The sequence below is a fragment of the Anomalospiza imberbis genome, chromosome 10 (genome assembly GCF_031753505.1).
Source record: "Anomalospiza imberbis isolate Cuckoo-Finch-1a 21T00152 chromosome 10, ASM3175350v1, whole genome shotgun sequence".
Classification (NCBI taxonomy): Eukaryota; Metazoa; Chordata; class Aves; order Passeriformes; family Viduidae; genus Anomalospiza; species Anomalospiza imberbis.
Genome location: NC_089690.1, coordinates 18800850 through 18945028, shown reverse-complemented (window position 1 = coordinate 18945028; position 144179 = coordinate 18800850). Strand labels below are relative to the sequence as shown.

The 144179-nt window shown below is 41.3% G+C and overlaps 2 protein-coding genes and 2 long non-coding RNA genes across 9 annotated transcripts; 2 read left to right on the top strand and 2 right to left on the bottom strand.

The window, feature by feature from the left end:
- Positions 1–1510: 1510 nt before the first annotated feature.
- Positions 1511–28629, bottom strand: SLC25A36 (solute carrier family 25 member 36). Of its 2 annotated transcripts, none has more exons than XM_068201000.1 (7): positions 28420–28629; positions 19018–19188; positions 14479–14556; positions 11757–11857; positions 4296–4362; positions 2578–2867; positions 1511–1868 (listed from the first exon to the last, which is right to left on the bottom strand). In XM_068201000.1, exons 1-7 carry the CDS (start codon positions 28458–28460, stop codon positions 1675–1677), a joined length of 942 nt encoding a protein of 313 aa, XP_068057101.1. In that variant the 5' UTR covers positions 28461–28629; the 3' UTR covers positions 1511–1674. The 2 variants fall into 2 exon arrangements, with proteins under 2 accessions (XP_068057101.1, XP_068057102.1); XM_068201001.1 differs by lacking the exon at positions 28420–28629 and adding an exon at positions 21486–21520.
- A 106-nt stretch (positions 28630–28735) lies between these two features.
- On the top strand, positions 28736–30966 carry LOC137480099 (uncharacterized). The gene is made up of 2 exons (XR_011002703.1): positions 28736–29132; positions 30901–30966. It is a non-coding gene; the product is annotated as an uncharacterized lncRNA (long non-coding RNA).
- Positions 30967–36291: 5325 nt separating this feature from the next.
- Positions 36292–120349, top strand: PXYLP1 (2-phosphoxylose phosphatase 1). 5 transcript variants are annotated; one of them, XM_068200995.1, is made up of 7 exons: positions 36292–36415; positions 86218–86349; positions 88340–88387; positions 107603–107764; positions 108633–108759; positions 116569–116708; positions 118021–120349. In XM_068200995.1, exons 2-7 carry the CDS (start codon positions 86271–86273, stop codon positions 118950–118952), a joined length of 1488 nt encoding a protein of 495 aa, XP_068057096.1. In that variant the 5' UTR covers positions 36292–36415; positions 86218–86270; the 3' UTR covers positions 118953–120349. The 5 variants fall into 5 exon arrangements, with proteins under 5 accessions (XP_068057096.1, XP_068057093.1, XP_068057098.1 ...); XM_068200992.1 differs by lacking the exon at positions 36292–36415 and adding an exon at positions 71365–71481; XM_068200993.1 differs by lacking the exon at positions 36292–36415 and adding an exon at positions 76047–76350.
- LOC137480097 (uncharacterized) lies at positions 43565–71159 on the bottom strand. Its single transcript, XR_011002701.1, has 4 exons — positions 70937–71159; positions 66180–66298; positions 57223–57314; positions 43565–45550 (listed from the first exon to the last, which is right to left on the bottom strand). It is a non-coding gene; the product is annotated as an uncharacterized lncRNA (long non-coding RNA).
- Positions 120350–144179: the final 23830 nt, after the last annotated feature.

The following is a 144179-nucleotide window of genomic DNA, read 5'->3' as shown; positions in this document are numbered from 1 at the left end:
CAGATAATCAGTAAGAGGAAGAAAAGTCATAAGCCCTAAGAAGGCCACAAAGTGCATAAGAAGTCATTCATAAAATAAAGCCATTGCACATGATGCACAGTTCAAGTGTACTGAAGTACCACACTGGAAGAGCTGAGAGCACAGTTCTGTCCATGCCAGTGTAGCAGCATTTATATGGAGAAAGCTATTGACCCCAAATTGTAAATGATAATCTTCCTCATAAGGATAATGGATGCAGACTGAGAAGGTATCTGTCTGGAAAGCTGTAAAGCTTCCTGTAAATTTAACTGCTTGACACTCCAGTTGTATGATTTTGGAAAATTCTGTAAATTACAACAGAATAAACCAGCTACGCCTCAGTGCTGAATGCAAGGCATTATTTTGCAATTGTCTTACAGAACAAAACCAATGTCTGAATTATCAGACAATGTGGAGGACAAGGTTATAGCTCAGTACACAGGCTCAAGCTGACAGAGTGATACAGCATTTATCAGGGGGAATGCTTTCAAGAAAATATTATTTACAATTTCTCCATCATTCTGCACAGAGCCTGTCTGCACTGCCAAGATCTATCACAACTTCAACTGGTTTCTGCTTTCTGGTCACCCTAGCCACAGTGATATGTGTTCTCCCCCAGTACTCCCATATAAACACCAGCAATCCAAGGCAGGATTTGCCAGATATTTAAGGGTAATACAGCTTGTGCTTAGGCAGCATGAAACGGAGTGAATCCTGTCTTCACAAATGGGAGGCTGGACTAGTTGACATTTCTCATCGCATTACGAATCCTTAAAAAGGCTATAAAGTGACATTCAGCAACTTCCTTAGCTGTGTGAGTGACCTGAACAGGTTGGCAAGGAAAACTGATGATACAGGACAATGTTTCAGAGGCCTCTCACTTAGGAAAAGTTCCAGAAAAGAAAAAGCATGATGCAGCAGGACCAGAAGTCCACATACACCAACATTAACAGACTGATAACCTGAAGATTTGAACAATCAGACCCTCTCTCATTAACCTAAAACACTGCTCAAATGTCAAGGAAAAAAAAAGAACAATCAAAACCAAAAAGCTACATCAGGTATCACCTTTTGTAGTGAAGAAATAACTGTTCTGGGTCCCTGCACCATATTTTGTCTTGAGGTAGCAACATGGAAAACTTTACACTCTTACCACACTACCTCAGTCTCTTTATGAATCTTCAGAGCAACTAAATGGAAGTGTCAGGTATAGAAAGCTATAAAAGTACTGTCTTGCCTATTCCTCCCACAGGTTACTGTGCAGTAAAAAACAACAAAAATGATGTAGTTGAGAGTAATCACTAAGAGAAGGTAATAGGACTGCCCAGGAACATATTTCATGTCCCCTCCCTCACCCATCAGGTCTCTGAAGATGACTCAATGGCTTTGTCTAGTTTGTCTAGATGAAAAGAATAATTCTGAATTAAGAGATGTATGAAGGCATTCCCTAAGGGGCAGTTCCCACTTGTCACATTGACATGAGACCACACAATAAAGGCAGCAAAATTATTCAGAGTAGCCCACAATCAACCTTCTGTTTTGTCCACAGCTGCTTGTTCCTGATACAACACTCCTTTAGCCCACCACCTTGGCATTGACATTCAGTGGTCCACTCCAGCCTTTCAGTCTTCCACCTTCTTCCACCTTGCCACACTGCTATCCATCAAGTAAGTAGACTACGACTTCATAGGTGGACATCATGATAGCCGTGTTTGGAATCTGTCTGATCAGGTGTGTAGTTAAACCTCGGTAAAGGGAGCCATAGCCTTCCTCTCGCACAAGCAAAGAGAGTGTCTGGAAGAAAGATCTGTATTTTGTTCCCTCTTCTCTTAGTCTTGTTCGTACAACCTCTGTACAAAGAAAACCAGTGGAAAAAAAGAAAAATTGAGTGGGTACATTCACCACTTTTCATTATTTTTCCCAGCAACTGATCAGGGATTTTTAAATAGCCCTCCCCAAGTTCTCAATCTCACAACTCCTCTTTTAAAAAAAGGAGGAGGAAAACAAACAGAGTAGCAAACCAAGTATGTGTAAGAAGAGAGCAAGTATTAGATATCTGACTAAACTAGGCAAGTTCATTTGCTTAGCTACAATCCAGAAGAGGACTGTTGCTTGGGCTTACATGTTAGCTCAGAAGTTGACATTAGTTCAGTACTCAGTTCATTAACAAACAATGTATACAGAACTACTTTGCAGGAAGATCAAGTGCAACTGACACACAAACTAGGCAGCCTGCATCCCTAGAAGTGAGACAGGAACTTGCTGGCACATCATGGAAAATTGCTGAGTATATGGAAAGATTCCAACTGAAAAAGTACCTCTTGGAGTACCTTGGGCTATACCCTGGCAAAATAAACGTTGCCTAAGAAAGGTCATGCTGGATATCCACTGTAAAGCACTTCCATTTCTGAATACCATACTCACCTTGACCTGCTAGATCTGATATTCAGACAGGGAAATATTTCTTGAGCAAATAAACCAAAGCTGGCTACAAATCTCACTGAGAAGACTCCTTTGAAGGTTCTGATTCAGGGTCTCAGCTGCACATGTCCCACTTACCATGGGGATACGCTATTGATGTTGCACACGTTTTGGAAGTGGCAGCAGCCATCATCATTCGAATAAAGTCCGATGCTTCTTTTGTTGATTCATCCTCATTGTCCATGGCAGCAGCAGTCTTATACTCCAGTAATTTTTTCTTAATACTCTCATAAATGACAAAGTGAATAACAGTCTCAGATATGCCTGCATAGGACGCAGACATTCCCCGGTAAAAGCCTCTAAAGCCATCCAAGCGATAAACTTTGCGGGCACACTCAAAAGCGCTCATTCGCTTTTCTCCACGATTCCTAAAGAGAAAACAAGTCCGAGTATCAACTTGTGCAACCAGCAAGACTGGAAAAGTAATTAAACAGGTTTGTAGCGACGAGAAGATTTAGGAAATACCCAGCACTGGTGCTGAGGAGCTCCAAGTCACTTGACAGTCTCAAAGGCCTTCAGCACTAAACACAGGTAAAGCATTACACAGAATCCAAGCCAAACTTCACACAGTGACTAAAGAAAAAGTATCACAAACAAACGCTGAGCAACTTTAGGCCTCTCCAACTCTCATGCAATAAAGGACTAAACTGCTTGGAAACAGACTCCCAAATGGACTATCAATGTCAGTGACTCATGAGAAAAATGACCATTTCCTTTTGCATAGTGGATTTGCCCTAACTGCTGCCTCAATAAAGAGCTCCAGAGCATTCGGTGGCTAGGAGTTGAAACAGCAGCCCTCAGCATTACAGCTCTCAGCAAACAACCGGCACAGCAACCAGTAGGAGCTGTTGCTTGACTGAACTAAGCCACTGCTGATGTCAAGGAAAATGCTCATTAGACATACCTATTTCAAGTAGTATTTGGCAAATGAAGTTGTAGTCCCATTCTGAGCTGAGTTGTGCATACTGAAGTAGTCAGAATACTGTACACAACTATGCAAACCCATGACAACACTGCACGAGATGTGCTTCTCTACAGCTGCAAGTGCAGGCACATGGATTGTGCCAGTAGAGGTCTGAGTGAGCAAGTCACAGAATAAAACAGCAGATAACCTTCTAAGGAGTTATGGTAATCATATGGACACATCATATGGCAACAGAAGAGTCTCTCCCTATAGGTTTAAATAGATGGGAATACAGAGGTCTGTTCTTCATTCCTGTTTGCATAAAATTCTACTTTCATTACAAGTCTCACAATAAACCATTTCTGTAGTTAATTCTATGTTAGGTCCAAACAATTTATTGACTATCCCATATTAGGACAATTCCTGTTTCTAGCCATGAAAGATGTATTTTCTTTTGTATAAGCTAGAACTCATTTTATGTGGAAAAAAAAAGCCACAACAAAAAAACTCCTGAGGATGTTTGAAGCCTTTTTCTAAACATTTGCTGTAATACTGAATCCATATTTCAGGAATGTTTTGCTCAACAGTTAAAGAGAACATATTACTGAATGAAAATGCAAGCATATGGTTGGTAGAACATGATTTTAATGGAACTGTTAACCTTGTAATTCATTCAAAATTTGCTGGTCAGTCTACTACAGTGCCTCAAGCATGTCTCAGAACAGATGAAAAAAGAGAAGTGATTGTATAACTTGAAGAGAGACCAGCATCAACTTTGCAAATCTGAAATGCTGAATGTTTAAGAATTCATTCTATTTTGGAGTGCAGAACAGGTTCACAACACTTGAGTACAATGTTATCACAGCAGCAAGGTTTCCTATTGTCACTTTACCTTGCATCAAGCTGTAATCGTGTCTTTACCAACCAAATGGGATTAGTTGTTGTGATCGCAGTAAAGCCTAAAAAATGCAAAAATAACATAATTAGATGTGATAATACAAGAAGAACAGATTCATCTAAGTTCCAAATGCACACAGTTAAGGTACAGTGGATGCAAAAACTCGGACTATACTGATTTTTCTGAAGTCCCCATTTTGTGAATCCATACAGCCAATAAACACTTAGGTTGTTTTTAAATTTTACATTAATATTAAGTAAGTTTGATTCTTAGCAAGAGATGCCCCGTATAAAATAAGCCAAATTAAGTACAGTTCTCTACCTATCTAATACCAACCCTGTTTTGACACCACAGAACAGCAATGCCAACTAGACAAATATGAGCCAATTGGGCAAGAAAGTCAGTAAGAATGCATTGCAGAGACAGCAATAGCAATTTGAGATGCTATAAAACATTGCCTCAATTTACTTTGTTACCTGAAATACAATCCGAGTTTAAAAGCATGCAGACTGAATAAATACTACTTTTGGTGCAGTTAAAAGGCATTTATTGCAAATTAAGAGACCTTTTAATACTGAACTATAAAGAGCAGTTATATTTGAGTGCTAATCTTTTATTTAGTATTCAAAGCAGAGATTGTTGGCTGGCCTTGGAATACTTTTACAAGCATATGAGTGTTTAAATTGTTAAAGTAAATACTATGAATTCTAACTATTCAGACAGACAGCAACTACACAGGCTTGCATAAGGGCCAATGGTTAAAGCTTTGATTTTCAGTCCACTAAAGAAATCAAAAGAAAAAGAAAAAAGGAAACAAAAGATAAAAAAAGGAAAAAAAGAAAAAAAAAGAAGTAAGAATTACTCTTACTTCTGCACAACTGTGGAGAGAGAAAGAGAAAGCAGAGTGAAAGGCAGCTCTGAAAAAAAGTAAAATTAAAAAAATCATCTCAAGCTGTAATACCACACATGCACCATCAATGAGGTGTCATGTCTGCAGGAGAGAATAGGAAAAGGGAAAAGCTGGAACATGGCCAGGCAAGAGATGATAAATTTAGACACTTGCTCTGTAAGTGACACACATGGCTGGTTTATAACTACAGAGACACACTGCCCTCCTGCAAGGGGATGGACTGGGTGTGTGGGGAAGGACAGCGTTCCTGTGTAAAGTGCATGGCTGGGCACAGTACTTATCCAGCAACAGGCTATTGATAAGCTCGTTTATCAGATCACTAACAGCTCACAGAAACAGATTTAGCAGAACGGCTTGCATACATGTTACTCCTGTTCAATCACAATCTAGGTTTACATTGCACACAAAGGTCTGCAATACTCAGAAATGCCAGGGGATCTTAACTGTTCTAAGGTTTGATCTGTGCCCACCCTCAAAGCTTAAACAGGTCATTACAGTTTTCAGTTCAGCTTCTAAAAACAAATTATCAGATTTGACAGCTACTAAGATTGAGCTGGTTTTCTACACCAGAAGAGTAAAAACAGATTGGAGGCTTCTGTTCAATTTTCTGATTAAACAGATTTTTAAACTGACTAAAACTTCTTAACTAAGCAGCTTCCTATGGTAGATAATAGAGATTTGGAGTTGGCTTTCTTTTTTTCTGATTCACTACTCATTTTTCCTATATCTCAGTACTTCTATAACCTTCACATAATTGAGTGAAATCCTAACAAGCCAAGAGTTCTGTATCTCTTATTTAATGGAGGTAAATAATGATGCAAAAACTCAAAGCACTGGGGAACTACTCTGCCATAACAAGGCATGAGATGTTTTTAAAACACCACATGTGCAAAACAGACTGTAGCTCAAGTAGCCATAACCTGTCTGACCTGTCACTTCATGTCACAGAAACTCCACTGATTCCAAAAGTGCTCGAGCCTGAGTTCAGCTACACTGAAAGGAAACTTCATTCTTGCATGGTTTTATTTCTTTTTTTATTTCTTTACACTGGCACTAATAAAGTTTTAATTTCGTTTGACTTCCAATCAGAATCTTTGTGGCATGAAGTGCACTAGGAAATGCACTGAACTGCAACAAAGGCTTTGAAATAAGGTGGGGAAAAACAAAAATCATTCACTTTCCCTACCAACACATCCTCCACGAAAGACTTCTCTAAAAACCAAAATTAGTTTTTAAGTCTCCTCTAGTTCTTCATTAGAAGTTAACAAAGCCAAAAAGCCTCTTGTATTCCTATTTAAGTTGCATGTTTTGGAATTTTGTAACTCTTAGACTGTAACATACAGCCTTTCTCCATCATATTCAACTCAAAATAAGGCTGTCTGCAAATCCTCAATCTGGACCAGGCAATGCACAGGTGCCATCAGTGGCAGTGGCTGAGTGACAGCAGTGACTGTATTCACCCATAGCAGCAGCCTGATACTTCTAGGCTGGCTGGTTAGATTATATTGGAAATTTCCAGTGAAAAGTGGTTGCCACAGGATGCAGCCCCTACTCTACTCAAAACTGCACTCCTGGGGTCACTCTAAGCATTATTTAAATGCAGTACCTCCAACAGTAGGATCAGACACTCAGCAACATGTCCAGTATTTTTCTCCATGGCTGTCACAGGCCTAAGCTGACAGTTCAAACCAAAGATTTCAAATCAAAGGGCCTTCAATAATTCAGGTTTCAAGAGGAGATGACTACAGGTCAATTCTTACAGCCAATGTAGCAAATGCAGTTAGTGAAGAAGAAAAATGAATTGACTGGTGATGACACCAAGGAAAGCCCTCCAAAAACACGAAACATACCATTTAGGATCCTTCAGAAGATAAACTTTGATTTTTAAATACAGAAAATCTGTAGCAAAAATATTTGTTAAAACAAACTTTGGGGGCTTTCAACAACTGCCATGAAACTCCACAATTGTTTCCTTTTTCTTTTTAAAAGCCTCAATGATCTTTATAATACTGTACAATGCCTACAGATGTATTGCACCCTCAAGAAAGATCCCAGATTCATGACAAGTACAGATAAATCTGGCAATACTACAAACTCCTGTAGTTTTATTTTATTGTATCTTAGCATCAGGCAGAATTATCTCAATCTACTTTTTCAGCTATCCCAGCTACTGACAGGTAAGATCCCAGGTATTCCTATTATGCGTCATATTTCAAAGGACAGGGTTGGTGCTTTTTAATCTATAAGCCAATGTAATTGATACAGACGCATGTGAACATGGAATGATGAATTAAAATTTAAAAGTAGTAAAATAAAAACAAACCATAAGAGTAAACAGAAAGAGACAGAAAGGATTATATACACATATTAAAAAAGAAAAAGAAAAGAGTTCTTTGAATACATGTGACAACACAGAATATCAGCTGCAGCATTTTAAAGGCAGCTCTGGAACACTGGGGAAAAAAAACAAAACCCAAAATGCCTTGTTTAACCCAGTAGGGGCTTTCAGTTAACCAGAGCCAGGTACAGCAGCAGCTCTCAGTGAAAGGTATTTCCTACCTTTCCCTGAACGGCACAGAAAAAAAAAAATCACTCTGAACAGAGTTAAGGAAAAGTGACGTCTTTGCACAATGCACATCATCCGAGTCTTCCCCTTACGGTGTTTATTCAATAGATAGCACAAACCCAATGTGTGGTTCTTACACTAGAGGCTGCAAGAGACGCTCAGTTCAGTACTCACGAGGTTTAAGTTAGTCCATATTGCTGCAGGAAGTGACCTGCGGAGGGGGAGCATGAGATGACACGATCTCACTCTTTTCACGGGAGAAATGTACAGTAAATGCCTAAAATAGACACAGGCTTTTCTGTATCATAACAACAAGCAGTGACCTCATCAGACACAAGTGTACAAATCGAATCCCAGCGGAAGGATTTGTCAATTAGTTATTGGGAAATCTAACTGTTTGCAGGTAAAAGTTTAGGAAAAAAAAGAAAGAAAAATAATCAAAACAGGCCACAGATATTAAAATAGATGTGTAAAATGCACTGAGTACTGAAATTTCTGCTCATTTGCAGCAATTTAGTTTTACACCTCCAAATACTTACCTATACAGAAAATTTACAAATGAAATCTCCTCCTTCCCCATTCCCTTGAAAATACTATCCACTAAAGCTAGCCTAGTCTTGCGACAGAAAAGATTCCTTATGAAATCCAACCTTCTAAGATCAGTGAACTAAATATGCATTTTATTTGGTATGAATTAACTGTGTACATAGCACTAAAAACTTACAAAGTAATGTATCTCTAAGTAATAAAGTGGTCCCAATTATTTTTTAATAAATAAATATTTTAAAAATCTGCATTTGGGTTGGTTTGCTAGTAAAGTTCTAGAAAAAACAGCAACAGCATACAAGGCAAAGTAGTTTTGCAGCAGATTTGCAACCACATTGTCTGATTGAGGCTGTGAATCATTAAAAAAGCAAACAAGAAAGCCATACAGGAATCAAGTATCTCATCCAGTTATCTACAGCTGTACTTCTGTGGTGAGAGAGGTTGAGTGCAATGAGAAGGCAGAGTTTATAGTGAATCTGAGAATTTAGCCTAACTTGGAAATGTCCAGAAATCAACTCTTCACACAAGCAAACAGTCTTGTACCAAGCTCAGATATATTCCCTGGCCTAGTTTGCAAAAAGAGAACCACGACTATGCTGAGGAGTAAGCAAAAAGGATTGCTAAGTACTTCTTTGTGTCAACACAGGTATTTTAGGTATGAAGGGGATGTGCTCTATATGCTGGAAACTAGCACAGCAAGAAGACAGCATTCATTTCTGTTTGCATAAGGCATCAGTTACTAATATGTAGATACTTCACTCTCCTTAGAATAAAACAAACTTAGTAGAAGAATCTTAAAACCATAAATATCTATTTTGAGAATGAAGAATCAGGCCTAAAACCAACCAACAAAAAAATATGCTTAAAATACTATACCTCAGCTTTTCACTCCCAAAACCACCAAGTGCATAAAACCATCCTTATGTAATAATGACATCACTCTAGCCTGAGACATGTATTAGCACATTATACAAATAAATAGAATTTAAAGTTGACTGTAGTTCACTATTTGCAGTACTTTAATAAAACAACGTTACAATTATTTTGCTTTAAAATGTATTTTTGCATCATTACTGTATCTTGCAACCTACAGGGAAAGCTTTGTAAGTGCAAATCCCACTTCATGCTAATTAGGTATTAGACTTTATGAAACAGAAAGGTCATATCCAAAAAATACCAACCCACCAAAAAACCACCAACAAAACAACAACCCTCATTTAGGACTGAATTATTCATTTCCTTACTGAAACCAATGGCAGCTGAAAAAGAAAAACACCAACACTGATTATTTTTTTGCTAATTCTGAAGTATTTAGCCACCTTGCCAATTTCAAAATCTTAGGTTCCAAAGTAAACATTGCAATAATCTTCTGTATTAACATGTCAACCAAGTAAGAGCAATTTGATATTGTCCCTGTTATTTTGGCATTTCTTTAAGGTGATTTGCATCATACAACAATACAAACCTTGCAGGTAAAACTGTTAATAGCTGGTTTAAGTGCATTTTCTGAAATATATTAGAATTACAAAAACAAAGTTAGCACATTCCCAAGAAAGCACTGTTAATTTTAACTGCAGAGTCCTTTTCATATACCAGAGTAACACCAGAATAAAGAATTGTTATGTTGTTTGTCAAAGAACCTGAGAATGTCTGTACTGTGCAATGCCAAGACCTATGGTGTGAGCCTGCACTGAGCATTTTGTTTCATTGACTGTGGCTTAGAAATACAACTGCAGAATCTGGGAAGTACGAGAAACTTAACAGCCCCAAGAGCTGTTCAATGTTAGAACTTGTACACAGAAGTACAAAAAGGCAAATAGCAATTAAGGCTCAAATCCATTTCCCCAGTCTACTGCAGCTGTATGTACAAATGCAGAACACCAGCCTTCTGGAAAGGAAGCAGCTATAGAGCTCCATAGCAAACTACAGGCTGCAAACACCCAGGAAAAAAGGCACTACAGCACATCCCCGTAAATGTGCTTTACAGAATGAGGGCAGGAACTTCCAAAGACGAGGAAGACTCAGAATCTTCATTTGTCTGCAGCACTGCACGAGATGCACAAGTTGTCTTCAATTGAGGACAGACTTGTTTATATCGTCCACACTTCCCCCTGCCCCCAAATTAAGGACGTGTTTTATTCCCTTGACAAGGACCTGAAGACTCTTCATCTTTCTTGATGCAATTAACTGATTAGGATGAACTCATTAAATCCCCTTCCCTCCCAATCCCCATGCTGTTCACCTACAAACAAAAACACTCCTAGATGATAAAAAAACTAAACACTGCATCGTCCTTGTCTGACTTGGGCAAAATAAAAGAGCTCTTCTTACACCTTAAAGATTAAAAACTGTCACGACATTTCATGTGCCAGAGATGAACATTAGTGTAATTTAGGTATAAAGCTAATGTCACTTATATTTTATACACTATATAAAATCTCTATGTATCAGATTATTAGCAAGCATTAAACAGAAAACAAATCCTATTTCTTATTCTGACATCACACCTTTATCAGTCTGTTCCAGATTGCCAGTACTCACGTTCTACAGACTAACTGTGAAATTTGACAGGAGTTAAGAACTTCAACAATTAAATTGTTAGAATTCATCTGTAAAGTGCCCATGGCCTATAAAAACACCTGAACATGTATTTTTTGTGCAGAAAGGCACAGGCAACAACAGATAAAGTGTTGCCAATCCAAGTTCTGATTTTCCCAGCACAAGTCCATGACCATAACTTAGCTCAGTTGCCTTTAACTCCCCCTTGTTAATGATCCCAAAACACAAAATATTCAAATCAAGCAACAAATATTTGTATATGCTAAAATACACCAAAGTTATACTGCAGATATAAAATAGGAATTATTTCCATAGAGATGAAAATACATGAGAACTATGAAAAATCTGCTCTTCTCTGACTCTTTACTGGCAGAGCAAACTTCTCATAGACTGGTATATGAACAAAGAAGGAGGGACTGTTACATATAATTTACACAAATAACTGCAGGCACATTTCTGAAAGACAAAAATAATTAAAATATACAAAGCTGTAGCAGAAAAGTGGTGGTAAAAAAACAATTAGGAAGAATTAAACCAGAAGTCAGTGCCAACACTGTTTATAGCTTACAGAACAACAAGTTACTGTTTTGAAAGGCTACATTTTTCATTTCACAAATTTACAACTGAAAAAGCAGGCGTGCAGGTTTTCTAGAGAAGACTGTTCACACACACTTATTTATCGCTTAGTGCAGTTTCATGCATATATTCTCCAGAGAGCCTGTTTAATGATAGCCCAAGGCAGATAACCACTAAAAAGACATCATTCAATTACTGAGCATGTTCTGTTTTGTTGGGGTTTTTTTTCCATATTTATTGTCACCTCTCATTTGCAGACATGACTGTAGGATGAAGCTAAAAAGTTACAGATCCTTACCTGCCACACCAGCTGAAATCATGTGTACCTGGGTAGAATCTGGATTGAAAATATTGTTCAACTTTTCCTTGCAATTTGAGTAAGCAGCAAAATATATTGCTCTAAAATTAGAACAAAATTCAAGTTATGTTATGTTTTACATTTCAAAATTCTCAACTAGCAGCACCATTAACTTTACTGACTGAAGGTCATCTTGGGCTAAAACTCCCTTCCCCAGTAAAGAACTATTCCAGGATTAACTCTTGCAAAGTAGTGGGACTATTCAAGGAATGGAAATGAAGAATCTAAACATGACACTTGAACTTGTTTTTTCCACACAACAGCTCCAATTACCAATTAGTGAGGGGAAGGACAGATAGTTTGAAATATGGCAGTGATTTTTGTGACACTAGGAAGTTCAGCCAGGGAAGAAAAACACAGAAAAAGTTTCAGTATTCTTCAAAATTAATAACAGGACAAACTTCCTCTAATGGACCTAAACTCATTTCAATAGCAGGACAATTTGAAGAGAACTACCAAGCATGTAGCCTCTTACGAAAAACAAACAACATATTATTATAGCATTTAAGATTTAAATGCTGCTAACTTGATGTTATAAATGTTTATACTTGAAATGCTAGAACAGCTGTGAAGCTGTGATTCACATTTTGTTTCCAGAGTTCTGTATTTATAACAGACACTGATTTTTGTCTCTGAACACACCATGAAAAATGCTGTAAACTTCTGCTACGCAAGTCTGTGAGCTGGTATCCAAACAAAGCTAGGCAGAGTCAGCAACCCAATTCAATAAATTATGGAAAATGGGTGTTTTCACTCATTAAAGCTAAAAAACTTATTTTAAGCACATATAAACGTCACATTTCAGGTTGTAACTCAGTTGTTTTAAATCTAAAGAAACCCCTCTGCAAGAGAAAAAAAGGAACGTGCCACTTTTCCCAAGCAGAACATTAGCCTCATTAGCTGTGCGAACATGTTTTTCTTTATTACAAAGAAGATAAAGTGCTTGCTTTATGGGTGTAATTTCTAAAATGGAACCTGAACTCAGTTAAGTACACTGGATGTGTTATGAAATATGCTTCTCTACAGCTTATTTAAACAAAGAGCTGATGTTAAATCCACTTAGCTAATGCTTAATTGAAATGAAGTGCTGGTTGAAGACAGAATCAGCCAGAGGGAAATGAAGATGTGCTTATGAATAAAGTTTACACACTACATCAAGCAGACATTTTAGCAAGCTAAGTATTTCACCTAGGGGAAGAACCAAAGGGAAACAGGAGATTTAACATATAGTTAACTGAAAAGATTTTTTTTTCCAGGTGAGGATATTCTTCATGGAAGATAGTCACCTGTGCAACGGATCCCATTCCTGGTAAAAACTGCTATTAAAGTGATATCAATATTAACATTTGATAGAACAGACTGCTCTATTGTACAAAAGTACAGGCTCTCCAGACTCGGTAGTGCTGATATCCTGTAGGTGTCAAGAACAAAAATGCTACTGGGTTTACTTCCAAAGCTTTTCCAAAGGGCAGTGCTAAGTTAGTGATCAGAAAGCACCTCTGATATTCCTAAATCCTTAAATTTGCTAAAATAAAGATAACCTAATTATTTCATTAACTTTTTTCTTATTTATGCAGAGGATCTAAAGAACGTTACCTCATCAGAGCTAAAGTTCAGTTTAATAGTATTTTTCAGAAACATCCAAATACCTCAAACCAGTAAAGTTAAGATAATCTCCAACTGAGTGTGCAGGAGACAGGACTATTTTCTCTTCAAACAAAACAAATAAATGCAGGGCACTAAGTCAAGGAAAGAATAAAACCTTTGTGGAATATATTGCCCCTGCATAAAGGCTCTTCTCTTAAACAGAGAAGGTAAAAAAAAATAGAGCCAGGAAAAAACATCAAATATCCTCATCCAGGCCTAAAGAATATATTACTTTTACACAGCTTTGCTTCTATACTCTTCCCATGTATTCTCCTATTTTTGGACTGAACTTCAGCTAACAGTTCTATGTAAGGATAAATTCAAACTCTGGCATAAAGTGCTCCTCTCTCTGCCTGCCAGCACTAGCTGAGGAACTGGAGTATTTGTGCCGATGCAGAGCAACAGACAACAGCAACACCACTGAAAACTAGATCACATTTACGTCCTCGGCCCTGCACTGCCCCAGTACCCTTTGGAGCCCAGTTCACTGCTGGATCTGCTTTCTCTGGTACAGCTGGTAAGTCTCTCCTCCTACCCACTGTCTCACCCTTTCTGAAGTTTCAGAACAGGTTTCCTCCTGCAAGGGAGCACGAGGCTGTGCTTCACCAGAACTCAGGAAGGAAGATCCAGTGTTTTGAGGCTACAATCACATAACTGCTTCCTGAAAATGATGGATTAACTGAAAGCTAAGCCCACCTTTGTATTTTCCAAGATCCAGACTAGTAGTTTACATGTGCAATTCCTTAAGAATTTTTCTTTTTAACTGGACAAAACATTGCATAAGGGATAGCACACAACAGTAAATACTATTACAATAGCACATAGGATAGGAAATGCTGAGACAGCTTGAGCTCTGGAGTACATAAATGGCTCAATTCCTCAGGCAAAAAGTTACCCCAGGAACCAAAGGTTACTTGCTGCTAATTAAGTATTTACAACTGCAGATTCAAGACTTGTTTCAAATACACATTAGTGCCCTTAAAGTATTTCATTTATTGTGCATGTTTGTACTTACCTGGAAGGAGCAACGCCAACTAAATTAGGACCCAGCCCTCTGAACAGAGAACGAGGGCCTTCATTTTGCAAGATCATCCTAGAAAACAAGAAGACAATTCTGTAACACTCAGAGCAAAATTAAGGAATGCACTAACCACCAAAATTATATCATGTGAAAAACTTCCATAGTAACTGACAATAATACAGTGCGAACCACAAAAAGATTAGTAATCTCCTAGAATCAGCATAAAAAATTACATTATTGCTCAACATACTATGAAAGCCATAAACAAAATGCAGAAGTAAGACTTGAGATCTCAATACAAATTTAACTTATACACAGGAACACATGCACGTACAGAGTTGTATGTTAGGAAGTTAAAGGAAGTGTCCCTGAATTAGGGAGAAAATACTAAGCACAAAAATCTTGCCATTCATGTAGGTTGTAGATTGTTCAGGAGGCAAAAATACTTATTCTACACTACACTCCTTTCACCACCCTTCAGTTCCCAATGTTTGTGAAATTTTTTGAGTGGAAGGGCCAGGGCGCAAAAGGCAAGAGAGGAGAGAGACTTCAGAATCCAGTTTCACTCAGTCATTGCTGTCTGAGAGCCACTCTGGAAGATGTTGCTCTACTGCCTATGACATTCAGCCAGGGACACCTTTGGCAATTTATTATCTCCTCCTTTCAAAGAGAGACCTCAGCATGGTTTTGCATGTGCTACCCCAGTGTGATTCCACAAGACTCCAACAGGGCAGTTTCATGGCAGGAGTTTGTATCTGTAAGGCTGCTTTCCTATTTGTCCTGCCTTCCTCATAACCATAAAATGCTGAAATCCACTAAGTATTCAACTAGAAGCCCATTCTTAGCTTTTTTTTTTCTTTAAGACATGATGATGATTTTGACTATAGCAATAGAAAGTTGAAAACTTCAATGTGAGACGTGACCCTTCCTAGAGGCTGGCAGGGATTCCCTCATATCAGTTCTGAGCTGCTGATGTGTGTTCCTAACCAAGCACTGCTGCTGGGCTGTGGAGCCAGTGGTTTTCTGGCTTTTGATTCATTCCAGGGAAGACAATCCTTACCTATTCATGCAAGGTAATTCACTGACAGTAACTGAGACAGGAGTGTGACCCATGCAGAGTCACAGCCACAGTAGAGTCCTCACATCTCCTGTACCATGTCTACTATAAACACAGCTCAGGACTGACTGCTTGGGTGGCAGCAGGGTGTAACCTTGCACATTTGTGGAATTTACAGGAAAGCATGGTACAAGCAGTGAGTTGAGACTTCAAATAAGGCATTAGTAGTCCTTTAGTTTTACAATATGGATCCCATATAGTTGGGGATTTTAGGAAGAGCTGAAGACCTATGCAGCAAGGTTCCCTGGCACAGTAGAAGATTATGCATGAAAATTCAGTTCTAGTAAAATCAGTCTGCCCCACAATCTAGATGCTAATCACAATAGTATTTAAAAAAGTATGGTAGAACATGGGAGGAGAAAAAAGGACTACCTGCATCCCATTACTGGAAATTGCTCTAGCAATTACTTTAGAACTAGATTTAAAGTTAAGAATTAACTACATTCTCAGATGCTATAAAACAGAGCCCTGTGCTTACTGATTTAAAAACATTGGCCCATGCACACAAATAGTTCTGTACATTTCTTCTTCAAAGAGCCATGCAGCTTAATGTCAAGTCAATTACTCAATAAAGCCTTGTATAAATGGCCATTTTGTTTGGAATTTACTATCAGAACAAATGAGTGAAAGCAATCTATAGCACTAAAGGAGATTCTGAGCCTATTCTGACTTCCTGATTTCAATGGTGCTGATTCACCACTGCTCTGCTGCCAAGTCAAACTGAAAGTTTACCTTTGCTTCCACTAAGCAAAAATAAACCAGTGGTTCTGCAGTTACCACTGTTATTTAGGAATACTGACATTTAATGTGTCTAGCAACATCCCAGCTCTTTGTCCATAACAATCAGCTATCATTTCACTATGTGGGCAGCATCTGCTGCTCCACTGCAGTAACTGAAATACTGAACACACACTGAAAGACACCTTGGAAATACAAATTATTTGGACCTGTCATCATGAAAGCATTTTTATGCCTTGCAATGCTGAACCCAATTAACATGATCTGTATCTACTAAGCCACTACTACCACATCATGTGTTACACATGTATATATGCACATACAGGTACACATGTATTCAAACCAGCAGGAATCTCAGTGTCTTCGAAACTTAGGAATGAATTGTACCAGGTCTATTTGCTTCTTTTGGATCTACAGTCTCAGAATCTGACAGAGCAGCAAAGAGCTAAAGAGAGGTTGCAACAGACAGGATTATAATGGAGGTAGTTACGGATACTCTTTTGCATTCAGACACCAGCTGGAGGAGTGCCAGAGGTGGCACTGAGAATAAGACACAAACTTTTTGCACTAAAGAGCAGATGCCAGGGCCTGTACTTGTTTATTGAAAGCAGTTAAGGGCAAATCCCTGGTTGGAAGAGCAGGACAAGTGCTCCATACAGCCTCAACTGACTTTCTTATGTCACATGGAGAGCCTGCACTGGAAGGCTGGTGAGATTTCCATTAGCAAGGCCTCAGGCTTAAATTGCGCAACATGAATGATGAGAAAATGTAATATGATATGCAACACAGATATTTATGAAAAAAAGAATTTGCTTTTGTTGCCAGAAAATAGAGGCACCTGTTTTTGAGTTTGTTTCCTGACAGAGATGCCTTTCAAGTCACCTCCACTGATGCTTAAGATGCAGAACTGATTCTACAGCAGTCAGTTCACTGAAATTCTGACATAATTTGTCTGAATCACTCTGCTTTTAGACTGTGTAATGTGAGTCTTGAGCACTGCACCAAATTTGCTATGACACAACCAAATCCTGACAACTATGAGTCAAAAAATATCTAATGACAGTAATGGCATGACAGCGACAAAGGAATCCAGATTTATTTCCCCATAAACAGCCCTAGTACCTTAACCAAAAGTAATTATGTCCTGTACATATGTATTTTTATTATCAGAGTCCACTGCCATGTCATCTGGGATTTTTCATATTTACTCTATTTAGAGAACTTGAAACCCAGGCTTTGCACCTCAGCCCTTTGATAATGGCCTGAAAGAAAACACATCTAAGCACAGAACAAAAGCAGCAGAAGAGATACATTCCTATATTACAGATAAACAGCACATGTAAGAGGGCAATTGTTAAAGACAGACTAAGAAAACAAACAAGCCCTACCAATAAAGTTCATTATGGGCTACCTCTACCTCAGTCTGAATTTGCTTCCTGGGAATACCAAGTTAATTTCAGTTTCAGGGATGCATTTAAAGCATAGCAGGCTTCCAGCAGAGAAGCATTACAAAAACACATCTATTCAACCTGCTATTCATTGATATACATTTCTAAATGCAAAATAAATTAATAACCAAACATTCAGAAAGAAGCTGAAGCACTCTACTTCCATCAAGAGAAGCCACTAAGTCAAGCAGATCTCCTTCCTGGTCACAATCCAAGCCTTTCCTTCGCACATACCTGTTCCCAACATGTTCACTCATCAGACCCTGAAAAAAGATCCATGAAAAGGCTGAACCCAAACTTTGATGAAAAGAATCATCTTCCATTCAAGGAGCTATTTGGTTACAAGCTCCATTTAAGCAAATCCTATGCTCTAACCAGATTAAGTTTAAACCCTACACTTCCAAGTGCCAGAAGGGGCTCTCTAAAAACTACTTCTTACTAATTAATTAAGAATAGAAGATAGAAGTTGTCAAGACTCAACCAACTTTCTGATGCAAGAAGCAGCAGGTCCCTCCTGTAGGAAATCTCCCCTCATCCCCAAATACTGACGGTACCTCCCCTTTGCTGAACTGGCTAGCTTGAGTCCCCAGGGAAAAGTGAACCCTTCCTGCGGGCCATAGAAGCAGTTTAACTGTAGCCTTACAACTTTCCTGCTGGCTCCTGAACTACTCAAGCGCTGCAAACAAGCAGAGGAAAGGCAGCCCCCATCCAGTGAGGCACTACACAAACAACACAGATCACTGCAAAAGCCAGCCCTAGCTATTTCTTACTAGCACTAAAAGAATGTTACTAGTCACACACACACCAGAAGATATTCAAAGGCAAAAACTGTGTGGGTGGTGAAAGTTGAAAGAGACTAAGAAATTGAGTTAATTTGAATTGCCTCCATATTCAGTAACTTCTATGATTTGGACACAAAACAGTTTAAAACAGTTTTATACTAATGCATTTTCATGATGAAAATGGGAGTCTGGCACTTAAGTGTTAGTGAATTGTGGGGATGCAGTTTGGAGATGTGAGTTGTAAAAGGTACACATGCTCTGGCTACTTCAACATACAAACTCAAGCATGAAGAACATTCAAAGAATTGGAAACATGGTTAAAAGGCAAAATACGGGAAGTCATCTCCTGGTAGCATCATGACAGACATAAAAGTCTGAATCTTTTTTACAGATTTTGATCTCCTCCCTCCCCAGCATGAACTGAAACCCTTGCGCCAGGTACACTCACTTCAGACAGTGGAGAGGTCCAGGAGAAACTCTGGTTACTCGGTTGACGGCAGCACCATTCAGAGTGTTGAGATGAACTTCAGAGATGTACAGAGTCACAGAGGAGGACTGCAGTCGTGTCTTTACAACTTCCAGTGGACATGTCAGAATTGCACCAACAGTACCTCCACATCTGCAATGATAAACAGGATCACCACGTATTTAAGAGAAGAAGAAACTAAAGGACAGATTCACATAGAATTGACATTATAGTCAACACAGTCCCACTGCAAAAAGTGAAGAACCAATGGGAACATGTGTGAAAATGACACTTATTTGCCCTTGAAGGCAAGCAAAATGCTAAGTCAGTTTGCAAACCCCACAACTTGAAGTGAAAATTTAAACAGACAAAATGTAGTGAAGGTGCATAGTACACACTGTTCAAATCAGTTCTGGAAAGTAACTCAGTAGCTTCAATGTTTAACTTCTTATGGTAAATTTTACCTTTTTCTTTAATGTTTAGTGTGCTCCTGACCACAAAAAAGGTGCCAAAAATCCTTAAGGGCAGAAGATCTATGCACTATGCACATAGGACTATGTGTAAAAACTGGTAAAATCTGTGGTGTTGCAATTTAGTAACATCTTCAAAAACCCGATTGTATTTTGGTCATTGTACCATGAAAGCAGAGATTGTCCAAGTGCTTCCCAAGCCCTGCCCACTTCAGCAAGGCAGACCAGGTACTGTAAAGTAGAAACTGCAAAGCCAGAAGAGCTCCTGTGGCTGACCAGGTGAAGACTTGCTGGATTTGCTTCAGTCTGTCTCTCATTCCTGAGAGCAAACCAAGGCAAGCCATGCACAACTTGTGCTGACAGCAGTTGCTGCCCTTCTGCTCAACCACAGCGCAGCCAGAACACACTGCCCTGCCCAGCTCTGCTCAGAGCCTTCCTGGGCTTCTTCAGAACTCGGTTATTAATATCTGCAGTCCTAGCTCTGCAACTACAGCCTTGGAGGGAAAAACAGCAAATCCACAAATTCTAAGTTCCAAGACAGTCTCTTGAACCTCTTCAGAGATCAGTATTCTTAACATTGCTGAACGCCCTTCTTAAACCTATGGTCAGGACACTACCTATCTCCTTTTAAAAACAAGCAAACAATCCAACACAAAGAAGCAAATCCAGATTTCAGTTCAAGTGTTAATGCTAATACAGCTCAGTCTGAAATCCACTAACAGATAAATACAATTTGTACTAAAGTCAAAGGGGCCATATTTGCTTCCTGTAATAAATATATATAATAACATATACATAACTAGAAGAAGTGCTTGATTCTGACAAGATAATTATCAGCTATTTTTTTTCCTAACACAAGAAGCTCAAACATCCCCAAACTCTTTAATAAGCTATAAGCCTGTTCAAGTAATTTTAAGATGTTTTCCAAAATGAAAAGGATAGTTCAGTCCAAATTAGGAGTAATAGCTAAGACTCAAGAGATCCTACAGATTTTCACAGGAGGGTAGTCTGATGACTCTTCTACCACAGAGAATACCAAAAATACAGCACTGCATCCTACAAATCTAATCTGTTTGTGAACTGAGAGTAGAGCTGCCAAGCAGAAGCTTGATGTTCACTTAACACTCCATTTAAACCCAGTGACCTAGAGGTATCCTATTACTAAGCCTAAAGGCATCCTGCCGATCCCTAGCTCCCACATTAGACTGAAGTCTATTCTCTTTCAAGGTTTAATTGAGGAAAAATATCGAGTTTCTTTTGCCAGTCTGGAAAAAAGTGTTATCACGGGAAGATGAAAGACAGTCTTTCAGTGTGTGCTGCACACATGCAGTTACAGCCTGACACAGACATTAGAGCAGCCTGCTCTGAATAAGCAATTCACTTGCTTCTAACAGTAAGCTATAAATAGACTTATTTTAAAATAAAAAGCTGCAGAAAGAGAGTAGATATGCAAGTATTTATTTTAGCCAGGACTGGAAACAGTAAGAGCCTGAAATGTGAAGGTTCAAGACATCAACAGCACATGAGAAGCACAGGTAGGTCAGCTCCCAAAACAATCTGACCTGAAGCTACTGAAGCTCTAAAGCTCTGAGACCAACAGAAAGCTATGTTTCCTGTAGTTCAAGCCAGACCCCACTCCATGGTAACATGCCTGTGCAGGCAATGAAGGAAGTTGGCTTTGGAGTTTACTTCCTTTCCTGCAACCCTTCTATTTCTGTTCTCCTTGAGCTTACTCTCTTGAAAGCTTTTCTGCATTTGATTTTGGACAGGCTACACAAGAACTTGTTTTCAAGCAACAGTAATCACAAGAGAAAGCAGAAGGTATGATTTATTTTAATGAGATAAATGCTATGGAAGTAGCAAAAAAACTTGACCTGCATTCTTGCATAGGGCTTGGAGTTTGGAGCCCTTAATTAACACCCTCTCACCCCCCCGCTACATCAGGGCAGAAAATTTTTCTGAAGTTGAAGATTAACAGACCTGGAGCTCATGCCCTGCATGCTCCCCTGCACCACACCCAAATCACAAGGGATGCCTGACTGCAGCACTTCTAGCAGACATTCAAGGTGGATGGTCAGCCAGCCTTCACTCAGCAGTGGATTACTGGGGAAGAGGGCTCATACACAGCTACTCTGTACTTGCTGTTTGTCTACAGCAGGCACTGGTCAGTGACAGCCAGCAGACACAGCAGCAGCCAGCATCATGCTCACATGCATCCGGAAGAAGCAGCAGATTCACCTGCCTCCCTTTAAGAGCCTTTTCCTGCACCACATTCTACCATTTAAGTAATTTCAAATAATCAGCACCCTTGGCAGTTTCTTGGTGTTGTGTTTCTTTGGTTAGGCTTTTCTTAAACAATTTAAGATGTCTCCACTGAACCCAAGAATATTTTCAATGTTTTCCACGAACTATTGAAAGTTTGAATTAAACTTCTTCTTCATCCCCAGTCTTCAAGATCTCAAATTTCTTCTTACAGCTGAAGAAAGCTAAGAAGTTTTACAGCGCTGTGTGGTTCTGTAATGTGAGTCTTGGCAAAATCCCCAATTTCTACTCTGTCAAAGTAACACATCACTTTCCCAGCCCTCAAAAAGCCCCATATAACAGAGACAACATCTGAAACTGAAGGAGTGAAAGAAATGCCTTGATGTTGAGGAACCAGAACTTTCTCAATGGTCACAAAATCCACTGAGTTTGAATTCAACATCTAAACAAAGGCATAATCCAGTGACTTGTCTATTTCATACCCTGACTTGTCTATTTCACTTGATCTTTAAAATAAACACCTCAAGGCTTGACAAAAATCTGCTTATGAAAAACTGTCAATAAACAGAGCTTGTGTGTAAACAAAGAAGAGAAACAATTAAAAATATGCACTCTGTACAAATAAGCAACTTCTAAGAAGCATAGCAGCTGTTCTGTTACAGCATCAAGGACAGTATTTTACTTAGAAATGTATTTCCAGCCTTGCTTATTGAACACACTACTGGGAATACCACCAGAGACAGCTATATTTTTCTGCTCGAGTCCTGGCAGGTCATTAACAGCTAGCCACCAGCTCCAGCCTACAACAAGTGCTCTATAAATTGCCTGCAGATTGCTGCCACCTTTCCTGCTCCCCTCCTCACTGGTTCAAATTACGGTGAATACTTTTAGTTTGTGGTTTAACACAAATTAGGAACTAGAACACTTCAGAAAAACATATTTTTTAACAGTTTGAAAAATAGGAGTTTTCTTCTCAATAATGCAGGTGGGATTTTGTAAACTACTTCAGAAATTTCCACCACCTAAAACCACTCTGGGCTTGAGTTTCTCCAGTCATGCATGCACCAGGCCCCAACAAGTGTGACTTGTAGGAACATTTACTAATGTGTAACTTTTTCTCCAGGATTAGATGAATTTCACCTGCTAGAGTAAGTAGGTGAACACACTCCTGCTGACACAGTATAAATGGGAAGTGAAGAATGGCAAGTCCTGAGACACTCCTGTGTCTGAATGCTTACTGCAGTTCCCAGCTATTCAGAAGACCACTTGCCCATCTTCTCTATCCTAAATGTGATATTTGCCTCTAGTCAATGTTTACTACAAGCCTTCTTCAGCTTTACCACGTGGGTATAGAAGCTTGCAAAGCTGACTTTCAGCAAAAATACCATGATCATAAAAGGGTATGAGAATCCACCTATAGGCCCCAAGTAATTTGAAAGGCAGAAAGGCAGAGATCAGTAGGTAAATTCACAAAAAAACCCACATAGGTTTAAAAAGGAAGACTAAAATCCCATTATTAATACAGTCAAGCTAGAGAATTAAAATTTCAACTTAAGCTTTCTGGTACAATTTAAGAGACGTCACAGTCAGTGGAATAAGAGACATGGACATCACAAGATGTAGTTATCATGTGCAGATCACGACAAACCTAAAAGGAAAACAACAGAACTAAGAACAGTTGTCTACTTGACATCTCTTGGACTGAAGAGTCTAGGAAGATGGCAATGGTCTCCTAAACTAAGGAGAACATTCCTCCTCCAGAAAGCATATATTGAAAAGAAAAAAAAAAAAAAAGCCCAACAAAAGAAACCCCAACTACCCACAACACATTTAATTTGATCCCAACTGGCGATTTAGAAGACCATCACCTCACTGATTTAACAGAAATAAGCCTGGAACTATTGGGCTTTAAATTCTGCTAACTGTTCAACAGGTACAGCTCTGACAACCATTGTCCTCAGACACACCTGCATTATTTGTGTGACACTCCAAGGAAAAAAATACACACATGCTTCAAAAACCTAAACCTGTTTGGCACTCAAATCCCAGGTTTTCCTTCCAGACATGGCTACACAAGAAAGTTTTCCTCTTATTATTGCAAGGTTAAGGTATCTGCTAAGGACTCACTGCCCTTTTCCAGAGCAGCCAAGTGTCTTCTACTGGTACCTTTCAGCCCTACAAGTACCAACAGAGACAGCTCCAGCATGGATGAGGGTCTCAAATTCAGCCACTGGACTGTCCAGAAATGCTCTAAAGCAGACTGATACTCCAAATGCCAGTGGAGCCTGACTTTGAACTAACACTGTCAGTGCACATTTTTTTAATTTCTTGAGATAATGATGTATTTTATGAAAATAAAAGCCATGGCTGCCTAGTGCTAGTTGCAGATTCACCTTTCACAGTATATTTGTAACCAGAGCCTCAAAGACTTAAAGATAAACCTTGACCCTGTTATCTTGAGTCTACATTAATTCATGTATTTTACCAGCTACTTATCTTTCCTGTACAAAAATGAAAGTTCCATGCAAACACTGACTGTCAAATGAAACAGCATGTAAACTGAGCTCAAAATTCTGTCAAAAAAACAAAGCGTCCAAGCCGATTACAAAGAGAACAGAACTTTTTCTCTCTTCATCAGCTACTGTAAATTCAGGTCCTGAGTCTATCAGCAGTTTCATGCACATGTCTTTCAACCAGAGTAACTTTCACATCAACAAAGTTGCAGCTTTGGATATCACATTTATATTATCAGTCTTCAGAGAGTACAGAAGGGCTTTAGCAAGTACAGCTTTCAGAAACAGCTTTTATTAATCCTGAATTTTCAGTGTTTTCCCTGTGTAATACTGTTCAGCTAGAGTACTAGGAGCCACAAACCCTTAATCACTCTACTCACCAATTATGTTTCTTTGCTGGAACTTAAAAAGTATAAGTTAAGCTCACATCCATAAACTACAAATACTAATCTAACTCTCAATGTCTAATGAACAGTGTAAAGATAAAATCCCCCAATGTGCTGCCACATAGAAACTTGCAAGTGAAAACAGGAAAAACACCACCAGGGGATCAAGCATCACTGGGTTCCATTATCCAAAACAAACATCAACACGAACAGTGTAGCTTTTATTAAGAGATGGGTAAATCAATATTTACAATAACATTTTTATTAAGCAAAAACAGCTCAAAGCATGTAGAAAGAAATATGAGAAAAATACCAGTGGCACAGTTTCTCAAGTACTAACAGCAATTTTCACGCAATTTAGTACCCCCATGGAGCAAACCCCAAGCTTTAAACAAACACTGTCTTATTTCACACAAAAGTGGATCTGAATATAAAGATAACCTCAAGTTTGGACAGAAAGGCACTAAACTCCTTCTCTCTTGTTCTGAAATACATCCATGGTTACGCCACAGATGTATTTTAGGGCAGAGAGGAGCTGAGTGCTTGGCAACTCAGTTATGGCTCAAGTGGCTCTTTCCTGAAAAAGCCCCCATCATCACAATACCTGCTACACATTATTAACAACCTTCTGAAATGAGAAAAGCCCAAGGGTCTCTTACCTTTACTTCATACATTTCAGCAGTACATTTCTGATCTTGCTGAGAACTCAAACATTTACGTTAAATCCATTTTCTGTACCTTCACCGTTTTAGCCACCGTAGGGATTTGCTAAGAGCTTCAGTCAGACAGAGTATGACTACAATTACAGACCAACTGAAACAGTTCTATGATCAAGATAAATAAAGAAGGTCCTCCCTCTACTTCCTCACACACTAAATGAGAAAACAGCCAAATTTCTGCAGGAAACACCAAGAGTGAAGAAAAGAAGCAAACCTGAGACTATCCAAGTGTGAAGTCAGAAAAGCAGCTGTCCACCTCCTAACCCAAAGCCCTCCTTCTGCTGAGGAAACAACACTCACACAAGTTTACTGCTCTGATGGAAGTTTGTATGATACACAATTACTGTCATAAGCTTTCTGGAAATGAAGAATAAATCATGAAAACCTGAACACTATTTTTGTAGCCAGCACCTGAATTTTCACTGTATGGTTGCAAAGCAGCATATCCAAAACATATTAATCTTTCCTATAAAGCAAAACATTCAGGTTTTCTACTGCTTTTTAAAATGAGTCTAACAACCATAACAGCCATAACTTACTACTTACACTAAAAATGTTTATCTACATCCTACATTAATCACATGACTTTTTAATTTAAGAATGAAGAATGCTCAATTGTATCCTTGATTTAGAATAAAAGCACCTGAGTTTCCATTACCAACATAATGTCTACAGTGACAACAGTTGCTATTTGACTAAGTGGGGGAAAAAGAGAAGAAAAACAAAAAACTCCACACAGCCTAGGCAGCTACAGAGAAATCCCTGGATAGTCCCACTTATGTACTGAACAGCAATGTCACCTGTCAAAGTTTCATTACAGAAAACAGGAACTGAAGAATGAACTTGAATATTAAAAAAAAAAAAAAGCACCAGCAGACAGAGATAGACCTGGTGTTTCCATAGAGGCTCTGGTGCAACTTAAAGGCAAACAAAGCTACAAAGCTTCCTTCCTTTTAAGTTTCACTGAAGACTAAAGATCACTCAGGTGATCTGCAGTGCACTACACTTGCAAAGTCATGAGATGACCCCAGGAAACTCCTCTACTGCAAAATGTGATCAAATACACAGTGTTATCTTGGCTGAACTAAGGTTACAGGAAACGTGGCTCACACTCAGCCTTTTCCTCACAGCATAACCCCTGGCCCAGTTGGCCAGCACTTACCCATCAACCATACTGCTCTGCAGTAAGTAGGAATGAGCAAGATGAGCTAAGCAATCCTCATCTGCTCTCAAGTTTCATGTTTATAAACCTATTTCTGACATAACAATAGAGCAGCACAGTTCTGCTCAGTAAGCTCCCCTGTGCAGAACTGTCAAGCTGAAGGGCTACAATCAGGCATCACTCTCAGAATCCTTAGGACTGGCAGGGACCTCTGCAGGTCATACTGTCTAATTTCCCTGCCAAGGTAGGGTCACCTGCAGCAGGTAACACAGGAACACGTCCAGGTGGGTTTGGAATGTCTCCAGAGAAGGAAACCCCACAACCTCCCTGGGCAGCCTGTTCCAGCGCTCTGCCACCCTCAACATAAAGAAGTTCTTGCTCATGTTGAGGTGAAGCTTCTTGTGTTTTAGTTTATGGGTCTCTGCTCATTGTCTTGTTGCTGGGCACCACTGAAAAAAGTCTGGCACCGTTCTCTTGGCAGCTCTTGGAGATAGTCATATGCATTAATGATATCCCCTCTCAGTCTCTTCTCCAGACCGGACCAGAAAACAAGCCCAGCTCCCCAAGTCTGTTCTCATAACACAGATGATCCAGACTCCCCATCATATTTGTGGCCCTCTACTGGACTCTCTTCAGCAGCTCCTGATCTTTCTTGAGCTCCTGCTATTGTTTTTCTGAATCTTACAAGGATGCAAAGTCTGCAGAAAACAGTACACACTACTACATCTTGGGCCTCCTGCTGCATAACCACTCTCCTCTTAAACAGGGTGCAAGAAATCAAGGGGACAATAAAGCTCCCACACAGGCACTAGATCAGATGTACAATACTTCAAAGTGTGCCAGAAGCAGAGAAAGTACTGACACGCATCCAAGTCACTCAGACTTGCTCAGAGTCAACACAATACTCTTCCACCTCAAACACCTCAGTCCAGAAGCAGCAAGCTAATTTTTGTCCACGAGGAGCACAAAGGGAAATCACAGCTTCAAGCTCTCTCATGGGATGCAAGGTGTGTCCCCTATCACTTCTGTACAATCATGCTCACTACCCAAATACACTATTACAATCAAGCCCGGCAGGACCGCCAGCTTTCCCTTTTAAGCTAGATGCCCTTCTTTCCACCCTGCCCCTGGAAGAACCACAGGCTTCAGAAATAAAGCCCATACATTTTGAAACCTAAGAACATACGTTTTGAAACTTCATTAATAGCTGTGAAGGTACAAAAGTTACCTCAAACCTAACTCAGGTTAAAATCTTCCCTCCCATTTCTTCGGCCTTTGTGGCTGGAGAGCTGCATGTGCCAAAGCCGCACAAGGAAGGGCAGCACACACTGGAGCGTTAACATGCACGGCATGGCTACAGCGGTCCCCGGGCAGGAGCGTGCCCAGCGGGCACTGCTAGCCCGGCAGGCCGACAGGCGAGTCCCGGCAGCCTCTCCGTACAGCGGGGAGCCAAGCACGGCGGGCCCTGCGTGCATCCCCACAAAAACTCCAGATAAGGGCCAAACCCGGGAACTGCGATCAGAGAGAGGGGTTGGTTTTACGGGAAGCCTCCACCCCCGCCTCCCCAAGGGCCCGCGTTCCATCCGTGCCACAACGCAACACCCGGGCCGGGCCCGACCGCGCGCAGCGGCCCGGGAAGGCCTCAGGGCACGGGGCGGGAGGCAGAGCGCGGCCCCCCTCTCCTCCCCGCGGCCCCTCGGGCACAGAGGAGCGGGGCAGCCCCCCGCAGCCCTACCCAGATGTCCCCAGGCAGCCGCTCCAGGCCGCCGCCGCCCCCAGGCCAGCCAGCGGCGGCCACGGGAGCGGGGCCAGACCTGTAGCCCAGGGAGGAGAACGGGCAAGCGCCGGGGCAGCTCCCGGGGCTTCACCTACCCGCCGGCAAAGAGATGCACTAGGGTGTCTCTTTGGCTCATCCTCGTCGCCTGCACCCGGGCAGGAGGAAGGAGGTGCCGGGCGCTTCCGCCCCACACTCACGGCACCGCTCCTGGCAGGGCTCAGCATAAATACGGGCGGGCCGGCTCCGCCTCCCGCTGCCGGCGCGGCTCCGCAGGCACACGGGCCGTGAGGGAAGCGGGGCCGGGCCCGCCCCTCGCCGCGGCCGCTGCAGCGCAGAAAGTGCGTGGCTATGAATATGCATCATAAATATGCATGATCCCGAAACAGAGGCTGCTATTGGCTGCGACAGCGTGACGTCACGCAGACACAGGGCCCGCTTCATGAATATGCAACGAACGTCCTCGCCCCCAGTTAAACAGAGGCCGCCGTTGGCTGCGGCATCTGACGTCACGCGCGCGCTGCCTCATAATGTCGGGCGGGCGGGGCGGGGGCGCCGTGAGGCGGCGGCGGCGCCGCTTGTGGGGTGCGGCCGTGGCGGGCTCTGTCCGTGGTATTCCAGCGCCGTTCCCTGGGCTCTGGGATGACCCTGCCTGGTGCCCCCTGTGCTCCCTTCCAACCTGACCCCTTCTGTTACACCCGCAGCGCCGGGGCTGGGAAGGGGACAACCAGCAAGTGCAGAACATGTGGGGAAAATGGTATGAAAACCAGCCCCAGTGCCCTCAGCACCCCAAAACTGCAGCATTAGTAAGGTGTGTGGTGGCCTTAGTTTTTGTTTCTTCTTACTCTTGAATTTTGGGTCATCCTCTCAGCTACTGAAGCTATCCCATCTCCCCAAAGAGGCACCAAACACTGCTCCTTGGGTGTTTCTCAAGGGAGTATCCTGGCTCACTGAGTGGCTTTCATCTTGGTTTGCCTCAAAAATTTAGGGATTAAGTGATGCCTATATAACTTAAAGTTACAAGGTGCTTATATAGCTTGAGTTTATAAGATACCAATATAACCTAAATCATGACTTTTTATATATCAATATAACCCAATATATCTATATAATCTGATATCAATATAACCTAAATCATGACTTTTTATATATCTATATAACCTGATACCTATATAACCTGAGTTAGCTCTTTATACCTATATAGCCTGAAATCATAACTTTTTATACAATGCAATGGCTAATATATGGTTAACCACTCGCTTAATGCTGAATAGACAAAAAAAGAAAAAAACTTTGCCAGGTTGATAGCTTTAGAGATAGATAAGTATGGTACTAATGAAAAATTGATGAGCGCAAAGCCAGTTAGCCACAAAACAAAGAATTTAGGCTGGTTAAGAGCAGACAGACCAAAGAAGACCGTAACTGCACATGCTCCAAGGACAAAGTTGAAAAATTCAGATGAGAAGAAGACCCTGGAAGCCTTCATCAAAGGCCCCCAACAGCCCCTGAGCTGTGGAGGTGCAAATGCAGTGCTAAAGAGCTGTCTGATAACCATGAGATCATACAATGTAAATTAGTTCTGGTGTGTATGTGATGATGTTACAGTGACATAGACTCCCCTGAAGAGATACAGAGGGGTTAAAGTCCCCCAAAAAAGAGGCTGGAATCCCCGAAACAAAGGGGTTTGAGTCCCCAAAAGAAGTCTGATGACTTTTATTCTTGGTTTTGGTCTTGGAATTTTGAGTTTGATTGTTATGTGTGTTGTTTTGTGTACTTTGTAAAAAATTGTTGTTTCTTTTCTGTGTGTGTGCTAACAACTGTTACTGCCTGCTGTGTGTCTGCCAAAAGTTCTCACTGTGTGTGTTGGTGCCTTTACAGCTGTTACTGTTTGAGTGTTTGCCAGAAGTTTTTACAGTGTGTTTTGCTAACAGTTTTAATCCATGTCCCACCCTGCTCCAACACCCTGTTTCATTCCTTCCATTTATTAGACCCCAGTTCCTTGTTTCGCGTGTGGAATACCGTGTCGGTTCAGTGTCCCGTGGTTGTGGGACCCTTGGGTGCATATTGAGTGATTCAATTGTGACAGAAAATATAAAAGTCTGCCACACCTCTGATACCCGCTGTGTGCACGGTGTTGTGCGTGGGGGGCTGAGAGCTGACAAAAGTAAGATGTGTGTTCTTGCTATAAAGTGCAATCACATACATTTGAGGTTACATTGAAATGAGTAATTCCAGCAGTAAGGAAATAGTCAAAAAGAGACCTTCAGAGTGTGTTTTGGCCCATTGGAGGGAGCTAGGAGCCATTTCAGGAAATAACCTAAAGAAAAGTGATTTACTAAAATATTGCAACCCATGGTAACCCCTTTATTGATTGGACAGTGGGGATAAATAGCCTGTGAATGGTACTTTAAATAAAAATACAACATTACAAAGACTTGTATGAATAAGATCTTCATGTTCATTTTCTCTAGTCTTTCTAATACTTCAAGAGCTTCTAGAAGAGTGAGGGAATGTGGACTATTCACAGAACTGTGACCAGTAACTTCATGTTCTTCTCTTTACATGTTTTTTATTTCTAGGAACTCAACACTTATAATGTGAGAAATTGTCAGAGAGTATGCCATATTTTCTTTAAATTTCACAAGGTAATGTTTTGTGTAATTGCACTTGGTGTGGGTTTTCCTGAGGATGTATGACGTTCGCCGGTATTTCTTTCTGATGGAATAAGACTGAGTAATCATGCGCTGCACAGGGAGTGGGGTGGGAGTGAAGAAGGAATATTCCCTCTGGAAGGCACAGTTTTCCAGGGCTTAACATCTATGCTGTCTCAGGGCCAGAATTAGTACTGACACAAATCATCTGTGCCTGAAGTACTGTTATAGGTGGTAAATTCCAGAGGGTGAAATGTTGGGAATACATCCCAAACAGGAATGGCTAAAGGTAGGTGATCCTGCAGGGGCAGCTCAGATGAGACCTCCTTACAAATACACAAAGAAAGTAAAGCCCGAGGACTTGGCAGCAGCAAAATGGGAGCGGGCTGGTACTCCGAGAGGGAAAACAGTGAGCTGCTCTCACAAGGAGGTCAGGCTAACATTAGACTTTTATGACAACTTTTGTGCTTTGGAAAAGGAGTAGTGGGTGACTGAGGCTTCCTTTTTTTCAAATTATTTTCTGTGTTCCATGGAGGGCATTTTTAAAAGCAATTTGTTTCAACATTTGTAAATGGAAGAAGTACAGCTTGTTAAACAGCCAGCAGTAATCTCCTGATATGTCTGGCTTAGAAATGAGACTTGAGCTCATGCTTATTAATGACACTGAGAAATCCAGCTGCTTCATTATTGCTAATGAAGGTGGAAAGGTTAAATTTAGATCTAGAGTAAGCCTCTGGATTTCTTTACATGGATTTCTTTAGTACATGTTATATGACATGTATATGAGATTTGTTTTGCTGGGGGAGAGTGGATTTTGGGGTTTTTACCCCCTTTTAAATACAATTTTCCTGATATTTTATCTAGTTTGTTTTCATAAACTGTTCAAAACAAGGGAGATGGTGGTTCAGTTCTCACATAGTATTCTTTTTCTCTCTGCTAGTATGTTCAGAGAACTTTTCAATGAAGAGAGAAGAATTTAAGACATATAAATCCCAAAATCTTAAGATTGTCCTATAAATAACTTGCCTTCTGACTTGTGTGACTCAGACTCCAGTGATAAATACCACCAGCATGAATGGTGAAATTGGGATTTTTGTTGTCATGAGTTGAACATATTTTAGGTTGCGAATGTGGAATCATAGCAAGATATTTCAAGGAATATTTTAACTCATAAAGTGTACTGATTCTGGAAGTGAACAAAATGTGTGTGTTTGTACTGCTCCTTCGAAATGGTAGAAGTGAATTTGTGCAATGGTGTAAAGTACAGGGCATCTACTCTATCCTAGCAAAATCTGACTGCTCTGGGAGATTTAAAAAGTGCCTCAATTTTATCAATGCATTTCTACCAATCTGTTTATTATTATATTTTTAACTCCATTTCACAATTAAGGAAGCAGAATGAGACAAGATGGATGTTTAATCACTGATTGTACAGATCAGTGACAGATTTAGAATAACCTTTTGACCAAGAAAGCCAGCAGGGAGGGTGTGATAAACAACTCTTTATACTTTGTGTAGGCCTTCTTTTGCTTGAGAATGGAGCAGCCTCTGTTCCTTGAGGACATAAAAACCTTTGTGATACACATTTGTAAACACATATTTGTAAGTCTATTGCTTAGTTGCTTGTTTATCTAAAATCTGTAGCTTACATAATATTCAGAAAATAAAGGAGAAGAGGAAAAAAGGATAATAAGTAGGGAAAGAAGAAAAGAGGAGCAGCTGATCTTTAAAAAAGGGAAGGGGATATAAGTGCCATGTAAATGAGGACTTGGAGAGTGGTATATGGGTTTTGCAGTCAGGAACGTGCAGGTACTTATTACAGAGTAAAGGAGATAATTCCTCATGGTTGGCCCTCATGACAGCCATGGTCAGCAGTGACAGGCTGTCAGTTTTTACAGCTGGTTTATTCAGAGAATCAGGTGTACAGAAAAGTGATTGAGATTATCTGCCAAATGGATGCCTTATCATATCAAGGAACACTTGCAAGATTTGTTTGGTTTAGACTGGGTAAATAAAGGCTAAGAAAAGATGATTTCTGCTGAAAAAATCTGTCAGAGCAATAAACTACGGAGACCAGAGCAGTCAAATACTACATAAACTAAAGGTCAATATTAGCAGAGTCACCAGGAGTCATGAATAAATTCAGGTAGAGAAGAAAAAGTGAGAGTCTGTGGTGTGATTTTCTACAGCATCTGGAGGGTAGAATGAAAGATTTCTAATGTTGTATGCACCTTATGCTCAGTTGAGTTCCAAATTTTGGCAAGATGGGTGGGTTACCTTGTCAAGGCATCCCTCTTTTGAAAGGTGTGAATCCAAGATGCAGTTCTGTTTTAGCCCATCACCATAGCAAGGGATTCTGTCCTTAGCTTATTTTGAAAGAGCTGTGTAAACAATGTCCCATGGCTCAGAGATAAATTTCCTGATGTGGAAAACTTCAAATATTTGAGAAATTTACTCACTTCTAAATGAAACAGAACTTCTACATTTTTTTTTTAATCAAAAGGCAGAAGGAAGTGGGACTCATTTCGAAAAGGTGAATGAATGTGTGACTGCATAGGTTTTGCAAATATGGAGTAAGCAAATCCAGGGAGCTTAGCAGTAGTGTGTTACTGCCTGCACCTGGCTGTTTTTCTTGGAGAGGCTGGGTCTCAGTGCAGAGGAGGGATCACAGCAGCACACCTTGCTCTCTGGGCTGAGCTGGCCTTTGGTGTTTCATGTGAGCAGCCTGCTTTGGGCAACTGAGCAAGCCCAACTATCCTAGATGTGCATGGAGGTTATGGAAGTGTTTTCAAGCCACTGGCAGTTGCCTAGGGAGTGAGTTACCTTGCTGCTCTCCCTTGATAAATGTGGTTTAATAATTAATGTCTATCTGGAGAAGATATTACTTCTCCAGCTTGTCTAAGCCTGGACAAGGAATTTGCTGACCCAGGTGTACATTAGAGACATAAGCTTCATTATTGCTAATGAACCAGTTAGAGAAATATTGCCAGGAGTCCTTGTTTTTTGCAAGAGATAATTCATTGGAAGTTTTGGTGTGTAGCTGCACAATATAGTTTGTTTCCTGGATATTATGCACATGACACAAAGCTCAGTTAAGAGCCTCAATTTTTAAGTGTAGAAACCATAATTAGAAGGAAAACTGTTACATCAGCTACTACTACAAAGGGAAAATGCTGAGTATTATTAATAGGTTGTTTATCCTATTGGGGCAAGTATTATTTCAAATTTTATTTTCATTGTATGAAGTTTCAGTGTTTCCTGTAGAAAATGAAAATGTTTTATCGTGTTCCAGATTCTTCTGACAGTCTCATTTACATCCAGAAATGGTGGAGGAACAAAGTTTATTTGGGTTTGTTTTTTTAAAAGGGTCAGATTGTAATTGATTTTCTGCCCCTGAACAGCCTGTGGAAGTGATTCCTTTGCCTAGAAAAGGCACTTGAAGAAATGGAAAGAACCTACTTACAGTGTAAGCAATGCAAGTTTAAAAGATGTTTAACAAAACCAAAAGGAACACTTACAAGTTGCTCTATTTTATTCAAGACTTTGTGGAACACTTTACTTTCAAGGATCCTTACAAGGATTTACTTGACCTTTAAAACAACAAGATTTATGATGAGCAAGTAATGGTTCTGGGACAGGGTATCAGGTCAAACAGGTGAAATCCCCATTTGTTCTGGAATTTATTTAGCACAAGTGGGCTTGTGTAAGTTCTGGGCATACACCACAGTGTCAGATATAAAGCCCTGGTAACTCTTCATTTCTCAGTGTTGTTATTTCCTCTCCTGTGAAGCACAAGCTCACTTATTTTTTAAAGTGTTCTCTAATCAAATACAGTGAGTTATCTTTCCCTAGTTCTTTGAAAATACTCTACAAAATCTTCTGTGCATTTTTTCTAAGTTTAGACACAGTGAACCTCAAGTAGTTTCATTCATAACATGCTGTATATGCCTTAGCCTTGATGAAATTGCAACTTGGATGACTTTGATTTTATCAGCCTCATGGAAAGAGGAGTATTTTTTGTGAAGTGAAATGAGTGAGATTTGATGGTGGTGGCTTTGACAAACTAATCTTTCAAATTTTGACTGGATTTGGAGTTAGGTTGTTAGTCAGTGTGGTGGGAAGAACTATATTTAATTTTTTCCTATGACATGAATTGATGAGGAAATTGAATTTATTATAATTTCATGATAAAACATGGTATATTTATCCCCATAAATAAAATAGAAGTTCTGCATAACCCAGTGTCCATGGTGACCTAGATTTCAAGCCCCCTATTTGTAATCATACTAGGAAATTTTCTGTCTCTCTTTTTAAAAAAAGTTATTTTCAGTTTCCATCTCTCAAAATACAAGAATTCCTGGCTAAGAATATACTCTTTATTCTTTCTTCCAGTTATATTTAGAACTTATCTTGATTTTAGTTTGCCATGTGTGCCAAGCAGTCTATGTGTTCACAAAGCCAAGTCTGTGTGAGATTATGCAATGCACATGTGCTTCAAGTGTCTCCAAACAGAATTCAGTGTTCCTAAATCCAGCTGTGTAGTACAGTACTGACTTTGTTTTCTGTGTTCTGCGAGTCCTGAGTTCAGATTGGTGGAAGTTTGACTCCTTACCTGTCACTGTGTTTAATCCAGAATGGAGTACAATGTTGAAATTCTGAGATATTTGACCATATTTTTCCGTGAAGTGGAATCTGAGGAGAGCTTTGCTGTGTAACTTTGAAATCCTGAGATATTTGACCATATTTTTCCATGAAGTGGAATCTGAGGAGAGCTTTGCTGTGTAACTTGAGGCTTATGTCTGTCTTCTGTTAGAGCAGATGTTTTGAATTATTTTTTTAAAGATACTACCAGATACTCCAAACCAAGCTCTCCTTCCTAACCACCATCTGTCACTGCAAAGGAAGGAAGGGACATCCTCACTGGAATAAAGGTGATGTAGGAGTAGGAGCCCAGCTCTTACTGCTCATTCCCATTGTCCTTCACAGTCTTTGATTGATTTGTTGGTGTAATGAATAAGAATACTCAAATAATGAATACTCACATAAAGTCATCATTCTGGATGTTGAAATAATCCTCAGAAATGGATATGGACAATTCTAATATCTAAGGGAGGATGGAAGAGGGAAGCATTGCAACTTCATTCAAGGATTTGTCAAGTATATGAAAACCCCGCATCTCTGGGATGGTGGTAGAGATACTGATAGAGGGCTTCTGAGATAAATGTTGGTAACAAAATGACAGGTTTTTATTTTAACAATATGTAAAGGTCTCTTTGAATGGCTTTCATCTCTGGTCTTTTTAATTTTTTTTTTTTTAAGGAACAAGCACTGAATGACAGTACTTGGGTAGTTGGCTTTCTTCTTAAAAATGTGAATTTGTAGCATTTGGAGGGAAAGTTACTTGCCGTTCTGCAACAATTAATTCCAGAAAAGTAAGCTAATAGTGAGTTGGATCTAAGGTTATTATGTCTGCTGCTTCCTTCTGGTAAACATAAACTTAAATTAAGAATGTATTATTCTCAGGGTTTGACAAGTACTGAGGATTTGTCACAGTAAGAACACTGGCTTCCTATTGTTTACAAAAACACTGAAACAAGGCCTCTAGGTTATGATTCAACTCCCTTACAATTTTCAGGCTGGCACATTATAAAAAAGCTATTGAAGGAACCCCCATTAAGAGTGTTTTCAAACCACCTTTGAAATATAGGTGTGAAAAGTAGTTCAAAATACATTGGTGAGCATTACAAGAAAAAGGGTCTATGTTATTTACAGGGACCCTCATTCCATATTATGTAAGAGAGTTACTGAAACCAATTGCAGTAATACATTTAAATTATTGGGGGAGTGAGGTGGGAATCCGGCGATCTGAGCATATGTTAAGTGATACAAGTGAGACTTTCAATGTCACTAAACTTGTATTTGCTGTGAAAAGATGGGATTTTTGTTTTCTAATTCTCTGAGCTGCCTTTAGGAATTCCATCCTAGACCAAGTCCAAGATACATTTTTTTTCCCTCAGTCACTTAGTCACAGAAAAGACTGAAGGTGTGAGGATATATTGAAAATTGTTCTCTTTTGCACTTCTTGCTTGTAGTTATTAGTGATATTTTCTAACAGGAGGAACTGTAATTAGAATCAGATGGCAAATATATCCTGAAATTTTTATGCATGAGAAACTTGCCAGCACTGCCAGCTGCTGATGCCATTTCAGAAACATAGGGATTTTTTTGCTTGTTATATTACAGTGGGTTGTTGTGGAAGTTTATTTTTAATCTCAGCCTAATTCTGGGAAAAAAAATAGAATACTTAGAAATATAGCTCCAACAATTTCCTGATTTTCATCCATGCTTTAGAAGAAAGAATGTTACAGCTGGAGTTGGATGTTGCTCATATATTTTTCAACAGTACTGGTGTGTAATGCTGGAAAGGAGCGCATACCGTGATGTTAATGATATGCAATTAGGTAGCAGTCTGTAAAACCCAAAACCTAAAACTGTTTGGTGATCAAAATACAGGCTTATGTTCCACGAGGTCAGATAAGTGACTTCTCTCACTGTCCTGGAGGTGATGCATTGGTGTGTGTGTGTGAAGGAAATACTTCAGCTGGAATAAAACTGAGCATCCTCAAACAACTCCTTAGACTGTGTGGAACCTCATTCACACAGAATGTCATCAGTTGCACTTCACTGTTGGCTAATCTTCAACTGCAATCAATAAATCAGCCTGGGCAGGGAGAGAGTAGGCAAATCAAACATTTACTGTGGTGTTTGCTTTTGTAGCCTTTTTGAGAGGTCAGATAATGGAGACATCAATTAAAAGCAGGATAAACAACAGGGTTCTTCCAGTGCAATAATGTTTCCCTTTCTTAAATGGGAGTGTGAATTCAGCTTTAGAGGAAGCAGCCAAATCACCGGTTGTGTTTATAAGCAATATAATTCAGACATGGCAGGTGAAAACTTCAGTGCTCAAACTTCTTTCATAAAACACAGGGTGTAGATTTTGAGTGAATATGTCAATGTCCAAATCTTTACGGAAAACAGTGGTTTGGTTTTTTTCAACCTCATTAATTTTCCAGTGGTTTCTTCCCAGTTATTTTAGCATGACTTCCACACTCAAAATGAAAGCTCATTGTGATGCACATATGTGTGAAGGAAATACTTCAGTTTGGATAAAACTGAACAAACTTCAATGTGTCACTTCCAGGCTCTAATGGAACATAAGTGTGCTATTTCCTAAATGTCTTTGCCAACAATGATCTTTTGGATGGTGGGTGAGCCTACAATATTTATCCATTGATCTTTATTATTAATATCCTCTTTTCCTCCACTGTCTTGTAATCTAATAGTCTTGATAAATGCCATGGTTTTATCTCTGTTTTTGTTGAGTGTATATTTTGGCTCCCAGTCATGCTTCATAGGCCCCAAGCAATGATGCCTCCCAGTAGGTAGAAGTGCCATTGCTGAGACTGTTGTTTGACAGGAAAAGAAAGTGCTGAATCAGAACATCTGTTGAGGAGTGCTTTGGCAGGGAGTTTGTCCTCAAAACTAGGAAGTAGGTTGTTCTGACTCCAAGAGCTGGTAGTCTTGGGCTTGCAGAGGAGAGAAGTACCTCTTTATGGGGTTGTGTTCTGCTCAACAACAGATGTGTTCAGCTGGCCGTAGTTCAGAGGATTTACAGGAACCTTATTAGAAAAGTGAGCTAAAAGGCAACACACTCTGGTAGTTGATGGTGATTTCTTACATTGCACAATAATTTTGCAAGAAGGCAGAGCCAGTTGTGAGATGGATGGAACCACATATGTTTCTACACCCAAGAGAGAGGTTTGTGCACAGAATTACATCAGGAATAAGGCTGAGTGAAAGATAGCAAACGTTATTCACACAGAGATGTCTGGATTGGTAGATAAATTCACTTGGATTGGTTGTTTTTGTGTTAAGTTTCTGACTATAAAAGAGTTTTATTCCATTGAAGTCTATCAAGCAGTAAATAGTGAAAAAATACATGAAGATTATTCCATTCTGAACTCAAGAACCTTATGTGACTTGTGTTTGTGGTCCCTTTCCCAAACTTGAAATAGTCATACCACTGTCTTCCCATTTCTCCAATGGCACAAAACAAAACAAAACAAACAAAAAAAAAAAAAAAAAAAAAAAGAGAGAGAGAATGTGGCAATGAGTTTTAGGTGCAGGAAGTCTAACCACTGAACTTCCTGTTTTCCATATAGAAGGGCGAAGATACTAAATGTTATAAGAGAGAAAAATAGTAGGACAGCTTTTGGGAGGTTCTAAATTTACAGAGAATTCAGGGTGAAGTGGGACAACTAAGATCTGACGTATTGCTTATCCTCTTCTTGGCGTTTACTTTCAGATAAAACCAGCTGGCTCAGAAAAGTGGTTCAGTGCTAAGTGCTTCCATGACCTGGAACTGGAGCTGTTGTAATTGACAGCAGTTCCCTTTCTTGTATTTATCTTAATAAACAAAGTCCTTTTCCTATCAGGGATGTTTTCAACTTTTCTAGGTACTGTTTTCATCAATATCTGTGGCTGTCCTGTTTGGAGCCCTTTGGACTCTGCACCATTCCTATTCACATGATGATCTCACATTCCTCCTGGAGGCAAAACTGTGTGCTCATGCAGCTAGAGAGTGGAAACTTACTGATTGTACAGAGCTTGGCAGGAGCTCCTGTTCCAGCCTCCTGACAGGAGCAGGGACAGGCTGCATTTCTCTTAAGTGCTGAGCCAGTCAAAGCCTTCTTGTCTCTGCATTGTCTCTGATGCTGCTTCTCTCCCTGTTCCTTTCTCCATTCTTATGACAAGTATGCAAAACAGGAAAGCTGCTTTTTTCTGTGCCTAGTCAGTGTTGTAGGCAAGGTTTGGAGCAAATGCAGACCCATTGTAACAACATTTCTGCAAGAGCCCTGCAAGTGGAAGTGCCTACAGCAAGAGCACAGATTGTTTTATGTCTGACACATCCACCTTTTAACATATTAGAGCAGAAGATGGAAAGGTTCCCTTGGAGTCCCCAAATGAATTAGCAGTGCAAACTGGCTTTCTACTGCCTGGAGCTCTGTCTATACTTCTTGTTTTAACCCTTTGCTAGCCACAATCCAGACCACAGAGAAAACTGCAGTAAATTATGAAATTCCTTAAATGTATGCTTTTATTGTAGTATTAACCTACATAAGCTACTGCCTGCAGTAGAAGTGTGTTGCAAAAGCAGCATCTCTGTGGGGCTATATTGGAAGACAATAGCTCAATGCATAATATTTTTTTCTATTTTCCTTTTTGAAACATTCATACTAACAAGCTTTAAAGAAGTGAATCTAGCACATCTGGTGACCCCAAAGCCATAACTGTGCAGATGCTTAAGGGAAGGCTTGGTGGGTTATTCCTGAAGGTTCAGAGCAAAGGCAGCCTGTTTCTGCCCTTCCTTCCACTGCTTGATGCCCTTTTCATGAACTCTTATGAAACATGCATTTTGAATGGGTCATATTATGGGCACTTACACAGTCAGGGCTTCACATTGATTTAATGAACAGCATTAAAGGTATTTCTCCAAATTTTCATCAAAATATCCAAGACTAGCTTTGCAACTGGGTTTTAATAAATTTTATTTTGCAGGCATGCATTTGCATCCAGTATGCCTGAATTTCTGGTATATTAAACCTACCAGAACAAAGACTTAGTCATCTGTAATTGTATTATTAAAACTGCCAGTCTGATATTTTAAAATTTAAATCTAAAAGCAAATATTCTTATTATAATTCTCACAGGTTCTAAAGAGTAAAGAGTTCTAAAGAGCTAAGTCTGAGTTTGGCTAAGCTCTAGTGCAGTACTGAGTATAAATACACTGTGAGTAGATCTCTTGTAGGTATGAATGCCAAGGGAGAGGAGAATTAGTGCTGCACCATTAGTTATGTTGAGATGTGCTTTGAAGAATATGAAAAACTATTTTTTTAACCAGCAACATCCATAAGGTCTGGGTTCAGTGACAAGTTTCTAAGAAATATTTAAAACCCTATTAAGCACAGAGAACCAGCTTGCACTTCCAAGAAGATAGGACAGATGAGCTAATACCTTTTCCCTCCCTATCTTTCTGTTCTCCTACTTGGCTGCTGACTGTGGCCATGCTGTGGCTCATCAGCTGTTGTCCATGGAGAGCATTTGGGCTGGAAGTGAGTGTGGGACAGGTGAGTGCTTGGGGACTGTCCTCACACTCACCAGTCAGTTCCTTCCTCAAGGAAGTGCATAGCAACATGAGAACAGTCACTGCATGCTCTGCTGGACCTAAAGTTCAGCCATGTGTTCAGAGAAAGAAGGCACCAAGCTCGGTAGGTTTTTCAGCAGAACACTGATAAAACATTGATTTGTTCCAGATTTTCCCCTTACCCTTGCTGCTTTCCCTCTCCTATCCACACAGTCATTGCCTTGAGTCACATTTGTTATTGCCATCTGTGCTGCAGCACTTCTGTAAAAGGCAATTTTCCCTGCTAGTACTTCTGCTGAGAACCCTAAAACTTTGTAGACTGTAGTAATTTCTAACTGACAGGATTGCCAGAACATGCAATGATGAAGAAGCCAGCTTGGCTAAAGTTGGGTAGGATCTGGTTAAAACCTCTGTAACTCTAAGAGGAAGAGAGAATATATCAAGTAGTGAATGGACAGGAAGTCAGGCAGCTTAAAGCTCAATATGTTGGGTTTTTACTATCACTGAGTATTTTCACTTTCATTGAAGTTTGTTTGGTTTTTTTTTTTTTTCTTATTGGTAAATTACTTTTGCATTGTTTGATTTTTAAGAGAGATTTTTTTTTTTCATGGGAAGCACTGAGTGGCCTTTCAATTTTTAACACTAACAGATCTTGTTTTATGGACCAATATGAGAGATTATATTCAAAGTGTTTTCTTTAGCTGAAAATCCTGAGAACAACTAAAACTCAGAGAAAACAGAGAGCTCTTCGATGCAAAGAGTAGCTAGGGGCCTTGTTTTGGTTGACTTGTTTGATTTCAAAATCCAAGAGAGATTTGTGGAGAGCAGTAATGATATGGAGACAGTTGTTTGAACTTTGGATTTGCTAACACTAACAGCTGCTGATATCCTTGAGAGGAAGATCCTTGGTAGCAGTGCAAAACAAACTCACTGGTTCCATCTGCACTGGAAAAGCTTGGCTGAAAATATCACTGCTGTGAGAGAGGAGCAGAGAGAAGGAGTGATTCTATGGGCTGCCTGGAAAAATATTTGACACATAATGCACATTTAGATGCTGTAAAAACAGTAGTTTCATCTATATGCTAACTTTGCTTCAGAAAAAGTCCCCTTGGAAAGAGCTGCAAAACTGTGCTCTCTGAAGTCCACCTGCAGTCTGTGCAGGCTTGCTTCTGCTGACTTCACAGGGCTTTGATAGCAGAGCATATATGAAGTGGAATTTATATATTCATAAGCATTACTCACAGAAACATCTCTACAAGAAATTGGAAAAAATACACAGCCTCTCTTAGTCTGAGTATTTTTTATGTAAAGATGGAGACAGGTTTTTTTTAATAACCCCACAGTTAATTTCCAGTATTAGTAACAAATTATATAAACCCTGTTGTGTGAGTTATAAAGAAATCTGGATCAAAGATGTCATTTATCAAACAATGGCTGCTTAGAAAGCTTTTATTCATGTGCTAATCATGCTTTTTCTGAAGATTTTGACTCAATGTAACCTTAATACCAGAATAATCAGATACTACATAGAGTCTAAATATCAAATAGATTTAGCAAGGGCGGAAATGAGAGAAACTTATCTTTTAGCAAGAAAAAAAGTGACCAACCTCTGACTCAAAACATGCCTCGCAGCACAAGCTTTTAAATGTATAAAAACCTGAAGCAATACTGCATGAATTGTTTGCCTTCAATCAGAGCAATACCAGCATTTATAAGATGGTGTTACTGCAGGTTTTTAGCCAGAGGTAACAAACTAAGGCAGATGTAGCTGCTTTCTAAAAACTTCCTTGGCTTAGCCTGAGATGTGCCCAACTTGCTCAGTTCTTGGACTGAGTTAAGAGCAAGGCAAGGAAAAAGAGTCATTTTGGTTGCTCAAAAATGTGCAGTTTGTGCTTTTCCCCTTCAGTCCTGTGGGGAACGTGCAGAAAGGAGCAGGTTGGTGCTGCTGATGAGTGCAGGCAGTGAATTTGCTGGTGCTGTTTGCTGACCACAACAGCAGGGAAATGTAATAGTGTAGTTGGTTCTCAGTGTTACTAAAATAGACCCACACTTCACTGATCTCCAAGGCACTCTGAAATTGCTTTGATAACATCAGTTCTGCTTTCTGGTATAATTAATTTTCACTCATACCTGGTTTTATTTATATCACAAAGGTACTTCAGATGCAAAAATGTGCTGCTGTGGTGGCATTACCTGGCCAGCACATTGGGAAAGAAATGATAGATAGAATGTAGGTATGGGAAGATGTATGGGAAGATGTATTATTTCAGTTACATTTTTAATAGATTTTTTTTTTTAAACTCTAGTTCCCTCCTCTGTTCTGCTAGAAATCAGCAAATATGTTTGAGGACAGGTTCTCTTTTCACTTGCTCTGATCAGCAGGTCTCCTTCCAGAGTAAAGACAGTGGCATAAATGGTATGAATGAAAACAGCTACCAAGATTTGGGCTTTGAAGCAAACAAGTTGTGTGTGTAAACCTGATTCTTCTTAACTTCCACTGCAAATTGCCAGCATTCCCAGGTGCTGAGATTGTCTTGTCTGTTTTATATCATAAATTAATGGAGAATGGTCAGTGAGCCACATTCTCAGCTGTTGCAGATCTCTACTAACTTTGGAAGCTATGCCAAGTTGACAGTTCTGAATTTGGCCTACTCCTATAATTCCCAGTTCTGCATATTAATTTGGGTGCTGCTGAAGTGGGCCTTAAAAACAGAGTCACTGAAATAAATCCAGTTAGGAGGATGGACATTCTAAAAGCAGTATATGACTGATGCCATGGGCCCTGCAAGCTCAGGGTTATTAGGTTTCATACTTCACTTCTTGCAGCTGAGCTGTTGCCTAAGGGACAGCAGAATTTCCTCTAGTGTTTATAAATTCAGTCCTGGCTGCAGAGTCTCTGGACGATTCAGTTGGCAACTTCCCAGTATTTTGTTTTCCTGCTTCCTTAATACAGACCCTATAACCTTACAGATATTTTAATTTACTGCAGCCACCTCCTTTAAATCAAGAACATTAATTATTTGACCTTCAGAAATAATCAGACCTTCTCAGACTTTCTTGGACTTTTTTTCCCTAAAAGTAAAATAGAAATGTCTTTAAGAAAGGTTATAAATTTAGCAGAACAATTCCTTTCTGTGAAGAGCACTCATCAGGGAAGGGTTCATGCCAGCTCTGTGGAAAGCCACACACTTGGGTGCAGTGTGGAACAGAGACAGAAAATGGTAGTGCTGCAGGTACAAGGCACTGAGTGAGAAAGTCTTGGAGCTGGATCTCACTTATCTGTACAGAATCCACTGCTCCGTGGGAGAATCTTTCATTTCCAATACCCAGCTTTAAAAAGCAGAGTCAGATTTCTTCAAATAAACATGTAGAATGCATGTTCTAGAGAAAGTGAGAGCCTGTTCAAAAGCCTGTCCAAAATTAAATCAGTGGCACTCAGTAAGACTTCCATGGGAGTGGCTTTCAGCTCAGCCAGTTGTATTCTTCTGTCCTTTTTCTGAGTAATTAATATTAAATAGTGTAATTTATTTGAAAATAAATTAAAGGGATACTGTTGTTTCAGGGAAAAAATCCTTTTACTCCAATATTATTTCCTCCTTAGAACCCCCTGTTCTTTTTAATTGATTTAAGCTAATAAGATCCAGTTTTCATGAAGCAGCCACACCAGTTTGAATCAATCACAGGCTGTCAGGCACCATCCTTGAAAATACACTACACCAGGGAAACTACATGAATAGGACAGAGAAAGGGAAAGAATTAGTAAAGTTAAGGTCAATCTTATGTGGGAATACTTTCCTTTTATCAAGTAATGTAGCCAACAATCCTCCCTGCTATGTTAAAGAACAGAGGACAATGGCACTGGTTCTAAACCAGTGTACATGATCACTGTAGCTCTAGGAATTACGCACACCTGGGAAATATTGCCACACATCGTTCTGATATGTTTACTTTCCCTTATATTTACATTCTGTTAATTAATTTGTGTCTTTGGGATGCAGAGACCATATCTGCATGCTGTACTTAAGGTATGGGTAAGACAAGGATTTCTACAGCAGCAAAATGATACTTTTCAAAATGTTTCCTCTTTATATTGACTCAGATATCAGAGTCCTAGAAAAACAGATGTTTACACAGCCTTATTTCCTCTGATTCAGATAAAGGAAGCAGAAAAGCATCTAAAGGTTTACTCAGATTGAATTAGGCAGCAGTTGTGCCTCATGTGTTGCAGGCCTTACATCAGTAATCGCAGGAGGAGGTGAAGCAGCAGCTGCATTTTTACTGTACTTGGAGTGACTGGTTCCACATGGGTGCCAATGCTGAGATCCACTCTGAACTGCACTGTTTCCCAGCATGGAAGTCCATCTCATGAGGTATCTGGAAGATAATATTTTTTATTTTGGTGAGAGTATCCCACATAAAGAGGACACCTAGGTTCATGGCTGTTCTGTGGTGTTGAAGCAGCAGCCAGCACTCCTAGTGTGAAGAACTGGACCACTAAAAGTGCGAGTCATCCCTGTGTGCACAGCCTCTCTTGATGGAGCAAGGCATCAATTATCTCTCTGATCTGGGTGTGTGTAATACAGTAGAAAGGAGCTTAGTACCAGCAGTTCCTGAGAAATCTGCCAGTGAATTATTAAAACCAGTGTTTAATTAAAAGATGCACTCAATCTCATGGCCAGAGAAGCTCAAAGTAGGACATGTGAATGACAGAGCCAGTTCAGACCAGTTTTCTCAGAACGCCACTCACAAAAGCACTGCTAGGGGAATTATTCTAGCAATACTGCTTTGTAAAGAGAAAGAAATCCCATTTTTTCTTATCAATGCAGGGCCTGTTGTTTTGCAATTTCTGAAAACTCTTTGACCCTTTTGTGGGACTAATATACTTCTTATGATTAAACACATCAGATACGTGCATGTTATTGTTAAACACATCAGATATAGTTTATTTTTCCTTTACCATTACTACAGGAACCAATTTAAATGTAAAACTTTACTAAATTGGATTAAACAGGACTTCATCTCAATCCAGTCATCCTCCCTATGCTGCTACACCCAAAATTTCATCCCAACTGATCATTTGAACTCAGTCTTTTACACAAAAGCCATGAGGGAGCATCTGCATCAGTTCCAGGCCACTTTCCTTTGAGAAGGATTCTTCTATCACTTTTTCAGATGCAAAACATTTATTGATGTTAGTATTTTTCTGTCTTTTTTTCCCCCCAGTACTTAGGATGGAGAAAGGTAAAAGATTGCCCTTAATGGGCAGCTCTGGATTTACTTTTACATGTGCAAAGTCTCTGTAGAACTTCATGTGTGGGCACAGAGAAAGTAAAATCTTAAGAGAGGAAATTCAAACCCATGAATAAAATTTCTGTATTGGTTTTATGTTGGTTACAGAAAATGAATAAAAATCTATTCAAGGAGGACTCAAGCCTTAAAACTATGATATTTTTTTTAGGTAGCACTGGAGGAAAAATTTTCAGGTGTTAAGTGTTGACTTATCAATTAACACTGATTTCTCACTACTTCTGTAATATCCTTAAGTATTAATTGGCTTATCCTCATCTGGGGAGAGCTCTTTGAGGTGAAAATATAGGTGAATTCACATTTCACTTTTTGATGGCACCAAAATGCCACACATTAACACGAACAGTGGTGGAGGCAATTGTTCTCTGTAGGTGAGGACAGCCCTTCTCAGACAGAGGTGCTGAGAGAAAGGGAAACATCAGGTTGTCCAAATGCTCGTGGTCTGTACATGTGTGAATGTGGAGGCAGGAAAAACCCTTTCTTCATCTATCCTGGTCCTTAAACAAATATTTAATAATGTGGGGAAAAAAATCTCCTTACATCTGTGCAGATCTGATTTAGACTCTGCATTAACAGATAGGAATTGTGTGTAGAAGCTCTGTTTGTTAATGGCCTATTGATATTTTAAGCATTAAATCATTAGCAAAGAACAAAATATAGTGTACTAAAACTATTTTCCTGAAGTTGAGACAGACATGCATCCCACAGGGCATTGTTATTTATTTGCAGTTATAGAAGAATTTTATTCTAGTTTGATAACTCTAGAATAACTGAAAAATGCAGACAGAGGATCTCAGGCTAAAGAAGATGCATGGCTTCCAAATATACAATTCTATTTTGTCTAAATTTTGGGGATTATAATATCTCTCTTCTCTATTTTTGTAATTCTCTTGTTTTCAGGACACTTTGTGTACTTTCAAAATTAACATATTGAATGTATTTTTTCTGTCTTTTTAAGCAGTTCTGTGAGAACATTTTGCCCTCTAGTGGTGCAGAGAAGTGACACTGAGCTCAGCCCTTGCAAGACCTGTCAAAAATATTAAAACCTATCCATGGTATAACACTGAAAATTCAGCTCTATAGATCATCACCTGTTGTGAGCTATGTTTCAAGGGCCAGGAGAAATAATGAGTTTTGAAAATGTTCTAAATACAGTTGATTGTTTTATGCAGTCAATTGTGAATATTGATATATAATAATGAAAATTGTTCTAAAGTGTTCAAAGTGCTTCAGTATTCACAGTAATTTGTTTTTCTTCTTTGTTGTAAATCAAAGGGAAAGGCTAATAACAAACAGCCTTTAACATATCCTAGAAAGAAAACATGCATGATATACCAGTGCTAAAAAAAAAAAGGCTTTAGGCAGGAAAAAGAGAAGTTTAATCAAATTGTAGCCAAAAGATTTATAAATGCTTCCTTTGAGAAACCTTGCCCTGAAAGATTAACATGTTGATTTGGAGTAAATTTAATTTAATTAGTTGAGCTCAGAATTCAGCTAATTTACACTACAATGCTTCTTACTTTATGTAGTGTTTTTAAATATATCTTCATAATCAGAGAGGCATTAGAGAAACTCCAGCATTACTGAAATGATTTTTTTTGCCACTGATGATGCTCCTGGCCTCCACAACATCCTTTAGCTTATTCCAAAATATTCTCAGGCTTGAACAAGTCCAAAGAAGGAGTTGCTCGGGCAATCCTTGCAGGAGGTGGTTTCCTCTAAGCTGTGAGGACGCGTTGTGATATGCTCCTGATGATGCTCCTGGCCTCCACAACATCCTTTGGCTTATTCCAAAATATTCTCAGGCTTGAACAAGTCCAAAGAAGGAGTTGCTCAGGCAATCCTTGCAGGAGGTGGTTTCCTCTAAGCTGTGAGGAAGCGTTGTGATATGCCAGGACAGCAGTAACCACAGGGAGGCAGGGCACACCAGCGTTAGTGAGCAGGGAAACTACAAAATGCCAAGTGTTTCTGCAGTTACCATATCCTAAACCACAAAAGATTGCCCTGTTCCTACTGATGGCACATTTTGCTTGTGCATTTAAGAAAGACACAGAAAATGGTTGTAGACAAGTGATCAGATGTGGCAAGCACATTTCTCTCTCTCTCAGGATTTTTCATAAAGGTGCACAGAGAGAAATGAAAGAGAAAACAATTTCTATTTCTGCTCCTTGTTTTTCTCTTGTGGGAGGTGTTTGGAGAATTGTTTACCTGGAGTGATCACTTGGTTGGATCACGGTGGATTGTTTGGGCCTGATGGCCGATCGGATCCACCTGTGTCTGGACTCTCGCGAGAAGCGCATGAGTTGTGAGTTAGTATGGTAGTTAGAGAAAGTAGCATGTAGTTCTTAGTATCCTCTTTTATATCGTATATTAATGTATTATAGGATAATTACAATAAAGAAATCATTCAGCCTTCTGAACTGGAGTCAGACATCAGCATTCTTCCCGTTGGGTTCACCGGCATCTACAACAATCAGAGGTGTACTGAAGCAGTGAGAGGCTTTATTTATTTATTTAATGATTTAAACAGAGCTGAACAGTAGCTGGTGTGCAAAGGAAATGACACAGATGAAGCAATGGTGATGTGCACTATGGTTTGGACACCACAAAACCAGTCCTATTCAGTTTTTCCATGCCATGACAAGCATTTAAAATTTACATGCAAGGAGAGGCAATCCCAAGGGAGCTGGGGCCTGGGAAGAGTTCCCCCCTGTGCAAGTTTTTCTTTCTTTTTTAAACTGCTCACTATGGCTGAAGCAAACAACAAGGTTCCCCCTCACACATCATAAAAACAACTGCTTTTAGAAAGCACAGTTTACTCTAGCTTCCCCTTAGCTAAATTAGCTATAGTTCTGGTGTTTCCAGTTTTAAATTGAACTAAGGCTAAGATCTGCAACACATTGCCCTCATGACAGTAAATCAGGTGCCATTTAAATACAGCCTCTTCCAGAGCAGCTTCCCTCAATCTATTGGGAAATGACAGCCCCATCTAACATTTTTGAGGACAGTTCTGTGCCATAGTGCAACAAGGGTTTTCACTTGCAAACAAAGCAGAATCAGACAGAATTCAGAGTGGCCTTCAGCTGCCTCAGTTTTCCCTGCAGTTTGCTTGTTGGGCTGAGAATATGTAAGTGTTTGGCAGGGGGATGTTGCTTTTGGGAATCAGTGCTGGTGGTTGTGACAGGTCCTTCTGCCTATATTAATGCCATGGAAATTAATTGTTCACTTTTTTTCCCTAGGCTTGATATACAAAAGGCTTGAGTTGTGGCATTGAGATTTTTATCTCTCTAGTCAGTTAATTTTATATGTCTAAATTTATTTTATTCACACTGAATGATGGGAGGGAAACACATTGTTCATATGAAGGAATCCCAGGAAACTTCAGGCAACAGGGCAGGCTGGGTTGTACAACTAGAAATTCAGTTTTGATTTACCAGAGGATTAAAGGAATGGTTCAGTTAAGTTTTGCTTATGTATTCCTTAGTACTCAGTGTTTTTCTATAGGCACAGCAACATCTTAACCTGTCTCAGGCACAGTGGACTAGGGAGGTGTTACCTGAAGATTGCTCTATAGAGTGTCACTGTCCTCCAAGTCTGGGGGTGTGTTAGAATGCAGTGGTAAGGAAAATTTCCTCAACATCTTGACTATTAGAGTACAATTCTTTAAATTGTTTGGACCCACTGCCTCAGATCTTTCTGATCTTGTAAGAAGATTTGTGGCAGAGTTCTAAGTTGAATGACCAGGATGCTAGTCTTTGTTTTAAATCAGAGAAATTTCACTTCTACATCCTTTTTCTGAAGCTGGCAATTGACTTTCATTCACAGACTTTAGGTAGCTTGGAAATAGCATGAATCCTCTTAACCACATAGAAAACCAACCCACCAAACAACAAAGACCAAACTAACCAAGAACAATTTAAAATACTGCCTGAAACCTATGGTATTTGAAGATTAATATTTACTCCTGTGAAAAAAAATTCACTAGTCAGAAGCTGAAAAAAACTTCTTACAAACACTGACTGGTAGATTTTTCAATATATGTTTACAATAAATATTCTTTTTAAGCCGTTTCATGTATCGTTTAGTTCTAGAAGTGCTTCTTCATGTTTACCTTTGCTTACTGCACTGAAGTTAAAATAGAGTTGCTAGGTGAATAAAATTTATTTGACAATGAAATATCAGTGTATTAAGAGGGCCACAGAAAATACTGCTTTTCTTTCTTTTCCTGGTCTGATAACTTCAAATTCCAGTAGCTGTCCATAGATTTGCCAGCTTCTAAAAGAAAAGGTGTTTCCTACCTCAAGGGAGGATAAATAGTAAGGAAAATGGACAGAATTCTAGTTCTCATTTCTTTTTCTGACTTACTATCTATGCAAATTGGTCTCACTAAGGAAGGCCACCTACATTCCCCTCTTATATCCATATCCACAGTGCAACAGGACATTTTTATATTTGTCCTCTAGAGCCAATTTCCTCATAAAAACCCTGCTCACTCTTTCCGCTCATCTTAAAAAATTATTACTTTCTCATTTTCCAGAGAAATGTTTCTCTTGGTTGAAAAACAGCAGACTGGCTTTCACTTTTGGGTAGAGGTTGTCAGACTGAGTAATTTACCTCTTCAACAGTTGGAAGTGGTGGCACAGAAGCTGGCAGTGTAGGGCCATGGGAGGCTGTCTCCTGTGCTGGAGGAGACTGGGGTTAGCACAATCCAGACATTGCCCCAGCTGAGGGAGAGGGTGCTTTGGGAAATGGGCAGACATCTTCCTCCTGGCCCCACTTTTTTCTCAGCTTATAGAGCAAGCCCCAGCTCCTTTCAGGGCATTGCTGGTAGGAGCAGCTGTTGCTCACAGAATTGTTGAAGAGCAAAGAGATGGAGCTCCAGGAGAAGCAGTTTTCTCACTCAAGTCATTAAAAGCCTTCTGCAAACCCCAAAAATCTTGCTGATGCCACAGCTCTTGTCTGAAAATGTATGGGCTGACTCTGCTGTTCACAGTTCTCAAGCTTATCCCAAGGTCCCAAATGAATCCTTTTCATTTTTCATTTCCTGTTAATCCAATCCTACTGACCATTTCTGTTCCATTGGCCTTGCCTCATTGCCACCCCAAAACAGCTTTATGACAGCACTGAGGCTTTGCTGCTTAAAGGGCTTTTGGGCCAGCACAATGATCTGTTCTGTTCTTTAGGGAAGCTTTGAACCTGTCAGAAGCACTGTCTCCTGGAATAACCTAGCTCTGCCCAGGTGGCTATTAGGCTGTTACACAAAGGAGAGGCCATTGGCTGATGAAGTGTGATCTGTGCGTTTCATGCAGCCTTCCATGTGTGCTCCCCAGGCCGTGCTCCTTGCTCAGCTTGCCATCGCTGTGGAGGAAGCCATGGTTCGTGTTTTCCCTCACCAGTGGTGTAGCAGGGGTGTAGGAGTCTGTGACCCATCCAGCCCTGCACATTACTAGAAACGTGTCACATTCACGGGGCCCCTGCTCTCTTCAGGAAAGAAAGGCACAGTAAACAAGGAAAGTACTTCAGAGGGTTTTTTCTGCTTCACTTTCCACCCCTCTACTCTCAGAACAGTTCTGCCCTAGAAGAACAATTTGCTCAAATTCTGAGTTCCTGTTTTCTGCTCTGTTGGCCCTCTGAGAGACTAAGACATAACACAACTGTCATTTCTGCTCGTTTCCTGCTTATAGTACTGAGACCTTTCAGGTTCAATATTCACATTTGCCTAAAGTCATTACTGCATCTGCTAAGTAGTGAATAATGAGGTTGCCAATAGAGCAGCACTTTACTCATTTCATGAGGAAAATCTGCACTGACACTTAGCTGGGAGTCTATTTGGAATTTTTCTGGCTATTGATCTACATTCTGAAGTGCACCTCAGACCTTCTTGACCTGACCATAATTTTCAGTCCTTCATTTACAAAGAATTAAAAGATCATTTCCAGTAAACCCAAGTGTCCTCCTGGAATGTTGCCTAATTTGCTGGAAAGTAGTGTAACTGCTGTTTGCAGAAAGACATTTGAACTTACAGCCTGAAACCAGACACTTAGGGCCAAATACTGTCTTCAGTTGTGCCACGGTAATTCTAATGTAATTATTCTGCTTGTAGTGAAGCTCCTCTCTTGTCATCCTCTTCCTGTTTGGGATTGACAGAGTGTTTTTCAGGAGTAGTGACAATTTCTTCTGAAAGATCTCCAGGAAATGGTCAGAGTGACAAATCTTACATGAGTCCACAGATTGGTCAGTGAAAAGATGGAAAAATCAAGTAAGTTATTACTTAGCCTATGGTAAGTGCTGTGTAGAATTTCTCAGAAACTAGAGAAATATTATCTGGCATTTCTCTAACTCTAATTTTAGCAAAGAGGCTCTTTCTTCATCCTCATTAGATTAATTCCAAGCAAGAAACTCTGTCTTCTCAGAGAAGGAAAGGAAAAAGGAGAGTTGCAGGCATATGGCTGGGATATCAGGTAGCACTGCACCTTGGCTGAACAGAGGGTGACTTAGCACAGGTCCTTAGCTGTCTTTTCAAGGTGAACAACTTGGAGTGTGAAGGGAAACAGGGTGCCAGTGCAGAGGGCACTAACAAGCCAATGCACTCATTAGAATTCCAAGCACTCCTGTGTGCCTTCTGTCCCTTTGAGAGCAGGCCACAGATGGCTTGTAAAATGTACCTCAGCCTTTGGAATATGAATTTAGAGGTGCCAGCTGATGCCTTGCTTCCTGCTGTTGGTTGCAGAATCTGGTTGGTGGAGATCAGACAATATTACAATGTCAAATTGCCTGATATACCTCCACCACATGCTTGCTCTTTAAAAAATACCCTCAAAAGCTCTGATGTAAAAGCATCATCACATATTCCCTGGGCTAAATCATTGCAGTTAGTGAGCGTGGCTAAGAGATCAACTTGAAGGGTTTTGTTTTCCCTGTCAGAAACACTATTTTAATTATATCTCCTGTGGCCAAGCAGCACCTTGAATACTGCCTTTAAACAAACATGTCAATTGAGGGTTTTAAACTAATGCTTGTAAGACTATTTTGGCTCACTCTCTGGCATTTAAATGTAGGGTTTGCTCTGATATTATTTCTAAGATTTGTTCTAAATCCATGAGAGCTTGAAAAGCTCAGAAATGCATTAGCTCGGTCTAGAAATCTGGAGGACCCTGGAACTCAGATCCAGCTGGGGAAATGCAGTCAGCGCTCCCAAAGAATGAGAGGTAAAGTTTCTGATGTTGATATATATTCTCTTTGCTAAGTGTTGAAGGTCTAAAATGCCACCTCTGCAAGATATTTTCTGCTTTTCAGGTGAATTGCACTGAAGATTTCTGACACCCTTTTGAAGGCTTCCTGCAGGAAAGATGAAATTTCAAACCTGTATATTACCTGAACCTTGATCTCATCCTATCTGCTATTGAAATATATGACCCAAAAGTGCTTCCCTATGAATTAGGCACTCATCATGCATTTTAACCTTCTTGGAGAAAATTATGCAGGTCTCTGAGTTGCCTACATAAGTTATCTTTTATTCATTAGAATCCTAAATGTTATTGACATGCATTCTTAATTATTCCCTGCTGGAAACAGTAGTGTTCCTGAACAAGTATTTTGCATTTGTTATGTCCTGCTGCTAGCATAGTTAATAATGTATATAATAATAAAATAAGAAACTATCAGAGCAGAATAAGGGAACTTGTTAATATGATTCAGAATAAGAAAATTGTTACTTCTGACTTTCACAGCCTAACAACAACATTTTCTGAATACTTCAAGCACGCAACATCTTTGGGCTAGGTCTAGCATGGAAATGACACTGCCAAAACAAAAGCTGACAAGATGTCACCTGCTGTCCCTCCAAACACATTAACTGGAGTAGTTCCTTCCTTAGTGGAACTCAAGGCGTTGCCAGAAGTTTTCAAAAGCAGTATTTGGACATGTGTCTGGAATTAGTGTTGTTTATTCAAATAGAAAATCTCAACCCTAAAAATTATATTTGTACTTCAGAGTTTCCCCTGTCTCATCTTTTTCCATCTCTTCCTCTGTGCACACACATATATACATTTTGCTGTATGGAAAACCCAAAGGTTTCTAAAAAATTAAAAGCTGGTTGTGAAAAACTGTACAATATTCAGGGTTGCTCTCTGGTAGGAAATCTAGAAGCATCAAAAAAGTGAGTAAAAAATTACAGCCTTTTGTTGTGTTGTACACCAGACAGAGTGTGAGTGATTTGCCAGCACATCCATATCTTTGTACTTAGTAATTTCCAGCTGGCTGCAATTCCTTAAATACATGGCTTTGTGTGCTGTGCAATTAAATATCATCCAGTTTCTATGCTGTCATCCCAAAGATTGTTCAGTTCAGTCTGCAGGATATTTCAGTCTTCTCTGATGCTGATACCATGTCCCACCTTTGACACTGACAAATATCACCTTCTGCATCTTTTTAATGATAATGGCAAAATTAAATATTAAAGAGATGTAGTCCCAATTTCAGTCCTTGAAAAGACCATCTATGAACCAATTTTCAGCCTTCTCATCTTGGTACAATTTATCAGTTCCTTGGTTTAATCAGATCCCTTGCTGCTTTATCCTTGTTGCACTAAATGTTTTCCTCAGCCTGAAAAACCTGAAGTGCTATTTAATCACAGCAGGTCTAAACTACCTGGAATTTCTTATCAAAGAAAATACTAGAATGATCTCAAGGGTGTGCTACTGGTAGTCTGATACAGGATATTATCTCATTGTCCATTCATCACTTCATCTTCAGTATTTCTTACCGTTAAAATGTATCCTGAAATCTTAAAACCTCTTAAAGATAGGACAACAGGCTCATTGTTGATTAGGTTGTTTATCTTGCTGTTGTTTTCCAGCCATTTGCAGGTTAACTGTCAACAGCTCCCTGTAGCTTTTCTTTCTGTATCATAGTAAATAGAAATCATAGTGTCTTAAAATAATTTGGGTTTCACTGTGACCTCCAGAGGTCACCTAGGCCAACTTCCTGCTAACAGCAAGCCTAACAAGATCAGTTTGTGGTGGCATCTGTCCAGGTGAGTCTTAAACACCTGCAAAGAGGGAGGGACATTCCACAGCTGCCTGGGCATTTGAGTACTTTCATGGCAAGAAAATTTTCATTCTGTCTAATTGCTTTCCTATGTTCCTTCTTGTGCCTGTTGCCTTTATCCTACTGCTGTGCACTTTAAGAAGAATCTGACTCCATCTTCCCTGCACCCTCTGCTCAGGGAAGCACAGACAAGGACATCCTGTGAGTGTTTTCTTTTCCAGCATTAACAGGCCCATTTCTCTCTGCCTCCCCTCTTCCATCATCCCCCTAAACCATCTTGGTGGCCACTTGCTCAGCTCACTGCAGAATGTGAATATCTGTCCTGTACTGGAGAGACCAATAGTGGATGTTACATCCCAGAGAGGTCTCACGGTGCCTTCTAGGCTCCTGTGATCCAAGGACACGCTGCTGATTGATGTGAACTTGTGCACCTAGACCTTCAGGTTTTTTTCTGCACAGCTGCTTCCCAGAGATTTGGCTCCAGCCTGTCTGGGTTGTGAGGAGTCATTCCATCCCAGATGCAGGAATCTGTATTTGCTTTTGTTGTTTAACTCCCCAGGTTCCTGTCAGCCCATTTCCCCAGGCTGTTCAGGTCCCTCTGATGGGCTGCCCTGCCATCGCAAAGCTGTGTTATTTGCAAGCCTGGCAAGAGCACACTCTGTGCCATCATCCAAATTGTTAATGAAGACATTAGTGCTGATCCCTGCACTGATCCCTGAGGGACACCAGGAGTGCCTGACTGCCGGGTAGACTTTGCATCAATAGTTATTATTGATGATTTCTCTCTTGACATGCCAGAAACCAGCAGATCTGGGGGAGATTTGTGTCTTATTCACATTTGTAGTGAGAGCATCAGTGGAAAGACAGACACAGTCCACAAAAAGTACTGGTTACTGCAGTTTCCCAGTGGAGCTTAGTTTGAGTACAAAGCTCTGGGAACACCATTCAGATCATGCAATTTATGTTGTGAATAGAAAACATTGTCTAAAACGGAAGTCTTTAGCCTGAAGAAGCCTTTCCAATAATGATTTCTCATATTCCATGCATTAATGTGAGGTGTTTTCAAGCAAAATATGTAAATTAAAAATATTTCCCTACAATTCAGCTGGAAATCATTGAAAAGGCCATTAAAATAAAATACAGAAGTTGGCTGAAAACAAAATATTTTTGTAATTGGCAGTACCAAATTATCCTCTTTACCATTGTCTTGTGAAGAAAAAGGAAAAGATAAAATGTAAGAGGCAAAACTGAAAACAGAGCATGTTATGTCCCCTGTGGACACTTAGGTAACTTTTGAGATTTATTCCCACAGTCAGAATAACTGGCTGATGCCGAAATAATCCCTTGCCAGAGTAACAAGAATCACTAGCCTAGAAAGATTTTTTTGCAGCACATTTAAATATCAATATTATTGGCTCTGGGACTTGTGTTCTGTCACTGGTTTTGACAAAGAAGAGAAAGCAATTATAGAGCTGAAACATGTTTGCCATCAGCTGTACTTGAAAAGCCTTCAAGTTAAAAGTGTGTTTGACACCAGATTGGGTAATGTGTTAAAAGATGTTTAAAATGCACAGGAATAAAGGCTGAATTAAGCTCTTTTCTTACAACACTCTTCAACTTCAGGAAGCAGTCAAACTAATCCATACTTGATGTTAAGTAATATTTCTGTTCTGCATCCATTCACAAATTACCTGAAGGTAAAATTCTGCAAGATGACATAGACGGGAGGAGCTTGGTGACCCTGTGAAATTCTGGGTTAACATAACAATGTCTCAGCTGTAACCTTTATCAGGAAAGTGAAAATACAAAGAGAAAATGAAATAATTAGAGGCAAGGCTGAGATAGTATGGGAAGTTTTTTTTTTATACTGCTCTTTTAAAGAGAAAATGTGTAGAACAGCTGTTTCAGAGGTACTACCTGGGATGTTATAAGATAAAACGGTAACCTTGTGGGCAGATCTGTCTGACCTGATCATGTTCAGATTTTTAGAGCAGTCAGACAATGAATGTCTCTTTTTCTCCAGGCAAGAAATTCTTCAGTATATCACTCCTGTGCAAAGTCTCATCTGCGTTTTACCAGGGAGCTCACTAATGAATGCCTTTGTGCCTACGTTCTGTTGACATTGAGGGCAAGAACTGGACATAATCACATGTGACAAACAGGCTGCAACTCCAACAGGAGTTTGTTCTGTAATAACAATGTTTTGATGAGCAGAGACATTGTAATTCAGACTCTGTATTTGGTGGGTTGAAGTGTGATCTTCAATTTCTCCTGAGTTTGGGTTGGGTTTTTTTTGGTTGTTGTTTGTTTTTTGTTTTTTGTGTGGTTTTTTTTTTTTTTTGGGGGGGGGGCAGGGTGTGTGTATGTGCTAATTTACAGTAAATTGCAACTTTAGACCCAGTTTGCCAGACTGCAGTTCTAGTCTTTATGCACTGCTGCTGCCTGACACCGAGCAAAGTCTTTAGGGGATGAGATTAAACACACTGTGAATCTCCATTTCTGATGAAAGCTCCATGGGAACTCCACTGGGATCCCTGCTACTTGGCTGGAGTGAAAGTTGTGTGAGCCCCGTTGCCATCCCTTTGTGCCTTAGGGAGACAGCAGATCATGGATACAATGAGCGTGCTCTGCTTTCATGCTTTAGGGCATTCATTGCAAAGAATAGCAATGCTTTCCTCTTGTCCTCAAAGCCACTTGTTTACCCACCTCCTTTGTTCAGAACTGAAATATTTCACTTTAAAACCAGAGGGGAAAACTGTCATTTTTTTTTATTTAGCAGCTGTAGGAAAGTCACACAAAATCACTGTCTCTTTTAATCAGCTTATTTGTTTAAGCATGCAGGGTGGTAAATTGGCTTTCTCTTCTCCATGTGGTTTAATACCCCACCCATCTATTGGCTGAGGACAAAACAGTCCATCACTCAGTTTTGCCTGCTGTGACAAGTGCTGAGATGAATTAGATCTTAAAGACCTGAATTATGAGATTCAGTATCACAAGGACCTAAAGTGTAGTGAACCCTATACTGACTGGACTATGAACTGCACGTTTTTCATAAGAGTGAGTAATTATGTACATTTGAGAGGGAAAACAATACACCCAAGACTGTTAGTGCTAGACTTTTGTGAAATAATGTCATTTACCAATTCTACTGCTTATTTAGCAATTTCAGTGAGCAATCTGTTAATATACTGAAGACTGCTACAGTTAATTAACAGTTTATTCAGGGTAATAGTTTGAAGGTGCTCTGGTTTCAGCTGGGATAGGTTAAACCACATCAGAAGGTTTACAAAAAATCTACAGTAAAATATTTTCACTGCTGCAGGGAGTTTCTTTCTAATCTGTCAGAGTAGAAAAATCCAAACATACTTACAATGCACTGTAAATAGGGGCCTCTAAACATCAGACAGTAGAGAGTACCCTTAGATAAACAAAGATTGTTTTAGAGTCTGCTAAGAAACAAGCATTTGCTCCTGGTGTGCAAGTTAGCAAATAAAAAACCCACATACAAATAGTGCAATCTCATTTTACTCAGAGAAGGTTTAACACTTATACAGTGTTTTTACTTCTATAAATACAAGCAGCCATTAAAAGAGATACTAAAGTTTCGTAACACATCCTGTGCAGGTTTTAGTTGTCCTTTTTCCCAACTGTACCTGGTCCCTCTAAAGAGCCATAAAGTCTTAAAAGCATGTACTGGAGTTACCTGGCATAGCTGGTGTATCAAGTTTTGATTGTTTTTTTGAGACACCTCAGGTCATCTCCATCATTCCCACCTGGCTTGGTTTTACTTCTTATGCTTGGAGGTGGAGTAAATCTGACACCAGTGTAGCTGAGAGCAGAATATGAGAGGCAGCTTGCTTTATATCTGAGCCCATTTAAAGGATTTTTTTTTAAAAAGTCTTTGAACAGGTACCTAATATTAGCAGAATTTAGTAGAACTCAAATACGTATTAAATGTAAGAATGCTTTCTTCATTCAGAACTTGCACTTGACTCTGGGCAAGAGGCTTGCATTGCTATCTTGCTTTTTAAAAGGGCTAATTCTCCTCCTCTTATTCATGCTGATGTAAACCTGAAAGAACCCCACTGAGGTCACTGGGGAATGACAGAGCTCTTTTTGTGTCTGAAATCAGCCTGCAAAATAAGCACAACCAATATAGACTACTTTAAAAACTCTCAGAATCTACTAAGACTGCCATTACATGGGGAAAAAATCACTTAAATGTTTCAAGTTCAAATTCAATTTTAGAGCTTCCGTTTTTGAGGGGGAAAATAGACAAATTCCAGTGGTTATTACTACTTTCAAGCTTCTGAAAAGAAATATCAAACTACTAGGAGTGGGGAAGGGTAATGAAATTCTCAAAATAGGAAACTTCACTTGAAGGCTGTCAGGAAAACAAGGCTCTGGTTTCCTGCAGCTGCAAAAGCAGGCAGAGCTCACTTTAAGGACAGTCAGTGAGAGGGAGGCATGTTGCTCTATTTTCTCCACATTTGGGCTGCAGTTTACAATGTATGCAGATGTTTGGTGTTGGGATACACATCCAATCCCCAGTTCTCCCACAGCACAGACAGGGAGAGGAGGTTCCAGCCTGGGAGCTGTCTGCAGACCTTTGTATAAGTGTCAGAGTATTCATGCCCTGCCTGTCTGGTTGGTAGGGCACTGGCATGTATTCCTTACCATGCTATGTGTAAGGAAGTATTTTGGTGGATCCCTCAGGTCTTGATCATTAGATAGGAGCTGTTATCCCTCAGGTGGGTTCCCTAATTAATTTTTGAGAGGCCCTGCAGCTTTTTGTGGGTAGCAGTAGTAGCAAAATTCTCCCTGTCTGTCCAATAGCTGAGAATGAAGCTCTCCAATCTGCTGCAGCTGGGTCACTCTTCACTTGAGATGTGGGATTAATCCTTCCTGACATCTCCATGCATATGGATATGTTTGTTTTCAGACATCTACTTGAGCTAATGAGCGTTTGGGCCCTGTCTTTGCTAATTCTTTTCATTATGGGCAATCTGATGCCCATCCACAGGACTTGTGGTATTTAGCTACTCTCTGCAGTGGCTATGATCAAATGGTCTCTTTTTGTCATCACACACTGCACATTATTTGTCTCTCTTACATTCCTGACTCAATACCCTCCCATCTTTGCTTGATCTTGTCCTGCCCTTGAAATATGCTAGTTAGCTGTATGCAAAAACTAACAAGACAAAAACATCAGTTTTTTCTGAAAAGGAAAAAACAAGTGAATCCTCAGAGTGACAATGACAAATGATTTACACTGGCAGGCACTCTTCATTAACACTGAATACTGATAGTCTGCATTCAGCAAGATAGAGGTGACCTCTAGGACCATCATTTGGCCTGATATTTGCTCATTTAACCTTAAAAAATTACCCTGTCTTTAATATACTAAAAATAGAAAAATTACATTTCCCCTCACGATATACGTAATAAAGGGCAATCTCCAAATAGCCTTTTAGCTTCTATAATTTTACAGAGCACTCTAAAAGTTACTGTTTTTTCCCAGCCATCATCAGACCCACTGAATAAACTTTGCTGCCAACACATTGCACATCCTGGACCTTAGGCTGTGGGAAAGTGTCATTCTCCTGACCCAGCATCACATCCCAGCTCAGCATCCTGGCATCCTTGCCTCTCTTGTTGGTGTTTGCCATGCTTCACATGTGTATGCACTGATAGTGGAAATCTTGTAAGAGCTGATTGCTGAGAGCCAGGGATGCTCTTGTAGAATATTAAAAGAGCTGATTAATACACCACACAATTCACTGAGGAAGGGGCCTCTGTGAACAAGAAATGTTGTTCATATGGAGAGGAAAGAAGTGTTGTGGCCCTAAGGGTGCTGACAGTCCTAACAAAGCTACCCAGCCTCACTGGTGGCCCCCACCCAAAGGCACCAGAAGATTCAGGAATTAACTGCCTAAGGGTATCGAGTAGAATGGGGGACTTTCTTTTCTTCACAGAATGTACTCAGCAAAGATCTGTAAGAACAGGAGAAGCCAAAAGGAATCAGACAGTGCTACAATTACAGTTTTTTAGATATTCTCAGAATACTGTCTGTTGCCTGCTTGTAACTTCTGTTCACAGCAAGTTCCTCCAGGCTGAATCAAGTATTAAAATATGGCCTTTTCACTTCCTTGTCTGAAAGCAAGTTCTCCTAAGACTGGCGTTACTCTTAAGGTTACTGGATTTGTTCCTTTCACAGACCTTAAAGTAGCGAGGAGGGAATTAATTCTTGAAATCCTCACCATATGTGGGTATAAAACAGAGAAACCTGGCTTAGCCAGACTGACTGTTTTTCCTCTGACACACTGAGAAAATACTCCACAACTCATTCATCTCTACATTCTACACACTTCCTTATTTGTTCCTACACACTGGGGTAGAGCCTTCTCTATGTTAATGCAGAAGAATTGAGCCCTAAAAGTGAGGAGTATTCTGACATGAGTATCAAATGCAGCTAGAAATAAATTCTATTGAAGTGTCTGGCTTTATAACTGCTCAGTATGTTGCTATTCTTGCCTTGGAGCAGTTACACGGGTTTGTACTGGAAGTTCATCTGATACAGCAGGATGTGCATGTACGTGTGTTTAAGTCTTCTGCTGATTCACAATATGTTAGTCAGTGTTAATTATAAGCAGGAAGAATTAAAATTTTGGGAGGGTGGATCTTGCAGTGCTATTTATCTCTACTTAAACTAGGGCATGGCTCCAGACTATATGTGCCTTGCATTCTCAGCCAATGGATTTGTGCACAGAAATAGGATGCTAAGATACTCAGATACCTAAATTATTCAGTGTTACTCATATTTCAAGTAGCAATAACTTAATATTCTTATTTGAAGGTGTTTTCTTCTACATCCACCCATGTTGTCTGTGTTGATGTACACATTGTTTCCTGATGGAGCATCAGGTCCGGATGCCAGATGGAGCTGTACCCGCTGGCTTTGATGCAAAGTAGTGTTAGTGCCTACAGCCTAAGGAGACTGACATTCCTGTTCCATATAACTTCTTTGCCTCTCTGGTGAAAAAGAAGGCAGTATGAAAAATATCTGTATATCAACATCAACTTCTCTCTCTCTCTCTCTGTGTGTGTGTGTGTGTGTGTGTCCATAAAGTTTTCCAAGGCTTTTCCCAGCTTCACATTTTGGACAGCAGTGTGGGACATACAAGTGCCCTTGATATTGATTTTAATGGAAGAACTTTGCATCAAAGCCAGCAGGTACAGCTTTATTTGGCATCCAGACCTGATGCTCCATCAGGAATGACTCAGGAGGAAACAGCCACCACTTTTCATGTCTCACTGGGGTCCCTCATGAGCTGGTTTGATGTGTGTCAGAGAATGGGGTCATAAGGAAGCTGAAAGTGATGTTGTCCTTGCTGAAGACTATTTTTCCAGATAGGTTTCCCTGGTTTTACTTTTTAAGTTAGCAGTTTCCTTGAGAACTAAATACAACAGGGAAATACTATAATGTGCTTAAAATTTCCCTAACTTTATGGACAACTCTTTGGTTTTGTACTGCCAGAAGGGTCAGAATTATTCCCCAGCAAGATACCTGAGAATTCCTCAGAAGCCAGGAAGCATACAGACACTAAAGCCAGTTTTGCTGGCATCTCACCATCTGATCCTAACTCACCCAGCAACAGAAGGGCTAAGAGCTGTCACTCTGAATAACTTTACTGCCTACATCTTTGGCAAGTTGAGTCTGAATTTAACTAAAATCACAGCTTGCAGCAAGAACTTTTATGAACTAGGAAACCCTCCTGTAAGCGTATAAGGGCAATCTTTTATATATATACATATATATATGTGTATGTGTGTGTGTGTGTATATATATGTATATATATATATATATATATATATATATATATATATATATATGTATGTATTTTCACACCCCCTCCCCTTCCTCCTATCTTCATGTTAGCAGCCAGCAATGTGGCCACTCTGGTTGCCTAGGAAGCTGATTGCTGCTCCTAAAGGATCTGTTTAAAATTCTGATCTGGATTCTAGTCAGGTATGTGAGACCCTGGGAATGGAGCTCTTGAAGTGGTGGGTACTTTCCCTTTTCCCCCCCCTCCTTGTCTCCTCTGGACTGAGAGAAGGCAGCTGTGCTGCTTTGCAAGACAGAGCAGCTGGACTTGGTTACCCCTAGAACCAATTAAGTGCTGGAAGAATGGCTTGCCTTATTCCAGGGAGACAGAAGGAGCTGTTTGGGATCATAAATGACACTGGAGAGTGGCTGTGTATGCATGCAGTTATTTTAAGTGTTGTTTTTGAGGCTTTTTCTAGGCACCTGCCGCCTTTTTGGGCATTTGTACTTTCATCTGCATTGTTTGAAATTCAAATAAAAGCAATGATACATATTCAGACAATCTGAGACCTGTGTTTCAGAGGACTATGCTGAACCCTTTGTGGAGTTTCTTTTCAGAAGCTATTTCTAGTGGAAAATTACTAAATGGAGCTTTAAATAGGTGAAATAGTAAGCTGGCCAAATAGTGCACCTATCACAGAGGCAAAGGAGGGTGCCCTTGTCAAGTCAGTTTCCATCCCATGGCTCTGCTATTTGGAGAGACAAAGCAGGGTTTCTAAGAGGAAAGTTCCTTAACATTTAATTTTGGCCTAAGGTTGTGCCAAAAGCTGTCACACCTCATTATATGTGCTGTTCAAACGATAGGCATTCAGTGTAACACCTGGGTAAAAGTCTATGAATACAATTACTGATTATCAATGCAAGAGATATTCATTAAAAGAGATCTTAGATTGTAGTAAAAGCTAGAGTTTGAGTCACTTGTTTATGCTCTTAAATGAGTGTAGGTTCTCATTTAAAACTGCTTTGAAGTGTGAGTTATGAACAGGAGCCCTTTGATCAGAACTGAAGTATGATGTGTCATAAGGCGTTATGCCAAAATAAAGAAGCCACTTAAGCTTTTTCTCCAGAGGCACTGAGCAAAAGGAGAGTTATGGTTCCCCTACTGTGTCTCATGCTACCAAGTCCATGCTGGAGAAATTGGGCTATGAAGATTACTGCTGAATGTCTGCAAAGTGGGAAGTGGCATTTGGTTTTTTGCTGGGGAGAAATAAGAAATGTGCAATATAAGGGTTTTATTAGTGTACTTATAAAGCCTATTTCTACTGCATACATTCCTCCCCAAGTGTGGTCCCACATACTTCCTCTTTCAAAAGCTTTGACTTTGTGGTTATCTTCAAATTAAATTTGTGGTTACTGCTACTTGCAGCAGTTTCTCCATAAAGAAGTGACAACAAGCTCGTTTCTTCAAAGTATGTCACTCTGAACACTTAGAAAAAGTACAGCTGGATTGTGATGGGCAGCATTGCCATGTAGTGATTGCTGTCCCATGAGTGCTAAACTAACTTTGTAGGTAGCTGACTGCACTGCTGTTGGGTGACTTCACTGGTCTTTGCCATTCTGCCATGCACTGGCAATACTCTTGTGGCTCCTGCTGGGATCAAATATGGACCTGCTGGGATCAGAGGCCTTTATTTTAATCCTGTGGTTGATCTGCATCCAGCTTCATGGCAGTGGGATGTGGAAAAAAAAGGAAGAGGAAGTAATAGGCGAGACTAACTGTCCAAGTTACATTTGCTCAGAGGTCCTAATTTATTTTTTAAGTTCTGCAAATCAGTAATTTTCCAAATGAAGGGGTATTATATCCTCCAGGACACAGAGTCATGAGCAAACAGCATTCTTCTGTTCACTCTGAAAAATAAAGTGAGTTTTCTATAATGCTATCCAAAAGAAAGGGCAATATTGGCATGTACAGCCAAATAAGGCATATTCTTCTGTATCTTCCTTCACCTAGAAACAATGTAGAATTTGTAGTTATTATTTAGGATTTAATCAACCCATGAAAGAGTAGAGGAAAATAATGAGATATGTGGTAATATTCCTTGTATGTACTTTAATTACTGATTGCTTGATTACTGCTGAAACTGATGAGGTTGAGTGTGATGATATTATCAGGAACCAAAGCCTGATAGCAAGAGATGAAAACATAACATTTAACATGATCATGATATTCTGCAAAATAGCATCTTTGAGGATTGGATTGAGTGACTCCCTGCAGAGATAATTTAAATTCTGTAAAACCATGTATGTAGAAATGCTGATGAATAAGATAATAGACAGCCTCTAAGGAAAACAGGAGCTCCTTTAATGCAACAGAAGGGTTACAGAAATCTCTCTGAGTGGCTGTGGCACCATATCCAAATCAACAGTTACAACATTATTAAAATATTCCAGTGAGACTTAAAGTCTGGTAATTTAATGGCTAATGATATTTTCATCCTAGTAAGTTACAGGAATATAGTTCTGAAATATATATGAGTTACCAAGGCACTCGGTGCTATAAAATCAGGGTAACTTTGTCAGGCATTGGACAGATACACCACATGACACCTAGAATGACACAGGAATATGCACAATGCAGCTGAAAGAGGTGACGTCAGAATTCAGGTATGTGGTGGAGAAAAGAGGCATCAATAACTGTTTTCAAAGGGGTTTCTTTCCAAACCTGGCAGTTTGTGTAATATACTTAAAAGAAGTAGGACTGAAACAGAAAGCATCTCAGCCAGTAATTAGCAAAATGAAAATAGTGCTGGCTAAAAATGTCACCTTTTACTAGATGGAGAGTGAGGACTCTCTGAAGCATCCAGGCGTGTAGCTGAGAAATCCAGCCCAAGTCAAACAATGGAACTGAAAGAATGCTTTAGATCACTGAAACTCCTCTGTTCCTAAAAGAAGAAAAAAACCCCACCCACAGACTTAGAGGGTCTGAAACTGTTAGTGAAAAAATAACCCTAGAAGTGAAACAAGTGCATGCAAATATTGCTTCATATTAAATACTCTCACACAGTTCAAGGACACAATAGCTTAGAAGTGCCTCAAACCTTTCTTTATGCACAAAACTGGCTGTAAACTTATCTATCAAGCAGTAGATGGGATCTAGCTGTTATTTTGGGTAAAATCTTTGAGCTTACTCCCTGATTCTCATTTCTTGCAGAAGTATTAGCTGTTAGATTAAATAGAAAAAGGAATTATTTTATGCTGTGAAATTGAATTGTGTACTATGTGTGTTAGAATTTGTCTGCAGGACAGTTGTGAACTAGCCCCTAACTAATCCTTCTCCCAAGGATCTCCAATTCAAAGCTGGTAAACAGAAAGATGTGGAGCTGATATGACTCACTGACTAGAAATAAAGGAGGAGAAAAAACCCCACCCAACTGTTGGAGTATGCGTAACTTCTGTCTTGGTTTGAAAGACAGCTGCCTGCTAAGGAAGGCAGGAGCCTCCCTTGGAATGGAACATATGACCCCCTTCCCTCTGAATTGTTATAATTTTGAACTTAAGGGGCTTTCAGGCAAAGATATGGGAAAAGGAATAACAGTTTTTGACTAGTATGTGTATGTATAGCAAGGCAAACAAACAACAGCAATGGCAGCAAGAACAGCAAGCCCTGCGAAGTCGCTCGGAGCCATTTCCCCTGCGGTGCAGTTCCGGTCACAGCCAGCAGGGGCGCTGCTGGCTCCCGGCCGGGCAGGGTGGGTGCGATGGCTCCGCCGCGGCTGCAGGGGGCGCTGTGGCGCGGCTCCAGCCATGGACAATGGCGGCAGGAAGGGATGGAGAAGGAGCTGCCTTTAGAGAGCCTCAGGGACAGCCGATCCCAGTGCTCCTCTGCATAGCAAAAGGGCTGTAGCAGGGACCTTGGAGCAGCAAGCTGGGAAGGCAGGGATGAGCAGAGTCCAGGAGTGGTAGATGAGATGTATCCTAAACTCCTCAGCTGTAGCTGGAACTGCTGAGTGCCTGACCAGGCAGGGGGTGCAGAGCTATAATGTAGCGAATACAGGATCAGTAGCAGAAACCAGCTGAGCTGGGTAGTGGCAGCAGGTGTGAGAAACAGTGCTCACTTTTTAAAATTGCAAAGGTTTGTTAAACCTTAACAAAATACAGCAAAGGACTGAATGAGGAAAAATTACAGTGCTGGGACCATGGAACCAAACCACCATGTGCTCGTCCACAAAAATGGATGCTCCGCTTCTTATACCCTTGGACCATCCCAAAATCTTGTCAGTCAACTGTTGGATTAAATAGAAAAATGACTCCTTCTCTGCCGTCCATTGGTGGAGATCACTTTCTTACGTGATTTGAGATCAGGTGTTTCTGTGCCATGCCTCCTAGTAACAAGCTTCCCCTCCCTCATATGCTCCGACTAGAGACTACAATACAAGGGGCAAGGGAAAGAGAATGATGGGGAGAACGTACCAAAATAACATAACTATACATCTATAAAACTTCTCTTAACACACACATAATATTAATCTCTTCATTGTGAGAGCCCAGCATTGCATTACCTGTTTATAACACCAGGCTCCTCCACAGCAGCTGCTGCACACAGCCGGGGAAGCGCGCCCTCTGGGAGGGGGTTGGAGTCCCGTTGTTTCCCCTGAGGCACCCAAACAGATGGCAAGGGTCCTCTTTTGGTGAGGTAGGCTGTTAATAAGGTCCCAGTGCAACGGCCGCTCTTCCGAGCAGAGCAGGACTCCAGTCACGGTAGAAGACAGCAGAAGACAGAACCCCACAGAGGTGCTGAATGCTTCCCACAAGGACTGCAGCCTCCTTCCCCTGGAAATGCCGAGAAAGCAAGAGAAATAGGAGCTGCACACACCCCCATTTTCCCAGTCCTATTCTCCTGGTATCTCTGCCCCTCAGAGAATAAAATCTCAGATAAGAGAGTAGCAAGCCGCACTCTTTCTAGGGCAATTTCTGTTCTCTCTCTTAAGTATCGATAGTTATTGTTTCCTAGCAACATATAGGACAAAATTCCATGAGGGAGGAGAAACAAAAGGAAAGATCCTAACCCCCAACACCTCCCAGTCTGGTGGGGCTGCATTTCACCATGACCTATCATCTCTAACACAGGTTGTCAGTTTTCCTCTTGGGATTGAGGTCAGCCAGAGGAACACTGCAGTGCTCTGTCCATATATAACAGTGGCTTGTCTCGGCCATGGTTCATTGATGTTATTGAATGAACATGCACTTCTAACATCCAGACATGCTCAGGGCTGCTGTCTGGTTAATGCAACAAAACTTTTGATAGATTGTAGCTAATTCACTCTATTGAAAGGACAGAAGTGCAAATCTTGAAACTATTAAATGCAATTTGCACTATCATTTAATGCATCATGGTATATATAGCAGAAAGTAGATCCATGTGACCAGAATATCAAATGAAGTGATATGGTAGGACTGTGAGTAACTCCGAGTCTGTCCTATGGACAGGAGCTGCAGTTGCTCTGCCCTGTGAATATTCAGTTCATCTCCTCTAATTTTGTCTTTAAAATCCACGTGTATGTGGTTTCTGCAGAGAAATTTTCAGGATATTAACAACTTCGGAGTGCACAGTAATTTCTTTTATAAATATCATAATGAATATCTCTAAGGATTTCTTTTGTGTGTATAAGCTAGCTATTTTAATTTCCAGAGCAAAAACATCCTGCGAAGAAAATTAAATCCTTTTATTCCATGGAGAACAGATTGACAGTTTCTGAATCCTAAATCCTTTTTGAACTGCACTTTGTTCTGGAGGGATGTGGAAATGTGATTGCCCTGGCAAACATTTGCCATCATGGCAAATCACTGTTTCCATACAGAGATAATTGTTCTGTAATGTACGTCTTCTGCTTTCTGGGTAGGGGGTCAGATTTCTTCATGCTATGGTTGGGCATTTTGCTATCCTAACATGCCCTAAAGTGATCTGGTGAATTGCAGTCAGAACTCACTGTCCACATCTAGGGGCCCATAGTTTGCCTTCCACTCCTCTAGAGCCATTCTTTTTCAGATGGTTGACACTGGTTTTATACAAAATAAGAAAATTATTGTGATCAATTAGCTCTAATCTGATGTGATGCTGGCAGCAGGGAAGAACAGCTGTGCCTGCATTTGATGTACAGCAGTGGTTTGCAGGCTGCTGAGCAGCTCTGGGGATAGCTTTTGGAGAGCAGCAGTGGGTAAAGGCTCCATTCTTCTGATCTGCAGCTGAACAACCCCTTCCCACACTGCTCTGCAGTCTCTTGGTTAAAACTAGATTAATTCCTACTTCTTATCAGAAAATAGAAAGTTGGAGAACCTCAGCACATTTCCAGGTGAAATCATACCAGTCATACAAAAGTACAAGTTTAGCCAGGAAACCATGCCCAATCTTTTTCCTGGACATGTTGGCTCTGTGGATGTGCAACATCAAAGAAAGAAAACTTGACTCCATGCTGCTCTTGGCAGGGCTATGATCACCAGTCACTGTGACCCGAGTAGAGGCCACAGAGATAAGTGTGCCTGCTGATCTGGCAGAGCAGTGTGATAGCACAGTTGGAAGCTGGCAGAAGTATCCAGGGCTGCAAGTGGAACCATGGGAGTATGAAAACCACAGACATTCTTCGAGGTGCCTCCTTACTGCAACTAAAGACGCTGGTGCCACATTTTTAGTGACAGAGCATAGCTTTTGAAAATCACTCTATGAAAAGGCAGTGTCCACAAAGGAGACAGAGGAGTATTTATTCGAATAAAAGAGAGTCCACTGGGGCACACATCTGTGCAGTTTCTCTCTCGGGGTTTTCGAGGGTGCAGCCCCTCTTTTATCCTGAACTCCTGGCCGCACGTGTCCCTCTTCCTTTCCCCATCGGTTGAGCTGTTAGCAAGGTACAGCCTTCCCGAACCGCCTTCCACATATTCCCCCCCTGAACCTGGCATTTCACCCCGAACTTCAGCCTTGTGCAGACCCTTGTCTGTTCCAGGAGTCAAGCTGTCTGCTGTTCCGGCAAGGAACCTGCTTTTTGAAGTTGGCAGAGACATTAAGACCCATTCCAAAGACATTAACAACCATACTTTCACCCATGGAATTGTTTGTAAAGACATTAGCACACATCATTCCTATCACTTTTGATCACCTATCATTCCCATAGGCTCTGCACCCACATGCCACAGTAGGTGTGTAAAGGGAATTAGGGCATTCTCCAAATCTGCAGAATTGATTTTAGGGTCTAGCTTAGGGATACATGAAAAATTGGTGTATTTGAAAGGTGGTCAGCTTGCAGGATTGAACAAGCACTCCTGCTAGTAGAGCAGAATTGGCTCCTTTGAGGCGACAGGCTGGTTAGCTGGGAACTGCTTTGTTTGGAACAAATCCTGGTGAGTGCTGTGCAAGTTATTTACTTTTATCAGCTGCACGGGAGAAGTGTTTGTTTTATCTTTGTACTGAAATTTGTGGCATTTTTTCCGAAGGGCCATGGCAGCTTCCAGCCGTACTCCCGGTGAGTCAGATATCAGAAGAACGTGCCAGCGGAGTCAGCGGCAGTACCCACCTCGCCCAGCTGCGGGACGTGGTCGTGCCGCACCTCCGGGGAGCTGACAGCCATCCTCTCCAACGCTGCAAGCTAAAAGCAGCGGGAAGTTGAAAACCAGCGCTGGGGCATGGGGAACTCGGGCTGGGTGCCCGCTGCTGGCCCCGGAGCCTCTCGCTGCTCTCCGCAGCTGTGGCTGTGAAAGAAGGCGACTTCAGAGGGCTGACACTTCCCGGCTCCTCGGCGGGCGAGCCGCGTATGCGGCGGGCGGCAGCGGGCGCCCCGTCTCACGTCGGCTGTGGGACCGTCCCGTCCCGGCCCGTCCCGGTCCATCCGGCCTGGCCCGTCCCGGTCCATCCGGCCCGGCCCGTCCCGGTCCATGCGGCCCGGCCGTGCCGTGCGGAGCTGCCCGCGCGGTGGCGGGGCGGCGGCGGCCGGCAGGGGGCGCGGGCGGGCGGCGTGGCCGGGGGGGCGGCGCCAGGGTGGGCCGGGCGCTCGGCGGGCGCGGAGCCGCGGCCGTGGCGTGGCGGCTCCGGCAGCTCCAGCTCCGGGCCCGGGAGGAGGTGTCGAGCGCGGAGAGGCAGGTAAGGGGCGGCTGGGGCAGCGCCTGGGGCGCGCCGCCGGGGAGCGCTGTGCCTGGTGCCCGGTACGCCGCTGCCGGGTCCGAGGTGCTCCGCTCCCCCGGTAGCGGCTCGGCGGAGCAGGCGGGCGGTCGCTGCCGACGCCCGGGGACAGCGGGGGTGCGGCCCGCGCCCGGCTCCGAGAGGGGTGGCGGGAGCGCTGCGGGCGCGGAGCCCCGGCCGGCCCGGCCTGGCGGGCGGGGGCTCGGCCGGCGGCCCCTCCGCGGGGCCTCGGGGCGGGTCAGCCCTGCAGCCCTGCCGCCGGACGGCAGCGCGGGCCGGGGCCGGGCTGTGCGAGACCCGCCGGCAGCGAGCCGTGTGCGAGCCGCTGTGTGCGAGCCGCTGTGTGCGAGCCCGTGTGTGCCAGCGGTGCAGGGCAGGGGCTGGCAGGGCTCGTCCCCCTGCGAGTCCCCGCGTGCAGAGCCTGGCTCGCGTGTGCCCACCTCGGCTGGCAGTGAGCGGGGCTGCTCGGCTACCGGGGCTGCTCGGCTACCGGGGCTGCTCGGCTACCGGGGCTGCTCCGGGTACCAGGGCTGCTCCGGCTACCGGGGCTGCTCCGGCTACCGGGGCTGCTCGGCTACCAGGGCTGCTCCGGGTACCAGGGCTGCTCCGGCTACCGGGGCTGCTCGGGTACCGGGGCTGCTCCGGCTACCGGGGCTGCTCGGCTACCGGGGCTACTCGGGTACCGGGACTTGCCATCCATTGCTGGCGGATACGCTGTGGCCGGAGTGGAGTAACTTCGTGAATCCACCTGTTTCCTGATGCCTCTTGTCTTTAGCGTGTCCCACAGCATCCTTTTCATCGCACGTACTTAACCTAGATATTTCTAGGGCCTTGAACAGACTTCTTGTATTTCTGTGCTGCAAGTTCCCGAAAAATAACCCTGAACGTTTTGACAAGCTTGGGCTTCTCATTGGAAGCGTATTCTGAGGTGGACATTGTCTTGGCCTTCGTGCAGAGTGTGGCCCTTAAAAGAAAACAAGACGAAACTCTGTGAAAGTGTGTTTTAAAATGCCAGGAAGTAAGGAGTAAACAATGCCTTTGTAAACACTGTAACCTGAATTTCTGGACTGATCACTTTACATAAAGTCTTTGAAATTACCGGGTAGGAAAAGCATGCGTCATGACTTTATAAGCCTTTTATTTTGTCTGGCATCATAGTCTCAGATGAGCATCTGAATACAGAACTTAAATTTTCTCTTCTACAAATTTTACAAAGATATTTTTATGTGATGAAAAAACCAGTACTGAATAAGTGGCTCTATCTTTGACTAACTGCAAAAGCTGTCACATATAATAAGTTATTGTGCCAGTATTACAATAGTAATGGGATATTAAACCAGCACATTTTGGCAGTAAGTAGCTGTAATGCTTATGCCCTGTTTTGACGTCTCTAGAAGGAGGATTAGCTCAGATAGTTTGTAGTGGGAGGGTGTGAGTGAGATGAAAAGCAAAAGCTGCTTAATTTTAATCTTCTCAAAAAGGTAACTACAAGTAGTGCACATGGTTAAAACACATATGGTGCTCTCTCTCTAATGGCTTTTAATTGTAGTATCTTGATTATGTTATGTAAACTCAGTAGTGCTGAAATACTATTTTTTATAAGATACAGTCCATACTGAAGGAGCTCCCTGTTCTGGGGCAAAGGAAGCATTGAGGGACAGAGGTGTCCTAGGGAAGGTCTGACAACAACAGATCTGTAAAATGGCTTTGGTGTAACTGAGGCTGTGTCTGTACCTGTGTGGAGGTGTGCCTCGGGTGAGGCTGCAGCCTTTAACTTAAATGGTTTAATTTTCCTGATTGGGAACTTCATTTTCTCTAACAGCTTTCTTTTGTCTTCTGAGCCTTTTTATTTTTTTTTTGTCTTGTTTTAGAGTTGGGCATCTTGGAGTGAAGAAACACAAAAAGCAATGCTTCATAGTGTGCAAAATCACTGTCCCCCATGAAGTATGCTTCCTCCAGTGGTTTTACAGGGGGTGTGTATTTTTACACACTTCCCATAACCTCCTTAGACAAAAGAAACCTAAAGTGTCCTGTGAGGTTTCTTATGTATGTCTTTTTTTTATTTTCACAGTCTCTTTGAAACTAGACTTTAGTTGAATTTTTTGGGATGATTTTTCTGAGGAAGTTGCAAATATTAAAAACGAAAAAAAATTCTTTTACATATAAATTCTTTGTATCTGAAGTGTGTCTGCATGTTATTGCCCAAGAAATGAATGGTGGATTCATGTGGTTCTAAGTGTGGTTTTTATCTGGATTTACAGTCAGTTCTAGTTGCATATTCTTGTCATCTCCCCACAATTTTATCTTTTGGCCAACAGTAGCATGTTGGCAATTAATTAAGTGGAAAACCACTGTGAGATGTGTGTTGCTCACAAGCATACATCACATGAGCATAGGAATTAAATGTTAAGCCACCTACTAACATATGCTTCATGATTTAGATTTTTGGTTTATGATGGATGCTACAGAGGAGGTGGTGGTACTTCAATTGTTCAGGTGGGTGGAGTCTTCAGGCCTGCCTCTACCAAAAGGACGAAGGTGCTCTCCCTAGGAGCTTGGGAGTGTGCACAAAATACACAGCTATTGCTTTGGCTGTTAAGAGAATCATTTGGTGAAGGAGGCATGAGCAGACTAAAGAAGCAGGAGTTTGCTATAGGGAATGCAGGAAGGATTTGGGAGTTACTGGTAGATAGTTACCAATAACGTGTAGGGAAAGAAATTGTGGCAGCCTGACAGGCACTGGGGCAGCACACACAAACAGCAGCATCAAGGGTGAGAAAAGAGCTGCTTAAAAAGAACCTCTGTGGTCCAAATGTTGGACAGAGAGTGTAGTTTGGGTCACAACTGTCCCAGCAGTGCATCACATTTGGCAAATGTTTGAACATAGCCTTTAATCTTGATTCCCTGGGAGAGGGAGGCAGTAAGTGAGCTTTGATTCACATTCAGAAGGGTATATTAAAAAAAAAAAACCCTCTGGCTTGGGTGGTAAATTATATACAAAAAAAAAGCCTTAAGTTTTGCAGCAAAAAGGGAAGAAATCTCAAATATTTGGGAGGAGACTTAAATGTAGATTTGATGCAAAATTTTTACTTGCATGGGTTTGAGAGTCATGGTAATTTTAATGTACTTGTATTAAAATATTGCAGTACTGATAAAATATGGTGCTTCAAAATGCATATTTTCTTATTTTCTCTGACATGCTTTTGAAAATGCTTTCCATAACAGGGAATGGAAATGCAGGTCAGTGTATGGCATAAGTTACACAGAACCAGAATTGGAAACAGCTGATCATAAAGCTGTGTGAAGGATGATGATGACTGACGGTTTCTGTAGCAGTTTTCCAGGACGATACTAGGAATGCTGTACAGACTGTGACATGCTTCATATTCTGTTAAAATCAGGCTGCACTTTGGTGAATCCCAAAGTGAGTCCCCTGATGCAAGCATTTAGCTTTGCTCACTATTTAGGGCAGAATAATTTGGGAAATTTTATTGTCTGAAATTTGTAGGGGAGGATACATGAGTCTTGACTTAAGTTAGTGTAGGAGCACACGGCTTGTTTTGTGCCATTGGGTTTAGGTTAGAATTCAGAATTCATGTTCTTGTTTGTCTTGAAAATATTGGATGTTCTCTGATTACGGCTGGGTGAGGCATTTTCTTGTTCAGTGAAGAAGTATAAGAGTGGGAAGGTGTACTGTGACAAATGGCACTTACAATTCTTTTTGAAAAAACAGATAATGCCTGAATCATCAATGTAATGGTTCATCCTAAGCAGCAAGAAAGAGAATTTTTTTTTGCATTGTGCAAGCTGATAATAGAAACATTTGCCAGCAGGGCTACAAAGGTAGATGGTAAGTGTGTGATTAGGCACTAAGTGGTTCTGATGACAGGCAGAGGATTCACTGCGTGATTGACATGCTATTTCATATTGATTAGAGAAGTAAACTGGGTTTTGAAAAGCTAGACAGCTGGCATATTTCTTAAAAGCTGCTGATTTTTGGAAGCTGAAATAATTAGGCTTGTTTGTGCCACATGGTGAACACTTCCAGAACGGCTGTCTGGAAATACTCATCAGTGGCTTATTTTCAACTGATCCATTCATAGTTTCTACAGCCACCCAAAACTTTAGCATAAACCAAGAATGAAGTCAGTTTCTCCCCAGAATTGTCACATTCATGGTTTCCCTTGTGAAAATAAAAACATAGACACCACAGCTGTGTGTCAGTGTGTGCAATAATAAATGTCCCAGTCCCCTGTGTAGTGCAAGATGCTGTGCTGTGCCTTGCTGATGCTGGCAGTGGCTGATGGGCACCCTGCAGACAGACAGCTGGTACCCTCAGAGGTTAATCATTGTTAAAAGGACAGAGTGATGCTGGCACTGGTTCTTGCACTTTGCCCTGTGTTTCTCATGCTTTATTCTCCTTCCCTGTGTCTGTGGTTGTGGTATTGGTTTGTCGATTGCTCCTGAGTCTGAACACAGCCTTGTGTTTCTCTCTCTGGTGCCTTTGGGTAACTTCATGGGGAGCTTCTGTGGGCTGATAAAATGTAAAACCAGCTAAGCAACTAAAGCAACAAAACCAAACAACAGAACTGTAGCCAAAGGGCCTTTCCAAGGAAATGCTGGGACATGATGTTTAATGCCAGCGCTGTTTACCTAAACCTATTTTTATTTTTCTTTTTGAAGCAGTAACTCTCCTGCCTGCACCTGTGTGCGTTCAGCTGTCTCACTCTGTAAGATGATGTGTTCCTAGTGGTTAGCTTGTGCTGCTGCCATGAGGATCCAGGGAAGAGCCAGGCATGCCCTTTTGCCAGCAGCGTGGCAGTTTTCCCAGTGTGTTGCCTGTGTTATTCCCCATTCAGCTCTCAAGCAGCCAGGCAAGCTGGCAGCTGTGCAGAGTGTTGTGGGGAGGGAAGGGCAGCAGAAAATGCTGACTATGTGCTAATGCATCTGTGTAATCACCATTCTGGGGTTAGATTGCAGGAAGATGACAAAACTGCTGAATAAAGTATGTTTGATCTTTTTTTTTCCTCTCCAGTATGAGTAGCAATGGGTAATAGTAGAATGTGTGGAGAAGCACAGGTTTTCCACTTGGAACACAAGTGTTTATCTGCCCTGTAATTTGGAATGCTTGAGATTTTATGGAAGTGGTTGAATATGGAAGTTTTGGGTGACCTGACATATAAAACCAGGATGGAACAGATGTCATGCCAGGCTATAGGCAGAAAAAAAATCTTTTGGGATGAGGGTCAAAATATAGCTTGAATGAAAAGATAGGATAGAGTAGAAATGTGATGGATAAAAATCGATGTCATCCCTTCCATCCCTCTTGCAACACTTATCAGGTTGTTGCGCTGCCATTTTTCACATCTATAATTAAGCTAATTTAGTAAAATGGTGTTTTACTACCCAGAAAGCTCTCAGTAGTGGCCAAATCACCAGATGTAAAATGGTGCATTTTAGGGTGAGCTGACAGCTGTGGGGGATGGCTGGGGCACTGGGTTCAAGTTCTGGCAGTTTGCCAGAGGGTGAGGGATGAAGGACCAGGTCAAGATGGGACACAAGACAGGATGGAGAGTGGGCTGAAGAGATAAAGGCTCCCCAAATCCATTCGGTTTGGATACTGTGAGCAAATCAACCTGTGTGAGCCCCTGAGGACCGGGGGTGTGTAATTTCCACCGGGAGGATATGTATGTGTGAGCTAGGGTATAAACTGACCCAGTAAAGGTCATTTGGAATTAAAAAAAGTACAGATTTGGGAATTCAGATCACATTCTGAAATCCAAATCTAACCTGAGAGGAAGAGCTGACAAGCAGTGAAAAATACTATCCTTAATGCTAGCATCATCTTGAACATTACATGGGATAAATTTGACTCAGTGTGGGAAAATAAGCATTTTTCTGTGTTTATGATCTTTCTTCACTGATCTGTTTATTCAACTTGTCTTCCCTGGTTGATCACAACTAGCTTTGAGTGCATCCCTGCAATGGTTACTTTCAGAGTAAGTGCCAGAAGAAGGTATTTGCCTCAGGACACAACCCCTGACACTGGGGCAGAGGGAGGCAGATTTCTGCTCAGAGGAAACATGCACAGGGGAGTGTTACAGCAGGAGATTGACTTGGTCAAACAATTAAAACTGTAAAAAGTAAAACCTGAACTTAAAAACAAACCCCAAAAATCATTTAATGATTCAGGCATGTTAACTGCTTTCCCTTCGTGTGCTTTTGGAGCTTTGATGTTATCAGATCAGCCACTGGCTGTGAACCGGGGGTGATTAGGATCTATGCTTATAGTTATGAGCATATGGTATATGGTTTTAAAACTGTAAGTTTAAAATAATTACATTCTGGTGCTGTTTTTAAAGAATTATTTAATTATCTCTATGTTCTAGAATGGTTTTGCTGCCAGTTAATATTCAGTTCTGGCCTAGAGCCATCAAAATCATAAGGTTTCCTTCAAGTTTCATAATACTGTTAAAATAGAGTTGCTCAGTTTCCTTTAAGGAAGTAAAAGAACTTCCTTTGGTTTTGTTTTTACTTTCTCTGCAGTTCAGAGGCTTGTATGACCTATTATTGCATAGGAAAAGGAGTAGGAATATGGGGACATTTCTGAAGTGGATAATAGAGAGTTGGGCTTGTGACAGATTTTCCTGGGTATTTACATTTGGCTCAAGCAGAGCCTCCAAAGTGATGTGCTGGACTGATGGGTTGGTATTGACTTCAAGTTTTTTAAGATTTCTACACAGTAGTGTAGAACATTGATCTTATTTCCAACCAAAAAGAGGCAATCAAAGCCAGATCAAAACACTTACTGAAAAGTTTGTCTGAACTGAAGAATCTCTTAAGCTAAGGGTTTACGTGGACCAAAAGAAACCAAAGTTAAGGACAGCTACTCCTGGAAATATTTCATGATCTCAAACATTTGCTGTTCAAATGAGTAAGCCACGTGAGACCTGTAAAGTCATAGCTGGAAAACCAAAGGCCAAAGTATGGGGACTTCCAACAGTTCATAAAAGGAATATGAAAATAAGAGGTTTTAAGCTAGCAAAGGGACTGCAGTGGTCTCTTCAATACTTAAGATTTGGGTATGCCATGAAGCCTGACTTGTTAAATAAGGGAATGGCTTGTGATCCATCATTATTTGAACTCTGTTGGAAGCTTTGTAATTTGACAGATTTTATTATAGATTGGATTTTATTGGTAGACTGTAACACAGCAGTGAAGCTTCTCTGTGGTTTGAGGGAAACAGTCCATGCTGTGTCTTGTTCTGTCCAAAATGCAGCTTCAGATTCAAACCCACATCCATCTTCAGGGACTGTGCAGGAGCCCTTAGAGCAGTGCTGGCTGTGCCAAACAGACACCTCTCCTGAAGGAGCTCACAGGTTCCTGAGGCTGCTGTGTGGAGCTTTCCTGTGTGTTTTCCATGCTGTGGAGCAGAGCTTGGGCATGGAGGTTCCTACCTAAAGTTCCCCAGAGTGAAGTGATACATAACAGCAGTGACTAAAAGTATGAATCAAAAGAGAGAGGATGTGTGAGCTGGCAAGCATGAATTTTGCTGCTGGCCACTGGTTTGTCCTCTGGTCTAAACAGATGTCTGAATCTGTGAGAAAGGAGAACATAAAGGGGTCTGCAGACAGCTTGGAATAAACATTCCATAATTGTTTCTATGTGCAGCCCTGAAACATTCCATAATTGTTTGTATGTGCAGCCCTGCTTTTTCCCTTTGTTTACTGTCAGAGCTAATTTAGACTTCTGTTAAATTCCTCCAGGCAGGGGCATGTCATCCCTGTGTCCTGGCTGGAGGGAGCACTGGATATTCTGTGTAAATAGGTCAGTGAAGCTGGTAGGAGCAAAAATGCCTTTGCTGTCAGGGTGCTGCCAGAGCCTGGGCACGAAGGCAGCAAGCTGTCTCCAAGCTGAGACTCTAAAGGGAAAGTGTTCTGGGAGAAAAGGAGACTGAATTTATAGTGGTTTTATTTATTTATTTTTGATGAAAGGATGTGCAGGATGTGGAAATAGTATTTGAATTGCAACTGTTAAGAACTTCTCTCACATATACTGATAATTCTAGGAATAGCAGAGAGCATGGAGAAGGAAAAGAGTGTTCTAGGGCAATGACTTCATTCCCAAATAATCAGATATTTAAAGTACCTTATATTTTGAAACGATGGTTTTCATCTCTAAATTAGTTCATATATTTACCTATATTTTTCTTATCAATAGTTCTAGGAACCACTGATTATGTAGAAACTGCAGTACTGATCCTGTTCAGTGACTTCATGTCAGAAATTATTGTATTTGGTCTTAAAAAACCCCCTGTGTTGCTATTCAAGTGTTTATGAGGGTATTTACAAATAATAATTGTGGTATTTCTTCCAAAAGTACTTGTTTGAGTTTTCAGAAGCATTTGGGTTTAGAAGTGTTTCTTTGCCAGATGGCTAGTGGTCAGAGTACAGGGAGGTACCTGTACTCTGCAAACACCTAAATGGTTTGCTGTGCAAGGGTGAAAAAAAACAATTTAAATCCAACACTTAATGATCTTTGCATACTTTTTTAACAGTTCCCATGCTTTTTTTTTTTTTTAACTCAGTTATGTTTGTTCAAGATAACATGGGCATCATTTCATCAGAAAATTGATGTAAGTGTAAGAAAAATCCAGAAATTGAGAGATTTCTGGCTGCAGAATAAGTCAACTTCCAATGCTGTGAAACTCATAAAGAATTGTTGTAGTCTTCTAATGTTACACTGCATTATCTATAACATTAATGCACAAAACTTGAACATCGGCGTCTCTGTGTGGCTGTTTATTGGCCAGTTTCAGGAGCTTCACAGAGTGGTAGGTCTTAAGGTCAATAAAACAAATACATTCTAAAGGACTTAGACTGGCAAAAGCAAATGCAAACCTGAACTGTGCAAACACTCATTCTGCTCACATCTCTTAGCATCTGGTATCTGAGAGAAGGCAGCTCCTAATGGTGGCTGAGCAGGACAGAACTGGAAAGAAGGAAACAGCCTTCGGAAGGATGTAAGCTGAAGGTGGCTTTTCCAGCATTTCCAGTGTAAAACTTTACGAGAGTCCTGCTCAAACTTGAAAGCTGCTTAGGAAAAAGGTGTTTAAAATGTTCACCAGTTTGTCTGCTTGTGCACCTTGAGGTTTAAAAGCTCAGATTTTGGAGTCAAGAGAACCTTGTATTTTGAGAGCAGTGGATTGTCTTTGAGGTGTGTCCAAGTTCAGCCTGGCTGGTGGTCCCTTCGTCACTTCTGTGTGCTCAGCACTCAGCAGGCTTACTAAATTCGGGGTAAATCTGCTGCACAGGGAAGGTGAGTGCTGTACAGAGGGGCAGAATTGTTCAAGTAGATCTGTTTGATCCCTTGGCTCGTGTGAAGTGGGAGCTCATACTGCTCACTTGAAAGTCTGGGCAGTACTGCTGGGCCACTGCAATAGCTTTGCACTTTGCCGGACCAGCTGTGCCAGTATGGGGATTTTAGAGCTGCCTAAGAAACTTGCTAACAGAAGACAATAAAAATTTGGGTGTGGACATTTTAATGTACTAAAATATATATTAAACTTCAGCATCTTAGCTGTTTTTCTTTTAAAATCAGATACTTGTTGGTAAAATGTTAAGTGATTAAAAAATAAAATTATCTTATAAGTAACTGTTAATTTTTACATATTAATATGTAGCCATGCTCTATTGGACAGGCACTGCTTCTTGCTGTTTCCATGCTTTACTTGTGGAGTGGTACAAATTGCCTTTTTTATCAGGGCTTACTTTATCTTCACTTAGGTGTTGGGGTTTTTTTTGTATGTGTGGTTTTTTGTTTGTTTTTGTTTCATGTGGCTGCTGACCTGTTTGTGCTTTCAGTTGAGTTTTGCGTGTCCTGTGGTTACTGACTTCCAGTTTAACTCATGGGCTGGGTGAGCTAACACGAATAACACTACAGAGCAGGTTTTATTTAATATTTTCAATGATGAGCCAGTTTTTACTCTTTTTAGAAATGCATTTATTTGCACCAAGTGTTGTACCTATTTTTCTTAATTGCTATTAAAAAAAATGAGTATGTTTCTTGTTTTTTTCCAGTGGGCAAATGGAGAATTGTGGTGAACAGTATCACAGAGGCTGTGTTACTTTGTGATGCTGTGTAAAATGCACCCTCAGTGTTGCAGGGATCATATGTCCAATTTAAATTGCTGCTGCTATAGTGACTGCAGGGGTTTTGTGAGGGTTTCCTCACCCGTGACAATTACAAGCATCAGTAACCAAGCAGGTCATGCTGACCAGGGAATTGGTTCTGCTGCCTGTTCCCATTTCCACTCTGTTCTGGTTCTAGCCATGGATCATTATAGCACTGGTCCATTTGGTCATGACCAGAAGATCCCAGCCACTATTTTGCATTCCTGCAGGAAAAAAATGCAAATCGCTTGGAGTGCCAAAGAAAAGGTCTGACTTGTGCTGTTTGCTGACATAACTGTTTTCTGTAGTTGCTAATTCAAGAATATGAGCTCACTGTCTGAAGTTGTCTGGGGGCTGGACTTGTGAGTAGATTAAAAATGTGCCTGGTAGGCTGCTGCTGCCCAATGACTGGGGAGTGATTGGTGGAGCATCACAAGTTAAAGTGAAAGTCAAGGCAGAACTTTTTATTATAACTGTATCAGGAACTGTCACCTTCAATTCAGATGCCATCAAAACAGGCTTTGTCAAAAAATAAGCCTACAGATACAGATGAAAAGCAAAAGATATATAAAAAAAAGAATAATAGTTAAAATCTCTTATGCAGTGTAGAGATATCAGACTAATGGGTGGGTCCCTCTGTTATTCTGTGACCTTTTCTAAGACTATCTATGAATGTTACTCAAAATCTACCTTATGTCTGTGGGCTTTTTTTTCTCCCTTCTACACTCTATAAGCTTGCTCCAAAATACAGTTTTCTCTGTCTTTGGCACATGGTTATGTACAGAGTAAGCACTACCTTCCTTTTGGGGCAAAGTCTCTATTTGTCTTTGCTGTTGTTTTCATTGTGACCACTTTTGCTCTCTTATGTTTCAGCAGACAATGTCATTTTGATGCAGCACATCTGATAAATACAGTCATTTTATTGAGGCAGACTTTGAGGAGTACTATTGATTATTTATGGAGACATGCTGTTTTAATCAAGTAAATTCATTTAAGCTGTCATGGTGAGTCAGTATAATTCTGTGCTTATGCTTCATGCTGGAGAGTAGGTTTGTATTACAGATGATGCTGGTGATTTAGAGGATGTAACAGCATCAGTCAATTGGCACGGGAGTTTGGCAGGGCTGGTTTAGTGTCTCATATAATCTCACAAGTGCTTTGAAAGCATTGATGTAAAGTTATTTTCAGAGCCTGACTTAAACAAAAGAAGTGTAGCCAGTCAAGAAATGCCTTGTCTCTGGTTTGCTGAGTTGCTGGTGCTGCCGGGGGAGGTTCTGTGTGATGCCCTGGCTGGCAGTGCCCTCCAGTGCTGAGCAGAGTGTGGGTTAGAGCTGCCAGCTGCTCTGCTCCAGCTGCCTGCCTCGCCTGGGCTCCACGCTGGCTGCCTCCCTCCCAGCATTTCTAGGTAGTTACTAATTTTTCCTGACTCCCTGGCCTGGCCTTCAATCATAAGGCTGTTTTTACCTTTGTGTGAGCATGCAGTAACACCTGACATCAGAACTTGTGTGAGATTAGGTAAATACTGAGGGTGCTCTGAATGCTGGGGGTCATTCTGGCATGTTTTGATGAGTTGAAATTTTGGATTGTGTTACATTTTTGGGTAGATATATGCGTAGGTATGCTGCAAAAGGTGTCTGAGAAGTACCTTTTACTTAGCTGCATTTCAATGTAGGATGCTTTATTAATGACTATCCTTATGATTTTCTGAACTGTTCAAGTGTGTGACATTTAAATTAGTGTCACTGAAATGTTTGGAGTTGTAAAGGTCACCTTTATCAAGTACTGCATTCATAGAAACAGAATTGTGGCATTGTTTAGGTTGGAAAAGGTCAAGTCCAACAGTTTCCTCAGCACTGTCAAACCCACAACCAAGCCCTGTCTCTGAGCACCACTTCCACAGGTCTGTTTAATCCCTCCAGGGATGGTGCCTCCACCACTGCCCTGGGCAGCCTGTGAAGAAATGTTTCCTAATATCCAATCTAAACCTCAGAGATGGGCATCAATGACTGCATTTTGGGCACGTGTCAGAAGCTGTTGCTCCTGGCACCAAGTTCCACCTTGCTGTGGTGCTCACTGCCCTCTAAAAGCAGTGAGGGCTTCCTTGACTCCAACCGTGCTCCTGCAGCCAGCGAGGTGCTGCTGTCAGCTGCTGGTGGGATTGCCCTTTGCTGTTCATGGAGTCATCCCTTCATGGTGTGGACATGTAGAGGCTGGGCCAGGACCTGCACTCTGTCTGGGAAAACAGGTCAAGAGCAGCAGTGCCTGAATGTCAGGTTTGCAGGGGATGCTCTGCAGTGCTCCTGCTCTGTGATAGTTTGTGCTGGACACCCCAGATGTGTTCTGCTCTGTGGTTTCTTGTTTTGTTTCATCTGCATGTAAGAATAGTTCTGGAGGACGATAAGTTTGGTTTGCTTTTATTTCTCCCCCCTCCAGACTTTGTTTTATCTTTTTTAGCTTACCAGTGCTCACTTCAGTGAGTGCCCACAATGCTTATTGTACTGCCAAGCGAGCCCTGCCCTGGGAGCTCCTCGTGTGCCAGCCTGGAGGAGCAGAGGCTCCAGCACTCAGTCTCACATACCTTCACCTGCTTCCCTGCAGCTTCTTGCCAAGGAGGAGCTGATGGCAAATTGTGTTGATAGGCTTTTAATTAACAGCTTCTCAGCAGGAGCTGTTCCTGTGCCTCATAAGTCACAACAGAGCAACGTTTAATTTGTTCACAAGCCAAAGTGTATTCAAAAGAAAAATCTTTCCACTTTGTAATTTCTTGAATGATGCCTTTCACACTCAATGTTTTAAAGCTTCTGATTTGCAATTAAGGCTTAAAGTTCATTTAGCTTACTCATGAAAACATTTTGCTAATATGAAGTGTGTAAGATCTCTTATTTTTCAGTCTTTAATTTTTTTCTTTTTTGTGGTAGCTTTATTTTGTGCAACAACAGCATTAATCTGTGTAGACTGTGCACAAGGCCTCTTGTTCCTGAGAGCTTTTTAAAAGATTTTACCTTCTCCTTCCTGCTAAGTCTATTTTTTGCTTTTTTCTGTGGTTCCTTCTGTTGTCCCATCTGTTTGGTTGCACTGCTTTATTCTCTCCTGGTGTTTGACATACACTAATCCTTTTACCTTCTATCCTTCACAGCTGTGTTGAATTGCAGTGTGTAGTTCCGTTTTGCTTCTGCCTGCCCTTCACTAGGATGTTCCAGGATGAGCTATGATTTTTTGAAATTGAGAACTGTTAAAAATTGTTCCTTCCAACTTTCCCCCTCCCTGTCTTTTTACTTTATTTTTATTACTGCTTGTGCATGCCATTTATGGTGCTGTTAGCCTTTGGGAAAAATACTGTAATGACTCTGGTTTCTTGCTTCTCAGAATCTCCAGATCTTTCCATTTTTCCACGGTTTCCAAAAGCTGTAAAGGTAGTTGTCCAAGTAAAATGAGATGGAAAGATCTCAGTCCTGCAAAATGTATGTGTATAATGGATTTCACTTACTGCAATCACACAACTCTTTGAGACCAACCCCAGTGGGTAAAATAAGTTCAATTATTCCTGTGACATTTTCAAATACTAGTAATGAAATTAATTGGGGAGGAAGGGAGTGGTGTAGAAAATATCAGAATTTTGAGGTTGTGGTTTTATCAGCACTCAGAGATTAAAATCTTGCTAAGATGGTTAGTTTTTGGAGTCCAGAAGAGTTTTGGTAAGCAAATATGTGTTAGCTACATGTGTACGTCAGAATTGTCATTCTCAAAAGCAGGAAAAATAAAGAGAGGCCTCTTGCTATGAGGAAATAAGTTGGGGGGCAAAAAGAGGAGGTGAAGGGGAAAAAAGCTACTTTCTGTCAACAGGTTTGAATGTTCTGCCATAAATAGAACTTGGTTCAAAGGATCTGGGAATCTCATCTCAGATGATTTCTTTCAAGACTAACCAATTTCCTGCAACACACTGTCAGTGCTAGGAGGAGGCATTTTTTGCACATAAGAGCAGCTGGTTGTTTAAAAAAGAAAAAAAAAGTCATGTGGGGGGGAGAGCACCCCCCTCTCATCCCTTGTATGGAGCAGTTTTCCACAGGAGAACGTACATCTGTGAAAACAGGGCACTTGAGCAAATTCTGTACTCTTCAGAATTTCATTTTGCAAGGAAAAGTGTGTTTGGATGTTTTCAGAAGAGGGCTTGGGCTTTTTGTATTTTTATTTTTGCAATGAGTAACAACTGCTGAGGCTTTATTACTTTTTTGTTTACTGTGTAGTGATATTGACAGCATTTCTTACTCTTCATTATCTTAAGAATTGTGAATGTGAGTATTAACCCTGTGTTAGCAGGAGCAAGCTTAATTTTATGGAAAATAGAAATCTTTTTTATTTACCTGAAAGTTTTGTTGTGGAAATACAGTTAATCCTGTTGTTAGGGTGAAGGCAACTTCTCCATTTTGTTGTTGCCAATTTGAATTGCCCTGTGTTCTTGCCTTTATAGAATAACTGATGCTTCCACATCTGAAATATATATTTGCCACTATTTTGTTGTTTGCAGGAACCACAGATACCTGAAGATGAAACCATGAAGAGCAAGCAGAGTGAATAATAATGCTTTTCCGCAACCGTTTTCTGTTCTTGCTGGCCTTGGCAGCCTTATTGGCCTTTTTGAGCCTCAGTCTACAATTCTGTAAGTGTCCTCATGCTTTGTTTTTCACATATGGTGATCTATAGATGTGTTTAAAAATGGCCATGTTTACAGGTTGTTTAAGCATTCTTTCTTTATTGAAATACTTGGTGTTTGTTTTGGGAGTTTTTGTTTGTTTTTAAGGATTTTTGTTTGCTTGTTTTCCAAAAAGGTAAGAAAGAGTTTTGTGTAGGAAGCTATACAATCTGGAGAATTCAAATCAGGCTATTTTATTTAAAAAAAACCCTGCATTTTGTGGTGCAGTTAAGTAATTGAGTGTGATTAAATCCTTCCATGAAGGTAGACAAAGGACATTGGAGTGAAAAATGATGCAATTCCTATTTTACATTGCATCAGACCAGATGGGATTTAGGAAACTGTTGTGAGAGGTTTGAGTGCTGGGACTTCTCCTGATTGTACCCTCCCATCAGGAAAGTTCACACAGTTGGATTGGTTCATCAGAGGTGGTTGGTTTGTTCAAGAACAGATAAATTGTGTTGTGCTTCAGATGGGTCAATGCAGAGGGCCCTGGCATCCTGGTGGCTGAGCAGGAGGTGGTGCTGAAGGCAGGGCAGTGCAGGTGACACATGGGCACTGTGCCCTGTGCCTGATTAACACCTGCTGCAGCAGAGAGAATGTTTCTGGGTAAAGCCATGTTTTGTGATAATGTGGTCTGTACCAACGCACAGCAGTGTAGTGAGGTGCTGTTAGAAGGCAAGTAAATGCACAGTCCATAGGATAGGATAGCATTCTTTGTTGTTATTGTCCTCTTTCATTGTCTTTTACTAAGCACAGTTCTTCTGGGCTGTTCTTTTTTCTGCATAGTGTAAAAACCCTCAAAACCCAAAAGATTACATTAGAATTAGAATGTGTCTTTTGCACATGACAGACAACTTAAAAAAAGGGAGGGAGAAAAAAATGAAAGAAACTTTGTGGTTTTCTACTGTTATTTTAGTGTGCTTAAACTCATCTTCATGAAATAAAGGGACCTGTGGCTCTGAATTGCTTTTTCAGCCTCCTCTGGGCACAAGCCAGGGGTCTGATTGCAGCTTGTTTTGTCCTTTAGGCTCGTTATAGCTCTACCCTTGATGTTGGTTATGAATTGTGCATAGGGTGAAGGTCCTAGAGGAGCTGCAGCTGAGACATGAAACTGAATTGTTAACTAAATGAGTTTTATTTAGAGATGAGGAGGTAGGCATTTAGGAGAGTGAATCACATTTAATCTAAAGATAAAATGATTTTCTGCTTAATTAGAGCATAACATTTCTGCCAGAGATAAGGATGTTCGAGAAGTGCTTTAAAAAGCACGGAAGCTGCAGCAGGCAGCCAAGGTGAAGCTCAGTGCCAATAGCAGCACTGATACAGAGACTTTTACATCATGAGAACTGCAGTACAAACCACTGGGAGCCAAGACATTCAGGTAGCCTGATACTTTAGCTTCTACCAGCTTCAGGATGTAGAGCAATTAGTCCAAACTTGGAGCAAAGTCCATCTCCACAGCAAAACCAAAACCTTCTTGGATCACTTTGTGCCTCTAGGTGAGCTGTGGCATCTGGGCAGCCTGCAGCTCAGCAGCTTCAGGTGAGTTACCAGTGCTATCACTTGCTGCTTTCTTTGTCACAGCCGCATCAGTGCCTGTTTCTGTCAGGAAACACTGTTTCTTCACATCCTCAGAATGCTGAACTTTGGTGTTGGTGAGTCTGGCTGGTTGCAGCATTCTTCAACACCAAAATTAGCATGAACCCCTCCTTCTCCATCCAGCACTTACAACTTCTTTGCAAAAAGGGTAAAATCTGAGCTATTTTACCCCCACTTAGGCAGAGCATCCTGCTACAGGCCCCTCATGAAAAGACAGACTCTGAGGTCTGGAGCAATTCCCCAGTGGAGCTGGTGCAGGGTCTGGAGCACAAGTCTGATGAGGAGTGGCTGAGGAAGCTGGGAGTGTTTAGCCTGGAGAAAAGGGGGCTCAGGGGGATTTTATCACTCTCTATAGCTACCCAAAAGGAGGTTGTACAAGGTGGGGATCAGTCTCTTCTCCCAGGTAACAAGTGATAGGACAAGAGGAAATGGTCTCAAGTTGTGCCAGGGGAGGTTTATATTGGGTATTCTTCACCAGAAGGGTGGTTTGGCATTGAACAGGCTGCTCAGGGCAGTGGTGGAGCCACCATCCCTGGAGGCATTTCAAAGACATGTAGATGTGGCACTTGGGGTCATGGTTTAGTGGTGAACACGGTGTGCTGGGTTAATGGTTGGTGTTGATCTTAGAGGTCTTTTCCAACCTAAATGATTGATAATATTGTTTATGTTCATGGAGTGAAAATGGGTATCTATACATTTAAACCCAGGAAAATGCCCAAGCCACTGATTTATTTTGTTTTGTTAGAAGGGAGGTACCTCCTGCAGCATTTGGAGTGGTAATGAATGTTTTATGCTGTTGTGATCTTGTGAATCTCTGTTAGCAAGCAGTGCACAGCTTTGTGGAGGAGGGCTGGTAATTTTAAAATATGCTTCTGCTTTTCTAAGCATGAAATGTTGAAAATGTCTCTTCCTTTCTGTGATAAATTTGTTTATAAAAGCAAAACAGTAATACTAAATGTATACTTATACAAGTGGTACATATCTTCTATTTTCAAACTAATGCTTTAGAGCAAAGCATAACTCCTGTAAGTGCTTGATATTTTATCCTTCTTATCCACGTGTGGAACTGTGGCATTTGAAGCCAGACTTGTGAATTGTAGCTGACTCTGAAGCAAAGGGAGTAGTAAAGGCCAAGCTCAGCTGTTTTTCTGTAGGTTCTGACTCAATATTACAAACAGCCCACACTGGGATGGCTGACAAGGTCACAGTCTGGCTCATGCTTCAGCTGTGAGGGTTCAGGAATTGCCTGCAGCAGTGTGCCACCCAGTCAAACAGAAAAGGATGCTGGTTTACTTTAATGTGCTGTGCTGGGAAGGACCTGGAACTGCTTTATGAGCAGTGGTTTCCTCAGCCATGATGAGGTGGAGGTGATGGGTGGTCGTGTGAGCAGTCCTAGTAAGTCTGTCCTTGCTTGTAAGACAAACTCCTGAGGGAATTGTTTCAGAGCTCATGGTTGTCACATCTCAAGTTCAGACACAAGGAGAGAAATGCTGGGGAAAACAACCAGGATAGGACCTCAGAATCTTCAGTGTTGGTAGGCTGGGGATGAACCCAGGATTGACAGAAAACTCTGTCTCCTGTTGTGATGTTTTGTTGTTCTTGGTCCCTTTCTCTTCTCTTGTGGTTTCTGAGTTCTGTAGGCTGCTTTCCTGTGCTGTTTTCACCACAAGGCTGGTGCTTTATGTGGACAGTAACAGCTCAACTCACTGGGTAAATCATGGAGAAAGTTCCCCCTAAAGTCTGTCTCAACAGCTCTGAGAGCCAGAAGTGTTCTGTCCCACCAGCAGTTCTAGTGGATGGACATGGAGCAGCTGGCTGGGATCCAGGTCAGAAGCTGCCCTCAGCTCTGTCCCAGGGGTAGGGCAGGCAGCTCTTGGAGCAGCTGGTTTATATGTTTGTCACATAAGTGTGTGCTGGTTTGGCTGGCTTCATCAAATGCCAGCTGCATCTTTTTCATCTCCTTATCCTGGGAGAAGGAGACATGTAAGCAGATTGCTGCACAGCTGGAGACTCTTCTAAAACCGTAGCAGTCATTCTTCGAGGTGATGTGATGCTTGGATCCTGTGAAACACGCTCCTTTGTGCCAGGAGTCCTGTACGTTTTGGGCAATGGGCACTTGACTGGTTCAGCTCTCTACGTCCTTGAACAGGAGCAAAAGGCCCAGGGTCTGTGTTGGGCTTTGTCTGCCCATGGGGCTCGCTGCTTTCCTGGGCATTTCACAAGGAGCAGTAGGGCAGGGGGACTTGCTTCAGGAAGTCCTACTGTTTTCAAGCTCTGTGTATTTATTGAGATAAATAATGCCACAGATTTTTTTTTTTCTGAACATTCCTGGTGGATGATGGGTGAAATGCTTTTGAGACACATTTGAAAATTTATTTGGATATTTTAATACCTGTTCATAGTTTTGTCAGGTTTGGTTACCATTTCTAGTAGGCACATAGAAGACTTTTATCTAGGAGTTTATACTTGCTGAAAACATACAAGTCTTAGCAGTTCTAGGCATCTTTAATGTAATTGTGTGGCCTGGACTTTGAAGCAAAAGGCTGGCGCCAGATGTGTCCTCAAGTTCAGTTTTGCTGTTAATGCATTGTACAGAGTTAAACCTGGAGCAATCAGCAATAGAGGGAACCTCTCTTGAATGGCAAATGCCACTGGATTTTGTACATGTTTGAATTTTTAAATAGTGTAGGAAAATGACAGTGTTAAAAGTTAACACAAAGAAAATGTTCCACTGCTGGCTACAAGAACACTCTGATGTCTCTAATGGATAATTATATCAATGGAACATTTTTGTTTGGGAAGCCCATTGGACTGGGAAACTGGTTGACTTCCAAACCAAATATGACTAGCAGATTAAAGTTTTATTAGGAATTGTCATTGTTTCTCTCTTGTTTTACATTTGGGGCCAGATCTACAAAAAAGAGTGGAGAAGTATTTTTCTTATAGTGTTTATTAGTCCACATGTGTTTTTATTTTTCTTCTCTTTGTTTATGTAAATGGTCCTGGTTGTAAAACAGTTTAAAACTTCAGCATTGGACAAAAGGAGATCTGGTTTTGATAGACTTGTCAGTTAAGACTGTTCTAAAATGTAATTATGTTGTTTTTATCTAAAGTTTTCAGTGTTTCGCTTTGTCAGAAAAACTGCAGAATGGAAAAATGACCTGTGCTAGACTGTGTATTTTTGTCTCTGTAAATATTACCTGTAATGCTGTTGACTAAAAATGGGCAGTTTTGTTCTGTACAAACATAGAGAATATATGTAGGGATATTTCATTCTTTTTTTGCCAGAAGAAGGGGTTGCAGTGGCCGAGGTCTTTCTTCCTGCTCTGACTGCCTAGAGCGGTGCAAAGGGAAGGTAAATGCAGTGGCTGGGGGCAATTCTTGCAGTTCAGGGACAGAGGATGGCAGTGCACCTGCATCCAAAGGATGTGTCAGAATCCAGCTGTGGTCCTGCGGCCTCAAACTAAGGAGGATAAGACAGAATTTTGGACCCTGTCAATGTTAATTGCATTGGTTAGCTCAGAACAGGAGTTTACAAGTAGGCCTAAAGAGCAGTTTTCTTTTTCCTCCAAAGACTGGTGCCTGAGAACCCAATTACTGGGCAAGCACAGGCCTTTCATTACATTAGAAACATCTGTGACTGGCAGCAGAAGCCTCAAGATGGGTCTCCTTGGGATGTTTCAAAAATTTATCCATGAGTTTCCTTGAATAAACCAAATGGAAAGGCAATTGAAAAGCTGTCTGTTAGGATGCCATGTGTACACTCTGTAAAATTTGCTTGACAATGATTTTTTTTTTTACTCTGCAATCAAAGGCATATAAATTAATTTTTCCATGAAGTAAATACTTTTGGTTTTTAGGGTTTTTTTTTTCCCCTACTTACTGCAAGCCTAAGGAAAAAAGTCAAGAGAAAAGGACTAAAATGATAGTGGGAAAGCATCCCTTTTTACAGGGGTTGCTTTTTATAACCTTGTGGCTGACATCAATTCCAGACTGTCCTTCTGAGGGCTCTGGCTCTCGGGCAGCTCTTGCCCATGGAGCTTCTCTTCTGGTTTGGAGTTTGTTTTCCTACATACTTGGATACTTTGATCAGTGGCTTTGATAAAAAAGAATTTTGGTGACTGCCACTGCTTTTTAAGGTGTTGGCCACTGCCCCAGCAGAGTGCTGGTTCCCATGTAAAGTGTGGGGAGCTGTTTTGTGGGGTTTTTTGGGTTTTTTTAAAAATACTCTGTCTGCCTCTATTGGTCATGCTTGGGTGTTGGTGTATCAGCATGTCTGGAAGTGACATTTTGCTGTTCCAGTAATAATTTCCCTCTACTTTCTGTCATTTGATTTTGCACTGGAGGTTTTGGTTTTAAAGATGAGTCACAGGAAATAGAAATTGGGATTTTCCACATAGAAAAGCAGAAGAGTTTTATTTTGTTGGCTTGAGCTTTGCCAGCAGCTCTCACTTGATGAGGACAGTGTGGGCATCATGTGCAGCACTGCGGTGTTTGGGGTTTAGCCTGAGATCCTCACCAAGGCTTCCTGCAGCCCCTGCTGGGAGCCAGAGCCCTGGGCCAGTGGCTGCTAAGGTGGGTAATGCATTTTGCTGGTGTATACAAGTAACTATATTTGAAAAGCCACAGCTTTAGAATTCTTGATGTAGAGAACTTGTTTTTGTCATGTGTTACCAGCATATGAAATTAAAAGGAGAACAGATATCTCCCTTCATGAATTTTGTCTTCAAGCACTTAAGCATGGCAAATTTTCCACTCATGAGAAGTCTCTCTGGGTTTTGTTTTTTAAAGTGCTAATTTAATCTGAATTTAAGATTAAAGGGAAACACGACCCACAAATAATAAATCCAAGCCTCTGTATATTTTAGCAGCCAATGAAGAGAACTAACTGTAAATACAGAAATTTTTAAGGATCTTTTTTATATTTGTAACTGGAGTTTTAAATAACTGTTTTGTGATTTTTCAAAAGTGATGCTATAATGCATCAGTCCACAAAATGAACCCCTGAAGGGAAAGGAGAATGATGAATGCTTGAGAATCATACTATGGGGCAGTCTTACTTTCTCCTAAAAAATAGAGCAATCATTTCAAAGTAGTTGCTTTAAATATAGGTCAGGTTAAATTGCTTGAGACAGGACTTGACCAACAGAAGTTACTTGTCAGGCTACAGAACTTCATAATTCTTATTTAACTATATATCCTAACTTCATCCATGGTGGTTAGTTGGACTGTACTTTAGCAGAATTAATATGAAGTGTTAAAGCACATGTTTGAAGGCTACTGTACAGTTGATTCTGTAGGTCAGGTTATATTTATTTATATATTAGCAAATTCTGTTTTGTCATTAAACCAGTTGTCTGCCTTTCCTTTTTCACAGCTCTTGAAAGGTGAATCAGGCTGCCTTACAAGTCACTGCAGGCATTGTTTTGGAATGGCATGTCTGTCTTTTAAATCCTATAAAATTATTCCTAGGATTTTTCCATATGTTACTTGTATACTGGGCTAAATTGTGTTTTAACAACTGAAACATTGTTTTTAAATTTGGATGTTCACCTTATTTTGTTTGTAGAAATAGCAAAAAGAGAATACTGTTTCTAATGTGCAGCTGTTACATTCTGTATAAATGGTGAATCAGGGTTAGCTCACACAGGTGAAATCCGCACGGTGTAAAGCCTCAGTTCTCACAAGAGCATGGTCCCCTGTGTGGGGTTTGCATTCTGGCTCTTATTTGGGGTTCTCAGGATAGCTGATGGCAGTGTGGGGTTTGCATTCTGGCTCTTGTTTGGGGTTCTCAGGATAGCTGATGGCAGTGTGGGGTTTGCATTCTGGCTCTTGTTTGGGGTTTTCAGGATAGCTGATGGCAGTGTGGGGTTTGCCTTCTTGTTTGGGGTTTTCAGGATAGCTGATGGCAGTGTGGGGTTTGCATTCTGGCTCTTGTTTGGGGTTTTCAGGATAGCTGATGGCAGTGTGGGGTTTGCATTCTGGCTCTTGTTTGGGGTTTTCAGGATAGCTGATGGCAGTGTGGGGTTTGCATTCTTGTTTGGGGTTTTCAGGATAGCTGATGTCAGTGTGGGGTTTGCATTCTGGCTCTTGTTTGGGGTTTTCAGGATAGCTGATGGCAGTGTGGGGTTTGCATTCTGGCTCTTGTTTGGGGTTCTCAGGATAGCTGATGGCAGTGTGGGGTTTGCGTTCTTGTTTGGGGATTTCAGGATAGCTGATGGCAGTGTGGGGTTTGCATTCTGGCTCTTGTTTGGGGTTTTCAGGATAGCTGATGGCAGTGTGGGGCCCAGTCCCCAGCCCTGACTGCCAGGGCTCTCTGGGAGGTGGACTCTGGGCTTTGCTCACCTGTGGGTGAGGCAGCCAAGGCAGAGCTCACCTGTGTTTGGTCCTGCCCTCCCTGCTGGGTGTTCCTGTTGGGGTTGGCTGGGCACTGGGCAGTGATGCTAATCCCTGAAGGTTGCTCTTTCCATAAGCAATTTCTCTGCTGCTCATCCCCTTGCTACAGGGCTGCCTTCCCTTGTACTTCTGTTTTTCTCATGTTTCAGAGATGATGGCAACAAAACAAAACCTGGATGTCTTAAGCTGAGAAGGCAAACACAACCTTGTCACTATTCTTTGTTTTAGTAGGAGCCTTTCGTTAATCTTTTGCTGACCACTCTTATTCTTGCAGAGTTTTCTGAGAATTCACAATCATTCACACTTTATTAGCTTTATCTCTCTTTACTTTTACCAGAGCACTTAGGACAATGTTATCTATTAATTGCAAATGAGCTCATCAGACTTTAATAATTTGCTGTCCTTTGTTTGAGATTTGAGTTCTGCATCTTCATCAGAGAATGTTCTGACCCAAATTTCCCTTCTCTCCTTGTTCAGTGAGCAGAGTTTCAACAGGACAGTGCCAGGAAAACTACCTTAATGTCAATGTTCCCTATTTCTAGGCCATGTGCAGTCTTCTGAAAAGCATGTAGGGCTATGTAAACTTCATGTTTGATGATAGATTTGTTTCTCTGAGCTGTGCTTTGTGCTTGCCTTAATCCCCACTGTGCTGCTGCAAATTGAGTTGAAAACCATTGGGGTTTATGCATGTGCTGGTTCCACTGTATGTATCTGAAAGAGAGATGCTTAGTATGCTTCATACAGTTGTTCATGTTTCTCCTTAGTCCTTTTAATTTTTCTCTTGTGAGTTGTCTTTCAGGCAGTTTTGTTCTTTTATCTGTGCTTTTGCAGGGATCTCATTGTTGAAATGATACACTGACTTAATCCAAAGTGTCTTGTCACTTGACTGTAAAAGTTTTTGAAAAATTTATTGTGTGTTCTTGGGCATGTGGAGTTTCTGTGATTAATAAAGTCTCTCAAACTGTACTGATTTTGAAGATTTTAATGCCTACAGGCAGTTTTTTACTGCCTTTTGTTTTTTCTAATAAGAGTAATCTCTGTTCCCAAAATGAGTTCCCTTCTGGCTTTTCAAAGCTCAGTCCCTGAGAGAAAAGCAGTGCTTGTCCATACTAAATGGCATTATGGTTTATTTTAAATGAGGTGGGGTCTAAGTAGTTTGTATTTAAAAGACTGAGGCTTTTGTGGACTTGCTGCAGTGAAATATGAAGTCTTGTAAAATGGAAGTGATCTCCCTTCATTATTTTTGTGAGATGGTTGGAATTAAAAGAGCTGGAAACATATGTGGTGTAATTTTGGGTTTACCAACTGTGCACATTAATGCTGAATGAAGACAAGAAATAAGATTCACTGTCTTCCCCTTAGCTGTTTTATGGCAAGAGTCCCAAAGATACCAATAATTCTCTGATCCAGAGAACACTGTTCTGAATTCCTGAGATTAATGACTGTCAAGGAAGGCTTCCCCAGCACAAAAATCTGTCAGGTTCTACTGTATTAAATATGTTTTGAGGTTTGCTGCTGGCAAATCCATGGCAGCTTTCTTTGCCTTGCCCTGGTGTTGACAAGGACAAACAAGTGAGCTGGCTTGGCTTGGGTAAGCAGTGGCATATGGTGTTGAGATCACTTCCCTGAGCAGGTCAGTTTGTGGACAGAAAGCAGTTGGGATTAGATGTGAAACAGAAAAGTGCTAATTTAATGCAATAGTGAAAATATTGATTTGAATTTGTAAGGCTTTTTATCTTGGAAGGACACTGCTGTAGAGAGGTGCCAGATGTCTGTGGGCTGTGTCTGGCTGCTGCCATTAACATAAGAGGCACTTGGTGCCCCTTGCCTTGGGCTGGCAGTGCTTTGATCTCTGCCTGCAGCCAGGTGTGAGGCACAGATGCTGCAGGGAGGGCAGGGAGCAGGTCAGGAGAGGCCCTTACCAGTGAGCTGATGCAGTTTGTTGCAGCCCAAAAGCTGCAGCCTTGGTGTTTTGACACCAGGGGAGCAATACTTGTGAAGATGTGATGGGCAGAGCTAAGGTGTGGTTTTAAGTCTCTTTATTTCTTTGTTTTCCTTGTGTATTTTGGGATTCCTATTTCTACAGCTGGATGTACTGTACACATCCTAATGACAGTTGACTTGAATGTCAAAGACATTGTGAGTAGTTTGGGATGAGTCTGAGGAGACTGAGTCTCCCCATTCTGAATTTGGGGAGAACCCTAGGGAAAGGAGGCATCCAGGATGATAAAAAAGACAAGTGCATGCTTCCCGTGTGCAGGGAGCACTCACAGGGCTTCAGCTGTAGAGAGCTCATGTCAGCAACAGATTGCTGGGTAGCAGAACAGGAGCAACTCTAGAACTTACCTTGAACTCTGCTTTATGGGGCATATTTGAGTATCATGCCCAGCTGCTGTAGATGAAAGGATCACTAAAGCCTGAGGATTTGTAGCCCGTGTTCCTGAGAAGATGCTTTTTGCTTTGTGTTCTTCTGCTGAGTCTTGGCTGCTATGTTGGTGTTCAGTTCATGTGTGAAATCTGCCAAGCATCTTTTTTTTCAGTCATGTTGCAAACGCTGCTGCACAGCTTCCCACTCCAGTATTTGTGGGAATCATACAGGACAAAAAGAAACTAAAAACCAAAACCAAACAAACCTCAATCTAAAAGCAAAGGTCCCCACCCCCTGGAAAAGGATGGCAGAGGCACTCAGTGTGGTGTATATCAGTGTAGAGCAGTTGATCTTTATTTTGGGACAATTCTATGGAAATGGGAAGAGTTGCCAACTGTTTCTGAACACAGCTGATAAAAGCTGTTTTGAAAATCTGTTCCAGGACAATTCAGTTGGATTAGTTCGTTTAGCTGTTGCTGAGTTCTGTAGACAGAAGCAGGACAGTGCTTTAAAACCTCACGAATCTTGCTGGATAAGCAGCAGTGGCTGGATCTACTGTATTGATAAAAATCGTGCTCAGGCCATAATTCCCCCCTGTTTAGTCTTTGTGAATTCAAGCCTTGTTTGGTGGCCCTCAGGACACTGATTTGATCCAGCTGAAGTCTTCTCACAGCATGATGAGACGTGGCAGCTCCCAGCAATAGGAGGGACTTCTCCAGAGCGTGGTGGCTTATGGTGTTTGTTGCCCTTCTCATTGGGGAGTCCCAGCGAGGCTGTGGTGGGCCAGGACCAGCATAACTGTGTCAGTGAAAGCTCTGCTGGGCTCTTGTCACTGAACAGCCTGGAGAAGGAGCAAGGTGTGACTTGAGCAATGTGTTTATAGAGCAGCAAATCCGTCTGCTTGTCTGGGTGTGTTGTGGAACCTCCTCCACTCCCCCCAGACCGAGTGCAGAACCAAGCAATGGGGTAATTAGTGACATGCTGGAAAAGAACAGCTTTAGCATGCATGTTTATTTCTTTTAAAAAAATTAGTATATGAAATTGATGAAAATAGAAATCTGTTTGCTGGTGAACATTGTAGAGTTTCAGTGTAGAAGGAAAATAGGATAAAATACAGCAAGTAATTTTTCATGTTGGGAGGGGAAGTGGAAAATGATTGTCATCTCTAGAGCTTGAAAAGGCTTGGATTTGCAGTCAGCATTGCTGTGTTATTGCTGTCAGGCTGAAATTCCTGGAAGCTGTTTAAGCAGTGCCATATGCCCTTCTGAAATGTCCAGTGAAAAACAATGGGGGGTAGGGGGAAACCCCTAAAATGATAAAGCTCTTTTCAGAGCTGCATCTGGACTTAATAAATGCAAGCACACATTGTGTAATTTAATGTATCTGCTTAAATTAGATCTCAGACACAAGAGTACATGGCCCGCCATGTTGTGTTTGGTGCAAAAAGGATTTTCTTAACATATTTTTTTTCTTCATGTAAGTCAGATTGTGACCTTGTAAAAAAAATCTGCTGGCCGTGCAGCCGCTGCAGCTGGAAATAAGAAACCTGTTCTCTGCAATACTGATGTTTAAGGCTGGTAAGCTCCCAGGCATGGTGGTTGTTCGTAGTTGTTCTATTTTACCTTTGAACATGATCACACAAGTACTGAAATCCGGTTTTGTGCTCTGACTCTGATATGTAATAAGGCCCTAGGTCAGTACCTGTGAGCTATGGCTCCATGGGAAAGTGCTGCTTTTGGCACTTGCTCCAAAATGAGGAAAACCTTTAAGGAAAGTTCACAGCTTGTGAGCCAGAAAATAGGCAGACAAGCAGGCTTTGCCCCACTCCTGGAAAGGGGTAGGAAGGTTGGCTATTTCTGTCCAACTCTGTGAAAAACAGCTGATAAGAACAGCCTATTTATAGCAGCTCTCAGTTGTCCATAGGAACATTTGCATCTCCAGTAGAAAACTTCAGGGATCTGAAAACTAAGAAGGCTGAAAACTCAGGTGGCATTAGGCTGAAGAAAAAGCTTTTGGTTGCATTTCATGTAAGAAAATGACACCAGTATTGGTTAGAAAAACTAAGATGCACTTACAGGTTGTAGCTGCAATTATATTTTTGTTTTGGGGTGAAAGCAGGCACTGTGGTGAGGAAACTCATACTGGGGTGTATGTATAGACTTCCATTTTGTTTGTGTGTGGCAGAAGAGCAGCGTTAAGTCTTGTTAAGTTTTTTTTTTTCCTTATGTCCTAATGTCTGTGATTTTCTTCAAAACATGCACATTAAAAATCTGAATACTCTAGTGTGGTGTTTACACTCTAGAGCTCACACTTGTTCCCTCTTCATCAGATCTGACTTCCACTGGGTTAGCTTAGCTACATCTGCAGCCTCCAAGATTCCCTGAGCTCCCATTTTCTGTCAGTGAACCTATGATACACAGGATGCATCAGAAAACTTACATTTCCTACACGTTAAACAGAGAAACAGCATTTTAATTTCAAATTTCCCCTGGGCATCTGTACAGTTGGAGGAGAGTGGCTCCTCGTCTTGGCTGCCCTGCTCCCATCTCCAGCGTGTTTCACATGGAGAGTGGCTGTAGCTGAGTTCTCCTGGTGGAGAAGGGCAGGAAGGGACCTGCTGCATCAGGCTCTGTGGTGACTGAGTCTGCAAGGCTAAAAGAAAAGGGAATTCCACCTCTTTTCTTGATTAAATCACAAGAAGTAATTGGGGGAGGAAATGGGACTGTTATTTCTGTATTGTCACTGTGAAACTGAAGATGTAGTTTGAGGAGCTACATGAGGAAATACAAACATAGCACTTAACAGAATTTTAAAAGGAGCATTTTTCTGATATTGACTCAAGTAATGCAGAAATTTACCCAAGGAAGATGAGTGCACCAAAATGGACACACACCCTCCTCATGCACCCAACTCCCCGGCTGTGTGAATTTAATCAATTTCTCACGACAGGTTAAAATTTCTCTGTAAGAATTTGGAATATGATGTTGTGTTTCACAAGTCTGCTGCAGCGTTCCTCATGGTCTTCCAAAGTAATTGTTTTTTGTTTTTTTTTTTTTTTTTTTTTTTTTTTTGCTGTAGGAAGAGAGATGCCCATGTTTATTTGATGGGATCGATAGAACTGTTCTAGTGGATTTTAATTTCTGGTGTCAAAATATGCTGTGCTGAAGGCCACAGCAGAAGTGTGGCTCTGCATTGTGAAGTGCAGGTGTTCAAGGCTGCTGTAGCCAGCATTTTTCAGCACTTTTGATTAGAAACACTGCCATGAAAGGAATATTTATTCATTATTTATTCATTACTTGTTTGCTACACCTAAATACTCTTTGTGAATATTTTTAAAAATTTGTCCTAGAACGTGACATGTAGGCTGCTGGCAATAAGATTGTGCTGTAAGACTGCTTGAAAAGTCTCTAAATTACTATGATTTCTTTTACAGAAGGAAAAACAGCAGCAGCAGTCACAAAATTGAGTGGGTTAAATAGGTGTATGCGTCTGGGCACGTGTCAGCCCATAACTCACCCCTGGTGCTGAGTGTTTGCAGACTGTTGGAAACTCAGAGGGGATCTGTAGTCTCTGTTTGCTCCCATTTGGCTGCTTAGTCAATGCCACGAGCGTGGAAGTTCCTGCTCTGTTCTCTGCTAGGGCTGGTGAATCTGTGTTGAATCAGCCATTTTCCGAGTTTGGGCAGGTAACATTTCAGGTGTGTGAGGAGGGAAGGGCTTCCCTCTGCTGCCCTGCCACAGCTGCACTCTGAAGGTTGTACCTGTGTCACCTTGGAATGCACACGATTGTTAGGTTGAAATATTGTGGAGAATTTGCTCTCCAAGAAGCCTTCTTTATCTTCTCAGGGGTTTGTTAAGGCAGAGCATTTCGTTGTTGCTATTCTAGGTTAAATTTAAGTGTGTGCCCTCCTCCGTTCCCCACTGTTTTTCTCTCTGTTACCCACCTCCCCCATAGCTCCCTTCACTCATTTTTTTTTCTCCTTTGTAATTGTGCTCAGGGAATTTAGCAGCACTCTGGGAAGAAAACCTTAAAGCTTGGGACATGTTCTGTTGTCCAGAGAGGGCTCTGGCTGCCCATGAGCACATCTGTGCTTGAGGGACCCCTTCTCCCCTTGCTCCTCAACAGGCAGGACACACAGCAAGAGTGGAGGAAATGGAAGGGCAAATGTTTGGGGAAGCAGAGTTGTGGTGAAAAAAGTAGTTAAGGGATTGAGACTGAAAAGACACTGAGGATTGTCACTTTGTAGGTTCAGTGTGCATAGATCTTATGTTAAAAAAATTCCTCTTCAGGTTCTGTAGGGTAAGAGGTTTGATTTAAAGTAAAAATTACTGGGATTTTTTTTTAGTACTTAAGCTACACATTCTAATAATCTAAAAGCCAGTGAAAATTTAAGACTGTAAAAGTTTAGTGGCTCCATTTATATAAATACTAAATCTAAAGTTAGATACTTGTGTTCACAGGCTTAGAAAGCATTTCAAAAGACTTTTATGGTTATCTTTTTGAATAGTACTTGATAGTTTGACCAGTGTGAGGTTAAGAAGCCTTTTTTTGTTTGGGTGATTACTCACCATTCCAATACAGCACATTAGTGATGGTGGCCTTATGCATTATGGATGAAAGCCCTTGCTGTTAATACAGATCTTACCTTTGAGCCAGTCAAAGCCTTTATTTAGCAATGCAAAAGCAGAAAATGAGAAAGGTGGGTTGTGTGTCACACAGATACATGTGAACTTCATTAATACCCAAATGTGCATTTGCAGTCCAAGGCAGAGCTCTAAAACTGACCCTGGGGGGTGCTGCTTGGGGATGAGGGTGGGGTTTTCTGGGACCACACCTAGGGGTTTGCAGGGATCAGACCTGGGACTTGCAGGGTCATACCCAGGGTCACAGGATGTCAGAGCTCTGTGCTCAGGTTGCTTCATTTCTCCACTGGCAGTGTACCTTCAGTGTTGCACCATGTGCTCTTCAGCCCATGTGTGCCTTAGCTGTTTTTTCCAGATTGTTTCTTCACCTTTTCCCCCCCCACCTTAGTTGTTTTCAAGAATTCCTGCCTCTTTTGGGCTGGTCGTCTGTACAGTACATCTACTCTAGCTCCCCTTTTTTTCAGGGAGAGAGCAGCTAGAAGAGCTGGGAGCTGGGGTGTTTAACCTGGACAAAAGGAGGCTCAGAGGGACCTTCTCTCTCTCTACAACCTAAAGGAGGTGGTAACCAGTTGCCAATCAGCCTCTTCTTCCAGTCCCATCAAGCAACAGGACAAGAGGAAATTGCCTGAAGTTGTGCCAGGGGAGCTGTAGACTGGATATGAGGGAAAATGTGTGGATGTGGCATTTGGGGCCAGGTTTTAGTGGTGAATACGGTGGGGCTGGGTTAACAATTGGACTCAATGATCTCAGAAGCCTTTTCCAGCCTTAATGATTCTATGAATCTGTGAAGTCCACATTCATCACCAGACTTTCAGAAGCCTGAGTGTTCTGCTCTGTGCTAGGCAGCCTTATTACTGCCCTGGTAGGAGCAAAAGGGGTGGGGGGAAAGGTGGAAGTGGATAAATAACTTTTTGTGCTCTCTAACATGCGCGTTCGCTTTTCTTTACCCGTCAGCATAAGGTTACTCACAGTGAGCTTGCTGTTCTTCATTTCTGCTGTATGCCTGCATTTCTGTTTGACTGTTTTAAATAGTATGTTTGCATGGGGCTGAAAGAACCTTCTGTATTATAAAAGATGAAAACTTCAGCTCTCTGTTAAGTCAGAAAATTTAGACCAACATGGCTACTTGTGCTGCTGCTTCTCAGGCTGTTTGGAGCTACAAGGGAAAACAGCAGTGGAAACTGGTTTTATTGCCTGTCTTTCTGATTTTAGGTAAATATTCTTGATTCTTTTTCGTGGATAAATGTTTCTTCTTGGTAAACAGTGTTGCTGCCTTTTATATCTCAAGCTGAAAGTAGGACTGCAGGAGGGAGAGAAATTGATAATGAAGTGATTTAGTGTTTTATTTGGTGTTCTTTCTACATGAATTGCACCTTGTGTGTTTGGTTTTCTGCTATACTGAATTCTGTCAAATTCATGTCAGTTTTGTAGCCCTAATGGTATCTGGCTCCCTGCTTGGACTTCTGAGCACAATGGCTGACTTGGTAAACTTGACATGTTTCCAGAGGGGATTAGTTGCTGTGTAGGAATTGTTACGATCATTCCACTGAAAGCACTTCTGAGTCTCTCTTGCTTATCTAATGTTTGGGGGTTTATATATTTGGGCATTCAGGAACTCGGTGGGGGGGAGGGAGTATGGAAGTCAGACAATTAACTTTTTGCTCTTTAAATAGGTCCTAATTAATGTACACTGGAAATAAAACCATACTCATGGTGTTTAAGATGCCACTGGGTTTGTTCTTAAACACATTTTTAGTCAAGCTATTGAGTTCATTTTAGAATGTGGTCTTCAGGTTCTATGCTGTAATTTAAAATAAAGGCTCCTGGAGGTTCATTTAAAATTAAACTAAGTATCAGAATTTGGATTTTATTTCTTTTGAATTGTGTTGACTTAAAAAAAAGAATCTGAGTTTGGAGCTGCAAGAATTCTTGAAGGAGTGATTCTACAGCTGTATTTAGGTGTAATCCTGTGTGACCAGAGCCTCTCTGTCTCACAAGGCAGCAGCTGCTGTTTGAGTTCCATCAGGTCTTACTTCTGCCTGATGCCAGCCCATGTATTTAGTTGTACTTCATGTTTCAAACAATTTTACCCTGCTGGGACCCTGGGAAGAGTTGCATTGAGCTCTTTCCTGTTATGATTTTTGTAACTTATTACTTTTTTTCCTCACTATAACTTTTTCAAAATTATTGTTTCAAAGTAGTTTTTATGTAGCTTCTTTAGTTACAAAAATAAGTTTATGAATATTGGGAAATAAAATGTGTTCTCTTTCCCTTTCTGTTGTCAAGCTACCTCTCTAACAAAATGTCCATATTCTTTATGGTTTCAGTGTTGGCAAAGCTTACGGTTAGATAGTGAAATATGTTTCAGATCTGTTTTATTAGCTGCTCTGGCTGTGCTAAATGCACATCAAAATCATCTGTTACATTTCTGGTTTACATTGTTTTATTCCTGTCCTAATGAAACATGAGCTTTGAAAGGCACAGCAGTGGAAAAATCCCGCTCAAAACCTCTCTTAATCATAGATTTAAGTATGACTGTGTGCATACTGGCAGACTTCTGTTTTGGGCAAGTGCATGTTACTGTGAACTAATAGAGAAATTCACATAAAATACTGCTAAGCTGTAAAAAGCAATGTGAAAACTGTGTAGCAGTATTCTGACCTGGTAATGATTTACAGCTGGAAGAGCAGAGCTGAGTATGGAAAAAAAGTACAAATTTCAGCTTCATGCAAGGGGCTTTTTAAAATTAATTTTTATTTATTTTTCCCTTTCCTCTCTGAGCTGTAGCAGTTCAATACTGTTTGTAGTTTTGCCCCTTACAAATGGACCAGAAATCCCACGTGGGAGACAGAGGTGGCATTGACACTGCAGGGGAGGACTTTCAGCAGGGAAATACTTGGATACAGAGAGACAGTCAGCTCTTCTTCAAAGAGCTTTAGAGAACTGCTCAGTGTGGTACAGGGAGTACAAAAATGAAGGACCAAATTGAGCCTTGTGTGCAAAGGGAGCTGGAGAGGATGAGTGTGTGAAGCAGGACTGGAGAGCTGGGAAGTGGGTAATTGAGCACAGCAAGGGAGCATGAAGGCCAAGTACTTGAAATGAGAAGGGAGGGAGAAAGGAGAGAACATCATAAATACACGAGGCATTAATAATGTCCAGGGAATGGTAGGAGGAAATAATTGAGAAGCAACTAAGAGCATGAAAAATACCTCTGTTGTTTCAACAGCCAGAAATACAAAGGGAGGAGGATGTGTTACTTGGGATCCTCATTCCAAAGCTCTGAAACTTCAGGAATGTTCCAGCTTCTGAGGAGCTTTAACAAGGGCTGAGGAGGACCAGTGTGGCTGGGTGGGATCTTCAGGGTGACTGTGCTGAGCTATGGGAAGACAGCTCCAGCTGGGATTCATCTCTCCTTAGTCTTGTGTTGTCATTCTTCCCTGTTGTCCCCCTCATTCCTCCTATCCCCATTCCCCCAGCTCTGAAATACTTGTTATTTTCATGTGTATGCACCTGGTGGAGATTTTTAGGAGACTGCAGAGACTGGTGCCCAGCTCATGTAATTCCTTTTGCTATTGAGCTACATTAAATAGATGACTCATGTGTTTGAGTAGGTAATTTGATTGATTGCCATTATTTTCATCCAATATGTGTTATTTCCAGTGTGTTAAAAGCAAATACTGCTTATCATGTGTCTTTTCTTCTCCCTTGTATAAGCCAAGCATATTCACTGTACAATAAGGACAAGTTTTACCAGCTATGACATGAACTATTGATATTTCTAATCTCCATTTCTAGTCCACAAAATAGTCTTAACTTGTACCCATAGCTGCTGTACTGACTTAAGTGTCTCCTTTAAAAGTGTTCTTTCAGTTGCTTTTTAAATTGCAAACATGTATTCTGGCAGTCCTACAGGTGTTTTTTTTAATATTTGATTTTATTCTTTGTGTTCAATGTTATTCTTAGTATTCAATTATATTCTTAATATTCAGTTTTATTTTTAATATTTTAAAGAGAGCAGATACTTCTCTGTAAGATTTAGTGCTTTTCCTTATTCTTAAATTTGTGTGGCAGTGTTATGGTATTTATTCAACTGGCTTGAATAAATGAAATGAGACTTGCTTTCTGCAAACAAGGCATTTGGCCTCAGGAGTCATAGGTACTTGATTTTAAAAGCAACTGTATGCATCTGTTAGCTTCTGCCCTTAATAGTCTCAGTACAAAAAGGGATCTGTTCATGGCTTTTGTGGTTAAAACTGCCTTAGATGAAAAAAGTTAGGACCTTTATTTTGATTTTAAATCTCCCAACCAAAATTTAGGATCAGAGTTAACTTGGAGTTTTTTGCTATTGGGGTATGGTTTCCCCTGTCTGCTGAAACTCCCCAGTGTCTAAGCTGACTTGAGCTATAAGACCTCTTGAGTACTTCAGCCAGCTCTGTGTCTGTGACATTAGGGAGCAGTAGCTGTGTTGTTTATGGGTTGCTCTAGAGAGAACAGTTGCAGAAAGCTGGGAGTTGTTGCTGTAACCTTTTCTGGCTTGGAAAGTTGGCCAATAGAATGTACTTGTAATTTGCCGTTTGTGCTGTGGACAGCTGCTGTCTGTGGTGCTGTTTGTTTGCAGAGTCCAGTCACTGTTGTTTGACGTTCTTGGGTTTGAGATTTATACCCCAAGTACAAATGTACTGCAAAGCCCAGAGGTACCAACCTTTGGTCGATACAGCCAAGGCTCTGTGTTACTGCCAGTGTCTCAGGCAGGGGTTTGCAATGTCACAACCATGTGAGTCTAAGCAAGCAGTTAAAAATTGAATCTGGCAGATAAAGGCTGAGATGGCAGCTGAGCTCCACAATTGAAGTGTCCAAAGTCAAATTACAGTTTAATATTCTTACCAAACACAGCTGAAAGCAAAATCTGAAACAGCTTAGTGAAAAGTTTCAAGTCACTGCACTTGGCAGGTATTGGCCTTGTCAACAGCACTAGCAAGGCTGTGGAAAATGCTTGGGTTCTGGTTTTGGCAGACAAAGAGTAACCACATAAAAATATTTGAAGTGCAATGCATTGTAGTGTAAGAAGGAAGAGCCTGTGTTTATTACTGGCCATGCATTTTTAAAATCTGTGTGTTTTGCTTTGGTTTGCTGTCTTCACTGGTTTTCCTGGTCTGTACAACTGTTTATTGTGGAACACATTCACCTCTGAAACTGGAACTGGGAGTCAAGGTAGAACTGAGGAACTGACACAGAAGAATTAGTAAAATTTTGCATTGAAATTTGTTGTCTCATCTTTTCTTTCTTTTGTAGTTTTTTCCCTCTTAACATTGAAGACTAAGGGGCTAAAAATATGAACACTTTTCCTCCTCTTTTTCACTTCTAAAGCTTCTGATTAAAATTCCAGAAAACAGAAAAGAATGGAGGCATTTGTTCTTACAAGTGTAATTTAGTAAGATTCATAAATTAGCTGATGCTCTCACATTAAGGCAGGGTCATTACAACTTTGGCCTTACATTTAGATATGCTTCAACTTTCATCTCCATGTCAGAAGACTTAGTGGTGGTGTTTCTATTAGTTTCTTCTCTGTGTGAGTTTACTGCATTTCTTAGTGCTTCATATTTCTTGGGTAGTCTCAGTTTCATTCAAAGAAATATATTTTGTGCCTTGTTTTGTTTTTTTTTTTTTTTTTTTTTTTTTTTTTGTTTAGATAAGCCAGACTGTTTAAGGGGTAGCAATGTAAGGGCAGGGATTAGTGAGGAAAATGATGAATAATCCAGTCCTTCAATCTTGACTACTTTGTTTTCCCAGTGGTTTGTTCCAACCTCATCATAACTGTGCTGTGTCTTTTGCTGATGTCCTTCAATGTCAGTTTTTAAGTTAAAATTATAAGGGACAGCCAGACCTATTGTGGTACTTTTTCTGTGATTCATGCCGAGAGACTGATAGAAAAAGCAGCTTCAAGAAGAGTGTAAAACCCAGAGTTGTTGTACATCTGGGCCTGTTCCTGAAGTCTTAGCCAAGCATCGACTTAGCCAAAGAGCTCTTCTGGGCTATGTAAATCAGGAACAAAAAATCACAGTGAAGTTGTTGCATACTGTTGAGAGACATCCTTTCATGAAACCATAGTCTTTGTGCGTAATTGCTTAGAAATAATGATAAAAAAGTCATAATCCTCTATGTCCCTAAAGTCTCTCCAAAAGGTGCATGGTGTATGTTTTGTGTCTTTCAGTGCATTTAATCCCAGTAAACCCTGTCAGGGAGGATGGGTTGAATCCTAAGAGCCGGAAGAGAATAATGCCCGATTTGCTGACGGAGCCTCCTGCCATCGACCCCGTCTATGAAGCTCACGTGTACTGCAATATTCCCACCATCGCTGAGCGCAGCATGGAAGGTAAGCTTTGGCAGGGCAGACCCCAGGGTAGCTGCTTGTTTCTTTGTGCTGTTATTGGAAATGATAACTCTGTGCATTGTCAGTTCATTGCTGCTTGGAGAAGGTGGAACAGATGCCAGCTGGTGACTGAATTACGTTAAATCATTCAAAACATGCTGCTGCTCTTCCCTTCTCTTTGTATCCTCTTTGTTGTCTTGATTTTTGGAAATTGTTCTGTGTCCACCCAATAGTCAGCTATAGGTCTAAAACTGAAAGAGTTGGGAGGGGTATAGATATTTAATATTTGAATTGTAATTCTTGCTACATGTCAGCTGCATTTCAGACAGTTGACTTGGAATTCAGGAAGAAAAACCCCACAGAAGTAATTAATTTTGGAATTACAAGCCATTAGACATGGTCAGCTAGAAGGCATATTTGCATTCTTTACTCCACAGCAGCTGCTGCAAGTTTGAATGAAGTCTTTCATTAGCATATCCCACTAATGATTATCAAATAAATCACAAACTAGTATATCAGAAAGATTTAGATTAGACATGCTGCAAAATCCATCATTGTGATGGGGATCTGAAGAGAGGCACTGTGAAAGTGGAATAACCTTATTGTGTTGATAGAGTTCAGTGCTTGAGTAGTGTTTTGTGTGGTTGGTGGACTTCAGATGTACTGTGGAGATATGCTAAGAACTTCAGTCTTGTATAACTTGTCTTGTAATCTGAAGTGAAATCTTTCTTGGGTTGGTAAATTGTAATTTCCTAGGGGTGTTTTCTTTCATTGCAATACCAAAGCTACCAAGCTAATGATGTCTACTTTTTTTTTTATTAAAGAAAGTGGATACAGGTAATTTTTTTTTCTTGTTTTCCCTTCACTTTAGGGCATGCCCCTCATTATTTTAAGCTGGTGTCAGTTCAAGTGCTGATTCGACACGGCGATAGGTACCCTCTGTATGCCATTCCCAAGACAAAGAGACCTGACATCGACTGCATGTTGGTGCCCAGCAGGTAAAATCCTTGAAGTTTGTCTCTACTAAGCTCTTTTTTTGCTTGAGAATAGTTTTTTTTTCCTCTTCAGGAAACGATTTGTGCAGCCTGAATACCATTGTGTATTGCCATGGTTTAAAAAGCCAAACCCTGGATCAGTGGTGCTCAGTATTTTCTTTGAAACAAGAGCTATTACATGTTACCAGTTCAGACCAGAGTAAGTTCTTCATATTTCTTTAAAAAGCAAAAGCTATTTAGTTGGATATTTAAGTTGCTATTCCTCTTAGATAAGTTTCTACATTTTGAAAATGTAAGTGCATTGTTTGCGATGATCTCATCTATTTCAGCTCAGCATGCTTCCCTTCATCTGAATACAAAAAGCTCTCAGGCAGTTCAGCACTACCATAAGAAAATTGATGTTTGTATTTTATATTATTTTTTCTTTTACTTTTCAGAAATACAGGCTATCAGAATTTTCCCGTAATGATTTGTGTCAAAATTCAGGAAAAAAATAGGAGTTGTGCATTTAACTATTAAAATACAAGTTAACAGAAAGTGCTACTGTTTGCTACTTGACAACTACCCCTTTCCTGTAGTTACCTCTCTCTGTTTTGATCTGTCACAAGTCAGTCATTTGTGTCTAACTGCCACTGAAACATCATTTTCCTTTCTGTTTCAGTGTAGTGCTTTTGTCTAACATCGTGTCTTTGTAGGTTGCTGAAAACTTTTCACACCTGAATCACTTTGAGTTGCAGATATAATCTGAATTGCTTCTTTGTGGTGGAACCTTCCTTTTTTGTTTAGATTCTACTCACTGATACAGATGAATTATAGAGTAGAGCAGTAGAAAAACCCAGTGATGATGTAATTTCCCAACCTCTGCCATGGCTTGTTTGATTAGATGTAAGTACTTTTAAGTAGGATGATGATAATGATTTTTCAACAGAGGACTTACCAGTGAACGTACTGAATACTTAAAAGAATAATAAGATATGTTAGCAAAATCTCTGGCAAATCTACCCCTTCATGGTGCTGTCCCCTCAGCAGTGTCAGCTGTGGAGATTTCAGTGGCTGAGGGCTGTCTGTGTTCCTGCATACATTACTCAGGAAAAGAGGAACAGTAGGTGCACAAAGCAGTGTAGATGGACCATAAATATCTTTTTCCAGAATGGCATGGAATCTCCTCTGTCTTTAATTCCACACCAGAAAAGCAAGAACATTATTTCTTGACTCACAAATGGCTTTACTCTGTTGTGCTGGAGGTGTTAATGCCACACTGAAAGTACATTTCACCTTAGTGCTTGGGAGGATCATCATCTTCTTCATGGAAGAAATTTTTAGGCAAGTGCAAGACAAAGAGATGATCCAGGACAGCCAGCACAGCTTTACTCAGAGCAAATATGCCTGGCCAGTCTGGTGGCCTTGTGGGATGGGGTGACTGAGACAGTGGTCAAGGGAAGACTGACCAGTGTCATCTACCTGGAGTTCTGTAAGGCTTTCAGGGTGGTCTCTCATGGCATCCTTAACTCCCAGCTGGAGAGATGTGGATTGGAAGGGTGGACTGCTCAGTGGGTGAGGAATTGGCTGAATGGCTGCAGAGGTGATCAGTAGCTCTGTGTCCATGGAGGCCCATGGTGAGTGGTGTCCCTCAGGGCTCTGGGACCAGTGCTCTTCAATCCCTTCATTCCTGACATGGACAGTGGAATTGAATGCACGCTCAGCAAGTTTGCACTGACAGGAAATTTGTGTCCAGCTTGAGAAATGGATCCATGAGAAACTCAAGAGGGTCAAGAAGTTCAAGAGGTTCACCTGGCTCAGGACAATCCCAGACATGGGTACAGACTGGGAGGAATCACTGAGAATAGCCCTGCAGAGGACTTGGGGGTTCTGGTGGTTGAAAAACTGGGCACGAGCCAGCAGTGTGCCCTGCCCAGGAGGCCAGACATTAGCTGCTCCTTTTCTGTGTTCACACTTCAGCTTCCAGCAAAACACCTGTTTTGTCAAGAGGTGTCATCCAGGGGTCTGGTCCAACCTCCTTCAGGAGAAGCTGGATTTCCTTGAGAGCTACCTAACCCCAGAAGCACTCTGTGCCCACTGCAAACTGAGTGGCTTCCTGAAATTAAATGTGCATTCCTGAGACTGCAGAAAGGAGACCAAACTTCAGTTATCTCTGCCACAGAGTGGAGTGGGAGTTCTTTTAATAAAAAATGAATTTTTCTAAGAAGATGGAAAATGAATTGTTTGCTAATAGCTATGATAACATTTTTAATGACCTGCCTGTAAGGGGTGAGATTATTTTCAGCATGAAATGCTAAGTAGAGAAATATGATCCAGATTTCTATTGGAGTTCCTAAAGGCTCTGATCTTTCTTAATATCTGTCATGTTAGAATGTATGTGAGAAAGCTTTATTGAAAAGATGCTAACTGCAAGTGACAGTGTTAGATGAGTAGCTGTGTTTCTCAATATTAGTGTGCCACATGGGACCTCAGTTTTGTATTTGTCAGAAAAGCTTTTATAGCTGTTTCCAATTCAGTTTCAAGCAAGGAGTACAACATGAAGGCCCTGAAGTCAGAAAAATTACCCATAAAAGGCAAGGAAGTAGTGTGGCTTTGACACAGAATGACCAAGTGGAGCAGTTGAGAGGGCACAGTCAGGCTCTGGGGAGGCCAGAGGAGCATTAGAGCATCACTGTGTAAATGACACATCCATTACCACTCACAGCCACTGAAAGACCTTGTCTCCTCAAGTACAAAATTTATGTAAAAGAGCATCTCCTCTCCTAATTTAGGACAGCAGAAAGATTAAAGGAGTTGGCTCTGCCCCATTCTGCCCAGATGTGTTAAAGCTGACCTTACTGAATAAAGCTAGAATTCAGCCATTGTTTTGAGTGGAACATTCATTCCTTCAGCATCAGGAAGTTATTTGCTGTGTTTGGCTGTCAGGCTTATATTCATGTAAATTTGGAGCTTGATTGTAAATGTATTTATATGGGGAGTGTGACAGGGTCTGTAATCACTGCCTTTGAACTGCGGGTTTCTTGCTGCTGTACAGTTGAGCTGAGATGTCTGATGGAAAGTCTGGCTTGTTTAAGCTTTCTGGACTTACAACATCAGATAAGCAAGCTGCTCATATGCAGGCTGCTCTTTATTTGACTTGGCATTCAGCTGATGGAATTCATTAATTAAGCAGATTATGCCACAGCCCCGTGGACTTCTAATGGATATGCAAAGTAGCCTTGAGGTCACGCTTGGGTTTCGTGAATTATGGATTGTGACATATAAGTGTGGAATGAATATAAGCAAATGGATTAAATACTTTGGAGATTTCTTCCATCTAAAACTTCAATTAATATTATTGTTATCATTTTTATTGTTCCAGATGCAAAATTCCAAAGGGAACCAAATAACACATACTTATTTTCTCAAGAAAATTACTTGAATGATGTTATGAAAATCTGTTCATTGTAGTATTTGCTTATGGGGGAAAGAAATTCATCCCACACATTTTTTTCCTTATGTAGCTCACATTTATAGTGTCAAAAGTAAAAAAACATGCAGTGTTTCTTCGCTGAGTTTGTATATGAGAGAGAAGAAATGCTTTTTGGAAGATGCTAAAATGATTTCAGAAGACTGCTATAATTTATAGTTTGTAGTTAGCTGGGTTAATTAGCATATACTTGAAGACATTTTGAGAGGTGTTGATGGTAATCATAAGAAGCTTAGTAACAAATACTGAAATTTTAGGTTCAATATGCACATGTTTTGAAACTGCCACAAAAATGAGCTAGGAGGTGGGAGATGAGCCAAGTATCATACTGGGAGCTGAAGGGGGTGTGGATCTGACTTGGCGCGAGGTCAAAGTAGGATCCAGACCAGAGTCAGGTGAAGAAAGGTCCCCTGAGGCCTCTGCTGACTTTAAAGAGTCAGACAGTGGTGGAGGAGATGGAATTACAGAGCCATGGAACGGTTTGGGCTGGAAGGGACTTCACAGATCCTCTCATTCCAAGCCCCTGCCAGGGGAGCAGTGTGGAGTTTGTTATAAAAATGTACGAGCTGTGAGACCTTTATGAATAAATGATCCCCAACTGTACTACTACTGCCTTAGGATCTCTTCTGTAGACTACACTGATCCATTGTTGGGTTTAGTGGCTTTTCCCATTCATTTGTTTTCTAAAAAGCACACAGTGTATTAGTCCTTTGATCTCACACTTTTATTTTGCCTACTTGAACTTCACAGAAAATACATGTTATTTTTGCTTGAAGTTCTAAAATGATTTTTTGCATTTTGAGTAAAGAGAAAGGGACTTGCTCTTGGGATAGTTTGCAGGCAGAATCTTGTATTGTGTGATTATAGAAAAGTCATGTTTGTGTGTCTGAAGCCTGGTGGGCTCATGTTTACTCACTGAGTGATGCACTGAGGGCTCTGCAACTCCTTGTGAGAAGCCTGGTCCTCTCAGCTTTTGCCATGCATTTTTGTATTAACTCCTCAAGGAAAAAGGAAATTTTATTGAAGGATGCCAGCTCTGTTCATGACAGAAATATGTAGTATAGTTCAAATAGTTGTGCAATATTTCTTTCCATGTACACTGGTTACAGTGTAGCAATAAAAGGGGATATTAAAACATTTTAAGACCTTTGCAAATATGGTATATAAATGTTGGTCCATTTTAATGCTAGTTTGTGAAAACCAGAGTATTCAACCTGGGATCTGTTATCCCACTGCTTAGGTTGTAAATAACGAAAAGATCAGCTGAATTACTTATTTGAGGGAAAAGAAGCATCCTCAGTTTTGTTACAAATAAAACTTATTCTATTGCACACAAATAAAATCATTAAAAGGCAAATTAGCAGTTTTAAAATAAGGGAACCAAATGTTAAAATTGGGAAGTGTGGCTGTTGTTAGTGGATTTAAATGAAAAGCTGTCCTGTTTTCCAACAAAATTTGAAATATTTTTTATACTCCGACCTTTTGCACATGTGGTAGCTTGCCATTGTAAGGCCGGGAAAATTACAGAAGGATATCTCTTTAGTTCATTTTTATTTTCTGATTACACTTATGGAAATAAAATTTTAAGGATAATGCAGTCTTTACAACTGTACAACTGAGCAATTTCCTTTCCTTCCTGCTCCAGCAGCCCCAGCAGCCTCAGCCGTGTTGCCTGGATACTCCATCTCCTGCAGCATCTGTAAATTGGCCAATTCAACAGGAGGATTCATATTCTAACTAAAAGCCAAGTCTTGGGGTGGGAGGGGGAATGCTTTGTCAGCTGGGAGTCTGAGTGCTGCTGCAAATCTTGCTGCTGAGAAAAATAGGTGTTTGTTTGCCCAGTCGTACAGGGATATCTATTTAACAAGAAGTAAGCTTTGAATTTCTATTCAGAAAGATGTCCAGCAGTCTATTCCATAATGCACTTCCGCAGGCATGTCCTTATCTTGTGCTCACTTTAAATACAGTGCAATCCAAAGTTAAGTGAATTGCACCTCCATGTCTAATATTATTAATACACTGTATTAATACACTGGAATATAAAAAAATCAATTATCATCCCTTTTGTAATTTTATCTTAAAAGTTAATTTATTTTGCTTACCATTTTTTCTGAAAAATCCTTTTGCAAAATACAGATAAATACTTTTCTTTCTTCTTCCCTTTCTTTCTTCCTACAAGTGATTGCTGGCAGTTTTATCAGCACAGATTTGATTCCATTAGAATTCTTTCAGGCTTTTGTAAGCAAAGCAGCAAAAGAAGCAGAATGGATAATGCAGTTATTTTAGTTTTCTTTCACATGTATTTGCAGAACTTATTAATTAAATGAACAGAGTTTAAGGAAAAATTTGATTGTCAGTTTATTCATGTATAGAGTTTTATAACGTTCAAAATTTAGAAAATTGGTGGTTCAACCTGCTACCTCTGTAATAAGCTTAAAAAGCCATTTCCTAATGGGTGTAATTTAATTTTCTCAACTTAATTCTTCCATTTTTAGATTTCATTGCTGGGCTGTGAAAATACTGCAATGTATAAAATGTTCTGTTGGAAATTTTCATCTGGAGCTGTAATAAGCTTCTAATGTATGATTGTACCACAGGAAGCCTCCACTGCTTGAGAAACATAAACCAGGCTTTGTTCCTTTCTCTGCTTTGCAAATACTAATCTTCAGTTGCCCTGTTAAAATTGCAATATACAGAAGAAGCTGTGGCTTTAGAGTATCATTAATTGGCTGGTTTTCCTTTAATCTGAAGTAAAATGAAAAAATTAGTCTGATTTTTAATCTCATTCTGCTTTTTGTATCATTTTGCATTTTTTTCTTACTGGCAGTTGTGGCATAATTGTAACATTTTCCTGCCAGGATTACTTTTTTCCTGAAGAGAAATTAGGTACTGGAAAATTTAAGTTTTATAAAATGATATGAGCTACCTTTCTTACTGATTCTTACGAGCTCTCCTTTATATGCAGGCTGTGAGCAGAGCTCTCAAGAGGTCCTCTCATGTGTGAGAGCTTCTAAGTGAGCATGGATGTCTTTGTCCTAGCAAACTTCCATTCCAGACTCTCATTCCTGCTTTAGTGGTGTTATTGCTCCCTCTGGTGTGTCCTGCAAGTCAGGTTTCTTTTTAAGACCAGAGATTTTTCTCTCAAAAATAGTTTATCCTTCTAACAAATGTAAATATGAGCAGGAAACACACAAATCCCAGAGTTCTGTAAGAGATCCCTGACAAAATTTGTTTTATATGTACATTTTTTAAGCAACACGAAAATAACTGTATTCAAGCTGAACATCCTATTCAGACAGAGTTGGGTAGCCAAGCAGTTTCTGATATAATTCTGCACAAAATTAGAGAGGTGACTGTGTAACCTTTGATAACTGCTGACATTTAACAAGGAAGTCCCCACTTGTGTAATGCATTTCTGCTGTAGGAACGTGAGCACAGATTTTTTTAAAGGTTCAGATTACCTTTGGGTTACATTGTGGGATTTTTTGTGCCTGTAGCTTTCTGTGCAGCAGTACCACAGTGAGCTGAATCCGTGGTGTATTTGAAATTTCCAGTGCAATGTGGGAGATTTAAGCATTCTTTCACTGACTTGAACTCTGTTTCAATGAGTTAACTTGGATATTTTAGTGAATATCTCTTCCAGCTGCATTCATTACTTCATGGCAGGGCATCTTACTTGTGTACCTGTCCAGGAGTGTTGGTCTCTTTCTTCCTGGATAAAAGTGCAGTACCCCAAACAATTATTCCAGTTTTAATGGGGCCCCTGGGTATTGCTTTCCAGTCCCACATAACTGAGACTACACATACTATTTGATTTGAGGCTGAAGGAAGTAGAAATAAAAGCTGAGCTTGTGGTCAGCATTGCACATTACAATATCTGAGAATTCCTTCAGGATCATCTGCTTAAAGTACTATATTTGAATCCCTTTAGATAGTAACTGGCTTTGGCTGTGCTGTTAAAGAGCATTGGTACTTCAGAAAAGAGAGAGGCTTGGAGATTTTTTTAAAGAATTTTTTTATATCTTTTTTCATTTTAATTCATAACAGTATTAGTGACTGAATTCAAAGCAACCCCCAGAAATTGCTCTAAAATACTTAATGAAAGTTATCATAATTTTAATGTGACAAGATATGTTTCCTTATAGTTCTTTGGTGTATAGTAAGTAGTTAGATTTCTTTTCCATACTTGCAAAAGTCCTGAGTAAGAGCAGATGTTGTCCCAGTGGGAAATAACCTCACATCATGAAATTTCTGAGGTGACATACTTGGAATACTTGACTCTCTTGAGCTGCTTTCCCATATGCTTTTGGAAGTTTTCACATTTTGTTTTTTTATCTCTCTAGGAAACCTTCTCATCCTCAGCTTGAAGCCTTCATTAAGCATATGTCCAAAGGGTCTGCAGCCCAAATGGATGGTTCTCTGAGTAGCCTGCCTCACTTCCCCAGTCATTCACTGTGTGAAATGGGAGAGCTTACGCAGACAGGTGAGTTCCCCTAGCAGATCTGTCTCATCCTCTGCTCTGTTAAACACAGTCTGCTTGCAAAGGGGTCTTCTCATTCTCTTTATATTGACATAAACACTTTTTTGTGGAAGCTTATCACGTTGGTCATATCCTAAGCTATGCTGGGATATGTAACTCGACCGTGAAAGTGGCAACAGTTGTAGAAACCATGCTTTGTCCTATTGCTTGACAATCCTGTTACACACTGCTCAATCTTGGCATTTCTTTTAACTTCCTTTGTAGCAAGTCAGAGCAATTTTCTTTCATGTTGCTTCACACCTCACAACTCCTCTGTTACCCTTGTGACAAACAGCTCAGTCCCTCCTGAGGAATATCTGGTGCTCTGTTCTGACAGGGCTGGGATTCAAAGGGACCCTGTGTCCCCTACAAGAGATGCTGATGTAGCAGACAAACCTGGTGCTTGTGTTATGGAAATGCTTTGTACACCTGGTGCCTGTCAAATCCTTGTGTGTTCTGGCATGCCTTTGGAAGGAATCCTTGGCTACTGTCAAGCCTTGCAAAGTGATATCAGGAGAAAGCAAGGCAGGACACCACCTAAATTGCACAAACACATGGACTGTGTCACTGAGCTGGCATCTGGGGACACCTGTGGCATGCAGCAAGGTGTATAGAGGTGTTCTAGTGCATAAAGGGTTCATGCCTACTGCTTTGCTGCTGTGCGAGAGATGTGGATTCTGGAGCAGAGGTTTTGGCACATGAGGAAGATACACTCTCCAGCTGGATAAAGGCAGAGCTGTAGCATAAATTATCAAACAATTTAAATGCTCCCTGAAGGAAGATGGCAAAGGAGGCTTGATGGAATTGCTACACCTCACAATTGTTCTGTGAGTGTACGCACTAATTTACATTTTGTGTATTTGTGTCCGGACTGCTGGTGGTTTTATTGGCTGCCATAAATTTTCAGGGGCACAGCATTCTCTGCAGGCCTGAAAACCTGACTGAGCTGCAGTCTTCAAAAACTCCTTACTTTTATAGCCATGTTAGACCCCACCACAGTCTGTGTTTTATTCCAAAGAATTAATATTAAACTACTGAGGTTTTAAACAAATTTTATGGAACCAACGTATTTTCTGTATTTCAGGCTAGTTCCTAGAATCTGAGAGATACTGAAGAATAGCAAATTTCTCATGTTTCAGACAGTTTTCTTAACAGTTATCATAAGTGAAGTTCAGTTTTGTAAGCTTATCAGTAAGGCTACTAGCTGTAATTTTTTTTTTTTTTTGCATAACTGCAAAGATTCTAATCATGTGTTGTAATTTCTGTCAAAATTCAGGGGTTGTACAACACTTGCGAAATGGACAACTGCTCCGAGAAATTTACATCAACAAACACAAACTGCTCCCTAGTGACTGGACAGCCAAGCAGCTCTACTTGGAGACCACAGGGAAAAGCCGAACCCTGCAGAGTGCACTGGCCCTGCTCTACACCTTTTTGCCAGATTTTGACTGGAAGAAAATTAACATGAGGCACCAGTGGAGCACCATTTTCTGCTCAGGAAGCTGTGACTGTCCCATGAGAAACCACTACCTGGAAGAGGAGCAGCGCAGGCAGTACAGCTTACGGGTGAAAAACAGCAATTTGGAGAAAATATACGTGGATATGGCAAAGATTGTGGGCATTCCCACCAGGCAGCTGAGAGCTTCTAACCCAATAGATTCTCTCTTGTGCTATTTCTGTCATAATGTCTCATTTCCATGTACCAAAGCTGGCTGCATTGGTATGGAACACTTCAAAGTAATCAAGAGACACCAGTTGGAGGATGAGAGAGAAAGACAGGAAAAGAAACTTTACTTCTTGTATGCACTATTGGCTACTCATCCTCTTCTCAACCAGACTGTCAACAGGCTGCAGCGTATTGCAGAAGGCAAGAAGGAGGAAGTGTTTGTCCTCTACTCTGCACATGATGTCACCTTGTCACCTGTTCTTAGTGCCTTGGGCATTACAGAGGCCAGATTTCCCAGATTTGCTGCCAGATTAGTTTTTGAGCTGTGGCAGGATGGGAAGAGGCCCAAAGAACACTTTATCCGCATCCTGTACAACGGTGCTGATGTCACATTCCAGACCTCGTTTTGCAAGGATCATTATAAACGTTCCAGCAAGCCAATGTGCCCACTAGAAAAACTTGTCAACTTTGTCAAGAGGGATATGTTCTTAATTTTTAACAGTACAAGCTACTATGATGCATGTCATAGGAGAGCACTGTAGAGAAGGGAGGAGGAAAGGAGGCAGTGTTAACTTATGTCAGTGATCTGTTTTCTGGCAGAGGCACAGTTCAGTTTCCTTACTTCTCGTATTTTCATGTGTAAGTACAGAAGGGTAATGCTTGAAACATTCTTCAAATAGTTTTATTTTCATTCAGGCTGCAGATGGCCTTCAGTAGAAGAACAAATGCCAAGGGTTATGTGTATGTGTACGCTCACAAACGCTGTTAACTGTTGTGATAAACCATGTGGTGAATGTAACCTGGCCCTTGCTTGATAGAGTGAGAGAGCATAGACTTTGTGTTTCTCTGTTCCAGAGCAATAATTGGATAGCCTAAGTTTAAAGCCAAAACTCCATTTTTTCCTATCACCATCTCACAGTCACTTTAAGCACTTCGTGTCAGGGTCATTAGGAATTCCAGGTGTCTGCATTGAGGCATTTTAAAAGAATTTTAGAATTTCTTTACTCAGAGGAAGCCTTCTAATATTATGGTCCTTAAAGCAAAGTGCATGTGTGTGTGTGAATACTTCCCTGAGCATGTACAAATGAGCGTGTGCCTTCTGCACCTCACAGACCTAGAAACCCTTGGCTATTGTTGCCAGTGCCAGAGAAGGGTGTACTGGAAAAGGGATACTAAACTCTACTCTCTGATCGCACTTTCAGCACTTTGAATAGTTCAAACACAGTCTAGAAACATGTAAAGGCCTTGTGACGTTAAAATAGATAGCAAACACTAACGGTACCACTAAACCTGAGTGGGAAATTAGGCTTAGAAATCAGTTTTATGGTGAAATGTTGGGCTCTTTCCCATTGTGAACACGTTCAAGCTGTTGTGCTATGGTACACATCAGTATTTTAGGAATTTGCTGTGGTGACTGCTTGAGACAGCTTGACTAAATACTGAGAAAACATTGTAGTTGAGTTAGTATTTTTATGGACTAGGAAGCTCTTATTTTGTAAGACCAGATTTGTATATATTGTACTGTGTATATTTATAACACAGTAGGTTTTTCTTACTTGTTTAGTTTGTAAAGACTTGTGGAGGTCACTTTTTAGACATTTTTTTCCCTTGATCAGGATGTTTAGACTGAAGAATGAACTGTCTGTTATGGGTAATTTGAACAATGAGTAGATATGAAAACTTCAGACTGCTTTCATCTCTGTAGGAGTAGTAAATTGAGAACGAATTTTTAATAGAATTCCTAGAAATTTTATAATGATGGAGGTTTTTTAATCTCTAGAAATAAACTAGTCTGTGAGTTGTGATTCAATGGTGCTAGTTTGTCAAAGAAAACATAACTCAGCATAAGTTCTCTGACTCTTGGCGTTCCACTCTCTCTGTTTTCAATGCTGCATTTGAAATTGTTTCTTTGAATAAAATTCTGGGGTCTCTTTGTGTTTTTGTGTGTTATGTTCATTGTGACTTCCTTAGCTGTTTGCAGGAACAAGGTGGATATTGTTAAGCTGCTTGTTGCATTTCTAATTTCTGCACTTCATCTGTCCTGGGCCCCAGTCTGGGCAGGAGCAAATAAACATTTCATGAATACTGAACTAGAGATCCTGATAGAATATTTGGGGCTTTTGTACCACACTGGAGTGGTAACCTTTCTGTCTAAGAGACTGGATCTGCTTGTGTGCTGGAGAGCAAACAGAGAGTCTGAAAGTTGGGCTGACTGTAGAATTTACATGAAGGGGACCTTTTGCCCAATATAAGTCACAAAGGCCCATAACTTTTCCTTTATGTTGAGTTGGGATCTCCTGTGATTGTGCCCCCACTACCTCTTTTCCTGTCACTGGGCAACACTGTGAAGATGTCTCTTACAGTTCCCTTCAGGTATTGATGAGACTTCTCTGGGCCAAGCAGACCCAGCTCTAGCCTCATGTCAGGTGCTCCAGCCCCTTGATCATCGTGGCTGTCACTGGGAACTCTCCAGCAGCTCCATCTCTCTTGTCCTGGTGTGACAAACAGCACTGATAGCTCTTTCAGCCAAAAAAGGTGTCCACTGTGTTCAGGGCAGTGACAAGAAACCTGGATTGGGGAATTTAAGGAAATCTGGAACTAAATTTCAGTTACAGCTTCAGGTAGTCAGTACCTGCCCACCTGTATGATTGAGGGTCACTGGGTGGGCAGAACCAAATCTTTAATGCAAAAATAAAATTTTAAAAAGGGCAAAAGCTAATTTTTCTTCTGTGTATGCACAGTTCATTAAGATATTAATCTCTCCTAAGCCATACACAGGATCTGCAGCATTGAAAACCTTGATCCATCTCCAGTGCCACCAGAAAGAGCTAAAGGAAAGAGCTGCAGGGCTGAGACCACTCTCAGAAACCTTAGACCTGGCTGTGGAGATAAAAGTAATAAGCAAACTGCATTACTGAAGTCGATTAAATGTGGCATTTTGAAGTTTGACCTAATTTATTATTCAATTTGCAATTTCAAGTGGATTTATATTTGGATTAAGGTAACAAACTTAACTACCTGAACAATGAAAAGAGGAATTGGTGGGAATTTATTTGTCCTGGAATTGATAAATAGCCTTTCTGTAGGGGTGCACTGATGAATTAGCTGTACTAACTGGGAAACACTGGCTTGAGCAGTTGCACAGTTTAATGAAGTGGTAGAGCAGGACGAAAAGCTGCTGCTTTAAGGAATGCAGCTTGAGATCTTGCTCTTGGCTTGCAACCGATGTAGGAGTGGGCTGTTTTGTTGTGTGCTAAACACGATATTCAGAAACTGATGTTTAAACATGCTGAGCGCTTGTACTGTGAATGAAATCCGTGCGGTGCTTCCTCACCCGATCCAGCTCATTTTCCAGCGCAGTGCTGATGTCCGTCTCTCCCCGCCCACTCCTCCCCTCTGTTTGTTCGGTTTCTAGGAAGCCGTAACAGCTTTAGTCCGAACGCTCCTTGCACACTGAGTGCCAAATGGCTTGGCGTGAGCTGCCGTGTTGGTGCATGAAAAGGGAGGGAAGGGCTCTAAACGCGAATTCCCGGGGGGATGCGGAGCAGGATCCCCGGGCAGCGCGGCGGGGCTGCGGCGCCCTCGCGTGGCGGCTCCCTGCGCTGCAGCTCGGGGTGCGGGAATTACACCGGGAAGCGGGCTCTGGAAAAGGAAGAGTTAAAACCAGGTGAGCTGTGGATGGATTTCATCCCGCAGTCTGAGAAAGAGGCCTCCGTCCCCCTGGTCTAAGTGAATAGGTGTCTATGTGAGATGCTCAAACTCTTGTGGGATGAAGAAGGAGTAACGACAGCTGTAATGGTAATTTTGAAGTGAGTCATTCATGTTGTCGAACACAGGGGTATTCTGCAGGTATTCTACAGCTTTGCTAACCTGAGTACTAAAATCAGCCCTTCACTTTTCAGCACTTATTTTTGAAATGAGTAGAGCCTATTCTATATGGAAGTATAAAACAGAGTATTATTTTTTTCTGTCACTTTTCTGGTTTTGTCTCAGTTTGCTTGCCTTGCAGCTTTATTCCTTCCCCCTTTTTCACAGGAAAGTGGCTATGCTGCATGTGAGTACAGCAGTTGAGATGTGGCAGAGTCTGATCTTCGTAAATTTCCTTCAAACTGAAATCAAACACCATTAAGCTTGTTTCCAAATGTCCTGGAGAGCCATTTTCAAAACTGATTCAGAATTACACTTAAGCGATTCCTTTAAGATCCCCTGACCAAAATAATATTTTTTTTTCTTCTGTTGAAAGTAAAAATGTGGGGTGAAAGAAAAGTGATAGCATTTGAAATGTAAAGCAGTCCAGTTTTCATTCTAAAAACAGTCTTTATGGCAGGGTAAAAAAAAAAAAAATCATCTGTTAGCCTGTCTGAGTTTGAGACAAATTAGGAGGAAATGTCCTGAAATTAATGTGTCCTCTAAAGAAAGGTAGATTTGGGCAGCCCCTCTGCATGGGTTTGAAAGGAATTTCTTGGAGGAAAGTGACAAAAACCCTCCCTCTTTGTTTAACAAGCAGAGTGCACGCAGGCATGAGAAAAAAAAAAAAGAATTAATAATGTTGGATAATAAACCTTCATGTTGTGGAGAAAGCTGGTAGATTCTTAAGAGTCCTGCTCGGCTTCTCCCGAGGTCCGGAGCCGGGATGTCCCTGCAGCCTCCCCCGCCGCGGTGTGGGGCTCCCGGTGATGGTCTGGGTTCTGGACCGCAGCAGAGCTGAACAGTTCCCGAAAAAGAAGAAGCCACATCCCCAGGAAAACTTCGTGCCTCAGCTAACAAACAAGAGCTAGCTAAAAGCAAAGACACAGCTCTCCTGGCCTCACAGCAGAGAGAGCCGGGGAGTCTGTGAGATCTGAACACAAACTGCGTGTTGAGGAATTTCCCCGGCTTCCCCCTCCGAGCCTTAAGCTGCAGGACCCGTGTGTGGGCATAAAGCCCACGGTAGGGGCTACAGTGTCAGCATCACCCCAGGACACAGTCTTACAGATTTGTAATGTATCTTACAGATGCCATTGTAGAATGGGCATGGGAAGATGTGGGAGGGGAAAGTTTGAGCAGTTGTTGCTGTAGGACCTTGCAAACAGGATACGTAGGATAAAAGATGAGAAATAGATAGCAAATAGAAAATGTGGCTTCTTGCATCCACCTTTCCTGAAGCAGGTACAGAGGCAGTGGTTTGAAGCTGTTCCTAACCGGGAGACTGAGGACCAAGGGCCACCTACAGGACAGACGGAATGTCTAGGGGCAGCTGCAGGAGTGCCTGCAGGCTGCATGTGTGCGTGCTGGGCTGTATGCAGCAGTGGCTGGAGTAACTGGAAGGTTAAAGGGGCCAGGGCCGGCTACTGGACACACTTGAGTGCTGTCTTACTCCTGGATCGACCTGTGTAGGCACAGCTGAGGTACTGGATAGGCCCAAACACTTCTGTCATCAGAAGCAGAGTGATCTAAGGAAGGATTCTGCAGATGTGGATGATGAGAGGGATGATTGTAATACTGTTTCATCTTTTTAAAAATCCGTCACCAAAAGTGGTGAGTAGCAGAGATGGAATCAAGTCTGGTTCCTGATGAATCAGTATTGATCGACTGGTTGCTAATTTCATTTTCCTTTTTGAACGGATTGCATACTGAATGTTCTTCTTTAGCAATGCCAGTTATAACAGGCTTTTGACCAATTCAGTGCCTTTAAAAAAAACCTTCAACTACCAAACCTTTATAAGTAACAGGCTACAGTGCTTTTCTGCTTTGCTCATACATGTATAACTCAGGCATATCTTGAAGGATGATTAATAGCTGCTGTCATTTTTAGGTGTCAACTGGGCAACAATAATGGCTTGAGTCTTTTCTCAAGCACCATAGAGGTGTCTTTTTGCTTAAACATCTTCCCAGGGGGATTAAATTATGTCCATGATTATGTAATAGGACTGATGTAAGATGACATTTGTCAGCAATTAGTGTGCTCTCAGCTGTGTTCCTAACCCTTTAGCTGTGAACCCAGAGTTAAGTAGGTTTAGGGAAAGTTTTACCTGGTAATACTTAACTTGAGTCTGCAATCTGGTAATTGGGGTTTTGGTAAGAAAGAGCACTGCATCTTGTTGAAGAGAGATAATACTTTTGTTTTTAAGAGGGGACTGGAAGCAGGCCGTGCTGCTCTGGTGTTTATAAGGAGCAGGCAGCCAGTTTAAACACAGATAGACAGGGGCTCATTAGCTGTAATGGCTTTTTGTGAATCTTTGCTGCTTCTGATTGGCACAAAATGGAAGGTAATTGTCCCAGCAGGACCCATGTGTACGTGTATCCACGTGAAACCACTGGATTTGACTGAGTCTCACCTTTTCACAAAGGACTGACTATTTGCCATCCATAATTTTCCTAAAGCACTTTGGTAGGATGCAGACCTTCACTTTGCCTGCTTTTCCAGGAGGAAAACTTCCTGCAAATCCTGGAAGCCAATGTCAGGAGGGAAAGCAGCCTTTCTGTATCCTCAATAGCTCCTTGTTTGCTCCTTGGGCCCGTGGCTGGAGCCGTGGGGTGCTGCAGTGGCTGTGGCTTTCCCTGCTGCCCCATTGCCCCCCTGCTGCAGGTTAGATCCCGTGGCTTTGCTCCTGCTCTGTAGCTGTTGCCCTTTTCACTGCTGCCATCTCCTGATGTTTCTGGAGCAACACTTAAAAACGCTGCCTGTGGCCTTGCCAGTAACTCGGTGCACACAGTTTTAATAGCGGTTTGCTGACCTTGGCCGTCATTGATGGTTTCAATTTTAATTAGGGGTCGTAGTGTTCCTTCCTCAACATCAGATGACAACACAAATACTACACCTCGTTTTTTTTTGTCAGGGAAATAAACCCTTTTACTCTCTTCCAGCTCCTTCATCGGATGCAAAAAGTCGAATTTTCTAAGAGCAGACCAGATTCTCAATCCTGCAATTCCATCTGCAAGGTCCTGTCATAGCCGGGGCTGTGGGGGGCACACGGGGCTGTGGGGGGCTGTGGGGGCCCACGGGGCTGTGGGGGGCTGTGGGGGGCACACGGGGCTGTGGGGGGCACACGGGGCTGTGGGGGGCTGTGAGTGGCACACGGGGCTGTGGGGGGCTGTGGGGGGCACACGGGGCTGTGGGGGGCACACGGGGCTGTGGGGGGCTGTGGGGGGCACACGGGGCTGTGGGGGGCACACGGGGCTGTGAGGGGCACACGGGGCTGTGGGGGGCTGTGAGGGGCACACGGGGCTGTGGGGGGCTGTGAGTGGCACACGGGGCTGTGGGGGGCACACGGGGCTGTGGGGGGCTGTGAGTGGCACACGGGGCTGTGGGGGGCTGTGGGGGGCACACGGGGCTGTGGGGGGCACACGGGGCTGTGGGGGGCTGTGGGGGGCACACGGGGCTGTGGGGGGCACACGGGGCTGTGAGGGGCACACGGGGCTGTGGGGGGCTGTGAGTGGCACACGGGGCTGTGGGGGGCACACGGGGCTGTGGGGGGCTGTGGGGGGCACACGGGGCTGTGGGGGGCACACGGGGCTGTGAGGGGCACACGGGGCTGTGAGTGGCACACGGGGCTGTGGGGGGCACACGGGGCTGTGGGGGGCACACGGGGCTGTGGGGGGCTGTGAGTGGCACACGGGGCTGTGGGGGGCACACGGGGCTGTGAGTGGCACACGGGGCTGTGAGGGGCACACGGGGCTGTGGGGGGCTGTGGGGGGCACACGGGGCTGTGGGGGGCTGTGGGGGGCACACGGGGCTGTGAGTGGCACACGGGGCTGTGGGGGGCTGTGGGGGGCACACGGGGCTGTGAGGGGCACACGGGGCTGTGGGGGGCACACGGGGCTGTGGGGGGCTGTGAGGGGCACACGGGGCTGTGGGGGGCTGTGGGGGGCACACGGGGCTGTGGGGGGCTGTGGGGGGCACACGGGGCTGTGAGGGGCACACGGGGCTGTGGGGGGCTGTGAGGGGCACACGGGGCTGTGGGGGGCTGTGGGGGGCACACGGGGCTGTGGGGGGCTGTGGGGGGCACACGGGGCTGTGGGGGCACACGGGGCTGCAGGTGCCGGAGCTGAGGAGGAGGAGGAGGAGGGCGGAGGATGCTCCGATGAGCCGGAGCAGCCCCGGGATGCCGGAGGTGGGAGCATTAGGGGACCGGGACCTTGTCCTGCCCGCTCCTGCGGCTCGGTTCGGGTACGGACTGCCGGGATGCGGTACCCAAAGCGGGGAACGTGCTGCGAAATCAGGACGGAGTGAAGCTGCACCTGAGAGACCTCCGGGCCGGCCCTGCCTCTCCTGGGGGAGCGCTGCAGGCACCCGCACGGCTTCCCAAAAACGTGACCAGCAGGAAAACTGCGGTCATCCGGGCCTGAAATAGGAGGTATGGCAATGGCTCTAAAGAGCGCATTCCGAAGTGGCTCGTGTGTGAGTTGTGGCGCTGAGGGTGTGCTCGTGTGAGCGAGGCTGAGGCACGCCTTCCTCTCCCCGCAGCCCTGTGCGTGCCTGTCTGTCTGTCTGTGTGTCTGTCTGTCTGTCTGTGTGTGAGCTGGTCTGAGCATCAGCACAGTGTGATGAAATGTCCAAGCCAGGGCTTTCCCTGGAGATGGGATCTCCTCCCCCTCCAGCAAACCCCCACAAAGTATTTCCTCCAAATAACTGGAATGCCACCCTAAGCAGCCTTCTGCTTCATCCAGAAATTCTGGATGCAGGTTGAGTTCGTGCCCTGTGCTGATGTTGTAGCCCAGCTTCAAATGCTTTTTAAATTTCCTGTATTTATGCTCTCATGTATCTGTAAAGAGAGTAAATCTGCACTGGCATACTTGACAGTCATCAGCTGTTGCACAAATGTTTATTTCCCTATAAATATAGTATAGATTTCATCCACCTTTGGCTGTTGTGAAGATATTTTGGTAGTTATATGTTGGGCTTGGAACTTGTCTGATCAGAGAACATAAATATTAAAAGTATGTGAACGAAGTGAGAAAGTTACAGAATGTCAAATATTAACCACTGGTAACAGCAGGTGCAGGGAACTGTTTGCTTGCAAGCTCAAAATTGAAATATATTATGAAATCCCTTTGAATATTTCTGGATGCGGCACTGAGAATATGAAGCTGGATTGATGATCCTTCAGCCCAGACTGTTCTGTAATCCTGTGTGGTTAATTTGTGGATGGAAAGATGATAGATTAGTAAATGATTCATTGTGCACACTTCTAACTCTAAACATACTAGGAGAAATTTACTGATTGCTATGGAATAGGAAATGTAGTATTTGCTTTAGTTTCTTTTTTAAATGGCATTGTTTCATCAGTACAGAATCCAGGTCATGTTTTCTCAATCCTGTGTGCTTTTAAATAATGCATATGGATTGAGTATGAAGCATGTTTCATCCTCATTCTCTTAAGCTTTCAATTTATCACAGAAGCAGTCACAATTCTTTGGCCTCTTGGAGCTCTTGAGCACATTGAAACATGTTATTTCACCAGTATGAAATGGTGTTAAAATACCTGCTGCAACCTTTGAAGGTACTCTCCTCTATATTTATTAGAAATAACTCTCAGGATAACTCAGGGCTATTAGTATAGCCCTGCAGGCTATGCTAATTAAGACAAAATACAACTATTTAGCAACAACATTGACACGGGAGGAAGGGGGTTCTTTCTCAGAGCCTGGATGGGGCTGTGTTCCTGAGGGCTGTGTGAGAGAGAACCAGAGCCAAGTGATGCTGCTGCCTGGGGACTGCAGGAGGGAGATCCCAGGGGGGAAAGGATGGTGCACTAAGGAAGTGCTGTGGCCCAGAGAATGCATGGAGCCATACTCCCTCTCCCTCAGTGATGGTGAAGGACCTGCCTCAAGTGCCATGTCCTCTTTTGAACATCCAGAACAGTGAGAAAGCTCAAAACTATGGTTGAACCACCTGGAGGGAGACTCCAGAGAGAAATCAAGAAGGGGAGAAGGGTTTAATCAATGCAAATATGGTTACTATGAAAATAAAAAAAAAGAAGGATTTGAATCTCTTCTTCCTTGTGGTTTGGGCTAGAAGTAATTATAGTTAAAAATACTCAAGTTGGGCATTTAAGAAAGAAATAGTGGGAGTAAGCCTACCAGAATGGTGGGATGAACTGGTGGGAGAGGTTTGGAGTCACAGACTGTCGCTGCAGCCCCCAGCTGGGTAATAATTAGCATTGGCTCCATGATAACAGAAGGCTAATCAATTGCTTTATTATATCATTTTATACTATATTATTAAGAAACTCAGCAACCCTTCCAGCCAGTCCGATACAGCTTTGACCTAATTGCTCAATCCATCCAAACACCACCCAGTGTCCAATTAAGAAATCACCCTTTGGTAAACAAATCTCCATAACACATTCCACATATGCACAACAGCAGGTGCAACAAGTGGAGATAAGAATTGTTTCTCATTCATTTCTCTGATTTTCTCACAGCCTTCCCCGGGAAAATGCCTGGGAAAGTTGTGCCTGTTGCTCTCTGTGGCCAGAGAGCTGCTGCCACAACAGACCTTCAGTATCTTTAAGAACAGGAGACAGAAGCACCTCCCTGAGCATTTATTTTGTTTTGTAACTAGGAGATGAAGAGGTGCCTTCCAAGTCTCTCTCATCCTTTACTTTTCTTTGGTTGGATGTCCACTACTTCTGGCATGTATAGTGGCAGCCTCCTGGCAAACGACTCATGAATTTGGGTGTTTGGAAGCTGTGCATTTCTCCCAAGTCTTCCTGCCATGTACAGCAAGTAATCTAAAGCCTTTTCATCCATCAAAATGAAGCCACATCGTTTGGCAGGGCTGAGGTTTCTCTCAGTTCCCACTGGAGTGTGTAAATGTAGATTTCATTACTGGCTTCCTGCCAAGAACCTCCTCAGGGAAAAATCTGTATCATCTTAATCTGTTACCTTTCATTACTTCCTTCATACCCATCCCCTCCTCTCACAATTTTCTCTCTTTCTAAAGAAGCTGACATATTTTTCTCTTAAATCAGTGACCACTCAGGCAACTCTAAAATACTGATATGTGTGTGGGGGGGTTTCTTTTCCAGACACAGAACTGAGAAGGGCTTATTGCATTCCTAATCCACTCTGTTTAGAAATCTTATAAATTTATGATTTTTAGCTTCTTGATCTTGGTGCAGTTTGACTTTTTCAGCATCCAAATGGTGCCTATGAGTTCATGTGCATTTGTTTGTGTGCCTGCATATAAATACAATATCTGATTGTATTTTGGGTTTCTCATAAAGCTTTTTTCACTGTTTCTTATTTACGCCCAGATCTCAAATCTGTCAAGTCAGAATTGGGATTGAATAGAACACTTTGCTCTGTGTGCACTGTTCTCTTTCCTAAGGCCCTCCTAAATGTGAATTTTCAAAATTTCTTTATGTGATATTCCAGCAAGGTTCCCTGTATGGAATGGAGTATTTTTAATGAGAACACTTTCCTGCGAGAGGAGATTACAGTCCTGTTAAATATTGATTTAAAATTTGAAGCTTGTTACTTCATTTATCAATTCAGTTTCTTTCAAAACTTCTGGGATTTGTATAGTTCATCTACAGAGACTTGGTTTTTGCCGCCTTCTGAAAATTACTTTGCCAGTGGAAGAGTGAAGTGTCCTTATGAAACACTCTCAGCAGATGTCTCCTCTATTGAAGAGTTTTCTCAGGCTGACAGAATGCCAATATCTGCTGTTACCGTGGTGGGCCAGCTCTGTAAATCACTGATTTGTTGGATGTGTGGGAGAAAAGAGCACAAAGCTTTGGTTCTTTAATCTGGTACTTGACTGAATCTGGTCTGCTGGCAGCACCTTAACACAGGAGGGAAGGGCTTTTGTAATCACACCTGGCATTGGTTTGGGGAGATGTCTGCCCTTGGTAAATTTTTAACCTGGGTGGATTTCAACAACATTTGTCAAGAATGTAGAAGTCACCAAGCTCTACAGATTTTGTGAAAATATATGACCAGCAGAGGAGAGAGATTCTCTAGGGGGAAGTTAAAGACTGTTCTGAAGACACTGAAGGTGATCAGAGGTAAGATAAAAATGCACAGACACCAGGCTTCTAAAATCCTGAGCCTATTTTTTTCTTTGTTGTTTTCCATTAATAGGCACTTGTCCATAAATGTTGTGCAGGTAAAGCACCATTTCCAGGTTCTGCTTATACTCCCACAGAGCTGGCCTGAAGAGAGAGGTTTCTGAAAGGAGAACAGGAAGGTAAGTTCCAAATTATTTTTTTGCCATGGCACTCTGCTTTCTTGATGTCAAGAGAATAAGCAATGTCAGATGAATCTGCTGGAAATGTCAGCATGCTATTTGCATTAAGAAATGATACATCCATCTCCCTGGTGGGTGTTATTAGTAATGAGCATGGCCCCTTCACAGATGTGAACCAAACTTTGGAAAGGCTCCCCTGCACCCTCATTGAAAATCCTGATCTCATTCCAACATGCAATACCTGTTGGGAAGCTCTACCCAATCGTGCAGAGCACAATTCCTTTGTGATTTTACTGATCACTGAAATTGAGAGTTGAGTGAAGAAATGTCAATCCAAAATAAGAATGGCTAGAGGAAAACCTTTTTAATAATTTAAGTTTTACAGACTTTCACAAGAAGCAGTGAAAGGAATGTCATCTTTAGGATTCTGATGAAATTTCAGACTCTGTAATTATATTGACTCTGAACTCCACCTGCAGTTTCTATATAAAAACTGCTCTGCTTCCAGCTGCAGCCTGCTGTGCAGTGATGCTGCTCAGTGTCAAACAGGTGCTAGAGCTCATCTGAGAGGGGAATGATAATATAATTTATATAATTTATACTGTGCTTTGTTGCATATTTCAAAGTCTGTTCAAGATTCCTCTGGATAAAATGCACAGCAGAAATGAGATAGTATTTGAAGAGATTTTTATGAACCTGGCTGATTATTTAACTTTTTTGGGGTGCTAAACTGTTATGCTTACTTGTGACTTTTGCCAAAACTTAAACCATAAATGCACTAGATCAGTGTATACATACAACACCAGGAAATGCTGAGAATTTTCTTTTTCTTTATAAATTCCAAACTATAATTGAATGTAGAACTGCTTGAAGTGACTGGAAGGCTGTGGCTGAATGTAATCAAGTCTTTAATGTATGTTATATATGAATAAAAGTCTCACTCCTTCCTAGAAGTAATTAATATTCTGCTAATGCTTGTATGAGAAACCACTGTGTGTGTTGGGGTGGGGAGGGGGAGAGTAAATGATTTGGGGAGAACTCCTGACACTGTGAGATGTGACTCAGTGTGAAATGACAGCATGAGCCTGCAGGTGATGATTTAGTAACTTGAGGGAAGGAATATTTTCCAGTTTGCCTTGGGCACTAAGAACCTTTGTGCTTAATGCATCTTAGAAATTTTCTCTGCAGACTTTTTCAGGCTGTGAGGACTTCCTAGGGGCTTCAGTGCCTTATCCTTGCTATTCATTCCTGCCTTGAGGTAAACGGTGCCTGAATGCTCCTGGAGCTGTGAGGAATAATTCCCCTTTGATCAGGCATAGCCTGAGCCATGTGCTGCTGCTGTTCTTCCACTGATTTTTTCTAAATTGGCCTTCAAACTGAGAGAAGTACCTGCAGTTTGATCATTTGTAATTTATTACAAACTTGTCATAGCACAGGAGACCATTGTTAGAAGCTCTCCAAATGCAAGCAATGTTAGCAATGTCAAATGAAGTTCAGAATTCACATCAGTGACCACACTGGCCTGTGATTTTCTCTCTCCTTGCATTCTCCTTTGCATCTAAATAAGATACAGCAGTGTCCAGGTCAGAAGCTGTCCTGCTTTCTGCACACAGCAGAGCTGCCAGCCACCTCACGGGGGAAACTTAATTCTCCAGGTGTTTGCTCCACCGTGGCATCTGAGGTATTGCTGCCAGTGTGAATATGCCACGTTGGAATCCAGGCTGCTCATTTGGGAACCCTGTACCTGTAAAGTTCTTTCATTTTTAAAGGCTACAGGCACTCAGGAACTTACCACACTGTCACCTGTAGCCTGCTCTATTCACTGCTTTCTTATTCATCCACAGGCAGTAGCATGTTGATTAATATTTTGCCTCTTGAAGGTATTCCTTTGAAAAGTTTCATAGTTTCTTTTATACATTTTGTAAATGACATCCTAAGCAAATATGAGTGGATTAGTGAGAACTGCCATAATCTATAATGAAGTGCAAGGATGACATCTTAAAGAAGTGAATGAAGGAAACGTGTAAACTTGGACTTTTAGCCAAGCAAGATGACCCTTTGTTTCCATCTGAGCTAATTGAATTTTTAACTTTAGGAGGTAACCACCTGAATGGTGATATTCTGCCTGTTTCAAAGTGATGTATTTTGTGATGCAGGGAGTCAGTCCACCAATGGGATACCCCTTGTGGAAGATCTGAATTTGAGTCAAAAATCCAGACTTATTTCATCTAGAGGTTGCTCTCTTTAGGATTCTAGTATAGCTGTTAATAATTAAATGTGAATGAGTGATTTTTCTGAAGGGTGCTCTATATAACAGTGTCTTTGTCAGTCCAGACAAGAATCTTGTGTATATCAAGGGGAACCATTCCTACTTATTGTCATGATATCAAGATTTGTTGTGGTAGTTTGTCTCCAGATCCCAGGAATATCATAAATTTCCTATTCTTTCACTGCTGGAGCAGAGGAAATGTGTCTATTTCTCCAGGAGAGGGTGTCCCATCACTGCATGCCAGAAAGATCTTACACACAGGCTTACACACACTTTGCTCTGCTTTTTCCCATGCTGTATCTCTCAGCTAAAACTAGCTTGGAGAAATGCAAAGAGAGTAAATAAAAAAAGAATAATGTTGATGGAAAAAAAGGTTGATGGAAAGACTCTACATATGTCTCTTTCACTTTCAGGCTTATTGCTATTGACAAATCCTGCTGTTGAGCATAGAATATAGTTCAAGTGTTCTGGGAGAATTGTACCTATCACAATCCTTTTTCCTTTTCTGTTTCTGCAACAGTCTTTCTTATATGGGGTATTTAATTCATTCCTTACCAAAATGCAATGCCTAATTTGTGGGCCATATTTCTGTCCTTGTTAGATTTTTTTTTTCAGAAACAGGGTGTGTTCTTTACAGCAACTACAGTGTTATAAACATCTATGCTTGAAGTACCTTTATTTGATTTTAGCTCCTCTTCAATGGGAATGCACTGTGCCTCTTCCCCTCTTTTCTCTCTAAAGTGACTCATTATTCAAATGCATGGCAACTTTAATGGAAATTTGCATGGGGCTGTAGAAATCAGGCTGGCTGATGGCTATGGAATGAATGTGTGCAAATTTTGTTTAGGACTTCAATTTCTTTGTTATAGTTTTGGTTGTTATTTTTTTCCAAAACCCTGGCAGCTGAAGAAGGAGAAAAAGAATAAGCAGAGAGAGGATCAATAGCAGGAAAATTAACTCCTAATGTAAAATGACAGCTTGACAGTGAACACATTCAGCATGAATTGCAAATACAGCAAAATCTGGGAACCCTAATCTCATACTTTTTTCCCCTGATTCTATGTAATTCTTCTACAGACAGTCTTATATGTACTGTTTGCATCATAGGAGGCTTAATATAATCAATGTTATATTGCAAAAGCATTCTCAATATAATTAGAAGAGTCTCATGCCTCCTCAACAGAATTTGCAGTTATTTTGCTGTGGTAAATGCTAATTTTGGAGGAATACACATAAGTCCAAGGACTCACTTCATAAGAATAAATAGTCTCAAGACTTCTGTTCTGTGGTGCTCAGATGTCATGGAAGTAACTTAAATTGGTATTGGTATTATTAGACCTGAATCAAAGCACTAGTCCTGACTTGAATTGTGGTGGCAATGAAATCCAGGCTCAGGTCCTCAACTCTTTGGTTTTAAGGGGATAGCTGATGGTAGTGTGTGTGTGTGGTGTTTGATTTGTGCACTGTGTCCTTGGTAACTGGGGTTCAGTTTTTTCTCCAAATGCTGTATGTAGTGTTTGAGTTTCTCTCCAGCTGATTTTAGCTGTGTTAGACCTGATCCCTGCCCTCCCTGAGTTTTGAAACAGCCAACACACCTTGTGTCCTGTGTGAGCGTGTACATAGCCCCCCATGGACTTTCCTTTTGTGTTTTGGCTTTCCCAGCATTTGCTGTGTGGCAGTCCCAAAGGACCACATGTGGAATGTTTCATCTGAGAGCCCTAAAAACAGCTACTAATTCTTTCAGATACTTTCCACAGCTGCAAAGCATTCATTGGAACCAACTGAACTTGATTGAAAACTAGGGAAATGTCTAGTTTAGTAGCAGTAAAAGGATTAGAACTAGATGTGGTTTTGTGGCATGATCCTGTTTTATGTCTGAAGCTTAACATTTAATAGAATGTGTGGCTGAGAGACTCACCTTGCAGTGGTATCACACACATTCCTGTGCTTACATGTGTCTGGTGGAAGAGATGACATGTGAGGAAAGCCAATGCTTGACTGTGTTCCCTGAAATTTCCTGCAGGGACTTGATTCCAGTCTCCTGAGAATGACTTGCAAATCCTGCGTATTGCAACGGTTCAGATCCTCTTTCACAGCTACAAACAGACCCATCAATTATCACTCTACATCTTAAGCCAAGAGGTCATTCCCTCAGCCCCCTGCTTGGTTCCTTGGCCATGGATCACAGCTCCTGCTCTCGGGCCCATATTCACTTCTTGGGCTGGTGGAGCTGAAAGATCCTCATAGTGATGGGAAGCATGACGATGTCTCTCTCTCTCTCTGCCCCAGGCTCATTAGCACGTGCCTGCTCCTCTGGAAGGAGCAGGGACATTGTGTGCAGGTGTAGGAGGAGTCACAGTGACACAGAATCCATCTTCAGCAGTTCTGGCTCTTCCATGTGAGAAATGAGCCTGGGATTCCTGTCCTGCTTTGTGTCACACCATAACACTGCTGGCACTTGCTGCACACCAGGAGTGTGCTCAGCTCTCCTGGACAGAACAACCTGCAGTGAGAGATTCTGTGTGTGTGTGTGTGTGTGTGTGCTTGCACATGCCCAGAGACATGGTGGGTATTGTGCCCAGTCAGAGATGGGAATGTCAATGCATTCCAAAAAGCCTTGAAGGGATAATAAAAGTATTTATGAATACTAGTCATAACTGTTCCATTTTTAAGACCTCCAAAGACTGGACTGGTTTATGACAGTGCAGCTCTTAAAAAAAAATCAAAACTTGCTACATGAACAAGAAATTAGGGAAGTTAGAAGCTATGCATTCAAAGAACTATCTAAAAATAAAAGTACAACTATAAAGTTTAATATGCCACTGAGCAAAAGAGAAGGTTTTTCTTGTCTGGCTACATAAGTGTGTGCAATTTTGCTGAAATGTAGTTCTCATTTTGCCTCATACAGTCTAAATGGCAGTGACTGCTATTTTTGCTTTAGATGGGGGCTTTTTAATTTCATTTTTTATGTTTTCCTTAGCATCATAAAGGAGTTATTGTGATGGTTCTCTGCATTCTGCATGTTTAATTCTAAACTCTGACATGCAACAGCCCTGGTTTGGGCTGTGGCAGCTGGAAATTCAGTACAACTGGCATGCCATCCCCAAGTCTGTAAAGGAAGTGGAGTGACAAAAATATAAACTTTGCAATAGAATAAATGAAAAAAATGCTCATAGAGACCAGCTGGTGTTGTATTACACTCACATTGTGACTGCTCTCTGGCACTGTCTGCATGCTTAATATTTTTGTATAATTTTGCTCTGTATTCTTGGGTTGTGTGGTAGGGATTCAGTGTTACAGCACAAGTATCCAGATGTGGAAGTTTGATGTCTAATCATGGCAGCCCAGGGTGGACAGTGCAGTGCTGTCTTCCAGTGACAGAGATGCACATTTTCGTAGCCTAAGAGAACAGTCACTATGAGAGAAATTCTGGAAGTCAGTTAAGAGAGTGATGCAATGAAGTGAGAAGCTGCTTGTCCCTCTCAAACAGTCCATATTTTTACTGATTCTCCTGAAGGACCTTCTGTCTTGGTGAGAAAATTTTAGCTATTCTGTTAAGTCTCTACCAAAAGCATGAGCAAAAACTTATTAGAGTTTTGCTTCTTTTCAGAGGATTGTTAAATTACACCTTGGCTTATTTGTCATGCTGATAGTCATGTAAGAACTGGTCTGTGCGAGTAGAAATGTGATATTTAGTACTGATGTTCTTGGATGTAGAGTGTAGAAAGGAGCAGAGGACTTTGGCTAGCCAAGATGTTCTGGCGCTTGAGAGGTCTGACTTTTAGAGAGAACAAAAACTGAGTTTCTTAACAACCACTGAAAATGAGATGTCAGAAATACAGTAAATACTAGTGTACCACTTCAGTTCAAAATTTAGAATTCCAGTACAGAAGTTTTAGCCTCATATATGAATTCAATAACACAAACTTTTATTTTAAACTGCTGCATTGACAACTTTTAGGAGACCAAATTCTTTTCATCATGCACAAAAGATGCAGCTCTCATAAAATACCTATGCTTTATTTTTATTTTTATTTTTTAATATGCCTTCTTCCCAAGGTGATTTGAGTAGCATTAAAGAAGTTATGATAAACAGAGCTTGAGAGCTGGTTAGATTTATGTTGCTGAAATGCCTCCTTAGCCATGCAGAGAGATGGCAGAGTGAGAGTTTATTAATTATCACCTGAAACCAGTTTCAAGCTCTTTTTGTCCATGCCTGATTTCAGCCGTTGGTCAGGAAGACAACAGGGAAATAAGAGTTTAAACACCAGCCTCTAATTAAATCTGTTGGAGGTTTATTTCTGGCCTTGGTTTGTGCTTGCTGAGCATCTCAAGGCAAGTACCTGTGTCTCTTACAGAGAGGTGTTGTAAACCATGCCCTGCAGCACCCTGAGAGGGTGTCTCAGTCGGACCCAATGGAACAATTTGTGCTTGTCTTCAGAAACACTGCCCATACTCTTCCATGTCCAAGGTGTGCACGGACAAGTAAAGTGAGATGTGCCCCACAAAAATGCTGTGGAAAGATGTATTTAAATGCTTAGGTAACGCAGTGGTGAATCCTATATAAAAACTGTGTGTAAACAGGTAAGAGCACAGGGTAATAGACTTGTTGCTCTAAGGTATTTCCAGAGGCTAACTATATTTCATGTTCTCCTCATTAGTCTAAATTTCCATACACTCCTTTCATCTCCATTATTTCATCTGTCACGTGCAGCAGAAGAAATCTGAAACTGGTTTTCAAACAATTCTAGGAAAGTGCCCTTCCACTTTAGCCTCTGCCATTAAATACAACAGAGGAGAACATTTAAAATAAGACATCAATTATAGAATATATGCAAAAAAATTGAAATGCCATAGACCTTATGGAGGAGGCTTGCAGACAGCTTTCCTGTTGTAAAGAGAAGTGACAAGACCCCAAGCTGGTAAAAGTTTTCTGAGAAAGATGCCAGAACCTTCTGTCATAATCTCTTCTCAAAGGCTTTAGTTAACAACAAACAAGTTCTGTTACAACATAAGCCAGGATAATGTATAAATAGACAAAATTCATAATGTCTGTGTCAGGATGTAAGCCAGAGAGTTTAAATAAACTCCTCACTCCCCATCCCTTCCCAGTTCTGTCATAGTGGCAGTAGGTAGATCCTTGCTTCTATACTTAGTTTAACTCATTTCAGTTGTTTTGTGGACTGCAAATGCCTCTAGCAGTGCCCCTTGGTCTCCTAAATGGTTTATTATTTTTTTCTTAATTACTTTCAGTGTGCATTTGTTTGCTCTCTGTTTGAGTTCAAACTTTTTGCTTTGTGCAGTGTCTTTTTCACTCAGAGGTCCCAAGGCCATGGCTCAGTTGCTGTTGTGCTGTGTGTGCCATCTGAGCTGCTGGGATGCTGAGGGAGAAGTGGCTCCCACTCCATGGGCCCGCGTGCAGCCCTGTCTGGCACTGGTAGGGAGGAGCTGCACTGAAGAGATGAGTGTGGGCAGCTCTGGTTGTTTTCACCTGTCTTTAGAAACCTGTGCATGCCTGTGGTTATGCCCATCACTGGCTTTGCAATACTGTTATTTTTGTTTATTCCATAGCATGATCAGAACATGAGTGTTCCTCAGTAAAAAGAAATGGTAACTGATGCAATTGCAATATTTTCGATATTCATATTGCTACTGTCCCTTCGCCAGCCCCAGATTTGTTTTGTTAAACACTCATGCACATTGAACAGAGGTATGAATTTATATATAGAATTTTGGGGTTGGTTGGATTTGGTTTGTTTTTCCTTCCAAATGGTTGCAGTTACTTCAAAACTCATCCATTTCTGTTATTCAAATGTTGAACTGCATTAGACAAATGCAGGTTTAGGAAACATTCGGCCCAGAAAACTCCCACCTGGAAATGCAAATTACATCTTAAACCCCTTCTTCCCCATCTTCCCCATCTCTGCACACTGTGGGTAGTCTCCTCTGGAGAAGGCAATGAGATCAAAACCATATGAATGCTCTGGAGAGGGGAAAGGCCCAGAACTGAATCAAAAGCATCATTATGGGCTCATTGAGGCTGCTGATTATCAGAGAAAGCTGAGCCTTGTACCAACCTGCTAAAGGTACTTTTAAGCCATTAACACATCATCATAATACTATAGGGGTTTGGATGGGGGGAAATAAGCCACAAAAATAGTTTTATGTGACTGTAACTCGATCTGGTGAATGACAATATGCTCTCAATGCTGTTTGTGTAGTTCTCATTATGATTGTGGCCTTAAATAATTAGTTAATAAACAAGGCTATGGCAAAGCCCATGTTGCTGCTTTCATCATATGCTGGAAGTATTTCAGAGGTTAGGAATGAATGGCAGGGTCAATGAGGTCTCTTTGAACTCATTTGGCCCTTAATTCTTCCATAATCTTTAAATCTGCATTCCATTACCTCTAAAACATTTGCTGAACATGATTCTATGTCACTTAAGATGCATATTCCTGGGTTCAAATAACCTCCACTGCCCTCTCTTCCTTTCTGTGGCCTGCACTGGGTTCCACTTAGCTGCATTTCAAGCTCTCCAAGATGTGGTAGCTATTTGGGAAAGCAAAATCTTGCTATTTCTTCTTTTGTGATAATGGCTAGCTTCTTGAGTATTTTCTGTCAGATCTTGATTTTCCCCATTCAATGTTTCTGATATTGATGGCTTTCCTTTCTCTATTCTTTATGAAAGAACCACTTGAATTTCATTCTTTTGTCTCACCAAACTCTGTTCAGTTCAGTGAAACTGTTGAGATTAGTAAAATGGGAGAATTTCTACATAATGCTATGGTCAGTGTTTGGAGTTTAATCTGAAATGTCCTTTCAGATCTCTTTTCTTAACCTGATGGTAAGTGTGTAGTGTTGGCTCTGGGCCTATCTGGTTTTTTTCATTATCATGTGGCTTTTTCCTATGTTTTTTAATGAGCAGTTTTTTGTTTCTTGGTAGTTTGAGGTTTTTTTTTTTTTCTTTTCTACACTTGGGAGATAGAACTTAATGAGTTCTTAATGCATTTCTCTCGTATTATTCCTTGTTCATTCTTAGACTAGGACTGTGTTCTGGTTTTTCATCTCTCATTTCTTCTCCTGTGTGTTGTTATTCTCTGGATGTTGGCATTGCATTATCTTCCTCCTTGGATTTTCATTAGTCACCAGTCCCCCTTGTCTAATGATTGTCCCTTTCTCACTTGAGCTACACCTCTAGCACCTCCCTCAGATCATCTTTCTTCCTCCTTCTGAGGGTGGCACACGGAACCTCTCTTTTCTTGGCACCTTTCCAGTGAATATTCTTGTCCCTGATAAATTTTATTGGTTATAATGGAATTCAGTGGCTATCTCTGTTGAAGACCATTAGATGGGCCCATTTCAGATCTGATTCCTTAGGACCAAATTAAATCTTCATCTCGCCTCTCATGTCTTGTGGATGTCAGCTGCATTGCAGGAGCTCTGATCTGTGTGTGTTAGGAGAATCTGCCCACATTTCCATGGCTTGTCTGTTAACAGAGCAAGATCTGTGCAGATAACTGAAGTTGTACATGTTGCTTTTGTTTTTCTGTTGTTTCCATGGATTTTCCTGATTGTTACAAGCTGTTTCTGCCTGTTAGTTCCATTACTTGGAGTGCTTGTGTGTGAACCTTGAGAGGGACCTTTGTGGAGTCAATTGTATTTGTACTGGATTTTGCACCTGTTTTAGTGTTTCTTTCTCATGCTTATTGTGCTCAGAAAGACATATTCCATTGTATTACAATCTCTAGGACTAAATACCATGAGCTCAGGGAGTGTTTCTTTGTCACACTCTGCTATGAAAACAATAGTTCACCAATCTTCCATGGTCTTTCAGTCTCGTCAAAAGATCAGTTGCTGGATTTTGACTTATCTAACTTCCTTTTTAGCCCTTTAACAGTTATGTTATTAGCAGAAAATATGAGTTCTTTTTCATCTTACTTAAACTAATTTTACACCTGTATATTCCCACTAGCATTGACTTTATTTACTGTAAAGTGAATGAAATCAGAATCAGGACTGAATGTATAAAACATACTTGGGTGTGCAGGTCTGATGAGCTGTGAAATGTTTGATGGCAGTTTGGACTGCAGGATGGTATACAATGACACACTGTTTGGTACTCTGGGAGGGCCAGGCCTGCAGGACCCACAGGAGACAGGCAGGAGAGCTCTGTAAAAATGAGAGAGGTGACAGAAGAGCAAGTGAGAAGAAGAGAGAGGGACAGCGTGAGGACAGATAGAAGAATGTGTAAATGGACTGATGAATGATGAGGGAATGTGCAGCTGAATTAAAGAATGTGTGAACTGATAGATGGGAGATGGGGAAGGCAGACAAAACCAAATGCATTTTAGGGTATAAATAAATGTTCCAAGAAGCGATAAAGAGGAAAAGAGACTGAGGAGATATAAAGATTAAATAAAGGACTGAAAAGATAAGGGCATTCATAGCCAGGCTGGCAAATATTACTGTGGCAGGTAATGTTCTCTGACCAGGAGAACATTGCTGAGCAATTAAGGAAAGGAGAAAGACAGCAGAGAAAGGCTTGAGGGAAACATCAAAGTGACACCAGTGTGGCAGGACAAATCTAGCAGTGCTTTGAAATGCCCTCTGAAGAATCTGGCTTTTCTTCTGGTGTTGTCCAGAGAGGTTTTTAAGGCCATGTATTGTCTTTGTTCTGTGCATATTAATTTGGATGGACGTGCATGCACGTTTCTCATAATCTTTGCAGCCTGGGTTGAGAGCCCACCTACGGCATTTAGTTGCTGAACCCCGAGAGCTTGTGCTATACTCGTATATTTGTAGTTCCTGAAATAACTTTGGAAGTATAAGGAACAGTTTAAGAGATGTAAACTCCTAATCTGGCACTGAAATCAGTTCCCTCAGATTAGACACTGTAAACCCCCAGGTCATGAGGTGCAACATCATCAGAGCGTGGAGCTGGAAGTGACAGCTTTAGGGAGATTACTTAGATTTCAGTAGAGGGGACTGGGACCACTCTAATGAACAGTAAGAATCAGCATAGGTTTTTTCTCTATTCCTTGTCTACTTCTTTCCCTTAGAAAGCCTTAACTCATGGGAAATGCTGGTAAGAAGTGTCTATGTTGTTGGTGTATGTTTTGGCTGGAGGACTGAGGCTGTCACTTCTTATAGAGTCTTAGCTGGAATTTACTACTGGAAACTAGTCTGAGTTAAAATTAAGTGTTATTTTTGACTGGTCAGATTTTATCCTCCATCTGCTACATAATCTGTTTTGCCATGGTGCTGCACAAATGCTTTTGCTGGGATGAGAAATGAGGTTGTTAGGGACAGAAAGAGGCAGCTGTCGAGTAAATCTGCTTTTTGTGAGGGCAGTGCTACCTTAAAAGAGTGTGTGAATCTATAGACAAAGATACTTCTTACTTATAGTGATTTTTAAATATTAATTGATGTAACAGAGTTCACCATTGGGCAAAAGAGGAGGGTGGAGCTTTCTTGGACTGCTGTCATGCGGCAGGTCCTGTGTGACAATATAAACTAGTAAGGGCAAGGGATACGTGCTGATGAGGGACTACTGGCTGGCTTCATTATCTTTTAGGCATGGTAGGAGCAGGATTTAAGTCATTCTTACTCTCTGATCCCCAAACGGAGAATGTTCCTGTATTAACTCAACATGGAGCAAACTCATTGTAACAAAACACATCCACAATACATAAAGATTTGCAATCAATGCATTTATTTCTCTTTATAATTCATGAGCATTGTTTTGCCAGAATAAATGATCTTTTTCTGGGTACTGAAGCCATCCTATCTGATTGCTGAAACCAGTCAATATCACTAAAAACATAAACTATGACAGTGGTCATTCATAAAGGCCTATTTTCTGCAGATATTGTTCTGGTAGCCAGCAGAGCTGTAGAGGTTGATGCATTTTTAAAGCAAACTGTAGTGTGCAAATAAATCCAGCCTATAAGAATTCTCTTTCAAGAAAATTATTTTTGATATATATTCCTAAAAATTCCATTCATCTATTAAGTGAATTTACTCTGTTTCTGCCAAGAGCTTTGTGAAACAGAACTGCTTCCTCTCCACCCTGTGCATGAGCACAGACATCCACATCTGCACTACTCAGAGACAGACTCAAGTTCAGTGTTTCTGTTGAGGACTCTCTGAAGCTTTCAGGGCTTGATTTTCTATGGAGTGAGATTATTTTTTTAGTCTCTTTTAATTTTCCTGGATTAATAGTCTTCAAAACAATCCAGGTAAAAAAGAGGTTGAAATAAAACTCCATGCTGTTTTTAATGAACTTTGCATAGTCAGGATATAAAGTAGGATTTGATCATTTCACCCAGGAGCTGGAGCTGGTGACCAACAAATGTCTGATCTTGGCTCAGAATAAGTACAGTGAGCAAAACTGTGCTCCAGGGAGATGCATGGCTTGAATTATGGAAGTGCTATAGAGGTGGCACTTGAGATATGGTAGTGAAGGTGATTTGTTTTGGTGCAGTTCTTAATAAACTTCTAAGTAGTAAGGATAGGAATTTTATTTTAATAAACGCTAAGATTTCTTTCCAACTTAAAAAATGTATTGCCATACCTACTCTGACTTTCTGAAGTGTCTGTAATTAGCTGAAATAGATTAGAAAAAAATCAGTGCTGCGTGGTTGTCCTTGCTGATCTGATGGAGGAGGTGGAAGATGTTAGAGGCACTGGTGAATAATCTGTACATCTTCACGAGTCATCCAAAGCTTTGTACTCATGCAAGGTTAAAGGTCCTGGCTAGGTTGATAATGGTCCCATGTCCTCACTCAGTTTTTATCCAATCTGTTACCTGGGTACAGACACAATTACAAGTCAATAGGGTGTTAAACTTTAGAGTTGAGTGATGGGGAAAAGGAGTAGAAACTTCAACACTCCAAACCCTTATGATCTACGTTTTTCCCCAGAGACAGTAAGCCAGAACTATCTGCTGGAGTCAGTTTAGGATTTTATACAAAATACAAAGTCAGAGAGAAGTGGATGTCTTACTGTGTATTCTTGCCAATTATTTTCTGACTATTTCTCTGTCATGTTTTAGTGGGGCTGGCCTGTTGTGCTTTAGCAGCATCACTTACTGAGAATTTTAGATTGACCTGGTGAGACTTCCATGTCTTTTTTGATCAGTTAAAACTGGAAGAACTGCCCCTTAATCCACAGTTGCAAGTTTTAATGATTGTTGGGGCATTCAGTAAAACATTCCAGAGAAGAGCACAGTAAAATTGTTATCTGAGATGTTTTTTCAGGTTCCAAGCACAAGAAATGCACTGATTTTACCAACCCAGGGCAAAGCTCAGCAGAAATCATGGG

Bases quoted from the DNA above. Each gene is read 5' to 3' on its own strand.
- SLC25A36 (XM_068201000.1), bottom strand. From the start codon at position 28,460: ATGAGCCAAAGAGACACCCTAGTGCATCTCTTTGCCGGCGG. The intron at 14,557-19,017 runs GTGAGTGTACCT...CTTGTTTTCTAG, and splicing joins GGACCTCTCCACTGTCTGAA to GATGATCTTGCAAAATGAAG. The intron at 2,868-4,295 runs GTAAAGTGACAA...TTTTCTCTTTAG, and splicing joins CGATTACAGCTTGATGCAAG to GAATCGTGGAGAAAAGCGAA.
- PXYLP1 (XM_068200995.1), top strand. From the start codon at position 86,271: ATGCTTTTCCGCAACCGTTTTCTGTTCTTGCTGGCCTTGGCAGCCTTA. The intron at 88,388-107,602 runs GTAACAAGTGAT...TGTGTCTTTCAG, and splicing joins GGATCAGTCTCTTCTCCCAG to TGCATTTAATCCCAGTAAAC. The intron at 116,709-118,020 runs GTGAGTTCCCCT...GTCAAAATTCAG, and splicing joins GGGAGAGCTTACGCAGACAG to GGGTTGTACAACACTTGCGA.